At 45.8% G+C, this 141799-nt stretch overlaps 4 protein-coding genes, 2 long non-coding RNA genes, 1 other non-coding gene and 1 pseudogene across 20 annotated transcripts in view; 5 read left to right on the plus strand and 3 right to left on the minus strand.

Annotated features, from left to right (window-relative positions):
• Positions 1-3225: 3225 nt before the first annotated feature.
• Positions 3226-12856, minus strand: LOC113623619 (10 kDa heat shock protein, mitochondrial-like; annotated as a pseudogene).
• A 1615-nt stretch (positions 12857-14471) lies between these two features.
• DENND10 (DENN domain containing 10) lies at positions 14472-32645 on the plus strand. Of its 4 annotated transcripts, XM_027112730.1 has the most exons (10): positions 14472-14612; positions 16663-16859; positions 18188-18267; positions 21442-21590; positions 22898-23009; positions 24833-24933; positions 27551-27658; positions 29541-29635; positions 31096-31274; positions 31704-32645. In XM_027112730.1, exons 1-9 carry the CDS (start codon positions 14558-14560, stop codon positions 31270-31272), a joined length of 1074 nt encoding a protein of 357 aa, XP_026968531.1. In that variant the 5' UTR covers positions 14472-14557; the 3' UTR covers positions 31273-31274; positions 31704-32645. The 4 variants fall into 4 exon arrangements, with proteins under 4 accessions (XP_026968531.1, XP_026968530.1, XP_026968533.1 ...); XM_027112729.1 differs by having other exon boundaries at positions 31096-32645; XM_027112731.1 differs by lacking the exon at positions 14472-14612 and adding an exon at positions 16334-16373 and having other exon boundaries at positions 31096-32645.
• SFXN4 (sideroflexin 4) lies at positions 32350-53698 on the minus strand. Of its 4 annotated transcripts, XM_027112736.1 has the most exons (14): positions 53551-53698; positions 52130-52195; positions 50185-50259; positions 49046-49072; positions 48909-48963; positions 48320-48345; positions 47348-47401; positions 47208-47264; positions 47015-47080; positions 46277-46355; positions 45180-45295; positions 37907-37992; positions 36031-36148; positions 32352-34964 (listed from the first exon to the last, which is right to left on the minus strand). In XM_027112736.1, the coding sequence occupies exons 1-14, from the start codon at positions 53587-53589 to the stop codon at positions 34887-34889; spliced, it is 942 nt and encodes a 313-aa protein (XP_026968537.1). In that variant the 5' UTR covers positions 53590-53698; the 3' UTR covers positions 32352-34886. The 4 variants fall into 4 exon arrangements, with proteins under 4 accessions (XP_026968538.1, XP_026968534.1, XP_026968536.1 ...); XM_027112737.1 differs by lacking the exon at positions 50185-50259 and having other exon boundaries at positions 32350-34964; positions 53551-53690; XM_027112733.1 differs by lacking the exon at positions 53551-53698 and having other exon boundaries at positions 32350-34964; positions 52130-53544.
• Positions 53699-53751: 53 nt separating this feature from the next.
• On the plus strand, positions 53752-54919 carry LOC113623463 (uncharacterized). 2 transcript variants are annotated; one of them, XR_003433940.1, is made up of 3 exons: positions 53752-53959; positions 54343-54397; positions 54861-54919. It is a non-coding gene; the product is annotated as an uncharacterized LOC113623463 (long non-coding RNA). The 2 variants fall into 2 exon arrangements; XR_003433939.1 differs by having other exon boundaries at positions 53752-54397.
• Positions 54920-56475: 1556 nt separating this feature from the next.
• On the minus strand, positions 56476-64846 carry PRDX3 (peroxiredoxin 3). Of its 2 annotated transcripts, XM_027112738.1 has the most exons (7): positions 64759-64846; positions 63234-63369; positions 61609-61750; positions 60537-60672; positions 59592-59695; positions 57286-57451; positions 56476-56959 (listed from the first exon to the last, which is right to left on the minus strand). In XM_027112738.1, the coding sequence occupies exons 1-7, from the start codon at positions 64792-64794 to the stop codon at positions 56906-56908; spliced, it is 774 nt and encodes a 257-aa protein (XP_026968539.1). In that variant the 5' UTR covers positions 64795-64846; the 3' UTR covers positions 56476-56905. The 2 variants fall into 2 exon arrangements, with proteins under 2 accessions (XP_026968539.1, XP_026968540.1); XM_027112739.1 differs by lacking the exon at positions 57286-57451.
• LOC113623464 (uncharacterized) lies at positions 64179-64493 on the plus strand. The gene is made up of 2 exons (XR_003433941.1): positions 64179-64291; positions 64378-64493. It is a non-coding gene; the product is annotated as an uncharacterized LOC113623464 (long non-coding RNA).
• A 16936-nt stretch (positions 64847-81782) lies between the features above and the next one.
• The window catches only part of GRK5 (G protein-coupled receptor kinase 5), a 225543-nt gene continuing 165526 nt past the window's right edge, over positions 81783-141799 (plus strand). For 2 of the 6 annotated variants that reach the window (XM_027112741.1, XM_027112747.1), the window contains exon 1: positions 81790-82051. In XM_027112741.1, coding sequence (XP_026968542.1) covers positions 82000-82051 — 52 coding nt within the window. In that variant the 5' untranslated portion in view covers positions 81790-81999. Of the gene's footprint in view, positions 82052-141799 lie in introns of all 6 variants that reach the window. The other 4 variants (XM_027112746.1, XM_027112744.1, XM_027112743.1 and 1 more) reach the window with 3 other exon arrangements.
• TRNAR-UCG (transfer RNA arginine (anticodon UCG)) lies at positions 112366-112438 on the plus strand. The gene has a single exon. It is a non-coding gene; the product is annotated as a tRNA-Arg (tRNA).

The raw sequence follows: 141799 nt of genomic DNA on the forward strand, positions 1-141799 counted from the left end.
TTAATGTCTGGGACTGTAAATGTGATGGTGTATTTAATGTCTGGGACTGTAAATGTGATGGTTTACAGTGTATGGTGTATTTCTTCTGTGAGTAGGTTCGTTATATGTCACAGTTGACTTTAAGAAGGGGAGATTGGGGCTTCCCTGGTGGTCCAGTGGTTAAGACTCCACCTGGTTGAGGAACTAAGATCCCACATCCCCCCCAAAAAAGGGAAGGGGACATCATCTGGGTGGGCCTAACCAATCACATGAGCCCTTTAAATCTGGGTGTAGAGGTCAGAGGCAGAGGAAGTAAGAGATTCAAAGCATGAGAAAGTATATGGAGGGAGCCACAGAGCGAAAAACTGCGGGCAGCCTCTAGGAGCTGAGAGCAGTCCCCCAGCCAAAAGCCAACCAGTGAATGGAGGCCTCAGTCCTATAACTGCAAGGAACTGAATTCTATCAACAACTTGGATGAGCTTGGAAACAGATTCTTCCCCAGAGCCTCCAGAAAGGAATGCAGCCTGGCAAGACCCTGAACACAGACCCAGCCACACAAATCTACAGAACTGGGAACTAATAAATGGGTGTTGTTTTAAGCCACTTCTGGTGGTAACCTGTTACATAGCAAGAGAAAACTAATACAGAGAACTTAACAGTTTTCTCCATATTAACTCACAGAGAAAAAAGAATGAAACACTATGGAGTCTTCGCTTTGCAGGAAGTGAAAACCAAGGTACAACTCAATGGAGGAAAAGGGCAAGACTGTGTAAGGTGTAACTATAAAAATTCAGACAGGTCTAGCGAAAGCCTCATGAGAGCTTTGAGACTCTCTGAGACTATGAACAAGTTACCATACTCCACATTGGTATTTTTAGAACTAGGGGCATGTTACATTTCCTAAGGAGCTAGGATTATGAATACATCTCAGTTATTGCTATGAGCACGCCAGTTTTGGAGTTAGTTGTGGCTTCAAACCACAGCTTTGCCATTTTACTTGACATTCGGCAAGTAATCTCTCTGAGCCTCAGTTTTATCAACTGTGGAATAAGCACGATGAGGTGGTTGTGAGGTTGAGTGAGATACTATGTGTATCGTTCTTAGCACCATCCCTGACACAAGCTCTCTAGAAATCATTTCCACGTATATGCAAGACGGATAAAATAATCGATGCTTGAAATATTCACAGCCTCTTTCTGCCCCCTCAACTGCTAAACTATTCTGATGATGACTAATGAGCGTTTCCCCGTTTCCTTCCCCCTGTTTTCCACATCCTGTATTCGGGACAGGAAGTAATCAGTCAGGAGGACAGCTGGAGAAGTTGGGTAGGATATTCAAGTAGGAAGGGGCTTAGATGAGAGACAGAGGGATAAATAGAGGGGTGGGAAAAAAGGCTAATGGGGGAAAAAAGGAAAGAGGAGAGAAGATGAAGGTAACAGAAAGAGTTATTTCTAAGGAGAATGGAGAGAGATATGAGAACCTGTGCCAGATGAATGAGAGAGAGAGTTTACAAAAATACAAGGGAGTCTGTGCCAACATAAATACATGACTGAATAAATAAATTGAGCAAATAGAGAAATTTCCCGTGGAGAAGAATTCCACATAATTTATATAGATACTTTGCCCTCAAGAGAGTGGAGCACATAAGCCTCCACTCCTTAAGTGTCAGCTGTGCATAGTGACTTCTATCCAAGAAGAACAGTATAGAAAAAGGAGAGAGGGAGTGACTTTACAGGAGAGAAACCCAACAAACACAACCTCAGCCAGGTGATCAAGGTGTCATACGATGAGATGAGAACTGCACTTGACCACTGTGGTCTTCCTCCTGCTAAATGCAAAACCCAGTCTTTTTTTCTTTTTTTGCGGTACACGGGCCTCTCACTGTTGTAGCCTCTCCCGCTGCGGAGGCTCCGGACGCGCAGGCTCAGCAGCCATGGCTCACGGGCCCAGCTGCTCCGCGGCATGTGGGATCTTCCCGGACCGGGGCACGAACCCATGTCCCCTGCATCGGCAGGTGGACTCTCAACCACTGCGCCACCAGAGAAGCCCAAAACGCAGTCTTACCGTGAGAAAAACATCAGACAACTCCTAACTGAAAGACAGTTTATAAAATAACCTGGCCACTACTCCTCAAAACTGTCAAGGTGATCAAAAACAAGGAAAGTCTGAGAAACTGTCACAGCCAAGAGGATCCTAAGGAAACATCCTAAATAGAAACCTGAAACAGAAAAACTCATTAGGTAAAAATTAAGGAAATCTGGATAATATATAAACTTCAGTTACTAATGTATCAACATTGGCTCCATAGTTGTGACAAATGTACTCTACCTTTTTTTTTTAATATTATTTATTCATTTGGCTTGCACCGGGTCTTAGTTGCGGCATGTGGGATCTTTTTAGTTGCAGCATGTAGGATCTAGTTCACTGACCAGAGATCAAACCTGGGCCCCCTGCATTGGGAGCATGGAGTCTTAGCCACTGGACCACTAGAAAAGTCCCACAAATGTACTATACTGATGTAAAATGTTAATAATAGAAGAAATCGGGTAGGGAGTATATGGTAACTCTCAGTATTATTGCACCTTTTCTGTAAATCGAAAACTGTTCTAAAACAAAACATTTATCCCAGATTTCAGTACCACATTTTTTAATTAAAAATAATACAATAAAATGTTTAAAAATATGAGAGGAAAGGAATTTTAAGACATATTACTGTAGGTAATGAATTCTGTCATCTTTAATGCTCTTTGAAAAATGCAAATAAGGATCAGAATTAATTTTAATTGCATTTTCCTTACTGAAATGTTTCTTTTAATGCAACAATGTTTCTTTTAAGGCTCCAAAGCTGGGCTTCCTGGGGCCTAGGATCTATTCAGGTTCCAATATTAGCATCCTAAAATGTTGGAGAACACAAGAAGGATGACTTCCTCTTGGGAATGTTCTGGAAGTCTCGAATAGCCTGGAAGCCAGTTAACCATCAAGACAGAGTGTCAGGGCAGTTGACTGAATCCCCTTCCAGAAGTGACTTTCCAGTCCCCTGGCAGGCCTGGAATCCCTTAAAAGAGCTGCCACCCCGGGCTTCCCTGGTGGCGCAGTGGTTGAGAGTCTGCCTGCCGATGCAGGGGACGCAGGTTCGTGCCCCGGTCCGGGAAGATCCCACATGCCGTGGAGCGGCGGGGCCCGTGAGCCATGGCTGCTGAGCCTGCGCGTCCGGAGCCTGTGCTCTGCAACAGGAGAGGCCACAGAGGTAAGAGGCCCATGTAGCGCAAAAAAAAAAAAAAAAAAGAGCTGCCACCCCAAAGAAGCTCTTGACTGACTACATGCCTAATCTCTGATTAAATCCAGTTATGGAAACAGATGAAAAGAAGAGCCACACTTGGCTCACAGGAGCCTGGGCATTGGAACATCTGTGGAAAATATTGGGTCCCTTATCCACATACGCAGACAGTTTGGGCGTTTTCCAAATCCACATCAGTGCCAACAACTTCTTTATCTTTTCCTGGGGAGCAAGGAGCCGGCTGCACAAACCAGTCATAGCGGGCCAGAGACTGTCACCCTTAGAAAAGCCTGCCAGGAAGGTAGGCCCTTGGCGGGTGTCGGGAACTTGGATTTCGGGATCACTCCCACCATTCCCAGAATTGATAAGAGTGACCAACTATGCCTAAACGATTCGTACACACAGTGGGGTTCATGCTGAACACCTGTTTCCTTGTGAGAGGCTGGAATTTTGGTATGTGCTGGGCAGAAGTTGCCTATGTGACCGGCACCTTCAATAAAAACCTTGAGTCTCTAATGAGCTTCCCTGGTCAACAATATTTCACGTGTGCTGTCACAACTTGTCGCTGGAGGAATCAAGTGCATCCTTTGTGACTCCACTAGGAGAGGACTCCTGGAAGCTTGGGCCTACTTTGCTCTGAACACCAGCCCCTGTGCCTTTCCCCTTTGCTATTTGGCTTTGTATCCTCCAGCTGCAATAAATTACAGCCATGAATACAGCTATATGCTGAATCCTGTGAATCCCCTGAACAAATCATTGAATCTGGGGGTAGTCTTGGGGACGCCCTACACAGGCTATTCTTCTTTTGGGGGGATATCATTAGTTTATTATAAAAGAGAAACATGGAAATTATTTACATGATGAAATACCTCAGTGGGATGGGCAGCTTCACGTGATGCCATTTCAGTAGTGACTTATTTCAGTCTACATACTTTCCAAGAATGTCACCATCTCTAAGTAAGAAATAATCCTTGTCTAGAACTGCTTTGGTGCCTTAGAGCCCAGTCCGGTAACTACTACTGTTGTTTGCAATACTTTCCTTGAGATTTTTCTGGAAGCATAATGCCTCTCTTGGTTACAGTTTCCGCTGTACTCTTTTCAACTAATACTTGGTCAAAGAGGGGGAAAAACTTTCTAAATGCCTGTCCTGCCCTGACTCTGGCCACCGTAGTTTAGTTCATACTCTCCACAAGGCTACTCTTATCTATAACATTAGCATAAAGATTTTTCTTGGTCCAACCCTTATTAGGATGGGCACAGAGGAAGATATGGTTAGCTGCATTTGATCACTGAGAAAACAAGCCCAGAGAAGACTGGTTTAACAGCTAGGAGGGGCAGAGCTGGAATTAGAGCTCAAGTTTTCTGTTTCCACACCCAGCAGTCAATCTTCTTGCCAAAGGTTGGGGTGCCTCCCCTCTCTCCACCCTCTATTTCTCCCCCTTAACTCTGGAGAACCTGTCTGGCAGGTCTGACAGGGCTTGGGGGTGAAAGGGGAGGGAGGAAGGCGTCAGTTCCAGTCATCCTCCCACCTTCCCAGAGATAACGTCTCCAGCCCTACCCTCTGTCCCACTCCATCCGAGCCTGGCCACAGCCTTCTTTATCCTTCCCTCCCAGTACCCACCACCATCTCCCTCAAATCCTTTGTTTTAGTATCTATTGGTCATCATCTTCATCCTCATTTATTTTCTGGATGCCTCCAGAATGTGCCAGAGACTAAGATGACACCGATGGGCCTTGGCCACAGGGGGCTGTCCCTAACTTACTCTTAGAGGAAGTACTTAGAGTGCCCACCTTAGGTCCCCACACCCAGCAGAGCCACCCAAGCAGGGCAAGGAGAGGCAATGACTCGGAGGCTCTCATCCTGTTCCACCTCTGAGACTTCTCGCCTTTTTCTCTTTCCGCAAGTGTGGATCTCTAGGTCTGAAATCCCAGAAACAATAGATCTGGTCATGCGTTCCCTCTCCTCTTTTCTGTTTTCCCACCTGTTGTAAGGTGGTCACAGGAAAGAACTCTGCTGTGCTTATGTCTGTACCCTCTCCCCAGCCTTTATCCCATGTCACAGTCTGTTTTGCAGATGCTAGCACACTGAGCAAAGGAAATCAAGTCTGACTGATTCTACATTCTTGCTAATTTAATGGAAGATGATTACCCAAGCCCAAATACCACATAAAATTATAAAGTATTTTGGGCTAAATGTGTCTCTTTTAAGATTCAGCAAATGACCTTAGTGAAGTTGAAAAGACAGGATATCTGGGGTCTATGAATTTAACATATTTTCTTATTTTTTCTGTCTACCATGTTTCTTCAAATCTAGAAATGCCATCAGTGATTAAACACATCATTTTATGAGAAAAAAAAGCACTCCTAATTATAATTTTAGGATGCATCCCAATTTCAGAGATTTAAAAATTTGGACTATTGGATGCAAAGAAATACAGCATTTTTTTTTTTTTTTTTTTTGCGGTGCACGGGCTTCTCACTGTTGTGGCCTCTCCTGTTGCAGAGCACAGGCTCCGGACGTGCAGGCTCAGCGGCCATGGCTCATGGGCCCAGCCACTCCGCGGCATGTGGGATCTTCCCGGACCGGGGCACCAAACTGTGTCCCCTGCATCGGCAGGCGGACTCTCAACCACTGCGCCACCAGGGAAGCCCCTTCTGCCCATTTTTTGATTGGGTTGTTTATTTTTTTAATATTGAGCTGAATGAGCTGTTTATATATTTTGGTGATTAATCCTTGGTCCGTTGATTCGTTTGCAAATATTTTCTCTCCTTCTGAGGGTTGTCTTTTTGTCTTGTTTGTAGTTTCCTTTGCTTTGCAAAAGCTTTTAAGTTTCATTTTGTCCCATTTGTTTATTTTTGTTTTTATTTCCATTACTCTAGGAGGTGGATCAGAAAAGATAATGCTGTGATTTATGTCAAAGAGTGTTCTTCCTATGTTTTCCTCTAAGCGTTTTTGATGTCTGGTCTTACATTTAGGTCTCTAATCCATTTTGAGTTTATTTTTGTGTATGGTGTTAGGGAGTGTTCTAATTTCATTCTTTTACATGTAGCTGTCCAGTTTTCCCAGCACCACTTTTTTTTTTTTTTTTTTTTTTGCGATATGCGGGCCTCTCACTGTTTTGGCCTCTCCCGTTGTGGAGCACAGGCTCCGGATGCACAGGCTCAGCGGCCATGGCTCACGGGCCCAGCCACTCCGTGGCATGTGGGATCCTCCTGGACTGGGGCACGAATCCATGTCCCCTGCATTGGCAGGCAGACTCTCAACCACTGAGCCACCAGGGAAGCCCCCAGCACCACTTATTGAAGTGACTGTCTTTTCTCCACTGTATATCCTTGCCTCCTTTGTCATAGACTAGTTGACCATAGGTGCGTGGGTTTATCTCTGGGCTTTCTATCCTGTTCCATTGATCTATATTTCTGTTTTTGTGCCAGTACCATGTTGTCTTGATTACTGTAGCTCTGTAGTATAGTCTGAAGTCAGGGAGTCAGATTCCTCCTGCTCCGTTTTTTTCCCTCAAGACTGCTTTGGCTATTCAGGGCCTTTTGTGTCTCCATACAAATTTTAAGATTTTTTGTTCTAGTTCTGTAAAAAATGCCACTGGTAATTTGATAGGGATTGCATTGATTCTGTAGATTGCTTTGGGTAGTATAGTCATTTTCACAATATTGATTCTTCCAATCCAAGAACATGGTATATCTCTCCATCTGTTGGTATCATCTTTAAGTTCTTTCAACAGTGTCTTACAGTTTTCTTCATACAGGTCTTTTGTCTCCCTAGGTAGGTTTATTCCTGGGTATTTTATTCTTTTTGTTGCAGTGGTAAATGGGAGGCATTCCTTAATTTCTCTTTCAGATTTTCATCATTAGTGTATAGGAATGTAAGAGATTTCTGTGCATTAATTTTGTATTCTGCAACTTTACCAAATTCATTGATTAGCTCTAGTAGTTTTCTGGTAGCATCTTTGGGATTCTCTATGTACAGTATCACGTCATCTGCAAACAGTGACAGTTTTACTTCTTCTTTTCCAATTTGTATTCCTTTTATTTCTTGTTTTTCTCTGATTGCCGTGGCTAGGACTTCCAAAACTATGCTGAATAATAGTGGCGAGAGTGGACGTCCTTGTTTTGTTCCTGATCTTAGAGGAAATGCTTTCAGTTTTTCACCATTGAGAATGATGTTTGCTGTGGGTTTGTCATATATGGCCTTTATTATGTTGAGGTAGGTTCCCTCTATGCCCACTTTCTGGAGAGTTTTTATCATAAATGGGTGTTGAATTTTGTCAAAAGCTTTTTCTGCATCTATTGAGATGATCATATGGTTTTTATTCTTCAGTTTGTTAATATGGTGTATCACATTGATTGATTTGCGTATATTGAAGAATCCTTGCATCCCTGGGATAAATACCACTTGATCATGGTGTATGATCCTTTTAATGTGTTGTTGGATTCTGTTTCCTAGTATTTTGTTGAGGATATTTACATCTATATTCATCAGTGATATTGGTCTGTAATTTTCCTTTTTTGTAGTATCTTTGTCCGGTTTTGGTATCAGGGTAATTATGGCCTCATAGAATGAGTTTGGGAGTGTTCCTTCCTCTGCAATTTTTTGGAAGAGTTTAAGAAGGATGGGTGTTAGCTCTTCTTTAAATGTTTGATAGAATTCACCTGTGAAACCATCTGGTCCTGGACTTTTGTTCCTTGGAAGATTTTTAATCACAGTTTCAATTTCATGACTTGTGATTGGTCTGTTCATATTTTCTATTTCTTCCTGGTTCAGTCTTGGGAGGTTGTACCTTTCTAGGAATTTCTCCATTTCTTCCAGGTTGTCCATTTCATTGGCATAGAGTTGCTTGTAGTATTCTCTTAGGATGCTTTGTATTTCTGCAGTGTCTGTTGTAACTTTTCCATTTTCATTTCTAATTTTATTGATTTGAGTCCTCTCCCTCTTTTTCTTGATGAATCTGGCTAATGGTTTATCAATTTTGTTTACCTTCTCAAAAAACAAGCTTTTAGTTTTATTGATCCTTGCTATTGTTTTCTTTGTTTCTATTTCATTTATTTCTGCTCTGATCTTTATGATTTCTTTCCTTCTGCTAACTTTGGGTGTTGTGTGTTCTTCTTTCTCTAGTTCCTTTAGGTGTAAGGTTAGATTGTTTTTTGAGATTTTTCTTGTTTCTTGAGGTAGGCTTGTAAACTTCCCTCTTAGAACTGCTTTTGCTGCATCCCATAGATTTTGGATCATCGTGTTTTCATTGTCATTTGTCTCTAGGTATTTTTTGATTTCCTCTTTGATTTCTTCAGTGATCTCTTGGTTATTTAGTAACGTATTGTTTAGCCTCCATATGTTTGTGTCTTTTACGGTTTTTTCCCTGTAATTGATTTCTAATCTCATAACGTTGTGGCCAGAAAAGATGCTTGATATGATTTCAATTTTCTTAAATTTACTGAGGCTTGATTTGTGACCCAAGATGTGATGTATCCTGGAGAATGTTCCATGTGCACTTGAGAAGAAAGTGTAATCTGCTGTTTTTGGATGGAATGTCCTATAAATATCAATTAAATCTATCTGGTCTATTGTGTCATTTAAAGGTTGTGTTTCCTTATTAATTTACTGTTTGAATGATCTCTCCATTGGTGTAAGTGAGGTGTTTAAGTCCCCCACTATTATTGTTGATTTCCTCTTTTATAGCTGTTAGCAGTTACCTTATGTATTGAGGTGCTCCCATGTTGGGTGCATATATATTTATAATTGTTATATTTTCTTCTTGGATTGATCCCTTGATCATTATGTAGTGTCCTTCCTTGTCTCTTGTAACATTCTTTATTTTAAAGTCTTGATATGATTATTGCTACTCCAGCTTTCTTTTGATTTCCATTTCCATGGAATATCTTTTTCCACCCCCTCACTTTCAGTCTGTATGTGTCCCTATGTCTGAAGTGGGTCTCTTGTAGACAGCATATAGATGGGTCTTGTTTTTGTATCCATTCAGCAAGCCTGTGTCTTTTGGTTGAAGCATTTAATCCATTCACGTTTAAGGTAATTATCCATATGTATCTTCCTATGACCATTTTCTTAATTGTTTTGTGTTTGTTTTTGTAGGTCCTTTTCTTCTCTTGTGTTTCCTGCCTAGAGAAGTTCCTTTAGCATTTGTTGTAGAGCTGGTTTGGTGGTGTTGAATTCTATTAGCTTTTGCTTGTCTGTAAAGCTTTTGATTTCTCCATCGAATCTGAATGAGATGGGTAGAGTAATCTTGGCTGTAGGTTCTTCCCTTTCATCACTTTAAGTATATCATGCCACTCCCTTCTGGCTTGTAGAGTTTCTGCTGAGAAACCAGCTGTTAACCTTATGGGAATTCCCTTGTATGTTATTTGTTATTTTTCCCTTGTTGCTTTCAATAATTTTTCTTTGTCTTTAATTTTTGCCAATTTGATTTCTATGTGTCTCAGCATGTTTCTCCTTGGGTTTAACCTGTATGGAACTCTCTGTGCTTCATGGACTTGGGTGGCTATTTGCTTTCACATGTTAGGGGAGTTTTCGACTATAATCTCTTCAAATATTTTCTCGGGTCCTTTCTCTCTGTCTTCTCCTTCTGGGACCCCTATAATGCGAATATTGTTGCATTTAATGTTGTCCCAGAGGTCTCTTAGGCTGCCTTCATTTCTTTTCATTCTTTTTTCTTTATTCTGTTCCGCAGTAGTGAATTCCACCATTCTGTCTTCCAGGTCACTTATCCATTCTTCTGCCTCAGTTATTATGCTATTGATTCCTTCTAGTGTATTTTTCATTTCAGTTATTGTGTTGTTCATCTCTGTTTGTTTGTTGTTTAATTCTTCTAGGTCTTTGTTAAACATTTCTTGCATGTTCTCCATCTTTGCCTGCATTCTTTTTCCGAGATCATGGGTCATCTTCACTTTCATTATTCTGAATTATTTTTTTGGAATGTTACCTATCTCCACTTCATTTAGTTGTTTTTCTGGGGTTTTATCTTGTTCCTTCATCTGGTACATAGCCCTGTGCCTTTTCATCTTGTCTATCTTTCTGTGAATGTGGTTTTTGTTCCACGGGCTGCAGGATTGTAATTCTTCTTCTCACATTTTCACTATTACTCGTAGTGCTGTATGAAGATCCTTGCACATGCATATTTGTGTCCATGTGTAAGTATGTCCTAAAAGTAAATTGCTGGGTATGCACTTTTCCATTTTGATAGATACTGCCAAACTGCCTTTTAAAAAGGCTTCATTAGGGCTTCCCTGGTGGCGCAGTGGTTGAGAATCTGCCTGCCAGTGCAGGGGGCACAGGTTCGAGCCCCGGTCTGGGAAGATCCCACATGCCACGGAGCAACTAGGCCCATAAGCCACAACTACTGAGCCTGTGCGTCTGAAGCCTGTGCTCCCAACAAGAGAGGCCACGATAGTGAGAGGCCCTTGCACCGCGATAAAGAGTGGCCCCTGCTTGCCGCAACTAGAGAAAGCCCTTGCACAGAAACGAAGACCCAACACCGCCAAAAATAAATAAATAAATAAATTTTTTTTAAAAAAGGCTTCATTAACATTTTTTCTTTAAATACATTAAACCCATATTAAACAAAATGGTATTTCCTAGTTAAATCAGAATGAACTACCACAAACTCTATAAACAATTATGTTCATGTTGCTTTTATCTTTCGTATGAAATTCTAGAGTATGCAGCTGCCTTATTAAGGGTTTCTTTCCAATTGTCCCAGATGCCCAGCAAACAAATCCAGGGAGTTTGTGAACTAGTTCTGGGCGTTCCACATGTGACTGTGGTTTTCACAGCCCCACAAATCACTGTTGAAAGACTAAGCCTGCAGCGTCCACTACAGTACTGGACCCTGTGATGTTCCTCAGGGCATGGATCCTTGTGCTGATTTTTGTGGGGGACCCTGAATCTCTGAGGAACTCTTGCTCTGGCTCCTCAGGGGAACCAGTTGCCTCAGGAGCAGCAGGTTAGTAGGGCTGGTTTCAGGGTCCATCACCCCATGCACACAGACCCCGTGTCACTTTCTCTCCTTGGAGGTGTTGGGATCCGTTCAGGTGTCTGGCACATTTCCTCTTAAACTCTCAAACACAAAAGGAGGTGACTATATGTCTTAATCACAGATGTGGGAACTATTGCCCATCCAAGGAAGACTATCTAGGTGAACTCAATGGCCCCACCCCTTTACTGCAGAGATAATGACTCAAAGGTAATTTTCTCAAACTTCTCTGTTGTAAGAGAACAGGGGGAAAGCTCTACAGAAATATAATATCCAGCAGAGCACTCCATATGTATCTAAAACTAATTGCCTAAGAGTAGCTATATTAGTTTGCTAGGGCTGCCATAACAAAGTACCACAGACTGGGTGGCTTAAACAACAGAAATTTAATTTTTCACCATTCTGGAGGCTAGAAGTCCAGGAAAAAGGTGTCAGCAGGTTTGGTTTCTCCTGAGGCCTCTCTCCTTGGCTTGCACAGTCGCCTCTCTGGTCCTCGCGTGGCTTTTTCTCTATGTGAGCTCATCCCTGGTATCTTCTTGTGGGTCCAAATTTCCTCTTAAAAGGACACAGGTCAGATTGCATTAGAACCCACACTAACAGCCTCATTTTAACTTAATCACTTCTTTAAAGGCCCTATCTCCAAATAAGTCACATTGCAAGGTAATGGGGGTTAGGACCATGCTATATAACAATGGGTTATTTCAGCTCATATCAGTAGCTGCTATATGTGATTTTATATAGTTATCCTAGTTGACTGGGTGGCAGTGGCCTTCACTAAAAGCAGGTACTTAAGGCACAGATGATTGATGCAGGCTGATGTATTATTGAGCCTGTTAAAGGGAATCCACAAGAGGATCTGTTTTCCTTGTAAACACTTTTTCTGTAGAACCCCACTAGACATTTCAAAGGCCAATGAAACAGGAGTGCAAATGTCTGCTTGGCTTACAAACTGATTCTGACTCTGCATCCCACTCCTCAGCCCCCAATACTTGCGTATTTTCTGTGGGAACTAGAAATATTAACAACTATTTACTACAATAGTGAGCACAGGGAATCCAAAAGTGCATGCCCTCCAGGAGTTCAGTCTAACGGGAAAAACAGAAGAGCCATATACACACCTAAATATACACCAATCCTAGCTCTACGGCCAAATACTATTAGGCTTTGGAAGAGAGACAATGTAGTTTTGCCTGGGTTTAGGGAAGAAATCATACTTGAGACTTGATGATGAAGAATTTTTCAAGGTAAAGAGCAGGTAGAATGAGGAGACTTTTAAAATATAGCAGCACTGTAATGATACAGTAAAAAACAGGAAACAAACTTAATGTCCATCAACAGACAATGGAAATAATCATATTTTCACATGCAAAATATCACTCAACAGTTAAAATTACTGAACCAGAGCTATAAATATTAACTTGGATAAATCATCACGCTGAGCCAAAAAAATAGAAGGAAAAAAGAAAAGCACTTTACAGACGAATACAAACAGCACGCCGTACCATGGGAGGCTGTGGAGCACGGTGACCCGGTGTGTGGCTAGAATCCCACGGCCTGGGGTGACATCCTGGCACTGCCACTTGTTATCCTGAGCAATTTGCATCTCCTTTCAGCTTTCTCACCTGTAAATTGGGGATCATAATAGGACTTACAGGCAGGGGTACTGTGAGGATTTATGGAAGTAATACAAGTAAAGCACGGAGAACAATGCCTGCCACCCAATAAATGTTAACTATTGTTGCAATGGTATAAAGTTTTAGAAGGAGTATAATATTTTGTTGAGTGATACATATACCGAAGTTTAAAAACATACAGGGAAACAACAATTAACAAATTTAGAATAGTGGTTACCTCTGTAGGATAGGGAAGTTTAAGAGATTAAGGAAGAGAAGGAGAGTGCTTCAACTACATTTGTAATACTATGTTTCTTTTTACTTTATTATTTTTATTTTTTGACCCCTCCTCGAGGCATGTGGGATCTTAGTTCCCTGAGATCCAACTTGCTGCCCCTGAAGTGGAAGCACGGGGTCTTAACTACTGGACTGCCAGGGACGTCCTTGTAATACTTTATTTCTTAAGCTGGGTGGTAACCATATGTTTTTCTTAGATTGGTATGTGTGTATGAAATATGTCATATTAAAAATAAAAAATTTTTTTAAAGATCAAATGAGATGAGGGTGGGATTGTATTCCTATAGACTCCAAAGATTTTTCCCTGATTAGTTTTGTGTGATTTGGGTTTAGAGGCACAGAGAATCCGGAAGAAAAGATCCTGCAGCCACCCAAACTGTCTGGCTCCTTCCCATCATTCAGATCTTGGTTCAAATATCCCTTCCTGAGGGAATCCTTCTTAACACCCATTTCAGATCAGCGCACCCCTATCCACCTTCTAACAAACGGCACTATTTTATTGAATAGGCTTATCCCTCTGGGCTGTTTTAGTAAGTTCCCCATTGGAATGCTCTGTCTTAGTCAATACTATATTTCTAAAGCCATTTTATTTTTATTTTTTAAATTAATTTATTTATGGCTGCGTTGGGTCTTCGTCGCTGCGCACGGGCTTTCTGTAGTTGCGGCGAGCGGGGGCTACTCTTCGTTGCAGTGCGCGGGCTTCTCATTACGGTGCCTTCTCTTGCTGCGGAGCATGGGCTCTAGGCGTGCGGGCTTCAGTAGCTGTGGCATACGGACTCAGTAGTTGTGGCTCGTGGCCTCCAGAGCGCAGGCTCAGTAGTTGTGGCGCACGGGCTTAGTTGCTCCGCGGCATGTGGGATCTTCCTGGACTGGAACCCATGTCCGCTGCATTGGGAGGCGGACTTTTAACCACTGCACCACCAGAGAAGTCCTAAAGCCATTTTAAATCCTCAATTATTTTTTTTGTTTTGGATGGCTGGATGAATAAGGGACTTAATGAATGGAGTCCATTCCTTCATCCTCAGGACGCCTCTTTTGAGCCAGACTGGAGGGCAGAGGTAGAATGAGGAAAGCCTGAAGAGAAGAGCGAAGATTGGAGTGGGCTGAGGAGGGAGCGGAATGAAGATCTGGAGCGGAGAAATGAGGGAGCTCTCTGAGGGTGAGGAGCCTGCGGTGAAGGTGAACGGAGGGGCACACCCCTGGCAGAGCGCGGCGGAGGCGGGGGCCTCCAGTGCGGGGGCGGGTCCCGAAGAGAGGCGGAGCTTATGAGCAGAGAGCTGGGAGCTGCCGGTGGGCGGGTCCCGAAGAGAGGCGGAGCTTATGAGCAGAGAGCTGGGAGCGGTGCTCTGCGGCGGCGGCGGCGGCGGCGGCGGCGGCGGCGGCGGCGGCGGAAGATGGCTGCAACTGAGGCTGCGGACCCTTTGCTGATGCTCGGAGTCGGGCTGATCGGTGAGGAGGAAGGCACCCTGCCCCGCAGGCCCGCACCCAGTTCTGACTTCGCCTGGGCCCGGGACTGCCCCTGCTCCCGCGGTCCCCGGCACCGCCCGCGGTGGGGAGGGCGCGGCCCCCTCCATGTTGGGCCTGGGCTAGGGGCTGCAGGGCCCGGCCTCCTCGGCGCAGGGCCCCGGCCTGCCGCCCTGGGCCCGGGCGCCCGCGGCCTTGTGTGGGGCCTGCCGGGCCGGGAGGCGGGGCCGGGTACCCTGGAGGCCTCCTAGGCTCTGGGAGGGAGCTCCTCCTGGACGCCCCGGGCTACAGAGGAGCCCGGACGTGGAGGTGACCGAGCCGCGTAGGCGAGTCGCCGGTCATGCAGAGAGGAGCTTGCAGGCCGCGCGTTTGTGAGGCTGCAGGGCCGGGGTCCCTCCGAACGAGGGAGAGCCACGCGTGACTGCCAGCCCGGCGCCCGTCTGGCCCCGGTCATGTGATCGAGCGATTCCAGACGCGGTGGCCAACTGCCAGCCCGGGGTGCTGCACGTTATGCATGGATTGTTTCCCGTTTGACTCTCACCTCGGCTCCAGGGGATCTGGGTAATGTTTGATGCCCACTTTACGCAGCAGGTGGCGGCCCAGGGTGTCATTTGTGCAAGAACGCACATTAGGAAGTGGCAGACCCAGGATGGGGGACCCTTGCAGTCTAGCCCCAGAACCCCAACTCATACCAGTGGAGAACTGCATCCTAAGACAGAGGTCGTGCATATGACACAGGTGTCTACATAATCACAGTGGGTGGAATCCCAGTTCGTTCTGAGGAATTAATGGATATGGAAGTGCGTTGGGATCTTTGGGCAGTCTGGAGTGTGTGCCTGAACCTGGTGCAGAGTTTTTGAAGCAACCATTCATCCAACAGCGACAGTGAGCACGGGATTGCTTGAATGAACTTCTGTCGGTTCCCTGAGTGCCATTGTTCTTTGAAAAAGTATTCTGAGATTTTTATATACCCCTAAACCCTAGCACATTGCTTGGATCTAGCAAAACTGGAGGAAATGCGGCGAAATGTTGCTGATTATTTTCACTGTATCAAAGGAGTGCGTTTATCTGGGAACGGCTTCCTGTGCTCATCTCTAATGTAATTTTTTAAAACTGTTTCAAAGCAAAACCTAAGTACCTCAGGCATCTTAGTCCTTCTTGAAGGTACCTCGGAATTAAGGCTGAATTAAACTCTGACTTTATCTGGTAACAGCAAAGAAAAAGATGGCTTATCGTATTTTCAATTCAGTTTTTTTTTATTTTTCATGTCGACATGAATTTAAAAGGGATTTGCTTAAAAATAAGTGGCGGGGAGCTCCTTACCCTTATGAACCGAGGAGTGCCAGGTGTTGATAACTGCTGAAGCTGTGGGATGGAGGCTCATTTTATCATTCTACTTTTTTTTAATACTTGCTATTTTCCATAATAAAAGGGTTTGTTTTTAAGTCTATAGATCAAAAACTGGATTTTTACTACTATATGTTCAGTTACTGTTTCTCTAACGTTTAGGCTATTTTTGCCTGGAGTAATTATTAGCAAATTGTTCCTATTTTGTTACTGAGGTGTTGACTTTGGTGAAACTACATATATGACTGTTTAACCATTATTATTAAAATTTTAAGTATAGAATGCATACTGTCAGTACATAGCATATGACAGAGATTTCACCATTTTCTTAATTTCCAGTTTTCAACAAACCCATCCATTCTATGTATTCATTAATGATCCTTCCAACTAGATTAAAAGGTAAAGTGTGGGAGGAGATAGGGAAGACCCCTAGCAAACCTCGAAGGCTACATTTTCATTCATGATTTGTTAGAAAAGCTTTTTACTCAGGTGGCCTAAAATTCAAGATCAGGAGAGCTAGCTAATGTAACCAGGAGAGGTAGGTGAGAATTGGGGGTTCTCACGTGCTCTGGGTTGCTTTGTAAAATGGGGTGTTAAAACTGATTCCACGAAGTGCTTCTGAGTAACCAATCAATTCACTTCCTTGCTGCTGTTTGACATTCTCACAGTGACCATCTTTCCACCGTAGAAAAGGACACAAATGGAGAAGTTCTGTGGGTGTGGTGTTATCCTTCCACGACAGCTACTTTAAGGAACCTACTGCTGAGAAAATGCTGCCTTACAGAGGAAAACAAACTTCTCCATCCCTTCGTCTTTGGTCAGTACAGAAGAACATGGTTTTATATCACAACAGTTGAAGTTCCAGATTCTTCCGTTTTGAAAAAGGTATGACTGTATGAGGGTCAAAAAACGAAAAATATTTTAAGTGATGTAAGATTCCAATAACCCTTAGCTTTAGACTTCATCATTCACAATACGCTTTGGAAAAATATTAAATATATGACTTTAATTGGGAATGTTCTCTTTCACATTTCACTCTCATTCATTGTATTTATTGGTGTATATTATTTGACTGACCTGGGGTTGGTATAGCGAAGCCTTTCCCAGGTTATACTTGGATGGAGTAGAAATGTAGAAGTATTTTCAAAGCCTGGACTCTGATTAAAAGTGGGAAGAAGTATTTTTCCATAACTAAAAACTATTTTAAAGGTTATAATTATCCTAGTTAAGAAAACCTTTTCATTTGTTTATGGATGATAAGGATATGTTAAGAATAGAAAGGATAATTGAGGAAATTCATGTGTTCTGTAGACTTTGTGTGTGTGTGTCATTTCATATGAATGCCATCAGGTGACAGACTAAAAACCAGTAAGTATGTGGTCGTTGTGCACTTTCCTGGTCCCACAGAGCCAGTGGCTTTTTCAGAGGAAAGAATATTGGAAAGAAGTGGCTGAGCTCCTGGTCGGTTTCTGGGTGGGGACTTCTTTTACAATTTCAGGACTGATTTTATAGTCAATCACCAGACAGTATGCAGCATGTCCAGTTTAAACGTAAGGAATTACGTTTAAAATAACAGGAAGGCAACAATTTAGAAACTGTAAGAGGTTTAAGATAAAACAGAGATTAGTAATTAGAAAATGTAAATTGCAGAAAGATACTCATTAATGGGAATAATAGGTATATGATTATCAGAAATTTATACGTATAATAATAGAGGCATATAAATAAATGAAGGTTATTATAACAATGCCCTTTAGCCTATGTAGCATTTTACAGAGAATTGACTATTTTGGGAACTGTATGATTTTTACTGTATGAATTTTACTGAAACGTATTTTTGTTGTTTTCCATCCTTCTATTTCATTAGTGGAAAACAGTCACTATGTGGTAGGTCTGATACGGCACTCTTAGTTCTGCTTTGTTGAGGGTAGGGGGGCTTAAATAAAAAGTCACATTTCTGATATTTTTGAAATATTTTTATGTTTTTGAGGAAATAACTCTAAAAAATTAAATATATATGTATATATAATTTTTTTTATGTGTGTATATATACGTAAAAGTATAAAGAGGCAAGTGAGGACTTGGTACATTTTGGTCTTTTCTTTTTAATGCTGGTATGTCTTATATAAGAGGCTTGTTAGGATATAGTAATAAAGATTAATTCTATTAAAGCGTCTTTAAAGAGTGTACTTTTGTTTGTTTGTTTTGGACAGGTGACTCATTTTTCTATTGTTCTGACCGCCAAAGATTTTAATCCAGAGAAATATGCCGCCTTCACTAGGATATTGTGTAGGTCTGTATGAAAACTGTATTAAATGCTAATATACAAAAATGAAGATCTTACTCAATAGTAATACAGCAGATTTCTACACTGAGGAAGCATATTTCAGCCTTCTGTTTCCCCAACTTAACCTTTACTGGCCCTACAAACACTGTTTTATCAAGAGGAACTTTGTCTTCTGCTTCCATGGTACTGTTCCTCTTATTAGGGAAAATGGTGGAGGGGAGGAGAAGAGGCAGTTTGCACAACTATTGTAATTTCTGGGTACTTTGAGTCACTTGCCACTTTTGGTCTGTTACTTCTGCTCGTTTCCAATCTGGAACTTTCCTTAGGATGGAAGTGGTAAGCAAGCTGGTTCATTTGTGGCAAGGTCTGTGTGTGGGAGTCATTTGGGGAAAGTTTAATGGGCATTTTGAATTATGCTAAAGCACAGGAAAATATTTCTTAGCTGGAATGCTGAGGAGCTGAGAAACTGATTTTTTGGTTAATCGTTAAACTGAAGGATAGACGCCTTCAGTTTCATCCCAGCCGTTGAAAAAATTTAACTAAAATATACAGTCTGCTTTTTTGCCTTGATAAGTGTATCTGGTGGAATTAATGAAATCCGTCTTATATGTTAGGGATATTGGCTTTTTCTTTAATCAAGACTTTTTCAGGGTTTGGGGTTTTGTTTTTTTTCTAATATTGTTACTAGATAGAATTATAATTCTCAGTGTTATGTATTACTCTCAGCCCTCAGGTTTATGCCCAATAAGTAGGTTTTTTTTGGGGGGGTGGATAAGGGGAGTTGTTTCTGTTTTTCTCACCATAAGTCTGATATATGGTTGTCTTATTTGCAATTTCTGTGTATGACCACGTGCACATGCACGCATGGGTACGCACACAGCGCAAGAATACAATCTTATCACCTAAGTGTTTCGGTTAGGTTGTATTTTGACAAAATGCAGTTTAATTGTTTTTGCAGTCAGCTGTGATAAGAAAGGCTTCTTGCTTTCAGTGAGATAAATTCCAGGTGTATGGCTCGCTGTGGAATATAAACAGTTTTCTGCAAATGCGGCACTGACACAAAGGGAGATGATTATTGTTAGAAGGGGCTCCATCCAGAAGCCGTGAACTAAAAACACTGCAAAGTTGTTTTTGAACAAACGTTGGACTCCCATTTCATTTGATTGAGTCAGGGTTAGGTTACTCAACTGAATTCACTGGGAAATGTTCTGGGGCCCAGAAGGCGAGGTTGCTTTAGACCCCACTTCCTGCCCAGGAGGAAGCCCAGAGGGTGTCTCCGCTTGTGCAGAGCTGTGGCTTTGTCACATTCCGGATTCTCTTCTCTGTCACAGTTACAAGAGAAATGAGGGCTCAAGCTATGGCCAGCCGCCCGCTCTGACCCCACCCCTTACCGCACTTGAGTGCTTGCCCTAGCGCCTGTCCACGCTCACGTGCTCATGTGCACACACACTCACTCTCCCCGTGTGCACGTGTGCCTGTTCACACACACAGAGACAAGCACTGTTTTTTTTTCACTTTCCCTTTATTTTCTATTTTACTTTTATTGAGGTATAGTTGATTTACAAAGTTGTATTAGTTAGACTCACACTTTTTTTTGTTTTTTGTTTTTTTTGCGGTACGCGGGCCTCTCACTGTTGTGGCCTCTCCTGTTGCGGAGCACAGGCTCCGGACGCGCAGGCTCAGCGGCCATGGCTCACGGGCCCAGCCGCTCTGCGGCACATGGGATCTTCCCGGACTGGGGCACGAACCCGCGTCCCCTGCATCGGCAGGCGGACTCTCAACCACTGCGCCACCAGGGAAGCCCTAGACTCACACTTTTTGATGGTGGTGAGGTGCTCTCTCCCGTTAATGGTGAGAGGTGCCCTCCACAGTACGCTGCTCACGTGGCCATGGAAACCCGCATGGAGGGGTTCATTCCCCCTGTGGGATCTGGGTCCAGATCCATGACCCCTTTCTATAATTTTAAATTTTAAAAAATAAATTTTATTTTATTTAAAAAAATTAATAATTTGAATGGTGTTTTTTGGTTTCCTGCTTTGTTTTGGTGGTGGTAATGTAAGCACATCGTAAAAAGAAATGCAAATAATGCCAAAGAGTATACAGTGAACCCTAAGTCCCTTCCTTCCCCTCTTCCCCATCTCTAATTCTACCTACCGACTCCCCATCCCAAGGCAGCTCCTGGGCTTCCCTTCTCTATATCTTACTGGAGATATTTTCTTCATATATAAGCATGTATATGGGGTTGACTGTTCTATATATATGATAGTTTACAATATTCATTGTTCTTTGCCTTTTTTCCCAAATTTATGCATTGAAATAATTTTAAAACACTGATGACTGACAAAATTTAGTAAGCAGTTAAATCACATGCTTTTTTCACTTAGTCTACAGTAAATATAGTTTTCAAGTGATCTTTCTTAAACAATTATTTTATTTTCGTCCCAATTTTCTATCCCTTCAGCTACTAAAATGCCCAAGTAGACCCAGTCCTGCTTCTCCAGAAGAATTTACATTTACTTACTTATAGGAAGATATTTCAGGGGAAAGGGCTGATTTCACATGTAAGCTATAAATGTAGCCAGTTTCCTGTCAGCATTTTCTGGAAGTTTTAACTTGATGAATGTGTCTAGTGTGCATTTATCACCAGAAACTTAAAGGAGTTTGATTTCTTAATTATCTAAATACAGCTACCTCTGAGAACTCTGATAATAAATATAGGTTCTACACCTAATTACTGCTTTCTTTGTGAACCATGCATAAAACTCCTTTCTTGTCAGAGGATATCCAGCAATAAAACAGTTGTTATGACTAACAAAAACAGTTGTGAATGTAAGACATAAAAAGAGATAAGGATACAATGTTCTTGAGAACAGCAGGGCCTCAGAAAGTCCATAGTTCATTCTCCTGCCTAAGTGGACCACAGCAGGCCTCCCCAGATGTAACAAGAGGGCTGACTTCACAGAATTGTTGAAGGTTGTTCAAGTGGTTGTTTTGTTTTTCTAATAGATTTTCTAATTAAATTTATAGAAGTAACCACATCATGAAAAGATTCAGGCATTCACAGGTGTATTAGCAAGTTGGCTTAGATTCTTTAGAACGTACCCATACCTGGCCTCGGTGCGTTTCTCCAGGTGGTTCATGCTAACTAGTAGCACACTTGCTTTCTGTCCTTTCTCACAGAATGTACCTAAAACATGGGAGCCCAGTTAAGATGATGGAGAGTTACATCGCGGTTCTCACAAAGGGGATATGCCAGAGTGAAGAAAATGGCTCTTTCCTTAGCAAGGATTTTGATGCCCGAAAGGCATACCTTGCAGGCTCCATCAAAGGTAATAAATAAATAAAAAGAAGCAAAAAAGAAACAAAAACCCATCCCAGATGAGTCCATCCCAGCAACAACAAAATCCCCAAGCCAAGGACAATCTGTCATTAGACTCTGTTATTTCATCTTTCCATATATTTTCATCTACATGATATTTGTTTCCTATGCAGGAGGGTAGTTCAACTTCTACATTTCCTTATGTGGTTAGAACTCTGTCAGGAAAGCAGACTTCTGCGGTGTTTCTTTCCATATGATTGCAGCTGTTAAGACAGAAATGTACTTTCACCAGTGAGCTAAAGTTCATGGGTCGAGGTCTCCACTGACTTCCATCATTTTCCTTTCCTTAGATCTTAGCAGTGACCTGTTCCACCTGGGGAGCTCAAGCCCCTGACCCAGAGTTCCCATTCTAACTCCCCATCCCTCTCTCCTCGCTGGAAAGTCCAGCCTAGGGCTAAACCGAGACATCAGGTCCTTAAAAGGGAGGAGAGGAGAACTCCTAGGGCGATGCTGGCCTTCTTTCTCATCCTCCCACAGCACCTGTCTTCACTCTTTTTTTCTGACCGTGTTGGATCTTCATTGCTGCTCGCGGGCTTTTCTCTAGTTGCGGCGAGCGGGGGCTACTCTTTGTTGCGGTGCGCAGGCTTCTCATTGCAGTGGCTTCTCTTGTTGCGGAGCATGGGCTCTAGGCACGCGGGCTTCAGTAGTTGTGGCTCGCGGGCTCTAGAGCACAGGCTCAGTAGTTGTGGCTCACGGGCTTAGTTGCTCTGCGGCATGTGGGATCTTCCCAGACCAGGGATCGAATCTGTGTCCCCTGCATTGGCAGGCAGATTCTTACCCACTGCGCCACCAGGGAAGCCCTGTCTCCACTTTTGATCCTACTGTTTTATATGGTTTCTAAGCATCCCTGTTGAGGTGTTAGGTGTTTGTCCAACTGTCTCACAAGGACTTATGCAATGATGTGTATGTGGGTTTGGGGGGGTCAGTGAACATTTTTTAAAATTTAAGTTTGCACGACACCGAGGATGGTGGTTCCCTTCATATAATTCCACTTTCTTGTGAGTCTGGCTTCATCTGTGCATCCAGCATACTGTCCCTTGAGGGAGCAGGTGTAGCTACTGTAACGCCCATCCTGGGGAGCAGATGTATGAATTGATATGCCCATCCACCAAATAAGGTGCTTCTGTACTTATAACATTTACCTAAATTTATTCTGTGTTGAAAATAATTTTGCATTCATACAAGAATAATTTCCAGTAAAAACTTGATTTCCTTGTATAATGTTTAATGCAGTAACATAATTATTTTTGTTTTAAGACATTGTATCTCAGTTTGGAATGGAAACTGTTATCTTACACACAGCACTGATGCTAAAGAAAAGAATTGTCGTCTATCACCCCAAAATAGAAGCTGTTCAGGAGTTTACCAGGTATGGTCTCTTATCATTAAAAAGTGTAACCTTTTTTTTTTTTTTTTTTGCGGTACGCGGGCCTCTCACTGTTGTGGCCTCTCCTGTTGCAGAGCACAGGCTCCAGACACGCAGGCTCAGCAGCCATGGCTCACGGGCCCAGCTGCTCTGCGGCATGTGGGATCTTCCCGGACTGGGGCACGAACCCGTGTCCCCTGCATCGGCAGGTGGACTTTCAACCGCTGCACCACCAGAGAAGCCCAAAAAGTGTAAACTTTGTTGGCAGCCACTTTGGGGCCCTCTGTGTCACTGTGTACCCTGTTCTTTGCACACTGGTATAAACAGGCTGAGTTAGGTTGGGGGTGAAATACCATTTTGGTGTAATGTTTTAGTTTAGATTGAGTAGTTCAAGGTTACTGAATTTGAACATTCTTCTTTAAATTTTGAAATATGAATATTTTGGAGCGGGGAGTTTGCAAACTTTCCCTTGCCAGAAAGTAAATATCTTAGGCTTGTAGCCATACGCTCTCTGTCCCGACTACTTAACTGCCACAGGTTGCATAAAAGCAGCCATGGACAGTCCATACGTAAATGAATGAGCTCGGCTATGTTCCAGTAAAATCTTATGTGCAAAGACGGGCATGGGCCATAGTTGCCTGACCCCTGGGCCATAGTTGCCTGATCCCTGTTTTAGGTAAGTTGTTTCTTCCATTCAATTTTATTACAGACTGTATTATTTATATAATAAATACAGTTTGTTTTGTTTTCCTTGCCAAATCGAACTTAGATCCTTCTTTAAAAGCAGGGGAACTACTATTTATGCTGTTTACCGTATGCCAGGCATTGTATAAATCACCTTAAATTATTAACTTTACTTATGACAAGAACCCTGGGAGGAAGTGTTACTGCCCTGTTTATAGATGAGAAGATGGAGGCGAAGGGTGAGATATTGAGAAGAAGAAAGACTTGCTAGTCAGAAGGACCTGGGTTAAAGTCCTGGGAGGCAACTTTTTAGCCTTGTGACCACATAAAGTGTACGTAATGTTTCTACGCCTCAGTTTATCTGTAAAATGAAGATGATAATACCTGCCTCGTTAGCTTGGTTTCAGGATTGGAAATAATTTGTGTATCGTGCTCAGCATGTACCTTGTCCATAGTGGGCACTCTAGAGACGATCATTGTTATTATGATTGTGATTGCCTTAGATCTTAGGTAACAGGACCAGAGTTTTTGCCCGGCTCTGACTCCCAAACCTTGTATTTTTCCACCCAATTACCCTTTTCCTCTCCATTTATGCTTCTGAAATGGGAGTGTCCACAGCTGCTGAGATATGTAGCAGGCCACCAGGGGGTTCACAAAACCACAGATAAATTCGGCACCTACTTCTTCCTGTTTTATTGGAAGTTTCTTTAAGAAAACTTATTTTTGTATAAAAACAAACACAAAGTAGTTTGCAAGTTGGGCTGGAATTTTAAATATGAAATGCGAGACTTCAAAAAAATTTCTTGCTTGCAGGGCCCACTTTGGATTTTACCCTCAGGCTCCCTCCATGGCAGTCTGCAGAGTGGGCGTTGGGAGGAACACTTCAGAAGCATCCTTCCTTGCCACCATGGAGATCTTTTGAAACTTTACCTTGAGCCTTTTGTAGCCAATCTGACCCAACAGTCGGTGTTTAAAACATTGCATTACTTTACTTTGAAGCCTGGAGGAGGTGTTGGCATGTTTAGGGCTTGTTCTCCCTCTGCATCTGGTAACCAGTTTCCTCCCCCAGAAGAAGAGGGAAGAGGATGGGCTGAGTCTCAGGTGTGGGCTGGCAACCATCTGTGTTCTCACCTTGACCCCAGGACTCTGCCTGCCCTGGTGTGGCATCGACAGGACTGGACCATACTTCACTCCTACGTGCACCTGGATGCCGACGAGCTGGAAGCCCTGCAGATGTGCCCAGGTAGACAGCAGGCTCCCAGGGGATGAGAAGCTCAGCTTTACCAGGGGTGTTTGTTTCGGGGGATTTTTTTTTTTTTTTTAAGTGCATTCCTAAGGGGCATACTGATCTTTTTTTTTTTTTTTTGGTAAATGCAACCGTTTTTTTTCCCTTAAAAAGTTTTTTTAATTAAAAAAAAAATTGTGCACCTGAAACCAACACAACATTCTAAATCAACTATACTCCAATAAAAATTATAAAGTACAAAAAACATTGTGGTAAAATACACATCACATAAAAGTTACCCTCTTTTTTTTTTTTTGGCCGTGCCTCATGGCTTATGGGATCTTAGTTCCCTGGTCAGGGATCGAACCCACGTCCCCTGCACTGGAAGGCGGATTCTTAACCACTAAACCACTAGACCACCAGGGAAGTCCCTAGAAATCTTAATTTTAATGTGTTGGGACTTTTTAGGCTTTTATGATTTTATTTTTTATATTTTGTTTAAGAAAAGTTCTATCCCAACAGTAGAAAGGTATTCTCCTATATATTCTAGTAAAAATTTTTAAAGCTTTTTCATCCCCATTTAAGTCTTTAATCTGCCTGGCATTACTATTTTTTGTAGGGTGTGGGTTTGGGATCTGGTTCCATTTTTTTCCATTTGGATGGCAACTTGGCTCAGGAACACTTACAGAATAGTGTCCCCTCTCCAGGAATCTGCAGTATCATTTCATTTCATTGATTGATTGATTGATTGATTTATGGCTGTGTTGGGTCTTTGTTGCTGCGCGCGGGCTTTCTCTAGTTGCCACGAGCGGGGTCTGCTCTTCGTTGTGGTGCGCGGGCTTCTCATTGCGGTGGCTTCTCTTGTTGTGGAGCACAGACTCTAAAGCGCAGGCTTGTGTTGTAGGAGCTCTGGCCAGGAGCCTCGATAACCAAATATACATTTCTTATTATATCACAATATTACAGCCCCTTTATTTCCCAAATGATGGAAGAATTATGGTGTGTATTAGTCAAGGAAGCGAGTCATCATGCAATAAACATTTTTTAAGCACCTAGTAGATGCTGAGGTCTTGGCAAGTTGCCGTATTATATAAGACAAGACACTTTTCCTCAGTGACTTTATGATCCAATTGGCAAGAAGAAATTGAAACTGAGCGGGGCCCTATGGGCCTCCCAGGCACGGAGGCCTTTTTGTCCCCCATTTTTTGTAGACAAGACTCCAGCCTCCATGACTTACCCTGAGTTCCAAAGGGCAGATTCGAACAGTTGCAAATCAAGGGAGGAGCAGCCAGGTCACCACCTCTAACTGCAGGAGACTACAGATATCTTCTGTGAAGGTCCAAATTGGCTTCGGCCATTTTCAGCTTCTTCTCCACCTCTGGAGTCCGTCTCCAGCAAGGGTCCTTCTGCCCAGTGCCATTCAAGCCAATAGAATGAGTTTTCGTTTCGGAAGCAAAGGAAAGCTTCATCCTTCGATCAAAGAATGGAGAGGTCGCAGCTGGTGCATCCACGCTCTCCCCCGCAAACCGGGGTCGGGGCTGTTTTATAGGGATCTCGTTTTGTGGGTGGGACAGCAGAGCTCTCGCAAGTTGCCTGCAGGGCTCACGCTCCAGGTGGCAGTGCCGGGCCGCAGTCTCTCTGCACACGGCCCACTGCTGCCATCTTGAGCTCCAGGTTTTTGATTTTGTTGCTGCTGTTTTTTTTTAAATATATAAATTTATTTATTTATTATTTTTGGCTCTGTTGGGTCTTTGTTGCTGCACGTGGGCTTTCTCTCTAGTTGCGGCGAGCAGGGGCTACTCTTCGTTGCGGTGCGCAGGCTTCTCATTGCGGTGGCTTCTCATTGCAGAGCACGGGCTCTAGGCACGCTGGCTTCAGTAGTTGTGGCATGCGGGCTCAGTAGTTGTGGCTCACGGGCTTAGTTGCTCCGCGGCATGTGGGATTTTCCTAGACTAGGGCTTGAACCCGTGTTCCCTGCATTGGCAGGTAGATTCTTTACCACTGCGCCACCAGGAAAGTCCGCTGACGTTGTTTCTTAAATGCTGTCACTTGGTGAAGTAAAAAATTGGTCCTCAAAAAACAAAAAAATTTTTTTTTTTTTTTTAATCATACTGCTGTGTGAAATCCAAAGTCTGGGAACCATTGTCTTAACACCAATTCCAGAAGTCTGCTAATTCTTGAGTTGCCCTGATTCCTTTAGCATTTATTGTATCAGATCTGAAATTGGGGAAGATGATGCTGTTTCCACTATGCTATCCCTGAGGAACCCGAGTGTTTGGCTATGACTTTCCTGTTGACAGAGACCTAGGGGGGACAGTGGTCAAGAGAATCCTTGCTGCCTGCTGCCTCCTCTGTCATTCTTGACCCAAATAACGATGACTGAAAAGCAGATGCTTTGCTTCAGCCTTCCTCCTTGACACCGAAACCTAGTTTTGGAACATTTTGAGTTGCTTGAGTTTCTTCAGGCAATTGGCAAAAATGTCATCTTAATAAATGCCGCGGGATATGGCTAAAATGCCCTGGATAAATAAAGCAGAGAAGAAAAGCAGCTGATGAGCTTTTAGACTCACTCCTTGGTATGTTCACAATGTGATTTCTTCCTACTCTAGTAACGCTGGTCCCCTCTGTAATGCAGGTTACGTCGCTGGATTTGTAGACTCGGAGGTGAGCAATAGATCTGACCTGTATGATGTGTTTGTGAATCTGGCAGATGGTGAGATTACCATTGCCCCGCTTGCAAAAGGTTAGTTCTCTGTTCTGTTCTGTGGACACAAGATGTAAGCCAAGCAGTTGTATTTTTTAGGCTGATTCTCCCTTTTGAAGGCCTGCTTCACCTGTTGTGCTGGAGGGATTTTTCTGTTTCTAGAACACAGCATTCACGTTAATAGACCTGACCCTTTTAGGGATACATCTGAGTGCTTATGCTGTACGGTTATATGTTAATAAGATAAATGGTCTGTTTGTCTTGTTTCTTCAGTTTCATATTCAAACAAGGTGTATTTGTTATCTATTGCTGCATAAGAGATGACTTCTAAACTTAGTGATTTAAAATAGCAAATACTTATCTCACAGTTTTGGTGGGCAGGAATTTGAGTGACTTAGCTAGGAGGTTCTGATTCAGGGTCTCTCATGAGGTTTTAATCAAGATATTGCCAGGGCTGCAGTCAAATGAAGGCTCAGCTGGGGCTAGAGAATCCATTTCCAAGCTGACTCACATGGCTGTTGACAGGAGGCCTCACCACATGGGCCTTTCCATAGGGCAGCTCGAGTGTCCTCACCACGCGTCTGCTGGTCTCCCCAACAGTGAGCAATTCAAGAGAGGGGGGACCACAGTGCCTTCTGTGACCTAGTCTAGGAAGTCATACACGATCACTTCCTCCACCTTCTATTTGTTAAAGCAAGTCATTAAGGGAGAAGAATTAGACTCCACCTTACAAAGGAAGGAGCATCAGAGTGTGTGCAGACATCTGTCACCACACGAGGGTTGAACATGACTCCCGTGTGGAAAATCTTTTTGAAGGATGTCTCAGTAAGCAGCAGGGAATGAGAGTATTCTTGGGGCTAATGAGCAAGAAAGGGTGTTCTAGTGTCATAGGGTCATCTCTGGCCACTGTAAATTATCCTAAATTACAGCTGCACAGAGTAGAAAAGACTGGGTTAAATACGTTTTGAGCCTAGGACACTATGAGGTATTGGTTTTAGACAGGAATTACAGATATCGGCTTTTGTAGTGTCATTTATCTTTCTCCTAAAAGTGGGAGCAGCTGAATGCCAGCCAATTAGGGATTTTTGTTAGCTAGGAACGTTCTGATAATGTGAGGTTTTATCTAGCAACCTCAAATTAGTAGAACCAGAACTTGTTTTCGCTTTGAAATTACAAATATAATAAATATTCATGGTGGAAAATTCAAAATATAGTATCAGGTCTTTAGGGGATATTGCCTTTTGTAAAGCCGGAGTGATAGAAAACTAGCTGTAGCCGGGGCCACTGAAACTGCTGAAGCGTTAGGACTGGAAAGCCTGGCAACTCCCTGCTGCCCTCTGCTGCTCTGAGTCTATAAAACGGGCTCATCCCAGTGGAGTTTGTCCCTCACGAGTAACAAACAGAAATTTTTGTTAACCTTCTGGCTGCAGAAAATAGCAGTGTATATAATTAATGTAACTTGGGTTGTTGCCTTAGCTCGTTTCTAAGGGCCTTTACACAGTGAATGTTGAGCTGCTTCTGCAGAACTGACAGGAAGTGCTGCTTTCACAATATCGCTGCCGGAAAGATAAACGTGAATTCTCAACTGTGAAGACCTGGACAGGAAAGTCAGGCTGTTTGCTGGCTTACAATCACAACCCATAGGCAGTCAGATTTCATTAGGTTTTGTCTAGAAAGAAAAATAATTCTTATCAGAATTTTGGTTTGGTGGTGGTGTATTTTTATTTTGGACATGAAGTATATAAATCATGATCATGCCTTACCTCCTATTGTGTCACCATATTTGTGTGTAGTAATAAGATGGAAATGGGGGGTTGTCAGTTGCTTTTTGAAAATTCCCTCTGTGTGATCGTTCAAGTTTCCAGATAGATGATTACTTTTCATTATGTAAACATCTAAATATTTTTCTTGATCTCACCAGAGGCCATGACAATGGGCAAACTACATAAAGAAATCGGTCAGTTAATTGTCCAGTCGGCAGAAGATCCAGAGAAATCAGACAGTCAAGTTATACAGGTAATGCCTTAATCTTCCCACTGACTGAGTCTCGAAACGGCATCGCTGGGCAGCGGCTGGTTATCTGCTGTTCACGGGCACAGAGTGAAGTTACTGGGGAGGCCAGTGGGCAGCTGCTGAGATGAGGTCTGCAGGATTGGCCCTGGCGAAGATGAGCCAATGAGTTATCAGGCTCCAGGGAAAGACGGACAGAGGGCGTTGGTGCCAAAGCCAAGCGTTTATAGTGAAAGATGTGATTGCCAGGTGGTGAGAGGGGCCATAGGGTTTGGCGGGGACCCGCCAGCAGCACTGTCCTTTCTCTTCGGTGCTGTGGCTGGGAGGAGTGGGCAGGTTTTTTCCCGAGAACCCAAACACTGAGACTGTCTTACCGGACAGATGGTCATTGCCCACCCATTGCCCTGTCAACATTAGAGGGAAAACAATGTTAGTGAAATGTGTAAATTTGAGTTTTGTATTACTGTGTTTTTCATGGACTAAAAGGGATACACAGATGACTCAGTATAATGTATGATGAGAGTGCCTACCATGTTGTACAGGTTCACAGTATTTGAATAAGTTAATGATGTCAGCAAACCAGGAGAAAGACATGACTTTAAGGCGAGCTCTGCTGAGTCCTCAGCCACCCGAGGGGAATGTCAGTCAGTGAAGGGGAATAAAGCCCATGCGACAGGTGCTGGGTCACTCATCCCAGGCAGGAGGGGACTTTGGGGAGAGATTTGTTCTAAAAACAATAGCAGTTCCTCAAAAAGTTACACATAGCATTAACATAGATTTGGTAATTCTACTTCCGGGTATATATCAAAAACTGCAAGCAGGAACTCAAATAGATATTTGTGCACCCGTGTCCCACAGCAGCATTATTCACAATGGCCAAAAGGTGAAGACAACCCAGATGTCCATCAGCGGATGAATGGAAAAAATGTAGTACATACACGTGGTGGAATATTACTCAGCCTTAGAATGAAGTTCTGACACGTGCTACCACGTGTATGAACCTTGAAAACATGTTAAGTGAAATAAGCCAGTCAAAAAGGACAAATATCGTGATTCCATTCATATGAAGTACCTAGAATAGACCAATTCACAGAGTCAGAAAGCACAATGGTCATCGCCAGGGGCTGGGGAGATGCCGGTGGGGAGTTGCTGTTTAATGGGTACGGAGTTTTGGTTTGGGATGATGGAGAAGTTCTGGGATGGACAGTGGCGATGGTTGCACAATACTGTGAACGCACTTGAAACGCCACTGAGTTGCACACACTTTAAAAATGGTTAACCCCGCCCCCACCGATCCCACCGTCACCGCTGCTCAAAATTAACCATGACATGTATTTTTTGTTGTTTCATTTTTTATAATTTATAAAGTTAGTCTGATAAACTTAAAAAAGAATAGCAGGAAGAATTCTGGAGAACTCAGATTTTTTTGATACTAACATATTGTGTATCTTCCTGTTCTATTAAAGGATATTTCCCTAAAAACAAAAGAAATCTTCACCAACCTGGCTCCATTTTCAGAAGTTTCGGATGATGGAGAAAAGCGAGTGCTCAATTACGAGGCACTAAAGCAAAGACGATTTCCACCAGCAACAGAAAACTTCCTCTACCACCTAGCAGCCGCGGAACAAATGCTGAAAATCTGATGGTGGGACAGAATGTATCACTACTGATAACTGATCTAAAGCCCTAGCACCATGATTATCCATTAACTGTGTAAAATACTGGAAATAACAAAGAAAATGTTATATTTTTAATGATTTATTTGAAAGCATTGCAATTTGACCTGAAAAAGCACTGAAACACATACGAAAACACTTCCGATTTCCTCCTATCTGATTAATTTCATGCCTACTCTCAATGTTTACAAAGTGCTGTAACCACCTATATATATAACATTATAAAACAGCCTGATGTCCTGGAGTAAGAGCAGAACAGCTCTGTCAAGTTCTCCTGCAAATCACAGCAAATCCGAAAGCCTTCATTATTATAAGTTCCAGTTTGTCTCAGTGTGTAACCACAAACTAATGGTTTATTTTCAGAAAGCTGCCTGAAATTGTGCTTTGTATTCTTCTAGGAAGAACTTTAATGCCTCATGAGGAACTCTACTTTGAGCCAAACTACTAAGTTTTCTGCAGAACCGTCTAGAAGATCATTCAAAAGACCCTGCAGTTGCACTTTCTTGTAAAAGAATTTTTTTTTCCTTAGCCTTTGAACATTTTGCCTATAGTATGAGGGTTCTGCATAGATTTTATACTGGAGTAGACAACTTAATAATCCATATTTATACTGTTGCAGAGGTAAGCATTTGGCAAACTTAAGCCATGAGTACTCTTTAATTAACCCAGTTGCTAGCAATATTCTTTTGAAAAAGATGCCAGTCCTTATGTAGTAGAGTAAAAGAAGAAAGCCCATTTGGAATATAAATGTCTCTATGGCTGAAACAGCAGCCTTATGTAATTGGTGAGAGAGTGTGAGAATTAACTTCTTGTAAAGGCCAAAACCAGAGAATGTCTTCAAACAACATCAGTAAAAATAATTTGGCCACGTATGAAGATAACCGTTCTTTGTTTAGTTAGGTAACTTTTTCATAATTGGAGACCTAAAAATTGCAAAATAAGCATGGGGGTCTAAATTATGTTCTTATTATATGTGTTCATATTCATTATGAAAGGTTATTTTTCACTCAGTACTGTTGTCCTTAGAAATCTTACCCAGAAAAATGTTTGCAAAAAAGCTTGTCTTTATTGGATCGTTCATTTATTCCCGGTGTTAGACATTTGTTAGGGAAAAATTTTTAAAAATAGCCCCTCCTTGGGTGGGGGCAGGGGAGGATTTGAAATGAGATGATGTTTACTGAGGCCAACAATTGAAAATTAAATCTGCACTTTATGAGAATGAATACTAACATCATTTTTGCCCGTGTTTTTTTTGTATTACTCTATTAGCTAATGATCAAAGTTGTTAAAATGACAAATTTATGATACAGAAATAAAATGAAATATTTTGATACTCGGCAGTTTTAGGCATATGAAAAATTGTGCCCTCTTTCTCTAATTCTCCCCACCGCAAACAAACAAAAGAAAAAACTCTTTTTTAAAAGTCAACTGCAAACCCACCGGGGAATTATCCAAAGACCGATTTGAAAGTTAGGCAGTCTGGTTCCTTCCACCACTGGCTCAGCCCTTCTCTCTCTGCCCGGCCCTCCTCCACCCCGCACTTCCTGGAGCTGACTGTAAGGTCCAAGTGCCTTCTCTGAAAAGATGCTCTCACATTACTACTCAGTTATCTGTCAGTGGCTGAACCTCCACTTGGAGCCATTGCACATTTTGTTAAGTTTGTTTAGTATAAGCCTGTGGCTACATGGAGCTGAATGATACATCACTTTTACTGATTTTGTCCTTTTAGGCTGTTGTGAAACATCTTTTACCCAATTTGGAGATAACCGTCATTGTGGCCTAGGGAAAACTGAAAGCCACAGGTGCATTCTTAGAGGACTTGGGGCAGGGTGTGTTGGAAACAGCCCTCCATCCAGTACGCATACGTTTGGGTACCTACTCTACACCGTGGACTGCGTATCCTGGGGCTTCCTTGATGCCCAAGACAACAGTTCCTGCTGTCAAGGTGCACAGTCTATGGGCACATAGCTTCAGCAAACGGGATTGCACGTGGTGTGGCACGTGCTAGGCATGATACGAGCACTATGGGAGCACATTGGAAGGGCACCTAGTTCAGTTCTGTGAATCCTGGAAGGCTTCCTGGAGAAGAGTGATTGACGTCCAAGTCAGACCTGAAGCACAGGGAGGAGTTAGCCCAGAACAGAGGGAACAGCTGGTGGGAAGGCCAGAGAAGAGAGACCACAGCACATCTGAGGAACTGGATGTCAGTCCAGAGTGAGGAGAGGGAGTGGCAAGAGATGAATAAGGTAAAGGCTCCCGCCTGCCATGGCAAGGAATTTGGACTTGATCCTGATGTACTGGGAAGCCATTTAAGGCTTTTAAGCAGGTGTGGTTTCGAAGAGCGGGCTGGAGATGGACTGATGAGCGACACCAGCAGGGGATATGCTGTTGGGCTGGGCAGTGGACGCGGAGGGGTGAGTTCTAGAGACTTAACAGACTCAGCCCAATAGTGCTGAATGGGGTGGGGCGATGGGGGAGTAAGGCCAAGGCCAGTGATCCTGTCTGACGAAACTGGTACGCGGTGGTGCCGTTCCCTGAGGTTGGGAGGGGAAGATGGTCTCAAGTGGACATCCAGATGGCGAAGCGCAGGGGGCCGCTGGACGTGGGCCTGTTGGGCAGGGGAGAGCAAGCCCCACGACAGGCCCGCACAGGGGGCAGTGGCAGTATGGCCAGCATCTGTGGGGGCACGGATGACGGCAGTCTCAGCAGTGGAGGGCGGGGTGGAAACAGTGAGGGTAGAAAACTCTGAAAAAGTCCGGCTACAAAGGGGGGGTTTTGCTTTTTGCATGAGGCAGGTGACTCAAGCAGTTGAAATGCTACGGAGAAGGAGCAGAGCGGGGAGGCTGGAGCCAGAGGGGCAGAGGAGGCCGCAGAGCAAAGGCCCTGAGCAAACAGGAAGGGTCGGGCTCAAGCCCAGGGCACAGCTGACTTTGCACGGAGGAGGGGAGGCCGGCGTGTGTGGAGGGAGGTCAGCAGGTTTGGAGCCAGGAGGCCAATCGCCTTGGCTTTCACAGTGGAGGAGGAGACAGGGTCACCTGCCAATGAGGAGAAAGAAGCAGCTGGGCAGCAGCTGGCAAAGATTTTAAGCAGCTGTCTAACAGGAGTAAGCTGAGAAGGGACACAGGATTGCTTTGGGGGTTGGAGGCCTTCATTGGCTCCCCACGTGTACACCTCGGGATGGGCCATCAGTTTAATGCCTGTGCCTTGGGCACGTGGGCATTGGTGGACCTTTCTCCTTCGTTTTCCAATACTCAACTTTAGAAAAGTTTACTAGTAAGTTCACAGTATCCTTTCACAGGCTGACGAATAGAAAACTGAATCTTACATCACACATTCATCCCCTCAGCAACCCCGTGTGGTGGGTTAGACAGGACAGCCCCCGTTTCTCTCCTTCCACCCAAGCTTGTTTAACCCTAGGCACGATCAGCCTCAAAACAGTCTTGGCGTGCGTAATCGGAAGCCATCCTGTTGGTGCAGACACCTCTGGGGGTTCCAGGACACTCCTGGCAGGGTTGTCCAAACTGAAACCTTGGAGGAAGGTTTTCACGCAGGTACCAAACAAATTCACCTAAAACTCACCCCTATACCCCTCTGTTGTAGAAGAGTTCTGTTTCTTCTGTTGCAGACTGAATTTCCTTTTCAAGCTCACTGCACTGTATCTAAAACACAAAGTTAAATTCTTACTATTCACATTAAGACGTCTTCTTGCCTTAGAAGCCAAGTTTAAAAAAAAAAACAACACAATTTCAGAAAGCATCTATTTCATATAACCTTTTCAGTGATGTCTAATCGATAACAAAGAAACATTAACCTAACTTCTTAAAAACTTCCTTATGGAAAATTTCAAATACAAACAAATGCTGTGGCCCATGTAATGTCCAAGGAGGTGCCCTGGGCAGGGGCCTGGCAGAATCCCTCTTAGCCTTGGGCTCTCTCTGCAAACCACCCTAGGCAGGACAGGACCACCATTCAGCTACGTCATGCCCACCTCGGACCAACAAGGTATTTTTAAAAGTCCAGCAAATGCCAAGACTTGCTTGGCGGGGTTTGGGGACGGGGGGGTGACAGCCAAGAAATGCTAGAAATTGATATCTGCTACATCAATAACGTCCTTGATACCAGCAACAAGGCTCTGCAGAGGCACTATGATCATCATCTGTCTTTAATAGAAACTAAGCCTCAGAGAGTTTAAGCAGATTGACCAGGGTCATGGAAGAGCTGGGAATCTGAGTCCAGGCAGTCTGACGCACCATAGATCATCATGGTCTATAGAACAGCAGCCACTAGCTGCATGTGAGCACGTAAGATTAAATTAAACTAGATTAAAATTTCAGTTCTTTAGTCACACTAGCCACGTTTCAAGCGCTCAACAGCCGCATGTAATAAGCGGCTACACACACTGGACAACACAGATATAAAACATTTCCATCACTGCGGAAAGTTCCATTGGGTGGGGTGTCGCTATAGTATATTATGAAGTATTTAAAATACCTCAAAGGTCTTTTTTTAACGTCCCAGAAACATGCTTCAGATATACAGTTAAGAAACACAGAATCCAAAACTGTACAAGTGACCTGGGAGATGGGATTATGCATAAATAATGTTACTTTGTTTTATACTTTTGAAAATTTCGCAGATTTTTTAGGAGAATAATTTATTTCACTCTGATAATGAGGGGAAGAAAGAGATATATATTCTTAGAGGAAGTCGAAGGGGGACACTTACCCGTCCAATCTGTGGGAATACACTGAAAGAAACTGGCACCATGAGTCCCATGACAAGGATAGTACAAGAAAGCTTTAGCGTCCACAGTGACCACGGACACTGCAGGAAAAACTGGGTCCTGTAAGAGACAAGGTACCAGGGCTTTTTTTAGAGGTCAGCCCTCTGCTCGAATGGTGTCCAATTGTCTTGCCAGCAGCTGCAGGCCCAGACTTGGTTCCCACTTGCCCCACAAACAGGCGATACCAGCAGCTGCACCCACAGAGCACTCACTACACGTCAGGCCCGGGTCAAGCACTTCACACGCATTTGCTCATTAGATCCTCCCGTGACCCTGTGAGGTTTGTGTTATCATCATACCCTTCACACGAACAAGAGGCTGCAGCCACAGACCGTGTAAGTCCCTTGTCAAAAATCTCCAAATTCTTAAAAGTGAGAGGTCAGATTCTAGAGCCTGTGCTCTCCCCTGGGCTACACTGACACGGATGTGACATTCTGACCATGACCTTTGAGAGTGTGGGAAGAAGGTGCAAGAAGCCCAGCCTGGGAGTCAGAGACCTGGGGTCCTGGGGTCCGGCTGGGGCTCGGCCACTGACAGACTGTGTGCTCTTGGGCAAGTCACTTTCCCCTTCTGAGCCTTGAGTTTTTTCATATGCAAAATGAAAGGGTTGAGTCGGAAGAGCCAAGGTGGTCACTCCAGCTTGGACACCATCATAGCTGTGGGATGACATGAGGTCCTTCCAGGCACCCAAGGCCCACTGGGAAATGAGGACCATCTCTCCTCACCAAACAGCGGGTGCCACTGTGCAGGCCTCAGGGGACGAACCGCAGGACCCCAGCTTTTCCAGAAGCCCCCACTCTGAGGCCAGCCAGAGAGGTTCAGGAAGACCCCAACCCAACAGAAGTCCCCACACCCACCCAGCTGGATCAACCACGGGAAGTAACAGTTGCCTCTGCCCAGGACACTGCTACATCCTGAAATGTGCTCCTTGTGTGGTCCTAGCAGGGACTTCCGAGCTCACCACCTGGACAGAGCGCACTGGTTCAGCACTAGACAGGTGACCCCTCTTGGGCCAACAGAATCCTTCCTTGGGAGTTTGTGAACTGAGTGGAAGACATTCCCTGCCCCTAAACCCCCAGGGTTTGCTGTGTTTTTCTCTCTCATCAGGACACTGTGAGGATATGAGCTGGGAGGTGGCTACAGTCATGTCCCTCAACACGAAGAAGCCAGTGTGTGGTGGGAGAGAAGGAAGACAACACCCACGAAGAAGAGAGGACCGTCCTGCACCAGAGCTACTGATCAGCTGCCACAGGCAACGTACCCTGACCGTACCCAATATCTAAACCAACGCATCTCCCTTCTGCCCTAAGCTACTCACTGCAAGTGGGGCCTCTCATACTGGCCGATCCCAGGCTCTCCTCCTAACAGGCCATGTCTCGCTTCTCAAAAGGGATGGCAGTCTACTGATTCTGGGCCACTTAAGCTAATTTAACACATGCTTGGAATGAAGGGGGAAAAAGAGGCTTGAGCAATATTCATAGCATATCAGAGCTGGGAGAACCCGCAAATCATCCACACTCATCATTCTAGAAGCGAGGAATTGAGCCTCAGCAGGTGCCGGGACATGCCCAGGAGCAGATGTAACTGAGGACAGGGCCTGGGCGAGATTCCAGGTTTGCTGGAATGTGCACATCAGGATTTGCACATCTGCCCTAAATCAATCCTACTATCTTAACTGTGATGAAGCGTGTTTAGAAGGAAGATTCCTGAAGCAACTTATTCCCACCTCTCCAACCAGGTTCAGTACTTGACGAGTTTTATACAATTTTGATTGTTAAAATGTTTATTCCTACCCGGGGAGATGAGCGTACCTCTTACCTTTTAAAAAAGTATGAGAAGACTTCAGGGATAAAAGCTGAGGTCCCAAACAGCACAACTCTGGATGTTGCTGTGTCTTTAACGGCCTAGTGGAAATGAAAAGAAAGCAGCTTAGCACGTGGAGTGAGACAGTTTCCAGGCATCTTGCAACTCACGACAGAGGCCGGCAAACAGCAGCTCTCCCTTCTCTCTTAGTCAAACAATGCACGTGCAAAAGGTGAAGGCGGCGCCTGACGTGCACACGTACAGAGGATGCCTGGGGTTGGTGCCAGAGGAACCAGAGACGGGATTTACCTCCCTGACTCCACAGTGGTCTCCATCACTCCCCCAAACCACCCCAAATAAAATACCAAGCACAAGCAAAGGCAGCTTACGGACAAATCCTTACTTAGAACCAGATGGCAGTCCGTTTGATGGAAATGCTGGACTGGACTTGCCACTGAGGACCGCTCCATGTTTTCCTTCCAGTCCAGGACTCTGCCACTGGCCTTCCTCTCCTGAACAGGCCCCCCAAGTTATTCCCACCCCTTCCAGTGGAGGAAGGCCGGCTCTGAGTGCACTGGTGTGGCATCACACCCACATGTAACATGAATATGTCTTCCCGTATGCACCCATCTTTTGCTTGTGTAATTAACAATGTGCTATAAAATTTTATTTTGCGTAAACACGTATGTATATTTCCTACCATGTTGTCATCTTTTCTAGAATATACGTTACTCTCTATATTGAACATTTAAACATATGATTGACTGTATGGGTTACATGCACAAAATCATGTGTACTCAAGAGCAATGGCAGAGACTTTCAAGGGAAATTTCCGACTATAGATGACACTTGCATGTGAACTTCAGAACCCAAGCCCTGGATAAGACACAGCTCCACACACAGCACCGCTCAGCGTAAGATGGACAGGCACTCTCCCCACCATTCCCTCCCCTGAACTCTGTTCTGTGCACTTCTGTCCTCCCATAACCCCATGACCCTGTGACCCTGGGGCTACAGCCCGCTGTCTGGGCTCCTCTGCTGTACCCAGCAGGCCTGTTCTCTGCTTAGGACACTAACGCTCAGCTCACCCGATCCTCCGCGGGAATGTCCTTCCCCCACGAGGACAGAGGGCGCCAAGAAGGGTGGCTTTTAAAATAAACTTTCAGGAATACAAGATAAAGTTGTTTGACTCCAGGAGGAGAAAAGTGGCTGCGGAGCGTGCTGTGTTTCAACGTCAGTGAGGCGAGGCCAGCCTCGCTCCATTTGTCTCGTGTGGAAGAGAAGACATTCCAAACCAGACACCGGTCATGAGGAGACACTGCAAGACGCGTGACAGCTTGCAACTGAGTAGCCGACAAGGCCAGGCCAAGGAAAACAGCACGGACTAGGCTTCTGAAATCTGATCAAAGGTGCCCTATTACAATCAGATATTGCTGGTTACGCAGTTTCTGAAATTTTAGCCAAAGAAAATAAACCTTTCGGTGACAGGGAAGTGATAAAAGAATGCTTACGCACAGTCGCAGACACTTTATTCTTAAGATAAACACTTAAAAAAGAGCAGACCATCAAACCTTTCTTTTACCCTAAATTGGCCTTCATGCAAAAAAGGAAGTTTCTCTCAATGAGCTGGGCTAGATAAGTGGGTAGCTAGCAGGGCCCGAGGCTGCCTCCCTGCCCCCAGCCCCTGGAGAAGAGGGATGCTGACTGGTAAGGGTGTGGGTCTCCAGAGCCCAGCACAGCGCCCAGCAGGGAGGAGGTGCTGAGGAACAACTTGTAGATTAAACATTTGCTGTCACTCTTCTCTCCAGCTCTGTGAACAGTTCATAACGATACCCATGCCCTGCACTTAAATTTGAGTTGAAGAGAAATGCAAACATATATCCACACGAAGAGTCGTACATAAATGGTCAGAGCAGCATCACATGTAATAGCCAAAAACTGGACACAATCCCAGTATCTATTGCCTGGGGAGTGGACAAGCAAAACGTGGTACAGCCATACAATGGAACACTGCTCAGCAATAAAAAGCCACACACTACTGATGCCTTAAAAGTTGGACAGACCTCAAAAGTCAAAGAACCCCTACACAAAAATACCGTATGATTCACTTGTATGAAACTTCTAGAAAAGGTAAAACTATGACGATATAAAGCAGATCAGGGGACTTCCCTGGTGGCACAGTGGTTAAGAATCCGCCTGCCAATGCAGGGGACACAGGTTCGAGCCCTGGTCTGGAAAGATCCCACATGCCATGGAGCAACTAAGCCCGTGCGCCACAACTACTGAGCCTGCACTCGAGAGCCCGTGAGCCACAACTACTGAGCCCGTGAGCCACAACTACTGAAGCCCACGTGCCTAGAGCCCGTGCTCTGCAACAACAGAAGCCGCCGCAATGAGAAGCCCACGCACCGCAACGGAGAGCAGCCCCCACTCGCCGCAACTAGAGAAAGCCCGCGTGCAGCAACGAAGACCCAACGCAGCCAGAAACAAATAAATAAATAAATTTTAAAGCAGATCAGTGTTTTCCTGGGGTTGGGGCTGGGAGGGGGAGTGATGGTACATGGGCACATGAAAAATGTTTAGGGTGATGAAAATCTTCTAAAATTGGACTGTGGTGATGGTTGCACAACTGTTTGAATTTACTAAAATTCATGAAACTGTACTCTTACAATGAATTTTATACTATGTAAATTTCTCCTCAAACTATTTAAAGATGTCTCTTTAGGGTGATTCTTTTTTTGTTTTCAATTTTATTTTATTTATTTTTTATACAGCAGGTTCTTATTAGTTATCTATTTTATACATATTAGTGTATACATGTCAATCCCAATCTCCCAATTCATCCCACCACTACCCCACCACCACCACTTTCCCCCCTTGGTGTCCATACGTTTGTGCTCTACATCTGTGTCTCTATTTCTGCCCTGCAAACTGGTCCACCTGTACCATTTTTCTAGATCCCACATATATGCGTTAACATACAATATTTGTTTTTCTCTTTCTGACTTACTCTGTGTGACAGTCTCCAAGTCCATCCACGTCTCTACAAATGACCCAATTTCGTTCCTTTTTATGGCTGAGTAATATTCCATTGTATACATATGCCACATCTTCTTCATCCATTCATCTCTTGATGGGCATTTAGGTTGCTTCCATGTCCTGGCTATTGTAAATAGTGCTGCAATGAACACTGGGGTGCATGTGTCTTTTTCAATTATGGTATTCTCTGGGTATATGCCCAGCAGTGGGATTGCTGGATCATATGGTAATTCAATTTTTAGTTTTTTAAGGACCCTCCATACTGTTCTCCATAGTGTATCAATTTACATTCCCACCAACAGTGCAAGAGGGTTCCCTTTTCTCCACACCCTCTCCAGCATTTGTTGTTTGTAGCCTGTAACTGATTTCTAATCTCATAGCATTGTGGCCGGAAAAGATGCTTGATATGATTTTAATTTTCTTAAATTTACCTAGGCTTGATTTGTGATCCAGGATGTGACCTATCCTGGAGAATGTTCCGTGTGCACTTGAGAAGCAAGTGTAATCTGCTGTTTTTGGATGGAATGTCCTATAAATATCAATTAAATCTATCTGGTCTATTGTATCATTTAAAGCTTGTGTTTCCTCATTAATTTTCTGTCTGAATGATCTGTCCACTGGTGTAAGTGAGGTGTTAAAGTCCCCCACTATTATTGTGTTACTCTTGATTTCCTCTTTTATAGCTGTTAGCAGTTGCCTTACGTATTGAGGTGCTCCTATGTTGGGTGCATATATAATTGTTATATCTTCTTCTTGGATTGATCCCTTGATCATTATGTACTGTCCTTCCTTGTCTCTTGTAACAGTCTTTATTTTAAAGTCTATTTTATCTGATATGAGTATTGCTACTCCAGCTTTCTACTGATTTCCATTTGCATGGAATATCTTTTTCCATCCCCTCACTTTCAGTCTGTATGTGTCCCTATGTCTGAAGTGGGTCTCTTGTAGACAGCATATAGATGGGTCTCTTTTTTTTGTATTCATTCAGCGAGCCTGTGTCTTTTGGTTGGAGCACTTAATCCATTCACATTGAAGGTAATTATTTATTTATTTATTTATTTATTTATTTATTTGCAGTACGCGGGCCTCTCACTGTTGTGGCCTCTCCCATTGCGGAGCACAGGCTCCAGACACACGGGCTCAGTGGCCATGGCTCACGGGCCCAGCCACTCCACGGCATGTGGGATCTTCCCAGACCGGGGCATGAACCCATGTCCCCTGCATCGGCAGGCGGACTCTCAACCACTGCGCCACCAGGGAAGCCCTGAAGGTAATTATTGATATGTATGTTCCTATTACCATTTTCTTAATTGTTATGGGTTTATTTTTGTAGGTCCTTTTCTTCTCTTGTGTTTCCTACTTAGAGAATTTCCTTTAGCATTTGTTGTAGAGCTGGTTTGGTGGTGCTGAATTGTCTTAGCTTTTGCTTGTCTGTAAAGCTTTTGATTTCTCCGTCGAGTCTGAATGAGGTCCTTGCCGGGCAGCGTAATCTTGGTTGTAGGTTCTTCCCTTTCATCACTTTCAATATGTTGCGCCACTCCCTTCTGGCTTGTAGAGTTTCTGCTGAGAAATCAGCTGTTAACCTTATGGGAGTTCCTCTGTATGTTATTTGTCGTTTTTCCCTTGTTGCTTTCAATAATTTTTCTTTAATTTTTGTCAATTTGATTACTATGTGTCTCGGTGTGTTTCTCCTTGGGTTTCTCCTGCCTGGGACTCTCTGCGGTTCCTGGACGTGAGTGGCTATTTCCTTTCCCATATTAGGGAAGTTTTCAACTATAATCTCTTCAAATCTCTTTCTCGGGTCCTTTCTCTCTCTCTTCTCCTTCTGGGACCTCTATAATGTGAATGTTGTTGCGTTTAATGTTGTCCCGAGGTCTCTTAGGCTGTCTTCATTTCTTTTCATTCTTTTTTCTTTATTCTGTTCTGCAGCAGTGAATTCCACCATTCTGTCTTCCAGGTCACTTATCCATTCTTCTGCCTCAGTTATTCTGCTATTGATTCCTTCTAGTGTAGTTTTCATTTCAGTTATTGTATTGTTCATCTCTGCTTGTTTGTTCTCTAATTCTTCTAGGTGTTTGTTCTTTAATTCTTCTAGGTCTTTGTTAAACATTTCTTGCATCTTCTCCATCTTTGCCTCCATTCTTTTTCCGAGGTCCTGGATCATCTTTACTATCATTATTCTGAATTCGTTTTCTGGAAGATTGCCTATCTCCACTACATTTAGTTGTTTTTCTGGGGTTTTATCTTGCTCCTTCATCTTGTACCAAGTCCTCTGCCTTTTCATTTTGTCTATATTTCTGTGAATGTGGTTTTCCGTCCACAGGCTGCAGAACTGTAGCTCTTCTTGCTTCTGCTGTCTGCCCTCTGGTGGACCCTTTAGGGTGGATTCTTAAACATAGAACCTTCATTTCCAAAACAAGGTATTTTATTTCTGGCAGCAATTTCTCTCCTGTTACTTGCAATTATGATGTCCCTGTTGTAACTCATGTAGAAAGGCGGCCACTATTTCCAGACCTACTATTAGACGGGCTGGTGGGAATACTGTAGCACGTATCCAGTGGTTTACAATTCAGCTCTGTAAATCGGTGACAGGATTTAGAGTAACATGTTTCATGAGCCAAATAATGATGTAGTTACTGATCAACTGAGAGGCCATCTTATCTGACCACCTCTCCCACCAGCATTCTGGGCGGAAGGAGGTCCAGCTGGCTCAGGGAGCCCCCTTGAACGCAGACACTGTGAGAAGCCCAGCTACTCTCTTTGCTTTGTGAGCAACTGCCTCACGTTACAGTTCTTCAGCTAAAGTCACTTCACTGAGATCAAAAAAGATCTCACTTCCTGAAAGGTATTTTTTTTTTTTTTAAAGTCTATACCCCAAATGAAACCATAGACTACTGCAGGTTCTTTGAGCTGAATGCAGACAGAAGCTACTGTGTTGGATTGAGCAAACGAGTAAACTATTTAACAATAAGAAGTCTTAGAAATGGAGGCCTTTTAGAGGAGTTTTAGGTCAGAGCATTGGATTTCCTCAGGCCATTCTTGAGAGCAGACTGGTCCTTAAAGATGAAGGCTCTAAGAAAATCCACTGGGAGGTGGACACGGAGGGCTTCTCTTAAACCCAGAGACATGTCCACTGACTTCCCCGAGTACAGAGCAGGCTGGGAGGGCAGATGCTGAGCTTGGAGGACAAGATCTCACCTTCAGACAGGGGCCAAACGTTTGGTGGATGTCCATCTGTGACCCATCTTAGGGGTCAGTTTGGCTGGGATGTAGTTCCCAGGTATTTAATCAAACACAACCGAGGTGTTGCTGTGGGGGTGTTTTGTAGATGTGATTAACATCTACAATCAGTTGACTTTAAGTAAAGGAGATTGATTACCCTCCATAGGGTGGATGGACCTCATGCAATCAGTTGGAAAGCCTTCAGAGCAAAATCTGAGGTTTCCCAAAGAAGAAATTCTGCCTCAAGACCACAGCATCAGCTCCTGACTTTCCAGCTTTCAGGCCTGCCCTACACATTCCCAGTGCAAAAACTGCACAAGCCAATTATTTAAAATAAATGTCTTACTATATATATAGATAGGTGATAGATAGATAGGCAGATATCCTATTGGTTCTGTTTCTCTGGAGAACCCAGACTAATGCATCACCTTTTAAACGTCAGGGTGGGGCTTCCCTAGTTGCACAGTGGTTAAGAATCCACTTGCCAATGCAGGGGACACGGGTTCGAGCCCTGGTCCAGGAAGATCCCACATGCCGTGGAGCAACTAAGCCTGTACGCCACAACTACTGAGCCTGCGCTCTAGAGCCCGCAAGCCACAACTACTGAGCCCTCGTGCCACAGCTACTGAAGCCCACGCACCTAGAGCCCGTGCTCCACAACAAGAGAAGCTACCGCAATGAGAAGCCTGTGCATCACAGAGAAGAGTAGCCCCCGCTCATCACAACTAGAGAAAGTCCACGCGCAGCAACGAAGACCCAACACAGCCAAAAATAAAAAATAAATAAAATAAATAAATTTATAAAAAGAAAAAGATCTTACTGCAGAGAACAGATTAAAAATTTTTTTAAATTTAAAAAATAAACATCAGGGTACAAAATGTAAATTCTCTCTCTCAGCATCGTAAGAAAAGACAGATAACAAAAGGTTGAAGGGAGACATGAATTTTTTACCAGCTCTCAAACAGGCAATTCAATTCGTTGCCCAAAAGGCAAGCGGCTTACAGCTCCATCTCGTGTGTCCCCCTACCTTTGTCCCAGCTTTTCTGGAGTAGCCTATGACACTGCCGTCCTTGTCCATGACCTCAATTCCTCGCAGGGGCTCCAAACTTCTCGATGCAACCACATTCATTCCACTGAGTTGGGCTGTGGATGTAAAGAAGAAAACACACAACAGAGAGATAAGTGTCGGTCCAATAAAGCACCATCTTTTCAAGTGTCATGCCTGTTTCTTTGATGGTTGCGCTTCCTGATCCTCGGGTGCTACTGGGCCAGCCAAGCTCTCCTCTGGGCTGTGGGGTAGGGTCAGAATTGCTGGGCTCTCAGTCTTGGATCCTGACCACAAACTAGCACCAGGTTCTGACACCCCGACAGGATTCCCGGAGAAACCCTGGGGTCCTTGAAATACGCCTACCTGCTTTGCTGAAGCTGTTTTTTTGTTTTTTTATGTTTCTTTAGCCACGCCACGTGGAAAGTGGGATCTTAGTTACCTGATCAGGGATCGAACCTGTGCCCCCTGCAGTGGAAGCGCAGTCTTAACCACCGGACCACTGCGGAAATCCCTACTGAAGCTGGTTTGACCAAGTTTCTGTAACATAATTTCCCAAAGTTTACCACTGACATAATTCTGCTAACTCTTCAAGCTGCTATGATTCCCAAACCCAAATGTGGAGCGTGAACTAGTGAACTTGCAGGCTGGCAAACTTAAAACAATTGGTTAATATCTCTGTCACTCCCTTGGAGTCAGACCACTGGGTTGGAATCCCCTAGACCACCACTTTCTCCCTGTGAAACCCCATAAAACTTCCCTAACCTCCCCTTGACTCAGTCTCCTCATCTGTAAATGGGAATAATAACATTACCTACCCCTAAGTTGTTGTCAAGATTAAATGAAATAATACATGGACAGGGCTTGTACAGGGTCTTTCAAATGTAATTTGTGCTTCCAGGTTTGTGTTCACCCTTGGACAACTAAAGGAGTATCTACAGAGAAAGTGTCACCTCTCAAACCAAAGACCTAATTTGGGCCTGGGGGCACTGGCAAGATGCAAACAGCGGCCCTCATCAGCTACAGTGTGGCCCAGGGACTTGGGTATCCCCGAAGATGGAGGGAGGCTCCCTGCTTACCGAGAATGACGACAGGAATGACGTTTCTGCTCAAAATGCTATTCAGTGAAAATCTTACTTGGAGCAAACGAGGGAATAACTAGAAAATAGGAGAGAAAAATCATTACTGCACGGGACCAGCAGAGAGCTAGTGTCAACTTACTTACTGTTACAGGTCAGACCCCTGCCAAGTGCTCTCCGTGTATTTCTTGTTTTAATTCCTGCAACACTGACATGTTCTCCCTGATCATCAGAGGAACTCTTGGAGACTCAAGAGAGGTAACAGAACTTGTCCAGAGTCACTAAGCCATTAAAAATTTGAGCCAAAATGTGAACCCAGGCTTACTGGACTCTGAAATCGACATTTTCTCCTATTAGTATCCTGACATCTAAAGCAATACACAATTTGTGTAACATGTTTATAAACATGAATAAATTTTTTTTTTTTTTGGCCGTGCCGCGCTGCGTGTGGGATCTTAGTTTCCTGACCAGGAATCGAACCCACAGCTCCTGCAGTGGAAGCGCAGAGTCTTAACCACTGGCCCGCCAGGGAAGTCCCCTGAATTTGTTTTTAAAGATAACAGTACTGAGCCCATGCCTAGAAACCTGGAACATAATCACACAATTTTGGGGCGACAGGATTACAGACGACTTTTATTTTCTTCTTTGTGTCTTAATCACACTTTCTAAATTAAGTTAGAACGTAAAATTTTGATTCTGAGGAATAAAAGAGATTCGACAGATTTCTAAAATACACACTCCAAAAAAGGTGGACGAAGCAATCACTCCTGCTCCTACTAAGATACTCTCATGGGGGCGACGATCCTAGGGAAAAACAAAAGTTCATATTTAGCAAATACCAGAGTTTTACCCAGGAAAGATAATTAAACACACAAAATCGCCAAAAGAAACAATATGAAATTGCATACCCTCTGGGCCTCATAATACTCACATAACTTGCATTTCCATTGACAATGTTGAAGACTGTACTGTACGTGTAGAAGGAAACCTGCAGGAAGACAGAGGCTAACATGTCACATTCTGGTTTCAAGCACAAACATTCAATAATTATGAAATAGAAAGAGTTGCTACCTGAGGTAAAATCATGGACTTTAGACTTTTTACTGGCAGCATTGACAAAAATACCTGCAAAGAAAATAAAGCAGATACAGACTACTATATATATTATAAAATAAACAGATAAACAAGGACCTACTGTGTAGCACAGGAAACTAGATTCTATGTCCTGTAATAACCTACAATGGAAAAGAATCTGAAAAAGAATAGGTATATATATATAACTGAATCACTTTGCTGTAACCCTGAAACACTGTAAATCAACTATACTCCAATTAAATAAATAAATAAAAAAGAAAATAAAGCAGAGTTGTGAGTGTCTGGGGGGAGGGAGGGCTTGTGGAGCAAAGAACTTGCCCAGGGAGACGCAGACCTGAGACCCCAGGAGCAGGGAAAGTAGAGGAAGGTGCGATGCAGGGGGCTAGTGGGCAGTGGACGGGTGATGTTGGATGGGCACCCACGGGCACTGGGAGCCCCTGGGTGCCTCACAGTGGTCCCCATCTCCAGGCAACTGAGCAGGGCAGCTAAGAAGCAGCACCTGCAGGGGCAGAGGGGTGCTGTCACTTGGTGAGAGCACCTCATGAGAGCCAAGGTGGACGGCCTCGCTGGGGGCGATTCCGGTTTCCAGGGGAGGGCCTGAATGAAGGGGAGGGCTTGCGGGGAGAAGGTGACAGCCAGTGACATGGGCTTGTGCCAGGGAGCACATCTTAACTCATCAGTCTGCTCCACAGCACTTTGCACGCTAGGTGTTCAGAGAAAGGATTACCTATGACACTGTGGACCCTCAAGAGGCCCTGGTGCCCGGGGGGGAGATGTGGGAGTGCGGTGGGGAGTGGACAAGGGTCGGAGGTGCAGTGTCCTAACCATCTATCAGGCAGTCACGGGACAGAGGTCCAGAGCTGGAGGACACCAGCCACTGAGCTTAGGAGATGGGGGGACATCTTCCTAAGCCCCCAGCTTCAGAGCGGTGAGCGGCAGCTTACTCACCATGGGCGCCGTGAAAGGCAGGAGAGCTGGCAAAAAAGACAAGAGGGTCAGTGACAGCAGAGTGGGTGGAAAACCACCCACCCAAAAACCTCTTCTCAGGCCGAATGAAGGCATGGACGTCAAAGGGTATTTTTTACACATGCTGTTTTGTTCCTAATAAAAATAATAGCTGTGCACGTGGCAGAACTTTAAATCAGTGCAGCAGAGCTAGATCTGACCAGGCTCCTGCCCAATGAAGGTAAGTGGTCCCTTATTCCAAGTCCTTGTTCGCCCTTCCACATGAATTCAATACATCTGTGACACTGGGACTTAGAATAAGACACATATACTTGCTCTTCATCCCTGCTCCTGGCACACAGCCTAAAATCCTTGAAATTTCCTAAGTGAGAAGGGCGATAAAGGTGAAAGGAGTGTCTCTTATTCTTCATAACAAGCCCCTTTCAACCACACCTGAGATAATGTCAATGCAGTGACCCTGGGAAAGCACCTAAGGAAGGGGGCTGGTTGCCAGGGGAACCAAACACTTGACTAGAGGGAGGCAAGGTTTTCTAAAGGTTACAAACCACTCTGAAAAGGAGAATCAACTCACCTGCAGGTCGAAAAGGACCAGGGATCAGCTTGCTACTGTCAGGATGCACTGTTGACTTCAGAAGGGTGAACACAAAGGTGAGTCTGATGTTTGGTTTGTTATCTTAGGCTAAAAATTAGGACGGGGCAGAAACTTACGAGACTTCTCTTCCAAGCTTCTTGTACCTAAAAAGAGAAAAACCAAGCAATCGCTTTTAAAGGTGGCTTAGCAGCCAATCTCCTCTACAGTCTCATTTCTGGTGCCATGTTTGCTCCACCTTTCACAGGCTGGAGGGCAAACTGCTCTCTACCACACGGACTGAACAAATCGAAACAAGTGAATCAAATGAATCAAACGAATGAACTGACAGGAAGCAAAGAGAAGATCCACATGAAAATGACCAAAGCATTAAAAAGCCCCAAGTCTCTAACCGAGGAGAGGCCAACACCTAACTCGTCCCTCGGGCGAGTCCCTGAGCGCGGCGAGCCTCCCCTGGCTCAGAGCAGAGTGAACTGTGTGCAGACCACGCCATTAGCCAAGTCACTTTTAACAGAGCCAGGCTGCGAGCTCAGAGGCCCCAACAAGTTCTCAGAAAAACCAAGTTAAATGTGTGAGCTTGGGCTTCCCTGGTGGCGCAGTGGTTGAGATGTCTGCCTGCCGATGCATGGGACACGGGTTCGTGCTCCGGTCTGGGAGGATCCCACATGCCGCGGAGCGGCTGGGCCCGTGAGCCATGGCCGCTGAGCCTGCGCGTCCGGAGCCTGTGCTCTGCAACGGGAGAGGCCACAACGGTGAGAGGCCCCCGTACCGCAAAAAAAAAAAAAAAGTGTGCGCTTTCCGCAGGCTGCCTTGAGGGACTGATGTCTGTGGCCTCCGGAAAGCCCCGTACACTGCAAGGTAGATAACAAACACTTGGTTTGAGTCTTTGGGCAGGACTATAACCTCGCTGCCTCTAGTAGGAAGTAGGTTCTGACTCTGGAGGCCTGCCTGAATTCTGGAATTTGCCATGGGGCTCCAGGAATCAGCTACAGAGAATCCTCACAACAGATATTGCAACTGCAAATATCTGTCGCACAGGAGGAACCCTATGCCTTTTCTTAATACCAGTTCCTAACACTAGTAACTAATATTAATCTGGTTTACGAGAAGGAATCCTACCTACATTTAAAAAGCTAACCCAACTGGGCAGTGTTTACAATGGCAAAATCCCACCTGATTTCAGACCATGCAAGTAAAATCCCCTAAAGGCAACCCCACTCAGCCTTGAGCCAGGCACACCTGGGAATAAGAGCCATACCCTTTTGTCCTCCAGGTCACTTCCGGATGCATCTTCGTGTGTTAACAATAGCTGCCTTGATTTTTCTATTTTTTCCTATAATCGGAGATAAGGAAATCAAGCAATGATCTCAACACCGTTCCGATTTATCCACAGATTTAAGAAGCACATGTTCACTCACACCTGATTTTAATTTTAAAGCAACGTGGAGCTAAGGCTCTGTACTCCCTGAGTTTCCATTAGATAGTCCTGTGTGTCATTCAGATTCAGACCACCCAGCTTTTTTTTTTTAATTTTTATTTATTTATTTTTTGGCCACACCTCGCGGCACGTGGGATCTTAGTTCCCCAACCAGGGACTGAACCCGTACCCCCTGCACTGGAAGCTCCTTAACCACTGGACCACCAGGGAAGTCCCCCACCCTGCTTCTCAGACAGCTCCAGCGGCTTACCCCACTGCTGCTGCCACCTGCCCCACCTCCTCCACCAGTTCCTCTCTGACTGTCACCATCCTCCTGGCTACACAGGTCAGAAACCTGGAAGTCCCTTCTCTCTCTCTCATACCCACATCTAATCAGTTCAGTCTTATTTTCTCTCTTCTTTTTTACTTAATCTGAGAAAAAAAATTAAACAAGGAAATTTAAAAAATGATTACATACAATCCCTTCACCCAGAATTAACAACTGTGAACATTTGGTTATATTTGTTTCTAATTTTTTCCCCCAAAAGATCCATCGCCCCCAGTCTCAATTTCCCCTCCATTCTATCAGAGGCGACCACTATTATGAATTCAAGGTATAAACTTCCAGTCCATTGTTTATATTTGTACGTACATGAATACATGTATCCATAAAACAAATATGTAGTTTTGGTTTTTTATGTTGTAATTTGCATAAATGCTGTACTATATGCATCTTGCTTTCTTTACAAAACATCATGGATACCATGCTTTTCCATTTAACATCACACATATCATATGTTTCCACTTCATATCACAGGTCGATCACCAGATCATCATTTTTAACAGCTAATCAGTATTCCACTGCATGAATATATTACATTATATTTCTCTATTTCCCTACCGATGGGCATTCAACTTGTTTCTTGTTTTTCTCTATTGTAAACAAGACTATATGGAACATTTGAGCACAAGGACAGGAGCATCCCTGTGGATCTGGCCCCGAGGGTCATTGCTGGTGACAGGGTCTCTCCTCCTCCTCATCCCTCAGCCACAGCTGGTTCAAACTCTCATCTTTTACTTGGACAGCTGAGCCATCCATCCCCGGAACTGCTCTCAGTCTGGTCCCTTCTGGTTACTCACCACCTGGCTGGGTACAAACCCCCCTCGTCTGAATGACACACAAGGACCTTCAAGAAGTGCCTGGTTCACCTGAATTAAAATAAAAGCCCCAGTAGGACTTCCGTGACAGTCCAGTGGCTAAGACTCCACGCTTCCACTGCAGGGGACACGGGTTCGATCCCTGGTCAGGGAACTAAGACCCCACATGCTGTGCAGCGCAGCAGAAAAAAAGGAAAACAAAACCCTAGTAACTGGGTGACCTGGCCCACCTGGCCCCCCCTCCCCCATTTTGCTTACAGTCCGCTCTTCCTGACATTTCCTCCCTGGCCCGCCCTCCCTCCCTCCCTGCCTTCTCTAAACAACCTCCCCCAATTCCTCGCTATACCTTTTGCCCTTAGAACCCTAGGTCAAGGTCTGCAACTAGCTTTGCCGGTCTGTCCTCCATTACCAGGGAGGTTTGTCTGGATCCCCTTTGTTACTACCTGTTGAATAGACGTCCGCTTTTATGTACCACCCTTCCAATCCAACAAGCTCATTCGCAAGGAATAAAAACATGATAATATATATGGATTCTGTTATCTCAGCTGCTTTCAAAAGGGACACACAGTCTTCACGTTTCAGAATAAAATGTGAAATTCACTATCTCTGAAAACAAGAAAATACTTACAATTGAAACGACCAAATTTGTAGGATCCAATAATTCTGTCCACTGAAGAAATCGTTGAATAAAAGACTTAAGAGGGGCAAGAGCACCAGAGAGGTTAATGGCAGCAGAAAAACCAAGATACATGGTAATAAGAGCAGTCGACATTATTTTTGAGAACCTAATAGGGCCTTCCTCTTGCAGCATCTCCTGGAATCCTCACAACAACCCCATCTTACAGGTGAGGCAACTGAGGCTTCCAAGGACTCACGAATGGATTCAAGGAAACCCAACCAGGAAATGACCCAATGGCCTGTGCTCTTAACCACTCCAATATCAAAGTGCTCTTGAGGGTTAAAAGCCCAGACTTTGGGGTCAAATGGGCCTATGCTGACACCCCACATATGACCTTGAAGCACTACCTAGAAAGGTCTCAGAATCTGTTTCTTCACCCTCCTGCAGTGGTTATAAGGCTTAACTCTAGTCATAAAGAACCAGACACCCCAGTGAAGGCTCAAGAAAGGCAGTTCACATATGGAGAAAGCAGGCATGGTTTGCTCCTAAAAGTCCCCAAATTTTGCAGTGGTTTCAGCTTTGAGGCCTGGCTCTGCCAGGACACCTTGAGTACCCTGTCCTTCCTCAACATCCCCACCTAAGAGAACCAGGCTAGGCTCTACTTTAGGTAAAGGCTGAAAGAGAACACTCTAGAACTGTACTGTCCAATTAGCCACACGTGGCCAGGCCAAATTGAGATGTGCTGTATGTGTAAAAACATACACAGGATTTCGAAGACTTCCTACAGAAAAGGAGGTAAAATACCTCATTCATAATTTTCTATATCGACGACATGTTGAAATGTTAATATCTGTTGGGCTAAATGCAATATATTATTAAAATTTAAATTTTAAAAGCCACTTTTTTAATGTGGCTACTAGAAAATTTGGAATTACCTATGCATCTCCCATCCTATTTCTACTGGACAGCGCCGCCCAGCCCCACTCTGAGATGGGGCCCAGGTTACTTTCCGGCCATGGCGGCTTCCCGCTGCCCCGAGTCTCACTGTCCGGTGGCTGAGCCTACAGACTCGGGGAAGCTGGGGCCTCCTGGGAGGACCTGTTCCTCTCCAACCTGATGCCCAGCAACAGCTTAGGCAGCGGAAGGCAGACCCCTGAGTGGTGGGGAGTGACTCCTCAGTTCGTGCGATCTGCAGGGGGATACTGTGCGACCCTCGCTTGCGAGGCCTGGGGCAGAGGCCACGCACGGTAACAGCCATGGCCGTCGGCATCCGGCACGCTTGGGTTTCCTTCGTCCCCTCCCGGGGTCTGAAATGGGAAGGCGGGTGCTGCGACCACGTGGCCTGCCCAAGGTCACCGCGGCCAGCGGCGACTCCACGCCGCGCGGCCCACGCCCTCCCCGTCCCCAGACGCGCCAGGCCCGGGCCGTACTTGGCGTTCGGTGATCCAGAAGCGCACGTTGGGCTCCATGCAGGCTGCGGCGCTGCTGCACCCTAGGAGCCGCCCAGCCCCCGCGCTTCTTCCTCCAGCTGCTCCTCTTTCTGAGACCTACGAGCTGCCGGGAAAGGCCGCGGCCGCTTGGCCCAGCGCGGAGGAGGAGCCGGGCGGCGAGCCCCGCCCCGGGCGCGCGCGCGTCCCCTTTCCCCGCTCCCGGGGCCGCGCGCCCGCCGCTCCTCGGCATCACGCGCCTGCTGTTCCGGCGTCCCGGGCCCCGCGCGTCTGCTGTTGCCGTGAGCTCACCCATCCCACAGGTCAAGGCCTCCCACCCTTGCTCCGCCCTTTCGGGTAGCCTGGTCGCCTCCAGGCCTAGAGGGATCACCTATGGAACCCCCGGATCACGGTACCTACCGCGAAGACCCGATCAGGTGGCGTGTGGCGCCTTCCACAGCCTCGCCCTGCGCTCCTGCAGCGTCCAACTACCGCCCCCCGCCCCCCAACCCCAGCACAGGCTTTTGGATATCACCCTCGAAAATCCCTTCAATTGCACCTAAAGTCCAGCGTACACGGGATCAGGGGTAGTCAGGACTCGCTAAATAATTTGCGTGGCCCAGTGAAAAGTGAAAACGTGGCGCCCCTTATTAAAAAAAGACTGCGAATTTTCAAAAGTCGATATCAGAGCGTTAAACCGAAACCCCGGGGCCCCTCTAAGTTAAGTGTCGGGCCCTGCCGCCAGCCCGTGAAGCTGGCCCTGATTTCAGTGCACTATCTCTCTCTCTGCCCGAGGGTTTTTCCCCAGCGCCGGGGCAAATCCAGCTCCTTCTGTTGGATACCAGATCAGGTAGGGACCATCTGCAGAGAAAAACGTGCCTTCTTTCCGCCTTCCACCCCATCCCCCAGCACTGGGGGGGTGGGGGGGGGGGGGGGGGGTTGTGTGTGTTTGTGGAAGACGTGTGGATGTTTAGGGTGTCCAGGGGGCTCCTCAGGAGTCCCGGGCTGGGGACCCAGCACCGTCCACTACTTGGTTGTGCGACCCTGGTCAAATCAATATCTCCAAATCTACCTTCTCATCTGTAAAATGATGACAGTAATTGTACCTATTTTGTTTTTGTTGTGGATCCAATGAGATAAAACATGTAAAAGCCCTAACAGTGCTGGCTCAGTCTGGGCCACTTACAGGCAGCTGGCCTTTGCCCTCCCTTGCTTTGCCTTCCCCTCTGGGAACATGAAACCAGTTTATCAGAGGCCCACGTAGCCTCTCAGCTCCCACTTCTGCTCAGCTCACTTGGCTCACTTTTCCATAGGCTTCAAGACTTCATCTTGTCCTCCAGGAAGACTTCCTTGATGCCCATAGCTGGGTAAGGTGCCCCCTCCTCACTGTTCCCCAGTGTTCTATGCCCCAGGAATGTAACTATTGTACCACAGTTTAGCACACCTGTATTATCCTACTGGCTCTCCCTGCAAGTATGTCACAGATCCAGCCCACCTGACCTGCTTCCCTCTCTGGACTGTCTAGCCTTAACAAAGGAGCCAGAGTGATCCTCTTAGAACAAGTTGATGTAACTCAAGAACATTCCTGACATTTCCCATCTCAGAATAGAATCCAAAGTCCTTAGCTTGCCCATAAAGCACTCTGGGCTCCCCATTACCATGCTTCTCCTTCACAGCTCTGGTCACATGGCCCTTCAATTCTTCACCCACCCCAAGTCCACCCTTGCCTCAGGTCCTTTGCACCTGCCATGCCCTTTGCCTAGAACCTTCTTATCCTCCTTACTCCCTCACCTACATGTTTTATCTCATTTGATCATCAAAACCCTAAGATAGGTACAATTACAGTCCTCATTTTACAGATGAGAAAACAGACCTGGAGAGACTGACTCCCTGAAACCCTTTTAGAACACACCTGCAACACTCTGCTCTAGTCCCTTGCTTCACTTTATTGCCCTTCCAAACATCCTATGTATTTTTTTGTTGGCCATGCCACAAGACATGTGGGATGTTAGTTTCCCCCGCCAGGGACTGAACCCGTGCCCTCTGCAGTGGAAGCGTGGAGTCTTAACCACTGGACCGCCAGGGAAGTCCCCCTATGTATTTTTATTATGTTTATTCCCTCTAGAATTTAAGTGCATAAAGGAAGGGGTGTGTCTTTTCTGTTCACTCTCTTGCCTCCAAAATACTACACAGCATATGGTAGGAACTCCAGGATTTATTAAAATGAACAAATGCTTCCATGTTTCTTTCGCCCCCTAAACTGAGTTCCTTGGATGTGGAGCCAGCATCTTATTCATCTTTGTAGCCACTGAGTTCAATGTTCAATAAATGTTTGTTGATATAATCAGAGAAGGAAAACTAGAGTCCCACAGCATAAGCTGAACCAATAAATTAATGGTGTTAAAAATGCAAGTATTAAAAAAAAATGCAAGTATTTTAAAATGTTTATTTTTATATTTTTTTACATTGAACACTTCAGGAAATAAAATAATTACAATGATTCAAATGCATGAATGATTCAAATTCAAAATGCAATCCCTGGATTCAATAATTATCCTTTATAATTATGCCCAATAAATATTAGAAATGTATGTAGGCACTAAGTCAGCTAACAAAATAAGTAAAATAATTATATAAAGTATAAATCTCAGGACTGGGGAACATGCATGGTCAGTTAAGTCACTTGGCCACTGTAGGTGGTTTTTTAAAAAACATGATTCACATCTGCTTCAATCACATACACATTCATTGCAAGTGTTTGTTTTGTTTTTTTTTCCTGGCCACACTGCATGGTATGTGGGATCTTAGTTCCCTGACCAGGGATCGAACCCACGTCCCCTGCATTGCGAGCACAGAGTACTAACCACTGGACCACCAGGGAAGTCCTGCAAGTGTTAAATTAGACAATTGATGCTAACAACTTAAAACTATGATCTTAAAAGAAAATTCAGTTTAATACAAAGAAACTCAAGAAGAAAATTTCAGGACCCTTGATCAGAAGCTTTTGATGCCTGTCACACTACGCTAGTGTACACAAAGGTTCAAGTAAGGCTGATAAAGAAGAGTTGTTTCCTTTTCCCTTTGAAGACATGATCCAAGAAATAGGGGAACTGCACATTCTATAGCAACTAGCCATCCATCCATACACTGCTAATAAAGGACTCCTTACATTAGTAACTAACCACATTTTAAAAGCCTTGGCCAATGTTACAAAAACAAAACATTTAGAGTAATATTTACGAATACAAGCATAATTGTTTTTTTGCCTTCTATAAATAATAATCTTTGAAATGCTAAAAGTGAGTTCCAGCTGTGGTTCTTTTCTGGTGTGGGAAGCTGCAGGTGCACGTGGGATGGTCTACTGATTTACCTTCTCAAAATATTCTTTGGAAGCAGTTGGATGGGGCTTGATCTGAAAATACAAAAACATTTCACCGGGTAAGTGACTTTATGATCTCAAAAGTGAGGTGAAAGCCATCAATTTTTAATCTAAATTTCTTTAACTTTTTAAAGATTGGTCTGTTTCCTTTAAAAATACCTGGATGAAACTTACATTAACAGCCCGCCTGGTGCCTGGTCCCACCCCCACCTGCACCAGCTTCACCCATTTGCACACCATCTACACCCTTGCTCCAAGGGTTGGCTTCTTTCGTGGATATTCCAGGCCAGCAGCCCTTGAGGCAGTGAGGACCTGGGACCCTCTGCTGGGGTCCCATTGCTTTTGGAAAATAAACCTACTGTAGGAGAATCTGGTGTCCAGTTGGCTGGGCAGACTTCTCCATGGGTTTCTACAAACTGGAATGCCTTCACCAAGCGGAGGGTCTCTTCCACGCTTCGGCCCACTGGGAGATCATTGACGCTCAAATGCTTGATGATTCCGTTGGGGTCAATTATGAAGAGACCTCTGCATCAGAATTTATCATCATCAGTATTTCAACATTACCAGAGCTAGAAAGACTCTAACTTCTACCCCTTTTTGTCTTTAATTATCCTTGATAGAGCACTTATTAATAAACTCTATCATATGCTTAAAAATGGGGTTTTCCTTGCTATACAAACAGCTTATCATCTCTTATTGATGACAGATGCTTTAACAAAGACAGGACTGGGCAAGGCCACCATGGAAAACAGGCAGTACGGTCACATTTACAAATGTGACCTGTATGTCGAAGAATCTGTAAGTCACTGAACTACAGAGACCGAAGACTTCTTATTAGTGATCTAGTAAGCATTCTTCGGGCTGCTGCATCAAGTCTTGGCAAGAAACCACAGGCAACTGGGAAGGGACAGAGATGTACTTTATCTGTATTCAGTAAGTACTTATGAAATGAGTGAATTCTTGCGTAAAGGGGGTAAAAATCCCATGGGAAAATTTACTGGCCTTGAGGCTATGCAGAGCAGAAATCTAAAGGAAAAACCAAGCCCATCACTTTTATTTATTTTGGTTACCCTGAGGTACAGTTGGTACAGGAAAGACAGAATGAGTGCTTAGTACTATTCCATTATTAATAGTTTTCAAAATAATGAATTGGTTCCCTGGAACTCTTCAAATCATCGATTTAAATATATTTGATGTGTTTCAATCACTTCTAGTTATTACTTTTATTGTCAGATTGTCCAAGCCCATCACTCTTTGTCACTTGGCAGCAATGTAATGAGGTGACCCACCCTGGGGTCTGTGCTCATCTTCCATATGAGTGCTGGTGTTACTATGACATATGCAGATGTCATAAAACTCCTAGGTTTTTAACAGTCCATCTTTAAAAGGGTGTGGCATTCCAAGTGTTAATCACTCAGGAAAAAGACAAGTTAGAGAAAACTCAGAAGATAAAAAGGTGGTTCCCCCTCCCTGGGCCTGGCCTTTGGGGGTCTAGGCTTTGAGGCTAAGGGGTCCTGGTGCATGCCCCTGCAGGGTGCAGGCAAGGTGGAGTCCACCGTTTAGATGCAGACACAGGGCTAGGATGGATCAGGGCCCACAGACTCCAGAAAGAAAGCCTTATCTTACAAGTCAGACTCCACTCCTCTCCCTTTGTCAATCCTGATAGTGAAACCAGTAGGGAGGTAACTGCAAAATTAGCACGACTCTACAGGGGAGGAGATCCTGGGAGGAAAATGCCAGCACTCTTCTCCTTCCCTTGCCACCTCGGTCAAAGCTAGGCTTTAGTTTATTAAAGGAAGACCGTAATCCCCTTGGAGTCAAAAAGGCCCAAGCTCCAAGGTGGCTCCTGGAGCTAAAATTGCAGGTGTGACCCAAGCAGGCCAGACGTCAGCTACAAGAGCAAGCAGGTGAGCGGGTTCAAGCCCGCCCCCAGCAAAACCGGGAGGCGCATCCAAGAGGGCTTCTCGCTTCCTTCCTGGAGGTACGGTTTTGCCCAATCCCTCCTTCATTCAGCAGCCATCAGGACGCCAGTTCTAAGGCCTAAGTTCTCATCCCTCCCGGCAAGGCTGACAGGCTGGGACAGGCACTAGAGCCTGTGCCAAAAACTCTGTAGCTGCCTCACCTTATTTAATCCTCACAACCAACCTGGGAGGTACATTCTCATTTTAGTTACAGGAAAAATGGGACTCAAAGAGGTTAAATATCTTGCTCAAAGTCATACAGCTATTAAGTAGCTGAGTTTAAATAAATTCAAACTCCAGTCTGGTTCCAGTGCTTGCACAAGATCCTAACCATTCCAGAAAACGGACTCCTACCCTTGCTGGCCACCTCCCCCCCCCCCCCCCGCCCCCCCTCATCTCCAAACAGTCTGATGGCTTCACCACCAGGAGTGGCTCCCAGACAGGGAGAGTGGAGCAGTGTGACCATCAAGACATGATATCCTTCTTCAGAAACAGGCCCAGGGTGACGCAGGGGGCACACATGTCTCAGCCATTTCTGAAAGACTGCCAACCCTTGCAGGAAGCATCCATCAGTGCTTATTAAAAGACAAATTAAGGATTTGGGGTTCTAAAAATTCCCTACCAAGGTGTCTATAAATCCCCTGTGAAGTAGGATGATGCTAAACATGAAAACCAATTTTAAGTTCATAAGAAACAGATCTTACCGTAGTGCAAGGCCGGGACCTTCTAACAGCACACCGTAGTCTCGGGAAATCTGTTTAGTCAAATCTGACAAGAGTGCGATGTGCATGTGGCCCAAACCGCCATTCTAATAAAAATGCAAACAGGGCTGGTTGTTATACTGTGGCTCCCGCAGCAGCCTCGGCCCGGCAACACGACGTCTGACTGACGGTGGCAACGGACAGCGGTGACCGAGCACCAACAATGGGCCGAGCGCTGCTCTAAGCTTTTTCTGTTGTCTCACTTCCTCCTCTAAGCATCCTGGAGTAGCTACTATCATCACCACCACTGTACAGATGAGGAAACTGAGACACACAAAGGTTAAGTAACTTGCTCCAGGTCACAGCTAGAAAGGGGCAGAGGCAGGATTTAAACCCAGCTGATACTACAGACCTTTCTTTTTCTAATTCTTACAGTATCCTTTTGGTTGAAGATTAATTTCTGAAGCATAAAAATGGAACAGTTTAAAAAAAAAAAAAGAATACTTTGAATAATTTGATTGATAGTCCGGCAGCATAGCTAGAAATTTTGATTCTCCCAAGCAAGTTTCTAGGCAAGAATACTGACCGTGGACAGCAGTGAAATCAGAAAACTTAATCACTGTCCCACATGGCTCGCAGGGTCCCGGGGACCTACAGGGTACACGTGAGAGGGGAGGCAATGAACCCCAACTGTTCCCCTGCCCTGCAGAGTCTGTTCTCTGTTACTGTTTGTACTCTGGAAAATACAAGTGTAGTGGGGAGTAAGTACATGCAATGTTAAAGGAGATATGGGTGGGTAGAGTTTAACAGAATTTGCCAGTAGGTTAGGCCTGACAAATAGCCCATTTCAGGCTAGTCGTGCTTTAACAGCTTCTACGTTGGTCTTTAATGGGATCATTTGAGTTTTTAAGATCACAAGTGCAGACACAGCGTGAATGATGTTTATACCTTCCTTGGTGTGTTTATCCAGGCCAGGTGGGTGAAGTGGGAATCCACTGACACTGCAACGACTTCACAGTTCACATCGTGAAATTCATTGGCTTTGTCACTGAAAGCAATAATTTCTGTAGGACACACAAAGGTGCTAGGAAAAAAGGGTAGAAATTTTCATCAGAGAATTGAAAAACAAGGCTTTAAAATCTGAACAATAGGTGTCTAAAAACTAGTTCAGGGACTTCCCTGGTGGCACAGTGGTTAAGAATCCGCCTGCCAATACAGGGGACACGGGTTCGAGCCCTGGGCCAGGAAGATCCCACATGCCACAGAGCAACTAAGCCCATGTGCCACAACTACTGAGCCTGTGCTCTAGAGCCCATGAGCCACAACTACTGAGTCTGCGTGCTGCAACTGCTGAAGCCCGCGAGCCTAAAGCCCGTGCTCCACAACAAGAGAAGCCACCGCAGTGAGGAGCCCACTCGCCGCAACCAGAGAAAGCCCGCGCGCAGCAATGAAGATCCAACGCAGCCAAAAATAAAATAAATAAATGATTAATTTAAAAAAAACTAGTTCAGTTTGCTTAAAGGTGAGAAAGGCAAAATGGTTAACCATCCTCACTGGACTCCTGGTCACAATGATACTCCAATTTAAAAAAAAAGATTTATCACCTTTCTATTTAAGAATCATATTAAAAAAAATGGGGGTAGGGGAGGCATATTCCAAGAAGACAAAATTTTATCTAAATAAAGTAGCTTCATGAGAAAATTCATTTTATCCTTACTTTTCTCATTTTCCCCCCGAACCAGTGAAAACTTCCTCACAGACTGGCTTACAGGAACCACTACTCCAGAGTCCGTACATTAAACCCCTGCCCCATTAAGAGGAATGCCACTTCACCCCCTATATTTATCACTTGTAAATTAGCTACAGATGGAAACTGTATCAACAAGACCATCAGTGACAAAGGGTCAGCAGCAACCTTCCCCTTGACAAGAGTAACTAGAGACAGGCAATGTCAGCAGCGGGGCGGGGATCTCTGCTTGCTCTCAGGATGACATTAAAGCATCACAGAAAATACACTTACAAATCCAAAGGATAGAAGAAGAGCACTAAATATTTCCCCTTAAAGTCATCAAGGCTTATTTCTTTGAACTCTCCATTGACAACAGCTGTACCCTTAAAATCGGGCGCATGCTGGGTGACGGCAGGGGCATGGCATGAGGAACCTGAAAACAAAACATAGCACACACGTATATAGTTCATGGTTAAGCCAAGCACTTATTTGGTTTTATTTAATCCTCTCACAGTAATTAATTAATAGTGTAATTAAAAGTTCAGTTCAATTGTACATCTTAGGTAATTTTTTCTCTTTTCATAGTTCTAGACTGTACACAAATTCAAAGTGCTGTGGAAACTAAAATGACAGGAGATAGTAGGGATGGAATGAACATAGAATTAAGGACAACATGACCCTCGAGGTGGATTCTAAGTATGGTTCGGATTTTGCCAAGACCAGGGCTGATGGCACAAAAGAACAGGGCAGGTGTGGGGAACAGCCCGTGGCAGAGCTTGATATAGAGAGCAGGTGTGCATGGAGGGAAGACGTGTGGGAGACAAAGCAAGGCTGGTGAAGGCCATGCTGCAAGGGCCCTTATATATCAGGCCGATGAATCTGTTCTTAAAAGATGATGCGTTGGCTGTTCTCAGGAAGATCAGTCTGCAGGGGACAGTAAGAGGAACAGGGAGGGGGGAGCCTGATGTTAGGAGGTGACTGCAGGCATCTAAGTGAGAGGTGTGGAGGGAAAGGGTACGGCAGAAGGAACAGAAAGAAAGGAAAGGATTTAAGAGCTGTGTCAGAATTGGAGAGGACACGCTTCTACCTGGGAAGGCGGGACAAAGGAGGCCAAGGGTCAAGATGCCTGCTTCAGAAACAGGAGGAGCTGTTGGGAGGGGGGTTTGGGACAGGTGACAAGGAAAGGTTTAAACCTGTGGCATCAAATCGCTACCAGAAATTTCTTAAAGCTCTGGGGAAGTAAAATTGTAAAATTTTTCAGAACATTTCACCCACAGAGGGTTTGCTAAAGTATATCCCCCGAAACCATTACATGTTAAATACACTCTTTTTAAAAGGTGCGACAGATCTAAAGGAGGCATTTCCAGATATCTGAGGCTGTACTTAGCAAACCTCAGATTCTAGATAATGGAGTGTAAATCTCAAGAAATAGCTGTGTGTCACTCAGATCACGGAGCAGTCCATTCGACTGGCCTAACATGGCCAAGTGGAGCCCGCCCACAAGTTTGAATCCAAATGCCTTTAGAGGAGCTGCACTGTCAGTCCCCAGTCAGCTCACACCCCTTCACACACAGCAGGCCCAGAGGCCTCTGAGTGTTCTCACCCCACTTCAAGTTCCCCAACACGGGATTAAAACCTCTGGAACCAACAAGGAAATGCGACACAAGGGCAGATTGCCTCAGTGATTCTCAGCCCTTGGCTGCACACCAAAATCACTTGGTGAGCTTTTGAAAAATACTGATGTTCTGGTCTCACCCCAGAGACTGACTCATTTTGTTTGGGGTGGGACTGGGGCAGTGGTATGTTTGCAAAAGCTCCCCAGGGGAGTCTAATACACTGCCAGGGTTCAGAGCCCCTGTACAGAGATGACACATGTTGCCATTTTCTGGTTCAAACCAAAGCATAACAACACTTACTGGTGCTAAAGGCGAATTTTGCTTGAGCAGAGCCAGACCACAGTGCATTTGTCAAGCACGTTCTTCGAGAAGCAGCAGGCCTAAGGGCTGCAGAGGCAGAAATGCCCCAAGGAATGGCACTCACTTGTCGGACAAGCTAAAAAGAGAAACACTTTAAATTAGGAAGTATTCCCAGAATGGTGGCTGAATCCCAGCTGAGAGGGCATCAGGCCAGTAGTGGCCTCGGCTGTCCTTATTCCTGCGAACAAAAATACCAAACTCCAAACTCTAAGAGCATGGATTGAGTCTCCATGTTCTTAAAATTCCCTTCTGCTTCCTTATCCTTCAAGATTGTAAAGGGGGTTGGGGAGGAGGAAAGGGAGATGTTGGTCAAAGGGTACAAAGTTGCAGTTATGTAGGATAAGTCTTGAGATCTAAAGTACAAGCATACTGACTATACTTAATAATACTGTATTGAAGCTGGCAATATGTTAAGAGTAGATTTCAGGTATACTCATCACACACAGAGAAGTAACTATGTGAAGGGATATGTCAATTGGTTTGGCTGCAGTAATCATTTCATTACGTATATCAAATCATGATGCACACCTCAAGTATATAATTTTTATTTAAAAATATATATAAATTAATGAATGGAAAAAAAAGACTGCAAGGCAGAGAATTATAAGAACATAAAGACTCCATGCTTTTGAGAGCAACCCAGAGGATTCAGAAGCCGGGAAACTTGGCCAGGCCCTGTGTATTAAGCCCTTTACCAGCAGATCTGCTGAGCATGTTCTACTATGGTCAAGGTTTTCCCTAGAAAAGACAAGGGCCTTCCAGCTCCACAGAGAAGCAAACAAGCAGAGCAAAGTTCAGCCTCCGGGAAAGTTTGGACAGGGCTCAAGGGAAACGTTTGCTCAATTTCAGGGTCCAGCATGACTCAGGAAGAAGAAAGAGGCTGCGCTGAACCCCACCACGAGAAAGGGAGGGCGGGTAGCAAGAGGGTACTAGGCTTTGCCTGGAGAAAACGGCCCTAGGACCGCCCTGGGTGGGGAGGAGAAAAGCGCCTTTTGCACGTAAGCATTTTGGTTACTTTGGCATTTTGGTTTTCATCCAGCATTTAAGTGGCTGCTCACGGAAACATCATTCTTTCTTTGTTAAGGTGAGGAAAGTTAACTGAGGTTCGGAAAGGAGAAGTCACTTGTCCAAGGTCACAGAGTCGGTTACAGAACCGGGACCAGGGGCCAGGTCGCCTGCATCGAGAGCCAGCTGCTTAGGTAGAGAGGGGACCGGGGACCCACGACCTGGAGCGAAAGGGATTTGGGCAGGGGACCACAAGAAGGGTGGGTGGGGGGAAGGGCGGCTCTGCGCAGGCGCAGGGAGCCTTCCGTAGAGGAGGAGGCCTCTGGTCCGTTACCCTCCGATATACTCCAAGAAGGGTGAAAGACCCCAAGGCCGCAGGGGAGCGGGATCCCATCTGGGAAGCACGTTCTCGGAGCCACCACAGTGTCTCCGCGCCTGTGCCCCGCCGCCAGCCACTCACCGAAGTCCGGAGCAACCTTCCCGCCACGGCCGCCATCTTCAGGGTGCACGGCACCCACGGGGCAGACGGAGAAGCAGAGGAGGCGGGGTCTACAGGGAGGGCGGGGACAGGGGCGGGGTCTAGGTAGGCGGGGGCGGGGCCCGGCCGGAGACGCGGCGGGGAAAAGCTGCATTCTCCTCGCCTTCTGGGGATCCTCCGCGTGTAAACGTCCCTGTGGTCGGGTCCCTTGACCCAATTCATACGGGGCTAATTCCTGTTAAAGCTTCTAAGTAGCTGCATGCTTGGGAAAGCGACACTTTATTTCTATTTGTCGCCCCAACCTAAAAAGGTCTAATCCAGGTGGGAAGATAGATATTTCCATATTTGCTACTTTTTGTGAACCTGTGGATTACTGTTTCTGTAAAAGAATCCCTTTCCTATTTCAGCCAGAGGTGTAGCCTTGTGGCTTCTAGATGAAATGGAATTAATTATTAATGCAGGGACTTCCCTGGCGGTCCAGTGGTTAAGACTCTGATCTCCCAATGCAAGGGGCGCAGGTTGTGATCCCTGGTCGGAGAACTAACATGTAGCATGCTGCATGGCGTGGCCAAAAAAAAAAAAAAAAATTATTAATGCAATTTTAGTCCGTTAATAAGATGAGTGGGTCAGGCACATCAAGGTTTGTGTTGTCCTCAAAACCTTTAGGATGATGCATGGGCTTCCATTTTGGCTTCTTTTGCCAGAATTGGGAGAATTAGGACATATCTAAAATTTGTTTTCTGTTGATTAGTAAAGCCAAGTTCTCAGTGGTGAGCAGGGTACTTTGAAGCAAATTCATCAAACATGATAAAAATCATACAGTGGCCCTACAGTAAGTGTGACAAAATGTAGATTCTAAGTGAGTATTCTTCAAACACCAGGCCTGTTACCTGAAAAACCAGGTTCGCCTCTTGTTGGGTGTGGAGCCAAAAGACACAACCCAGGCAAAATCCGGAGGAGGAAGGATTTATTACTTGCAGCAAGTAAGGAGAACACCAGGGATCTTTCCCAAAGCAGTATCTCCTCAAACAGGAAAACTGGGGAAGTTTTAAGCTAAGGGTACATGCATATTCATGAAGGGGCTTGGGTGGTAGAAAGAGTCCAAGTTTTTTTTTAAATTTATTTAATTTATTTATTTTTTATATTTATTTTTGGCTGTGTTGGGTCTTCGTTGCTGCATGCGGGCTTTTCTTTAGTTGAGGCAAGCAGGGGCTACTCTTCATCGCGGTGCACAGGCTTCTCATTGCAGTGGCTTCTCTTATTGCGGAGCGTGGGCTCTAAGCATGTGGGCTTCAGTAGTTGTGGCACACGGGCTCAGTAGTTGTGGCTCGTGGGCTCTAGAGTGCAGGCTCAGTAGTTGAGGCACATGGGCTTAGTTGCTCCACGGCATGTGGGATCTTCCCAGACCAAGGATCAAACCTGTGTCTCCTGCATTGGCAGGTGGATTCTTAACCACTGTGCCACCAGGGAAGTCCCCAAGTCCAAGCTTTAAGTTCCAGTCGATCTGGTGGTTGAACGCTTCAGGCCAATCTTAAACATTGAAACAGACCTGGAAGTCTTTACAACTGATGTATTATCTTTGCTATAGTTTCTTCTCTTGCCTGATAAAGTAATTTGTTTCTGCATTCTTCTGTTCCCTTTAGATCATTAATTACTGAGACCTGTTCAAGGGCAAGTCCTGTGGCCAGGCTTAGATCACAAAATAGCTTAGGCCAAAAATGGCTTCTGTTAGGTCAAGAAAGCCATGCCTGGTTCTCTTTCTCCAAGGACCCCCCACCTTATCTACTTACAGGCCCAAGACAGCAGCCCAATTCCCAGATCTTTTGGCCACTGGAGAGGACGTTTCACTGCTTATCGCTTCTTTTCTAAACAGAAAGCTGAAGCAATTGCATGTGGTTCTACAGCTTGCCTCAAGTCACACAGGGATCCGTTGGCAAGGGGACAATTAGAACTGAGAACTCTTCATTGGACACGTTGGTCTGCTGATATCTGTCTAAAGCTTATCTCCCTTGTCCTAAAAGGAATGAAATAACCTAGAATCTCAGGCCCAGAGGCCCAGAAGGAATTTCATACCAGAGCCTTTCAAGCCTGTTCAGAATTGCAAAGTGAGTGGTCTTCAGCTAAATCTCAGGCTACAGCCAAGGACTTCCCCTGGGAGGATAAGCAGAGTCCTCCACTTGTTCATTCCAAGAACAGATCATCTTAATTAGTATTGGTATTTGAGCACTGTTCTGCTAAGCCTTCCCGGACTACCTCCCCCATGGGTCTGGGTTAGAGAAACCTTGCAGGTACCTAGAAAGCTTTTCTCATTCTCATTTCTCACGTTTTTCTCATTCTCATTGCTCTTGCCACATCACATTGGAATTTTCTATAGTCTTCTCTAGATCTTAACCATACAGTGAACTTCATGAGGGTAGAGCTCATGTCTTGCTCAGCTCTGTGGTCCCCATGGCTAGGCTAGTGCCTGGGTCATAGCAACTGCTCAGAAAAATTTGTCAAATCAATGAATAAGCAGTGGCTGCCATGGTGGTCAAAACGTTCTTTCCACATTCATTCTGGAAAAGACATCTCTTTATTCAGTTTTCTCTAGCTGTCACAACAAGGACACAGATTGTTCCCCTGAAGAAAAAAGACAAACTGAACTTGTCCTCATTACCAACAGGGTAGAAAATAACTGAAATTCTTGCTTTTGAGTTTGGGAGAAGAATTTTTGGACCTAGTCGAGGGAAAGGCAAATGAAAAGATATATGCTACTTTTTATGATGATTAGGAAAATACCTCCCTGGAACCACAAGTTAATATTCTGGTAAGTAGGGCTACAATTAGAGATGACAAACATTACTCTGGGTTTTGCTGAGTTCTTCCTCTTTCCACGGCAAAAAGCATTCATTTTTTTCCTCTTCTTTTCCCATTGACGAGGGCCCCTGGGTTCAGGGAAGATGCAGTCTCAACACTGAGCCATGTCTGCTAGCAAAGGCCTCTCCTGAGAACATTATCCCCCGGATTCCCACTGCATGGCCTCGTGCTGCTCCACGGTGAGCTCCTCAAGGGCAGGCAGCGGAGTAGCGGGTGGAGTCGACTTGTCCTCAGTTCAAAACCCCATGGGGAGGGCTTCCCTGGTGGCGCAGTGGTTGAGAGTCCGCCTGCCGATGCAGGGGACACGGGTTCGTGCCCCGGTCTGGGAAGATCCCACATGCCGCGGAGTGGCTGGGCCCGTGAGCCATGGCCGCTGAGCCTGTGTGTCCGGAGCCTGTGCTCCACAACGGGAGAGGCCACAACAGTGAGAGGCCCGTGTACTAAAAAAGAAAAAAACCCCATGGGGAAATTCCCTGGCGATCCAGTGGTTAGGACTCTGTGGGTTCGATCCCTGGTCGGGGAACTAAGATCCTGCAAGCCACATGATGTAGCCAAAAAAAAAAAAAAAAAACCCCACGGACCCACAGATTGTTTCACCTTCCCAAGTCTGAGAGTCTCCATGCAGGAACACTCACCTCACAGGCTTCTTGTGAAGCTTCTTGTGAGGCTGGGTTGGGAGGGCCTGCCCACTGTAGGCCCCTGGTCACCTCATGTTCACTCACAGGGCAGTTCCCTTCCTGCCACCCCGACACACCTCGGCTTCCTTCTGAGCCTTTCCCCTCCTGTCTTTATTGCCTATTCCCTCTCCCCCGGCTCTTTATTCAGTAGATCATATTTTTTAGAGCAGTTGCAGGTTCACAGCAAAATTTAGTGAAAGTACAGGAGACTTCCCGTTTCCTCCCTGTCCCCGCTCCTGCACGGCCTCTCCCATATCTACATCCCACACCACGGTGATGCATTTGTTATAGTCCATGAACCTACACTGATAATGTCATTGTCACCCTTAGTTTACATTAGGGTTCACTCTGGTGTTGTACATCCTACAAGTCTGGACAAATATGGTGACGTGTATCCACTACTATAGCATCATACAGAATAGTTCACTGCCCTAAAAATCCTCTGTGCCCCCCAGTCATCCCTCCCTCCCCATACCCTCGGCTACCTATCCCCTTCTTAGATCTGTGTCTCCCATCCAGCCTGCCAATATCCCCACTCAGATAGCTCTTACTCAGCCCAGACTTACCAAACACAAGACCAAACTCTTGCTTTCTCTCCTCAAACCTATGCCTCACGGCGCCCTCCCCACCATCCCAGCCGACCAGCACCCAAAGGATACACGGTCTTCTCTCCACCTCCACTGCCACCACCTCAGCCCAGGCCACCGTCATTTCTCCCCTGGAATTTTCACAGCTTCTTAGGGCCTCTTGGTGATCAAAAAGGCTTAGGTCACTTCCATGATGTGAGGTCTATTTTAAAAGGGAAAGAAAACCCAACACAAAGTCCACACAATTCTGTCCCATGTCTCTGTGTCCCTCAGGCCCTGCTACTTCTTTGGATTCCGGAGATTCCCAACTGCCCTTACCTGCATCTCTGTGTTGAGGCCTTTCAGAACTGGGGAAGGCCGGACCACCCATCCCTATGGAAAGACAGAAATTTAGGAGAATTAACCCCTGCCCAGCAGCCCTCACAGTGGCCAGGGGGAGAGAGTTGGTGTAAAAATAGCCCAGCTCCCCTGCTCCTGGGTAGACAAGCTGAGGTGCGTTCCCAGAGTTTCCACAGGGATTAAGCTGTCACCCACGGAGGTTCCTTAACACACCTTTACTGGCTGCTTTCCTGTGTGACTTCCCCCACCTCTCCTGCACTTCCGGCACCTCCCAGACAAGCTCCTTGCATTGAATCCTAGTCTCAAGGTCTAGGAGAACCCAAACTCAGACACAGCGCTACAAAAACTGTAATACAGAATGCTATCCACAGGCTGATTACAGGATTTAGGTAGAAATATTTATTCGTAATTCACTCCACGCGTGGCCCGTAGAACTCTATTTGAAGACGTTGCGAAAGTACAGGCTCGAGGCCCACCCCTTTACGCCTGGTCTGCCTGCTTCCCCTCCCCCTCCCGTGATGGGCCCTGCAGCTTCCTACCTAGTCTCTCTGCTTTCACCGCCTCCTTCCAATTCATCCTCAGCAGCAGCCGTGGTTCTTCTTCAAACCCCAACCAGGTCATTTCATCTCCTACATAAAACTCTTCAGTAGCTTCCCGTTTCATTAGAGTAAAACCCCAATTCATAGAGGGCCCTAGACAGTCTGTGCCCCTGCCTCCTCCCAGACCACTCATCTGGGGCCCATCCCACCCCATTCCTGCTCCAGCCACGCTGGTTTACTGCTCCTTCCCCAACACCCAGTGCGCACCTTGGCACCTGCCGTGCTCTTTGACTGGACTGCTCTCTGCTCAGGTCTGGCTACCTCCTCCTCCCTACTTAGGTCATGGCTTAGCTGTGGTCCTCACCAAGAGGACTCCCCTAATGACCTTGTCTCTTATTACCGGCTTGGCCCTTGTCTGTTTCCTTTGATTGGAAATTACAATTACTTTGTCTGTTTACTGGGTATTTTTTGGGTTCCCTCCCAAGATAAAAGCCCCAATAGGGCAAGGACCATGCCCATCTTGCTCACTGTTACATGCCCAGACCCCAGCACCGTGCCTGGCACATGACAGCCTCCTGGCCAATTTAGATGAATCTGGTTGAAGATCTAGCTAAAAACTCACCATATGCAGCCACTTCTGATTACACATCCTCCCATCCCAGCTGACATCTCCTTTCCCTGAATGCCTTTGACAGTTATCATCAACATAATTCTCTTGGCGATCAATCCTCTGTGTTTTATCACAAGCCTTCTACTGTTACCTTGAACTGTTACTTGACTAATGTTTCCTTTCTTAATCATTTCTGGTGGCTCTCCTGGTTTGCAGCTTGAATAACTGCTTGAAGCTTGAATAACTTTTAAAAGCCCCTCAAGGGCTTCCCTGGTGGCGCAGTGGTTAAGAATCCTCCTGCCAATGCAGGGGACAGGGGTTCGAGCACTGGTCCGGGAAGATCTCACATGCCGCGGAGCAACTAAGCCCATGTGCCACAACTACTGAGCCCGTGTGCTGCAACTATTGAAGCTCGTGCTCCTAGAGCCCATGCTCCACAACAAAAGAAGCCACCGCAATCAGAAGCCTACGCACCACAACAAAGAGTAGCCCCTGCTCGCCGCAACTAGAGAAAGCCCGCACGCAGCAACGAAGACCCAACACGACCAAAATAAATAAATAAATAAAATTAATAAAGAGAAAAACTTTTTGAAAAAATAAGATAAATGAATAAATAAAAGCCCCTCAATACTTGAGGGTATATTTTCTAATAATAAGGACATTCTCTTATACAATAACCATATTACAACGATCAAAATCAGGGGTGTTGGGCTTCCCTGGTGGAGCAGTGGTTGAGAATCTGCCTGCCGGTATGGGGGACACGGGCTCGAGCCCTGGTCCAGGGAGATCCCGCATGCTGCAGAGCATCTAGGCCCATGCGCGACGACTACTGAGCCTGCGCTCTAGAGCCCGCGAGCCACAACTACTGGGCCCACATGCCACAACTACTGAAGCCCACATGCCTAGAGCCCGTGCTCTGCAATGGAAGAGGCCACTGCAATGAGAAGCCCGCGCACTGCAATGAGGAGTAACCCCACTCGCTGCAACTAGAGAAGGCCAGCAACGAAGAACCAGAGCAGCCAAAAGTAAAAACAAAAGAAAAAAAAGAAAAAATCATCACATCACATTTAGTTGTCTTGTTTTTTTAGCCTCCTTTAGGCTGGAATAGTTCCTCAGTCTTTCTTGATCTTCCTTGACCCTCACCGTTTTAAGAGACACTGGCTAGCTGTTTTGTAGAATGTCCCTCAGTTCACTTGTTTGATATTTCCTCATCATTCAAGTCAGGTTAAACATTTTTGACAGGAAGACCACTGAAGTGTTGATCCATAATTTACTTAACCAAACTGATATTGTTGGAGATTTGTGTTGTTTCAAAATTTTCTTCATATTATGACTAATATTATGATCTTTATATATCATTGTAGCCAAATCTTTGCACACATTCTTACTTATTTCTTTAGAGTATATTTCTGGAAGTGGAGCTGCTTTAAGGGTCGTGTGTGTGTTTATAATTTTTGTTACGTGTTGCCAAATTGCCTTCTAGATGGGCTGTGCCAGTTTACACTCCCTCCACCATGAGTGAAAGCGGCAGTTTCTAGGACGTTTTGCCAACACGGAATCCAAACAGTTTAAAGCATCCTTCCTGCAGCAGTCTGTACTTCTCACGTTGATCTATCTTCTACTCCAGTTTCTTGCATACGACTGGTTGGTGCAAAGCACCTAGAAGCTGTTTAAAGGTAGGGCTTGTGTGTCTTACTCATCTTTGTGGTCTTGTTCATCCCATGGTGCCTAACTATGCTTCCTACTTAACAGTGGATCAATAAATGTCAAAGGAAGGAAGTAACAAATGATAATTTTGACACCTTATATGATGGTTAGATTCTGTTCTGACATGTTGGGTTACTAAAAATGTCATTAACATTAGCATCTCAGAGTCCAACAACCAGAGTCCCTACTAGCCTAGATTAGAAAGCAGTCCAGCTTTTTACCAGTCCCTATTCCCAGGATCTCTTGGGAGTCCCAAAGAATCTTTACATCTTGTCCATTTTGACCCCAGGCGTGCTCTTCACCTCATGTACCAGCACTGCAACAACTGCTCTGGGTTTCTCAGCTCCCCTCTTGCCCTTGCTCCAGAAGCTTCTCTGGGCTGCTGCCGGTCTTCCTGTACATACTTCTGGGTCCCAGGGTGGTCACATGCCTTTTTCTCAATTTCTGGATGCCAGCAGAGATGAGCGATCATTTTAAATTGAAGGCTTGGGGATGACAGACGGGAATTAACAATGCAGACAAGGCAAACATAAAGCAGGGTGTGAGCTATCCTGTTCATACACTCTGTCACCTTCCCAGCTCCTTAGGCACCGCTGAGGGACGATTTTCTCCTTTGCAATACCCCTTCTTCACCCATGTTTCAGGGATCTGCTCACTTGGGAGCGTATCATATGGAGCACCCTTGATCTTGCCTCTTTTTTCCATGCCAGCCCTCCCCCACCCTCACCTTGGCTTCTCCCAGAAAGAATCCCCAGTGATCAGCCTCCCCTGGTGAAGACATCTTTTTAGAATATGCAGCACAGTTCAACTCCTCTGTATTCCCATTCCAGAGTGGGAAGTGGCTTGATTTTCAAAATAACTAAAAGCCGCTGAAAGTGTTTTCCCAAAATAAAAGAGTCTTCTTCCCTTTCAGATGAATTTTCCCTCCACCTCTACCACAACCACAACAAAACGCTGTTCGCCTAAATAGTCTGTGACTGCCTTTAGTCATCATCATTTCAGAAATACTGGTGCCACGTCATGAAGCGTGGAACATTTACACACAACCTCACCGGTTTCAAAGCATTATTATTCCCTGCTCTGTTACGGCACCTTAGGGGAGGGGCTCCAAGTCTTGTGCAAGGAGAAGCTGCTTTTAATTTCCCCAAGGGTTTGGAATGCTGGGGGCCAGAGAGGGAGAGGTTGAGTAGAGGTGGGACAAGAGGTTGTGCTGAAAATAAAGATGCTTCTGTTTTTGTCTCGTCTCTGGTCTTCCCCCAATGGGAAACTGACGTCTCAGAGAGGAGGGAGGATGAGAGGGGTAGTGGAGGGGAGCAGCGGAGCAGCCCTTCCAGGCCAGCAGGGTAGTGAGGCTCCTAATCTGCAATTTCCTAACCAGGAGTGCTTATCACGGCTCGAAGCCTCTTTCCTTCAGAGGAGTCACGCTCCACCCCGACATGAGACAGCCTGCCTGTTGCCCACCACCCCTTGTAATTTTGTTCAGCACGCCAACGTTCTGGTCCTCTCTTTGTTAATTTCTTCCTCCTCTCCTCTGCTGCTCCCTCTGTCCATTCAACTATTCTCTGGACTCTTGGTCTCCTGCCAATATCCTCTCTTTCCTGCAAGATCAGTGCACATGGTAAAAATGCTGCAACTTTCCTATCATTCTAGAAGATCATGCAGTAGAATGGAAACAATGCTGCACGTAGAACCAGGGACTGGGCTTGGAGTCCCAATCCTACAACTTTCTGGTTATGCATCCTCTATTTCAACAGCCTTTTATATCTCTTTAATTTCCTTGTTTATAAAGTTGGAATTATAATACCTACCTACTCGTTAGGTAGGTGAAAGCACTTGGTAAACTGTAATTTGTTGTTTAGCATATTAATATTATTAATCACTAGGTCTAATCCAAGTATTCCTCAGCTATTACTTGAATTTAAAAATTATATTTTTATTGAGATAAAATTAACCATTTTAAAGGGAAGGGGTCAGTGACATTTAGGACATTCACAATGTTGGGGAACTACCGCCTTTAGTTCCAAAACATTTTCATCACCCCAAAATAAACCCCCAGACCCATTAAGCAGTTCCTCCCCCATTCACCCTATCCCAGCCCTTGATAACCAATCTATGTTCCTGTGTCTATGAATTATGGATATTTCATATAAATGGAATCACAAAACATTTGTCCTTTTATGTCTGGCTCCTTTCACTTAGCAAAATGTTTTCAAGGTTCATCTACTTTGTAACATGTATCACTATTTCATTCCTTTTTGTGGCTGAATAATATTCCATTGTATGGATACACCGCAATTTGCTTATCCATTAATCTGTTAATGGACATCTGAATTGTTTCCACCTTTTTTTTTGACCTTGAGGCATGCGAGATCTTAGTTCCCCGACAGGGGTCGAACCCGTGCCCCCTGCAGTGGAAGCACAGAGTCTTAACCACTGGACTGCCAGGGAAGTCCCCTGTTTCCACCTTTTGACTGTTGTGATAGTGCTGTTACGAACGTTTGTGTACAAGTTTTCAGTTCTTGGGGTATATACCTATGAGTGGAATTGCTGGATCATGTGTTAATTCTGTTTAACTTTTTCAGGAACTCAGTTTTTTTTTTTTTTTTTTAGGAAAGAAAAAAAGAACATTAAAAAAATCAGGAGTGGGGCTTCCCTGGTGGTGCAGTGGTTGAAAATCCACCTGCCAATGCAGGGGTCACGGGTTTGATCCCTGGTCCGGGAAGATCCCACATGCTGTGGAGCAACTGAGCCCATGCGCCACAACTGCTGAGCCTCTGCTCTAGAGTCCGTGAGCTGCAACTACTGAGCCCGCGTGCTGCAACTACTGAAGCCTGCGCGCCTAGAGCCCGTGCTCCACAACAAGAGAAGCCACCGCAATGAGAGGCCTGCACACTGCAATGAAGAGTAGCCTCCGCTCGCCACAACTAGAGAAAGCCCGCAGGCAGCAACGAAGACCCAACACAGCCAAAAATAAATAAATAAAATAAATAATAAAAAAATAAAGTTAATCTATGTAATTATGTATGTACCAGTACTTTACTCCTTTAAAAAAAAATCAGGAGTGATGGAACTGTTCTATATTTTGGCTGTGTTGATGTTACACAAGTATATGCATTTGTCTAAATTCATAGAACTAAACACCAAAAAGAGTGAATTTTATTACTGTATGTAAATTTAAAAGGTAGATGACAAAAGGAAAAAAGATACTCATCAACTTAAAAAAAAAACATCTCCTTGTTATGGCAAAAGATTGGTAATAATAAAAAATGTTCATCAGTGAACTAGTTAAAGGAGTTACAGTCCAGCCATTTAATGGAATGAATATCCAGTGTCCTTAATAAAAACAAGCGAACGGGCTTCCCTGGTGGCGCAGTGGTTGAGTCCGCCTGCCGATGCAGGGGACACGGGTTCGTGCCCCGGTCCGGGAAGATCCCACATGCCGCGGAGCGGCTGGGCCTGTGAGTCATGGCCGCTGGGCCTGCGTGTCCGGAGCCTGTGCTCCGCAACGGAAGAGGCCTCAATGGTGAGAGGCCCGCGTACCGCAAAGAAAAAACAAAAAACCAAAAAAAAACAAGTGAACCGTCCCCCCTGCCCCGCCCCCCCAAAACACAGAGAGGCCAGATTCAGCCTGGACAGGAGGGAATTCTTTGGAATCCCAGTTGGATCCTGGAGCACATGAGGGTTGTGGAGCTTGAGATACAAGTAATAGAAACGTTCTATGACCCAATAACCACTTCATGAGCAGAATTCCCTTTGCAGCACGTGGGGACTGTTTGCGTTGCATTGAGTGACCTAGCACACTCATGGCCTCATTTTAGCCCATAAATGTGGAACCTGAGGCTTACTTTTTCCGTGTGGGGGCTGGCTGCAGCTCTCCAGAGTTCATGCTAGATGGCATCCTCTCTCTATGGAGGAGACAATGACAGCTAAGCGGAATGAGTGCTCCAACCTGTCAGGTTCCCGCACAAACTCATTTCTATGGCAGGGAACACACGCCTTTGCTCCTACAGGAGGGGATTAAGCTGCTCCAAATTAGACACTATATTCTATTTTATGTAATTGTCAAAAAAGTGATCTGGGGACCTCCCTGGTAGTCCAGTGGTTAAGACTCCATGCTGCCAATGCAGGGGGCCTGGGTTCGATCCCTAGTTAGGGAACTAAGATCCCACCTACCGCAACTAAGCCCTCGCACTGCAACTAGAGAAGCCCACCTGCTGCAATAAAGAGCCCGCCACGAAGACTCAATGCAGCCAAAATAAATTTTTTAAAAAAGTATATATTAAAAAAAAGATCTGTGCAAAGCATTACATTTTTTAAACTCCGAGTGTTTGTTAGATTCCATTTATCATACAACTGACTAGCTAAGACTTCAAGGAAGGAGCAAGTATGCCCTCCTTTTATTGGGTCAATTAAATATTCACCTGCCCACAGTGGGCTATCTTAGGACAGTAAAAGCTTCATATTAAGGTCTCAAAGATAATTAGGCTCAGGGTCTCTGGAGCAAGAGAAAGTTTGTTATTGCAGCATTAATGTTGAAATTGCTGGAGCCCTCTCACCTGCAAGTCATCTGCTTTTAAAGGCTCCTCACATTGCATTTAACTTAGCTCACCTCCTTTTTCTCTTAAGAAGCAATTCTACCTTTGTTGTCAAGATTTTATCCACATTTTCACTGTAGGCTACCACGCTCAAACAAATGAACCTGGCTTCGGTCATGTCATTGCCTGACAGATGCTCGTCATATAAAGACCATCAGTGATGGCTTGGATTCTTTCCTTATCCATATTAACAGAAAATCATTGGCTTTTAAGTAGATTACTAGAAAAGAGTCTGTTTTTCCTCCTCCCACTCTGAATTAATTTTTATGCTTTTGTTGTGTAATGTCCTTACCAATTTGAACATTTTTCTGCCATCTAAATCTATCTGATTGCTCGGCACTGAACCAAACAAAAATACCCAGCTCTCCACCTGTCATTTTGGGGGTAAATAGCTTGTGTTCTATTCAAGTCTGAAAAGTGAGTTGAAATTTGTCTGCTTAGTTTTCCTTAAAATTGTGTGATTGGTTTAACCACTGGGCTGATTGCAGGAGACAGCTGGATTTGAGGATGGAGGTACAGTCAGACGGATGGAATCATTCCAGGGACTGAGTGTCATGGCTTTCTAAGATGTTGACCTCTGATACCAGGAGGCCAGTCTCCCCTACTTTTCCCTTTTAATCTCTGATCTGGCAGTGATGTAGGAATTTTGATAGTTAACTAGTACAGAATAACTAGCACCCCAGAGGCCCAGGTGGGGCTGTGTCATGGCATATGTGCTCTGAGTCAGCAAACATTGCCAAAACCTGTGCATAAGGTACTTACTAGGTTCTACAGAGAATGAAATCAAAAGATGAAAAAGACACATTTCAGGCCTTTGAGTAGGGAAGGCAGACACTTACCTAAAAAACTAGCCTTGCCATCCACTTATCAACTGACCTAATTCTCCCAGGCTCAGTTTCCTTTCCATGCAGTGGAGGCAACAACTTTGTAACAACTCAGGGCCCAAGTAAGTCTACTGTGGGGACCCTCCTAACAGAACATAGCACCAGGAAAGAGGCCTTTCCTTCTCACTAAAGAAGATCATGTTAAACTGCTATGGTGTCAGGAGCACAGAGGTCACGTGTGGCTGGAATCTTTTTTCTGAGCTTGCAGTTGAGAGCCCCACTGATGACCCTGTAAAGTCTTGTTACCGAGCTGGGCGTTTAGATGTCTATAGATCATAATTATCTGGGTGAAGCCTCCCAGCAGACTTATTACGATCAGCCAGTTTATCTTGAAGCCAAAGGCTGCTACGGTCCCATGAGTTGCTTGGAGTTTAGTTTTTTCCAAAGTGTGATATTTCTACTACTACTCACATTTCAAAAATGTGTTGGGTTAGGATAATAAAAAAAAATTTTTTTAAAGCAACTTGACTTTAAAGAAAAATATTAAGTAAAGAGAAGAAGAGTAGGTGGTCTACAGCATTGCAAAGTTTTTAATGTCAAATTTGGTCACCACTGGGTCCATGGATGAAGGGACTTCTCAGAGGGGAGGGAACATAACAGGAAACCCCGTGCCTCCAATCCCACGGTCAGCTCTCATTTCTCCTCTCCTAGAATCTTCCTAGGTGCCTGAAATCACTTCCTCTCTGTTTCCAAAGTCCTTTGTGCCTGTGTCCACAGTGGCTCTTATTCCAGTTTATCTCAGTGCTTTTCCTCCCAGTTTGCTTGCTCTCCTAGTGTGAGCTCTCCTGGGAAATCAGCTTTGTATTCCCCGCAGTGCTTGGTACATAAAGGTGAACTTGGAAGATGGAGAGAAGAAGTGGGAGAATGAAAGCACTGTCTCTCCAGCTGTTTCCTGATGATTAGAAAGCTGTGAGGCAAGGAAAGGAATGGAAACTCCAGCTGCAGCACTATTGAAAAAGCCAGTTTGATTATTCAAGCAAAGCAATCCATATTTGGGGACAAAGATAGGTTTGTGACTCTCAGAATAGTTGCTTTCTATTTACAAGAACTCTGACAGAGCAGCTTTATCCACGCAATACAGGTGCTGACAGAAGAACAAGAAGATACCCTGTTTCTTTGGCATTTCCAGCTCAGCTGACCTTGAGTGGATTGGGAAGTCAGCATTAGTCTATGGCATATTCCCATCCCTCTCGAACTCACCCACCCTCCATTTGGATTTCTCTTCTTCCTCTCAGCCAGCAAGATTCCCAGTTTACCTATTGATATTTAAACTCTTCCTGAATCAAACCCGTTTTTCAAGAGGACTGTGAGTCATTAGTGCAGTTCATGGAAAGGAATGAAGCAATAATGGTGGTGTTATGGACTGGAATGGACCCCGCCCCCCACCACTTACGTCTTAATCATTTAGCCAGCTGCCTGCTTTGCCTCTTACAGTACAATTTAAATTCACTCTGGCAGCCAAACAGAACAATTGCAACCCAGCTCTGCCAGCCAGCCCGCTAGCCAGAAATTAAGTGCATAGACTCTGAGTCCGACTGCTAGGTTCAAATCTTAGGTCTTCTGCTTATCAGTTGTGTGACCTTAGGCAAGTTATAAAACCTCTCCTAAGCTGGTGACTTTATTTATAAAATGGAGCTGTGTTCTCTACCTCATCTGGATGTTGTGTTTACTGAAATTAATCATAAAGCACTTAGCACAGCACCTGACCCACAGCTGGTATCCAGTAAAGCTAGCCATTATCGTTTCATTCTTGCATTGGAATGTCCTAATTTCTTCATAGAGGCACAGGTACTTGAAGTACAGCTATTTATTTTGTAGGCAGGACATATTGCCTTGTAGCAGAGAGAGCAGTAGATAGACTTTCACTTGCTGAATGACCATGCTGAACCCACTTATTCTCTATGGGTCTGTTTTGCAACTGTAAAGTGAGGAGGGGGGAAGGAAAGGCAGGAATTTTCCAGGATTGCAAACTCAATAGTCTGTAGAGGCCAGAAAGGTAAAATCAGTGGTGACTTGGGCTGAGTATAAGACAATAAAGAATGGTGGGGATTACGGTTAATTGTACAGTTTAGTTACTCAAACTGTGGTCCACGGACCAGCAGGATTGACAGAACCTTGGAGTTGGTTAGAAATAGCTGACTCGCAGGATCCTCCTCAGCCCAAGCAAAACAGAACCTGTATTTTAACAAGATCCCTTAGGTGATCTGTGTGCACATGAAAGCTTTAGAAGGCTGTTGTGGAGCACAAGCCATCTAAAGGCGTTCAATTTTAGTTTAGTTTTTTTTTTTTGTGAGTCAAATAAGTAAACTTTGGGCTGCACCAGGCCTTAGGCTGCCAGCAAGTGCCAAGGGCCCACCATAGCTGCTGAGCTCTGAGATGCTGCCAGCTCTAGGATTCTCCATCTCTCCAGACTCTTTCATTGTAAGTTAGGGCTCTGGGCAGTTGGATATGCAGCCCAAACCAAGCCCGGGATGCTTAGAATAGTAATTCCTGGAGTGGAAGATGCCTAAGAAATCATCTGCTTAGCTCTCTGCCTTCTGACAGGTAAATTGTTACTGTTCCTCTCCACTTTGCAGACAAGATAAGTGAGGCACAGGGAGACCCACTGATCCAAATCCAGACACTAGAAATGGTGGTGATGGATACATTCCATCAGAAAACGACAATCCTGTGCTGTTAGAATAGGCGACCATCCTGGTTTCCAAGGCCTGGAAAGTCTATTCATTTCTTTATATTCTCCAATGCATAATAATTGTTCTCCGTTTCTCTCGGCACCTCCCTGCCACTTCCTGTCAGCCCTAGGGATGGAAGGTTTCCTCCTTTCGGACAGAGAAGGCCCAGAGCTGGCTTCTGAACGGATATCCGGCAAGCAAGATGCGCATGAGGCAAAGGCCTCATTGTTCCTTGGGGTCAGCCCGCCCCTCCCCCAGATCGGAGGACACTTGTCGCAGACCCTGGGTGGCCCAGGGCCCATTTCCCAGGAGTGGAGCCTTCAGAGGAAGCAAGGGAGCAACGCTGAGTGCAGATCTGGGGTCTGATGTTCTGAGGGTACAGTGGAAAGGCACTAAGAGCTCCAAGATAAATAATCCCGGAATTTGAAAACGAATTTCCAACACTGACTGGGTGCTGTTACTTATTAACGTTCCTGACTCCGGCGATTCCGTCTGCATTTTTATTAATCTGAATGAGTCTGGTGGTAATGAAAATCGTTGATTTGCGGGCCCCGCGTGCTGGAAGGCAGGTTATGTGCAAAGCCAGCCGCTTCCCACGCCCGGATCCCCAAAGTCTCAGCCGGGCGTCCCGGGCGCAGAGGGGGTCGGGGGGTGGGCCGTCATCCGCGTGGACCCGCCGCCGCGCCTCCACCCCGCGGCCGCCGGGGGGCGCTCGGACTGCGCGGCCACCGACGCGGCCGCCAGCGCCGGGTCACCACCGACTCGCAGACCCCTTCGCGCCCTCGGAGGAAACAAAGTACACCTTTGTCAGCCACCGAGCGCATGTGCGTGTGCTACGGCGCACAGTGGCCGGCCGCCGCGTGCGGGGCCCGCGGGCGCGCCTCGCCGCCTCTGGGCGGCAGCCCCTGCTTGGGCCCGGCGTGCCCCAGAGGAAGCGGGCTGCGGCGCGCTGTCGGGCCCGCCTGACCTCCTACCCCGAGCAGGCCACGAGGGGAGGCCAGAACCCGCCCCGACTCCTGCCCGGCCGCGGCGCTTCGCCCGCCGCCGCCGTGGCCTGTGCACTTCTATTTCTGGGTTTTCGGCAGGGCGGGAAGCGGGCGAGCGGGAGCCCCAGGCGTGGACGTGCGAGTCCGGGCCCCAGGGCTGGGGGCTTCGGCTCGGCCGAGCCGCCTTAGATTCGCCCACCGCCCCTAGCAGCCCTGGGGCACCCCCGCCTTCACTCCGAGGGCACGTCCCGTGGCGGCTCTTGGACTCTGGTAGCTAAGCGCCAGCCCGGCCCCAGGGCAGGGCGCTGGGAGTACTACAAGTCCCAGCAGGCCCCGCGCCGCGAGCGCCGAAGCGGGAGGCGCGGCCCGGCCTGACGCCTGCGCAGTGCGGCCGCCCGAGCCTGCTAGTACCACACCCCCGGGAGGGACCGAGGGGAGGCAGAAGCATCCGAGGCATTAAAGCATCCGAGGGAGCCCGAGGGGAGGAGAATGGAGTGACAGAGAAACACGGAGGGTGGGGGGTGGGGGGGAGACTGTTGAGGGAGGGGGGAGGGGGGACACAGAGGGAGGAAGAAGCGGCGGCGGCGGCTCCTCTTTGCAGAGGTGGAAACTCCGAGGGATAAGAGCAGGAATAATGCGGTAGGCTAGGCGGGCTGCTCGCTCCCGGCTCCGGCAGCAGCGGCAGCAGCCCGAGCAGCGGCAGCAGCAGCGGCAGCACCTCAGGCGCTGACAGCCCCGCCGGCCGGCTCCCTCGCTGACCGCCGACTGTCAATGGAGCTGGAAAACATCGTGGCCAACACGGTCTTGCTGAAAGCCAGGGAAGGTAAGAGGCAAGGCTGGTGCGAGCCTGGCGCATTCGCCGCGGGCCGGGGTGCCGGTGTCGGGCGGCGTGTGGGCTGGGGCTGTGCGTGTGCAGGATGCCCGCAGTGAGTTGGTCGGGAGCAGGACACCTCGGAGAGCTGCTCTGCAAACGTTTCAGGGTTCCTGCCCTTGTGCTCAGGGAATCTGGACTTGGGCAGAGAAGGAGAAACGTCGAGGTTGCAGGGATTAGGATGCTAAAATATCCCCTAGTTTCCAGCCAGCTCTAACCTTATAGATCGTGCCATTTCGGCAGCTGTTGAAAGGTCAGTTGGAAAGGCTTTCAGGAAGAGATGGGAAAACATGCAAATAAAATAGCTTTTCCGAGTCGGCCCGGGATGGTTCTGTGAGTGAATTCGGGAGGGGGGGTAGGGGGGGAATTATTAGAAGCCAGTCTTTGCTTGCGCAGGCTGAGTTGATATAGGCTATTGCTGGAAACCATCCGCTGGGAATGTTTCTTAGGGAAATCCCGTCGTGTGGAAGGAAGCCTTTTAAAGGCAAAGTAAGATGTTGAGGAATTAGCCTGTTCATAGAGTAACGAGAGGATGGCTGTACAACTTACCTAGAAAATAATTCAGGATTTCAGGGGTGGGTCCCCCCCCGCCTTTTGGGGAGGAGGAGAGGTAAGTGAATTTTTTGGTTTTGGGCTCAATTAAGGAAAGAAAGGTAAGTGTGCCAAGTGTTTAGATGCGTTTTGGATGGAAATCATTAGATTTTTCTGCATTAGGCTATCAGGAAATATCGTCTAAATGGAGTGGGTAAGAACCTAAGTCGAGACTATAAACACACTTTCTGACTCTTCCTTGAGATGGAAAAAAAAAAAAAAAAAGAAAGAAAAGAAAAAGAGAGAAAGTGGCCCAGAAACTTACATGCTTCCTAAAATGATTGCGTGCGTGTAAACATACATATTTGGGAACACCTGGAATTTATGTAATATCTCTTTTGCCAGGATTTGAGCTCTGGGTGCAGCCTTTTTATGAAAGGGGAAGTGGTTTTCCCTTTCGTGGGAGGAGGCTTTATTTGACACCCAAGGTAGTAGGCAGTCTAGGTAAGGTCTTGACTTCAGAAGGATACTCGGGGAGCAGCCCACGAAAACGCCTTATTTACTTCTTAATATTTTCATTCACCCACTTTAATGAATGAAGGAAGACTTTCTGGCCAACAATAAAACGATTCATGTTTATCCAGACGGTTCCATCACCTTGTGGCACTGTACACGCTGTGTGAGTAGGTGATGCACAGCTCAGCAACTCACGTCGTAATTTCGGTGTCACTTGTCTCTAAAGCAGCAGCCTGGAAGATTTGCTTTGAAAACTCCAGCAGAGTTGAAAATGTGCAGGTCTGTCCCTCCCATTGCTCAGCTTTGGTGTGAACAGACTTTTAAGAGAGGCTGTTACTTGGTGACTTCAGGTTCTAAAGCATGAATGTTTTCTGTTTTCCTAACGGGACATTTTAGCAAATTGGATCAAGGTGGGGGCTGGTGGGCTGTCTCCTGAACGGGGCAGTGAGTCCTGTAGGGGGAAAAGCGGACAAAACAGCCCCCCTCCCCCGCTCCCAGCCTTAGCAGCCGCCACCTAGTGGTGGAATATGGTTGTACATCTCAGGGCTCGGGGGCTGGGAAAGTTTTCACCCTCTCTCCATTCTGAAATTTTTTCCTGGGAAATCATTGGATATGATGGTACTGGAGGCTTCGCAAGTTTCACTGGTGTCTCCTGTTGCCTGGGGAATTGGGCTGCCTAGATTTGCTGCTCTACACATTCGTTTGCCTGGAGCTTGCTTTTTTCTTCTCTCAGCATTTGGTTGCTTCTTTTAAAATGTTTTGCTTGGAGTGGGCAAAGTATTATCAATTTTCTCCCCCAGTTTGGTCTCCTCATTTTTTTTTTTCCACCGAAATGAATTCACCACTTGATAATTTTGTCTGTCAGGTTAAAAAATTTTTTTTTTTTTAACAAATTGTTTTTTTCAGAGGCTTAGGAAAGAGGGCTACAGTCTGGAGGCTTATATGGAATGACCGAATTACAGTGATTAAAAGTTCCCAAGAATGTGCCTTTCACTTCCTTTTCCTTTTAAAGTCTTTTCAATTTCTCTTTGAGAGTTTGGTAGTCATCTCATGGTGAGAAAATAGGCTCCTGATTGACGCCTTTGAAATGGAGGGGGCCTTGCCTCTAAGGATACAGAGAAACTGACACGTGAATGAGAAAAATTAATCGCTTACATGGAAACTTCATTTTGAAATTTGCGTTTCTCCCCCCCTTTCTCTCATATGTCTAAAGAGAATCCATGATTTTAAGTGCTTCCACTTTCTTCTTGCTGGGTCTTTATTAAAGATTTGAGTACATATATTCTAATTAATGTAGAAGCTTTTAGAAATAAAAGCAATTAATTTTTCTCTTCTCGATTCTCATGTAGTTGAAGTCCTTTTCAATTAAGTAATTTTCCTAATAATCGTATTACCCAAATATTCAGAAATGAAAGTTCTAGTCAGTTTAGTGAAAGATCTAACATAAAATTTATAGTATCTTTAAAAATCTGAGTTGTTTAGAATGTTTAAAATCACTTCTTGAAGATTCTTGTGAATGGTTATAGATGAGAAATATGATTGGTAAATACGAAATTTAATTTAGTTCACTTAACAAAATACACTGTAAACAATTTAAAATGTGGCTTTCAAGTAAAAATCACATTTGTCCCAAACAATAGAGAAACAGGCCTTGAAGAAAGACAGACATACTTTGCAAATGCTATGAAGGAATTTGTAGTTGTCCATGTTGGTGGGTAATTTTGGGGCCTATCTTTTGTTATTGTTACGCATTCTTAAAGGCAGATGTCTTCTAAATTCATTGTAAGTTCAGATTCTTACCATAATAATACATGTATAAAGTGGAAAAATGAATATAGCAATAAGATAGAAAATCTATAAGTGAATTAGAGTAAAAATGATTTATCGTTAGTAATTAGAAAACATAGGAAGGCAGATTGCACCTTTGTGACAGTTGTTTTGAAATAAGATAGAGATCTGGGTTCAAAATTTTAAACCGCCCAAATGTATTTTGTTCTGGTCTCATGAGAAAACATCAACTTGATCACCCTTAGGAACTTAAGCTTACTCTCCTAAAAAGTGGGTGGTGAGGGAAAAAAAGAAAGAAGTTGAGACTGAATTCATGCCAATTTATGGAAATGAGCTAAGTGATTAAGCATTTAATGAAAAGAGACCCAGACTAACTTTATCTGTCTATCTATTTACATTTCAGAATCTCAGAAAATTGGCAAGCGTGCTAGTGCTGAAATAATAGTAGTGAGAAGGAGTGTTTGCAGAGGGCCTTTTGTGTGTTTCCTTTTGGTTTTATTGTTGCAGTAAAGGTTTTTGTGTTTTTGTCATATTTCTAGATCTGTTGCCTCACTCCTGAGTGAACGGTGTGGAGCAGAAATTTTGTAAAGGCCCACCTTTCCTTTCTTCACAGGCCAGCAGTAGCCATAGTTGATCAGTAAAGACGACAGAGAGGGAGTATTGATCACATTTTCCTGAGCGTGATACTAGCAGGCACTGAGTACAGGAACTGAGAAGTCAAAAACATAATGACTTTGCCCTTGGATGTCAAAAACCAGAATATGCAAGAGCCTTTGACTCAGATATCTCTGTAAATTTGTTGGCCCGGCTCTTCCTGATGATTAAGATTGGGGACCTGGGGAAAGGTGACAGCAGAGGCTGGGGAGGGCTGGAGAGGAGAGGGGACCCGCATGCAGCCAGCGAGGGGCAGTCTCTGCCCAGACAGACTCAGCATTACACAGCGGGGCTGAAAGCCCTTGTTGCCCCTCTTCCCTCTTCCCCTTGCACCCTAGTTCACGATGACAGAACCAAAACATCAGTGTATTCCGTTATTAGAACATCGGGATGTCTCTGAAGCCCGCAGCCCTCCTACTGCTACCGGCAGGCGTACTTAATCCACCCCGTGGCTTCTCGCTTCAATCTTCCCGCACAGAAGAGCGGCAGCTTTGCATCCTGGGTGCAGGCTGCTCAGCGTGTGTAAAAGCTGCTGGGCCTATTAAGTACCAAGCTGTCATTAAATGAAACTGCCTTTTACTTTTTCTGAGTTTCTTTTCAGTACTGACAACTTGGAGGTGGAGAAACCAAAAGCAATTGTTTTCAGAGGCCTTGCTTTCCTACAGAAAGATTTCCAGTGATGATTTTACTTAATCTAGCTGCTTGTTTTTAAAACCATCAGATAAATGCCCACAAGACTCTCGTCTTTCGGTAGCTTAGCCGCTTCTTGTCAGATTCTACACTCCAAAACACTTGATTCTTCCAGTCCCCAAACTAATCCTTGTTTAAATTATATCTTCAGCAGCCATAATTCTTTTTTTTTTTTTTTTTTTTTTGTGTTACGCGGGCCTCTCACTGCTGTGGCCTCTCCTGTTGCGGAGCACAGGCTCTGGACACACAGGCTCAGCGGCCATGGCTCATGGGCCCAGCTACTCCGCGGCATGTGGGATCCTCCTGGACCGGGGCACGAACCTGTGTCCCCTGCAGGTTCAGCAGGTGGACTCTCAACCACTGCGCCACCAGGGAATCCCAGCCATAATTCTTGTAGTGGCTTGCCAAATGATACCCTTTGGGTGTGGGCCGAAGACTTCGGTAATATCCAAGTGAATTTCAGGAAAGAGCTCAGTATAGGACCAAATTCACCTTTACCAAGGGCCATTCAACCCAGACCTGGGAATTTACAGTGTTCTAGTGAAATGGTTCCAGGACTGCAGGTAATACTTAACGTTAATATTTGTTGCCAGTATATTTGTAGCTCAAGGTAAAGTATTATAGTATCTAGTCATTTTTGAAATAAAAAAGGCTTATGGTTACAAAAAGATTTCACTGCAGTAGATCATGCAATTCCGAGATGAAATTTGAGAAAAAAATAGTGATTTAAAAACAGGTGACACATAGAAAAGGAAATCAGGAATTTCTTCAGTCTTACAACCCCTAGCCCCTACACCTCACTTCAAAATAGAATAGTGAAGATAAAGGGTTTTAAGATGTGATTTTAAATGATTAAAATAGATCATGTGGGCTTAAATAATAGGAGTGATTTCTACTTTGAAACACATCCTATTACATTTCAGTGAAAATTTTTATTTAAAAATATCCTAAACATTGAAAAGATTTTAATCCATAAGTAAAACTTAAAATTTTATCTTTTGGGGGTAAAGACAATATTGTTCCATCTGGTACCATTCAGACACTGGAGGAAGCACCCCATTTGGTATAAATTGTGCTGCCTTTTAAGGAGAAAGCATTTATGTCCTGACTAGACCTTGCCCCCTCCGCCAGTTTCTCATTTTGGGTTAACCATTCTTAACTTGTCTTCTGAAGTTCTTACAAGGGTAAAAATCATTCATTCATTCAGCATTTGATTGTTGAAGGACCCTGTTGGAGGTGACTTTTTGGATGTTCAGCCTTGACGAGATGCAGCTGGAGGTGGGTGAAGAGATGGAATTGGGCATCATTATTATCTTCCTAGGCTTTTAAACTGATGAATCAGATCTGAATAGAACCTGATTTTTCCCCCGAAGAGCTGAAGCTGTCTGTTGTGTGACCCGCTTAGCTGGGAACTCTCTGTTGACTCTACTGTGCCTAGAACTTGAACACTAGCCTGAGGGACCAAAACACAATTTAAGGATAATTCAGAAGTCATACCTGAGGGATAGGCCCGAATCTGGAAGACAACTGCTAATTTTCCAAGATACTGCTTTTATGACAGTCAGTTCCTACAAATGGAAACCACTCAAAACAATAGCAAGAGGACCCTTTGGTTGAGGAATGAGAAGATCCAAGAGGAAAGTGGTGTGCGGAGGTGCCTTCCAGGTGGGACCTTGGTGGTCTTCCTAGGGCAGCAGCCTGGGCAGGGCTGATGGGCTGCAGTTCAGGGGTAAAGATGGTGGAGGCCGCCTTCCTTTCTGGCTTTTTCTTGGAATTGGTTTGAGCATGTCCTCTGGTGGAGCCTGGAATGACCTGAAAGTGTTAAAGGCGTCTGTCTAGTCCTCTAAAGATGTGCTGTCCAACATGGTAGCTACTAGCTGCATGTGGCTGTTTACATTTAAATTAATTAAAGGGAAACACTCCATTCCTGAAGCCAACCACGTCTCAAGTGCTCACCAGTCACGTGTGGCTACTGCTACCCTGTTGGATGGTACAGATGTAGAGCATTCCCAGCACTGCAGAAAGTTCACTTGGACAGAGCTTCTCTAGAGTTCTACACCTTGAATTAAATGAGTGTGATAACCCCATAACTTCTGACATGAAAACTGGGAGAAGGTAAGGGAGGGGAAGGAGGGGGAGAAACAGGAGGGGCTGGGGGGCTGGGGGATCAGGGATTAGGACTGAGTCACATCAGAGAAAAATGCAGTTCAAGGACAATCATAGATGTTGGTGGTGATAGTAAGCCATCCATATTCCTCCCCCCCCCCTTGTTTTTTTTCATATCTTGTTGGGAAATTTGCCTAGATTGAGCAACTGACTGTCCTGATTTAAATTTTTTTTTTTTTTTTTTGCGGTACGCGGGCCCCTCACTGTTGTGGCCTCTCCCGTTGTGGAGCACAGGCTCCGGATGCGCAGCCCCAGCAGCCATGGCCGACGGGCCCAGCCGCTCCGCGGCATGTGGGACCCTCCCGTACCGGGGCACGAACCCGCGTCCCCTGCATCGGCAGGCAGACTCAACCACTGCGCCACCAGGGAAGCCCCATGATTTAAATTAAGTGCATGTTATAGATGCGCACAGGGCTCCATCCATGTTCCTTCTCGAAACTCCTGAGGTGAGGATATTTTAAAACCATCATTTTATTAATAAAAACAAAAAGTCGTGTGTACATTAAATCCTCAGAAAGAAGGAAAAAAAAACAAAGCCTCTTTCTATGGATTTCAAAAAGACAGTCTAAAATGAGCGGGAAAATAGGTAAAACAAGTTTAAGGGTTTCCATTTTCTTTTGAACACGCCAGATTGAAAGAAGATCATGGAGAAAGATGTCAAGAACACACTATTCCTGCACCCGGTTTAAAATGATTTCTCTTTAAAAACTGTTTCCTGTGCGATTTGAAACCTTTTAACGATAACCCAGTTAGAACACACTTAGAAAGCAACATGATTATTTGAAACAATGAAACAGTGCGCTGCTGTTCTTTGGGGTCGGAAGCACAGAACCCTGTCTGAAGTTGTGCCAGGGAGTCGACTGGTAACCTCCTCCTGGCAGAAGTCAGCAATAAATTAGGCTCATTTCCATAGGGCCTGTTTTGTCTCTAGGAATTTGTGGTCGGTGGAGTATCAGTATTCTTTTAAAAGGCAATGATGAAATAAACCTTAAAGGAGAACTTCTGGGGCCTGTGCAGAAAGTAAAAGAAACGGAGATAAACAGATAAGAACATTCATAGGTTGAGAAGTGGCAGAGGTCCACGGGACGGCCAGGGCTGGGGCTGCCCCAAGGCTTCTCGGTGGGTCTACTGATCTGTTCTCCACTTTCCAGAATAGAGGTCACCCCTGCTTTTCAGATGAGGAAAAGCGAGAGGAAAGAAAGGGAGTCACTTGTCCAAGGTTACTTGAATTGCAGACTTTTCTAGAGAAGCCCTTCAAAATCCTTTAACGTTCCAAAAGAAATCTTTCGCCTCCCCTGTAATAACATAAGCCCCAAACTCCCACAAAAACCGAAAACCAAAAAACCAAAGCCATTTCTCTGGGTGGTATGGTTTCTAAATGTAAATGCCCTGAGGTTGCACTTGTGGAAGAGAAAGAGGGTCTCTTACAGATTTCCTGGGGAAAAGGGGCAAAATGGGAATCTAATTGCCCTCCAGACCCTGACTTCAGCTAAATGCCAGTTTGAGAGCAGTTGGATAAAGTAATTCCTGCTAGGCTATGAATGACTACCATAAAGTGAGTCCTCACAGTGGGTGTTCCCATTTTAAAAGTAGAACTGTTTATCAGCTCGACTGCATCTGTGATTGACAAGGGGGAGACATATACAAACGTGCCTGCACCTGTGCATGTGTGCACACATGGCTGCGATCCGTTCTGAAGCCCCCATCACCTGTGTTCTACCTGCGTTCCCCGCTCCCTGACACATACCGGCACAACCAAAGAGCAAGGTCAGCCTCTTGGCATTCTTCTTCTTCCTGGCAGGGCTTGGGGAGAATCCTGAGTAGCCAAAGAATTGCCCCTGAGGGACAGGGGATTAAACAAGATGGGCGGTGGTAGGGACATGTCAGCGGTGGCAGCCCTGCTCCCTTTCCTTGGCAGGGCCAAGACATGGGCACTGGACAGGCCAGTTCCTGCTGATGTTGGCTTGCCACGTGCAGGTCACGCCTGCCCGAGCTCCCCTTCCTTGGGTGCTTGCTACCCCTTGGGAGATCCTTGTTCCCGTGCAGCTCTGCCTGATGCACCTTAGGTATATGCTCATGTCTCTGCAGCTTTCTTTTTTTTTTTTTTTGCGGTACGCGGGCCTCTCACTGTTGTGGCCTCTCCCGTTGCGGAGCACGGGCTCTGGACGCGCAGGCTCAGCGGCCATGGCTCACGGGCCCAGCCGCTCCGCAGCATGTGGGATCTTCCCGGACCGGGGCACGAACCCATGTCCCCTGCATCGGCAGGCGGACTCTCAACCACTGCGCCACCAGGGAAGCCCTCTGCTGCTTTCTTTACTAATAGAAAAGTAGGGGGCTGGGATGGGGGTTACCTACTGGAGTGGTTTCTCGGCCACATCGCAGGGCACACCCCCTCTTCCTCCCAAAGAGAAGGTGTGAAGCAGCCTTTTCCCCCAGAAAAGCTCTCTCAGAGTTAACCCTTTCCATGTCGCAAGGGTAACCTTGTGGGTATTTGCATTTAGAAACCAGACCATGCATGCGTGGGTGCATTTTGCATTAACTTAGGAACTTTACTTTTCAAGGATCTTTGGGAGCTGAGAGTCTCTTCCTTGGGGGTTGCTGTCAAACTTGAGACATCCTGCTGGAGAGGAGGCAGCACGAATGAGGGGACAGGGAGTCAAGCCTTTGATCTGCTCCTGCAGAGAAGGTGAAGCTCCAAACTTAACCGCTTCAGGAAGGGAAGTGGGGGGTGAAGGATAGAATGACCCACTACAGGGTGGAGAGAACCCAGCCAGTGTAATTGCTCTGCATATCTGATAAAAGGTCTTATGAAACCTCATTTGAAAATGGAATTCCATCTTGGCACAGGTCTTAGCACCACTTGTGAAATGGAAACAAGCTGGAGGAGGGTCAACAAATGGGCCATGAAAAACGGCTTTCTGATGGCTGTTGCAGGAATGCACTCTGCTCCGTCCTAACAGTGTCTGGGCGCTGAGGAACAGCTTGTTAGGATGCTTAGATAACATCCCCCGAGAAGGAACCCCAAGCTCTAGGACGAATAGGGGTGGGATGGGGACAAAGAATTGGGCCGCAGGCTTGAATGGCAAAGATGTCTCAAAATCCCACTTTTCTCAAGCCGAGTGCTGTAGTGGGTTGATGCCACTAAGCCTACAGTCACAGGTTAGGGAGGCTGTCAGTCAGACGAGTGTGTGCCTGGAACGTAGTAGGTGTTCAGCAAACCTTGATTTGGGAATGACTGATGTATATCTAAGTTTTGTGGAGGAGGGGGAAGAGCCAAGAAACTAAGGTCCTCAAGAAGTGGCCTTGATGTCGCAGTAGATGGTAAATTAGGAGATGATTCAACACGGTTAAGAAAGATTAACTAAGGGTATAGGGCAAATTGGAAAATGTTTTCCAAATGTTTGTCTTAACTGTGAAAAATGTCTGGCAGACTTCCCCACCCCGACCCCCAAATTGGAAGTGGTTTGTTTTTACTTGTTTTGGAAGAAATAAATATTTGCATTCGTCCAAACATTCGGGGCAAACAGTTCTCCCCAATTCTGAGGCTCTGTGTGGGTCGGAGATGTTTCATGCTGATAACACTCATACCTTTTTTGGTTAAACTGAAGGTAGCTTAGGACACAGTCTTCACATGCTTTTCACATCACTGCTAGAACGAGGCTGAGCAAATGGAAAGAAAATAGGAAGCCAAACACGGATCCTTCCAGATCCAGCAATGGCTGATGACCTGGCATTTGAAGGATAGAATCTTTATAGAAAAATTGCCTGTTTGCTCATGGGCAAAGAGGCTGGATCCAATTAAGACAAGGAAAACGTATGTTAACTCAGAGAAGAAATTTCTAAACAGTCAATCCTGTAATCCTCTCTGAAGAGGAAGGGGTCGACCTGACGGGGCTTTATGGATGATGCCAAACCCTGGTCTATATAATAATTAGTAACCACTGGTTATTCTGCCTCACACTCATTCCCCAAACCACTAACCATCACTTGCGGTGGAATGCACCAGGCCTAGATATTTGCCCCAGATGTCTTCCCATGGATAGTATCCAATTAGAGGACTTTTGAGAATTAAAGCTTAATTCTCCTATAACATAGCAGAATACAAATTAAAGAAGAGCAAACCTGGGTTCCTCGTCGGTTCAATGGGTGACTAAGGTGAGGGTTAGTCTTCAGGTTCCCTTCAAGGACGCGTCTCAGTTTACGTTTTGGTAACTGTTGGGTGGCTAATTGTTTTACGTCCTGGTGCCTCGTGCTTTTGCTAGTTTTTTTGGGCAGCTTACAAACATTTCAGGAGTGGCTGTGAGGGGGTCGAGGATTTGAGAGGCCTATTCAGAGAAGTGGACCCATGTCTGCTTATAATTTCATTCTTCCACGGTGGGCCTCTGCATTCTAAATGTCTTCCTAAAATATAGAGCTTTGGGGATCCCTGCAAGCAGAATTCCGAGGGCGGTAGCCCTAGATTGGCTTCTGCATCTTCCCTAGGGTCGTAAATCCAGTATTTAGTTAGGTCTTCTTATGTGCTAGGCACCATGCTAGGCTCTGAATGGAGGACAGGAAGCAATGGAGCCTCCCTTCTTCTTTGTTTTTTTTAATAAAGATATTTTTATTTTTATTTATTTGGCCATGCCTCTCGGCTTGTGGGACTAGCTCCCCGACTAGAGATCGAACCCATGCCCTCGTCATTGAAAGCTCAGTCTTAACCACTGGACCGCCGGGGGATTCCCGCCTTCTTCCTTTTAACAGAATTGTTTAGGAATTATAGAATCCTTGGTGCCCATGGTTTCATTTACTCTTTACAGCCCTGTGAGGTATGTTTTGTTCTTCCCCAGTTTATAGATGAAGAATCGAAGGCTCCGAGAGGTATTGGGTTGGCCAAAAGGTTCGTTCGGGCTTTTCTATAACTTCTTACAGAAAAACCAGAAAGCACCTTTTGGCCAACCCAATAAATGCCTTGTCCTGGAGCATCCTGCTAGTTCCACAGCCCGGACCCAGCGCCAAGCCCAGTCTCTACCCTGACATTCTGCTCCATCACGGCTGCTGCCCTCAATAATCTTACCAGCTAGTGGGAACATCGATACTAACGTGCATGAGACATTTGCAAAAGAATCAGGTGTGCCGCTGTGACTCACAATTCAATAGGAGTCATTCTATCTACATTTGAAGGTTTTCAAACATTTGCACAGACAATACTTGCTTGCTAAAGAAAATGCAAACAACAGCGCACAACATCAAGAAGAAAGTCAAAATCTTCCTCCTCCCATGTGCCCCTGCTACCCGTTCCATCCCTCAGAGATAGTTACTGTCAGCATTTAGATGGACATTTTCCCAGATCTCTATGTATGTGCACTCATGAACATACAGATACATTTGCCACAAATGGGATCCTAGTAACCACATACTTCTGCAGCTGTTTTCAGTCAACAATAGGTTGTAGTGCCTTCCCATATCTCTGTTTATAGTTTCCCATGAAACGAAGGTGTGTTAGGAAAAATTGCGAAAGACTTTGTAAATGGAGTGTTGTTGCAGTGGACTGCTGGGTGTTTTCTAGCAGACCCTGAAGGGCTATCGGGCTGTAAACGGGTCTGTGTCTTTGATTGTTTTGGAGTAGCTACATTATTGCATTATTAATGTATTTAACCATACATTATTAATGTATTTAACCAAGCCCCTATAGTGGGCCATTTAGGTTTTCCAATTTTTAAGTATATTGTAAACAGTGTGGGAATCGTCTACCCATTCTATAACATCTTTATACACTTATTTAAAGACTTAGTCCCCCCGACTCCCCATGGTGGTATCTGCCTAATAGATACTATCCCTCACTCCCCACCTTGGGAAGAAGAGTGATGATTTCTGAAATGGAGTTAAGTGATCCTAGGGATGTACAAAGTACATTTTCTTATGAGAAAGAAGCATGATACACGTGAGGACATGTGATACGATATTTTTGAAACCTTTGGTGTTTAACACCTGCACCTCTGAGCGTTCAGTCATCTTTTCTATGCTATTCAAAGCTTGGATTGGGGAAATCAAGTTCAGTCAAAGACTTTCCTTGGTGATGACTTTATAATTGCCCCTGAGTTTTGCATGTGTGAATCTGGCAGGGAACACAGGCTCAGATAATAGCCCATATTTCTCTCTCTCTCCCTGTTTTGTTTTGTTTTTTGGCTGAACTGTGTGGCTTGCGGGATCTTAGTTCCCGAACAGGGATCGAACATACATGCCCCCTGTAGTGGAAGTGCAGAGCCCTAAACACTGGACCACCAGGGAAGTCCCATATATTCCTCTCTCTTGATCATCACCACAAGCCAGACTTGGAAGCTATTATTATTGTTATTTCAATTTGAGAAAGAAAAATATCAAGCTCAGAGAGGTGATGTGATTTTCCAAGGTCACACAGCAAGGACGCACTTCTCCCCCTTCCTCCTCTGGTGCTAACTCACCGCATCTTTTCCCATCTCTAAGGACTTCCACATTTGTTTGTATGTTGCGTAACTCTAGGGAGTCATCTGAACCTGGAGTTCGGAGTTCATTGTTCAGAGGGAGTAGAGTTATAAATGTATCTTGGGGAAGGGGCACCCTTTCCTAATTCTTTCAAAGGTGCCACATGTGCTGCTGGTGGTTGCACACAGTGTCCTTTGCCTCCTGTCTCTTAGCTGGCATAGCTTTCTCCTCTGTGGAATTCTGGGGGTGTTTCCATGGGTAACTGCTTTGACTGCAGGTCTGCATGTGATTTACCTGGGTGAGGGTTCTGTGAGTCCCACCTTGAGAATCCAGAGCTCAGGTAAAAACAGTACAAAACAAAAAAACCCCTGGCCCTGCCTCCCCACTCTATAGAGATAAGCTTGGCTCCAGGGCATAGTCCAAGGTCCTGGGTCTTGAATATTTTTGTAACAGTTGGAGAAGAGAGTGGCATTTTCTTCCTGGAAGCGTTTGTGGGTTTTTGTCTCGCCCGGTGGAGACTCACTGTGCCTGGAAGTGCAGGGAACGGAGAAAGGCGGCCCCTTAATTGGATGATGAGTCTGCCCATGGCTGTGGGCTCACTGTCATCTCCGAGTGCAGGAAGGAGCTCCACCAACCAGAGCCTGCGCCTTCCTTCCCCAGAAGAGGGGTCTCAGGACCGAAGGAAGCCCACGTGTGCGTGGAGTGCAGGGCCAGAGCAGAAGCAGCCTCTAAGGTAGGGCCGGCCCCTCTCTGAGGCAGTTCTGCTCGAATACTGATTCCCAGGCTGCATTAGTTCCCTAGGGCCACTTAGGGCTACAAAGTACCACAAAATGGGCGGCTTAGAACCACAAAAATTTATCGTCTCACAGTTCTGGAGGCCAAAATCAAGTTGTGGGCAGGCCACGCTCCCTCTGAAGGTGCTGGGGAAGGATCTTTTCCAGACCTCTCTCCGAGCTTCTGGTAGCCTCAGGCGTGCCTTGGCTTATAGATGCTTGTCTTCTCTTTATTATGTCTCTTCATGTGCTTTTCCCTCTGTACCTGTCTGTCTCGGGGTCCAAACTTCCCCCTTTTATAGGGACACCAGTCATATTAGATTGAGGCCCACCCTAGCGACCTCATTTTAACTTAATTACCTCTATAAAGACCCTGTTTCCAAATAGGTCACATTCTGAGGGTTAATGGCTTCAACATCTTTTTTTTGGTGGGGCAGGGCACAGTGCAACCTGTAACACAAAGCCCTGCCCCTGATGTTCTAAATCAGAAGCTCCTGGGGAGCACCTGAGCATCTGTATTTTAAAAACTCCCCAGGATCAGCCAGGTTGGGGAACCACTGCTCTAAAAGGTTTCTCACTCTCTTCTGAGGTGATCTTGGAGATGCAACTCCAACCTGGCTCCCCAAGCAGTACCCTCTGCAGCTTCCCTAGCAGTAGGTTTCTGCCCCCTGCTCAAATCTTTCTGGTGTAGAGGAACTCACATATATATGAATGATAGGCTTTTTGCTTTACTAAACAGTAAACTCCCCTGAGGGCGGGGACTAGGTTTTTTCTTTCCTGTATCTCCCTGGGCCTCACCAAATGCTAATGGCAAACCCAAGTTTGCAGTCAAGCCCAGGTGTGCCTGGTGCCGTGCTAACCCACCAGGTCCTGGTTCTGCTCTTTAGAGGCATCCAGAATCAGTGCAGCACCCTTTGCTGAGGAGGCCCTTCTCATGTTAGAAGGCAGCTGTAATGCCCACTGTAGAACTGGTGCCAGAACCCCAGCCTCTAGATTCCCAGGTCTGTGCTTTCGTTGTACATCACGTTCGAATAACAGACACATTCAACCAAGGGTCAGAATCTGCTGGCAGATGGGGTGTTGCTTACACCTGGCACAGCTCAAGGAAAAGCTGTTTAATAAATTCCTAGAGGCGGGGTCGACACACCCACTTTTTTGCTTTTCAAGGTAATATGGTATCTTCTCTTGCTGTTAAGTGCACCAAGCCAAGATGTGCAGTTTCCATTGAAAGCGCTATTAATGCCTCTAGTGAGAAGGCTGAAGGGAAGGGAGATTGTGCCGCCGACACCCTGGCTGTGTGAGCTTAGACACATTGCTTGACCTCTCTGAGCCTTTCCTCGGCTGTGTAAATGTGTACCTCGGCCCAGGTGATTTCCAGAGCTCTTCTTACCCTTTGGATCTTGAGAATTTGCTGGTGTATATTTCACTGATAGGAATTCATCTGTGGGTACTTCATGATAAGATTCGATGTTAATTTCGAGAGCAGGCATTACATATTAAAATGAAAAGTACCCCAAGGAAAGAATTGGAGCTGGGAGGGGTTGTGTGTATAATAGAAACAAACAGAAAAAGCAAAAAACCCATCACTGCTAGTTTAACTGAAGCCTGCAATCTAAGAAAGGCAAATGCATGATTCTAGTATTTTCTTTAGTGGATTATAGAAAGGCAAATTAAATAAAAAATAAACTGTTTGATTGTTCTGCACTGTATTATCTTAATAAACAGTCTTCCTGGAAAGTTTAAAAAGACACAGTGCTCTGTCTGGCCAAAAAATACAATAAGTAAATAGTGTTGAGAAAATAAGAATTTTCCATCTAGACATGAGTGATGGAAACATTTTCATGTGGACTTGGTGACATCCCACAAGGAATCAGAGATTGATAGGCACTACCTACTTTCCAGGGCTGTGGTTGGGGACATTGTTGTCACCCGCAGAGAAAGAGGTCAGAGACTCAGACGGGAATGGGCCCTGCCAAGCACTCTTGTGGGTTCCTGGCAAATCCTGACTCACTTCTTCATTCCCCTGCAACGTGCAGTCTAGACGTCTGCCTTATCTCGACTGGTGGCACAGATTTCATAGACTAGGGTGATGCTGAGAGGGTTGGGGGTCCTCTTCTGTGTAAGGTTTCTACAGCTGGAATTGGTACAAGGTGGAGACTGGTAATTTGAGTTCTGTCCTTGCTTTGTTGTTAATTTGTCTGACTAGGTCACAAAGCTAGTAACTTAGCCTTTCTGTATCTTTATCATTACATAATGCCCTAATGATTACAGAGACCAAAGAAAGGATATAAATAAAATATAAAGTTCAGATACAGACTCAAGTTTATGCAAAAATTTAGTATATAATAAAGGAAGCATTCGAATCAATAGGTAAAGAACAGCTTACTCAGGAAACGATGTTGAGGTAACTAGCTCACTAGTCATCGGGGAAGGCATGTTAGATTCCAGCGAGACTGGTATTTCCCTCCAGTGAGACTGGTATTTCCCTCTCCAATTCTGATTCAAAAAATCCTAAGGAATGACTCCCGTTGGCCTGCCTTCATCGCTCTGGAACAATTAACATAGATCGCAGGCATCAATTCTTAGACTCTTAGGTTGTAGGCCATTGGGGTGAAGTTGTAAGACCATGGTGGCTCTGGTTGCAGCCAGAGAGGATGGGGGTTTTAAGTGGGGAGGTCATTTCTAGGGGGGAAATAAAAAGAGGGTCATGGTCAGACAGGCAGTATGTAGGGATTTGCTATACAAGAAAATATCCTCAATCTCACTAGTAAGCAGAATCTTAAACATATGCATAATCTTACATTGGCAAAAATTTTAAACATTGATAATGCCTCTTTAAGGAAGTGTGGGTAAATAAGTTCTTTCAAACATTATACTTCCACTGCTGATCGGAGTGTAAATTAATAAGTCTTTCTTAAGGACAGCTTGGCTATATATATATATATATATATATATATGTCTCAAAAGGCTTGAAATTGTGTAACCCTTGGTCTTGAAATTCTATTTCTAAAATATTTTTTTAGGAAAAAGGAAAAATCAATGCACAAGTGCTGTGCAGGAGGTTGTTGAGTAGAGGGTGTTTATAATAGAGAGAAATTGGAAACAATTTCAGTGACCTTCAGTAGAGGCTTGATAAAATGAATTTTGGCGTATTCAAAAAATGGACACATACGTAGCCATGAAGAATTATGGAGATCAATTCTTATTGACATGGAGAGATGATCATAACATAGTGGGTGGAAGTTAGGAAAACCTGGATTTTGTACAGTGAGTGTTCATTACACTTAGAAAAACAAAGACATTTCCATCTGGAGAGGGGGGAATGACAATTTGTGCCTTGTAGGGCACAGTTTCTATTCTTTGATGGGAACATAAAGAAATAAAATCCATAAAAAAACAAAACAAAACATGCCAGGCCCTCTGGGTCTCACCAGGGGTTGTCCTTCTTAGCATTTCACCATGGTAAGTCATAAGATTATTCCAGCCATCTTGCTCAAATGATTCTAGAAATTTTCCCTTGGCCCCATCAGTTGACTGACTAGCTTGATTGAATCTGTGAATAAATGCCTTAGTGCACCTAGAACACTTTTTTGGGTGGGGAAGCATCTTTGTCTTGCAAATATGAATTTGATTTTTAGGAAGAGCTTACATGCTTACTGTTGGGTTTGGTGCATGAGGGCAAGCGGCCCCTCTGGGTGGCAGTTTTGGAGCTGAGGAGGAGGCAAGAGCGGAGAACGGGACTCTTCCCAGTACCCTGGGCAGGGTTGGGGTTTATCTAAATCCCCCCCAGGGTACTTGCTTTGTTAGGCTGGGTTCTTCTGGGTGTGCAGGCCCTTTGCGTTTGCCTCAACAGGAAGGCAACTTGCTTCTTTTATCGTCACGTGACAGTTGGTGGGAGGTGAGCACCTGAATTCTTGTGTGACAAGTTGGGGAATTGATGAAGAGACACTGTGACGGTCTGGAATCCTGTAACCAGGGATGTGCCCGGGGCACTGGCATCCTGTCAGCTCTATCTAGTGAACCAGTGACCAGCTAATGAGCGGGCATACTTTGGTATGCACACAACTGGAGTCAGTTTCACTGCTATGATTCAAGCACCTCCCAGGTGTGAAAGGCCAGGTGAGGCGCTTTAGGAATGTCAAGATGAAAGAGACTGCTTTGGTCTTCAGGATGTTCCAGTGTAGTTGGGGAAGGACAGATACGTGGCCAACTACATTACAAGGTAGACCATAACTACAAAGGTGGTCTCGATGGGGGCGTTCAGTAAACACTTCACAGAGAGTTGGTGTTTGGCTGGACCATGGAGGCCGGTGGCTGATAGTGTGAAGCCACCATTCACAGAGGCCCTGCCGGGTGCCAGGCTTTGTGAAGGGGGCTTTACAGAGATGTAGTTTTCAATCCAGTGCGTTAGGTGTCATTGTCATTTGCACATGACAAATCTGACAGAAAGGCTACTGTCTGAAGTCTTGCAGCCGGTAAGCATTGTAGCTTGGATCTGACCCTAAAAGCAGTGTTGTGGGAAGAATTCCACCTCATGAGGTTACAGGGTGGAGACGGAGGTTCCTGGCCATGGGGAGGGTAGAGCTAAATGGTGGTGACCGGGGGGAATAGCACCGGGTGGTTGTTTGCCTGGTGCCTGGACTAGCTGCAAGGTAGCAGGGCAGGAAGCCTGGAAGAGTGGACAGTCACGTGGGGAACGAGGAGGTCTCTGAATGCCAGGCTGAGAGTTCCATTTGGAGTTACTGAGCTTTTGAACAGTTACGGAGTTTTTGAACATTAGCATAGGCTAATAGGCTAATGCTGGCTGAGCTGGAAGGCCCTGGATCCGGCAGCAGAGGCTGTGAGGCCAAATGCCCAGTAGTTCTGAGAAGTATGTAGGGGCTGACCAGGCTCCTCCCCAAAAGAGGGAATGGGGTGGACAGGCACGGCGTTGGAGGCTGAATCTACAGAACTCGGCACCTGATGGGATATGGAGGTGTGTGGAAGGACAAAACTATTAAGTTTGAACGCAGGCGACATTGCAGAGCAGCTGGGAAGATGTTGCTGGTTCTGGGAAAAGATGCAGGTATGGTTCGGGCCTCACTGAGTGGAGGAATGGCCGGGACGGAGCCTTGAAGTTTGTAGGAGCCTCCAGGCCAGAGGTGAGGTTTGGCGAGGTGCCGGCAAGCAGCAGCTTTGAAGAGACATGGGAGCAGGTGGCTCTGTTGTTTTTCTCTGTCCAGCACCCATTCCCTCTTCTGGTAACTGCGCCTCCATTTTTCTCGGGGACCGCTCCTCCCTCATATTCAATCCATGAGGTTGGGTGGTAGTGACTTCTCATTGGCTCTGTTGGTGAGCATGTGACCCAACCCTGGCCAATCAGAGCACTGCTTCTCTCTCTACCTCAGAGACCAGAGATAAGGCTGTGATTCATGGTCCAGGAAGGGCTGCCCTTCTGTCGCTGGGGTTGCCGAGCTGGTGGAAGGGAAGCCTGAAGCTGCTGGTGGCTGTTGCCACAGGCTGCTTGAGAATAAAGCCAACCTGAGAGGGAGAGAGAGAGAGAGAGATGGATTCCTCATCCCATTTATTTGATGTTGGTCTCCAGCCATCCTGGAAGCCAGATGTATACCCTAGGCTTCCTGTTTGGGCGACCCATGACTTGACACTAACAGTCAAAGGGTCCTGACTCACTCCGGGTTAGAAGGCATGTCTTTAGGGGATACCTAACCCTAGAAGGCGTGGCCAGAGGGATGGGGCATGTATCAGGAGGACCCTCTGCGTCAAGGAAGGCTGGGTGAACATTTGTCCCGGGCTTTGCCTGAGCATAGGGGCAGGTGCGTTTGATGTTTGCCACAAACAATACAGTCTCCCACCTGACTGCCCTAATGGGACTCCAGTTGTAGAAAAAAAAAAAAATCAGGAAATAAGTAAACAAACATGCTGGTCACCATGGAAATGTGAACCCAAGGTGTTAGGAACAATAGCTGTGTGTGAGTCCGGAAGTGGATTGGTCTACACAGACATTGGTTTGATCCCAAATCTGTTTCCTTGTGGGAGCCTGGACATGTCCATAAACTCATTATATAGCCAGCTCTTCCCTGGAGAGGGTAACATCTCTGATAAGCCTTTGTTTTATCATTATTAAAATAGCTATAAACTTAATACAGTGCTTATGCCTGCCAGGGCCCTCCCTGGCAACTGCCTTTTGAGGTAGATACTCTTTTTTTTTTTTTTTTTGCGGTACGCGGGCCTCTCACTGTTGTGGCCTCTCCCGTTGCGGAGCACTGGCTCCGGACGCGCAGGCTCAGCGGCCATGGCTCACGGGTCTAGCCGCTCTGCTGCATGTGGGATCTTCCCGGACCGGGGCATGAACCCGTGTCCCCTGCATCGGCAGGCAGACTCTCAACCACTGCGCCACCAGGGAAGCCCGAGGTAGATACTCTTTTTAATCCCAGTTCCACAGATGAGGCTCACAGAGATCCCTCAACTTGTCCAAGGTCACAGCTATTAATGGAAAAGTTGGGATTTGAACCCAGGTCCCAGGGTCTGTTCCCTTTCAATCACCATGTTCCACTATCCCACCTTGGTGTTGAAAAAAATATTAATAAAAGTAGTTAATACTTACTTTGCATGTCTTATTTCCTTGAGTCCCTATCACAAATCTATGAGGTAGGTACCGCTGGTTAATCCCATTTTATAAACGAGGAAACTGAGGCACAGACCATTTAGGAATCCTAGCCAAGTCCCACAGTCAGTAGGAGGCAGAAATATATTTTGAGGTTGATTTTTTCAGATGGACTTGAAATGCTAGTATGCCTTAAATTTAATTTGGAAGCCCAGGATGGGTGATAACTATTTCCTAAATCTGGCTTTCATCGATTGTGATGTTCTTCATTTATTTAAAGAAATAAATCAGGAGAATGAACATTGTGGACAGAGACTAATCGTGACCTGATTTGTCTCTTATCATTGGAAAACCATATCCTGGGATTCACTAATGTGTAACTAGTTGGAAAATGTTAAAGCAAAAGGGTAAGATTTAAAAACAAAATCACACCATTAAGTCTATGTAAATTAGTTCCTCGGTGAAGAAAAAACCCAATGTACTACTGTTTGTGGGTGCTAGACGTGTTACAAATGCTGTGGAGCGGGAGTATGTGACAATTTTTTTTTTCATTGAGGGCCCATTAGAAGACACGCTCAGGCTGCTTAAACTCCCCCAAACTCGTGAATTGGTTCAATAACAAAATGTATGAATCATTTTAATATGAAGGTACAAGGACATATACTTGAGTAATTTCTGACACTTTTTTTTTTCTTTTTGAAAATGTGTTATATTTAGGATTTAGATTTACTGTTAGAATTAAAAGTGGATTTGGGGAGGCCAGGGCCTGTGCCTATTTATTGCTCTTTGTTGTGTACCAGTATACAGAAGGTGCTCAATAAATACTTTGGGGATGAATTATGAACCCAGGAGCACCAGGAAGCTCCTGAGGCTGGCTGTTGGCCAAAGGCTGATGAACAGTTTCGGTCCTAACAGGGATCCTATTAGGATTGTGCTATTGTTACCTCCATTTCACAGATGAGGAAATTGAGGCTTAAAGAGGATAAATAACTTCCCAGCATCCTGTGTCTTCTCAGTTGTTTAAACCAAGCAAGCGAAGATGATTCTTACATGCACTTTTCTGCTCTGTTGGGTCTAGGGCCCACTCCCCTGCTTTGAGTTTGGGAAGGAAGGTATAGGCCTTTGTTTTATAGGACTATTTATTTGAGTTACTGGTTTCTGCTCCATCACAGGGGCCTGCAAACTAGTTAAGAGCTTTATTCTCAGTGTATCTTGTATATTTTTATTGAGAAAAGGCCGCCGGTATTGTGTTCCTTTGTGCAGATGGTCACAGTGCCCAATAGTGCTGGGGCCCAGGTTGTAGCAGGGGCTATTTATCATTTAGTCCAGGGGTTGCAAACTGTTCAGCCCACACACTATTTTAAAAATCAGAATATTTCACAAAACATTCCCGACTTAAGACTTCTCTTAGAAAACTGGAAGTTCTGGCAATATGAAATAAGAGTTTTTATGTAGCAACATCTGTTGAGGGCCGCTACTACTGGCAGAATTTAAAAGTTCTGTGTCGAGAAGCAAGAAGAACTACAATCCTGCAGCCTGTGGAACAAAAACCACATTCACAGAAAGATAGACAGGATGAAAAGGCACAGGGCTATGTACCAGGTGAAGGAACAAGATAAAACCCCAGAAAAACAGCTAAATGAAGTGGAGATAGGCAACCTTCCAGAAAACGAATTCAGAATAATGATAGTGAAGATGATCCACGACCTTGGAAAAAGAATGGAGGCAAAGATGGAGAACATGCAAGAAACGTTTAACAAAGACCTAGAAGAATTAGAGAACAAAAAAACAGAGATGAACAACACAATAACTGAAATGAAAACTACACTAGAAGGAATCAATAGCAGAATAACTGAGGCAGAAGAATGGATAAGTGACCTGGAAGACAGAATGGTGGAATTCACTGCTGCGGAACAGAATAAAGAAAAAAGAATGAAAAGAAATGAAGGCAGCCTAAGAGACCTCTGGGACAACATTAAACGCAACAATATTCGCATGATAGGGGTCCCAGAAGGAGAAGAGAGAGAGAAAGGACCTGAGAAAATATTTGAAGAGATTATAGTCGAAAACTTCCCCAACATGGGAAAGGAAAATAGCCACCCAAGTCCAGGAAGTGCAGAGAGTCCCAGGCAGGATAAACCCAAGGAAAAACACGCCAAGACACAAAGTAATCAAACTGGCAAAAATTAAAGACAAAGAAAAATTATTGAAAGCAGCAAGGGAAAAACGACAAATAATATACAAGGGAACTCGCATAAGGTTAACAGCTGATTTCTCAGCAGAAACTCTACAAGCCAGAAGGGAGTGGCATGATATACTTAAAGTGATGAAAGGGAAGAACCTACAACCAAGATTACTCTACCTGGCAAGGATCTCATTCAGATTCGATGGAGAAATCAAAAGCTTTACAGACAAGCAAAAGCTAAAAGAATTCAGCACCACCAAACCAGCTATACAACAAATGCTAAAGGAACTTCTCTAAGTGGGAAACACAAGAGAAGAAAAGGACCTTCAAAAAGAAACCCAAAACAATTAATAAAATGGTCATAGGAACATACATATCGATAATCACCTTAAACGTAAATGGATTAAATGCTCCAACCAAAAGACACAGGCTTGCTGAATGGATACAAAAACAAGACCCATCTATATGCTGTCTACAAGAGACCCACTTCCGACCTAAGGACACGTACAGACTGAAAGTGAGGGGATGGATAAAGATATTCCATTCCAGTGGAAATCAAAAGAAAACTGGAGTAGCAATACTCATGTCAGATAAAATAGACTTTAAAATAAAGAATGTTACAAGAGACAAGGAAGGACATTACATAACGATCAAGGGATCAATCAAAGAAGAAGATATAACAATTATAAATATATATGCACCCAACGTAGGAGCACCTCAATACATAAGGCAACTGCTAACAGCTATAAAAGAGGAAATCGACAGTAACACAATCATAGTGGGGGACTTTAACACCTCACTTACACCCATGGACAGATCATCCAAAATGAAAATAAATAAGGAAACAGAAGCTTTAAATGACACAATAGACCAGATAGATTTAATTGATACTTACAGGACATTCCATCCAGAAACAGCAGATTACACTTTCTTCTCAAGTGCGCACAGAACATTCTCCAGGATAGATCACATCTTGGGTCACAAATCAAGCCACAGTAAATTTAAGAAAAATGAAATCATATCAAGCATCTTTTCTGACCACAACGCTATGAGATTAGAAATGAATTACAGGGAAAGAAACGTAAAAAACACAAACACATGGAGGCTAAACAATACGTTACTAAATAACCAAGAGATCACTGAAGAAATCAAAGAGGAAATCAAAAAATACCTAGAGACAAATGACAATGAAAACATGACAATCCAAAACCTATGGGAGGCAGAAAAAGCAGTTCTAAGAGGGAAGTTTATAGCTATACAAGCCTACCTCGAGAAACAAGAAAAATCTCAAGTAAACAATCTAACCATACACCTGAAGGAACTAGAGAAAGAAGAATAAACAAAACCCAGAGTTAGCAGAAGGAAAGAAATCATCAAGATCAGAGCAGAAATAAATGAAATAGAAACAAAGAAAACGATAGCAAGGATCAATAAAACTAAAAGCTGGTTCTTTGAGAAGATAAAACAAAATTGATAAACCATTAGCCAGACTCATCAAGAAGAAGAGGGAGAGAACTCAAATCAATAAAATTAGAAATGAAAAAGGAGAAGTTACAACAGACAACGCAGAAATACAAAGCGTCCTAAGCGTCCTAAGGAGACTAAGATTTCTCCTAAGGAGAAATACAAAGCGTCCTAAGCAACTCTATGCCAATAAAATGGACAACCTGGAAGAAATGGACAAATTCTTAGAAAGGTATAACCTTCCAAGACTCTACCAGGAAGAAATAGAAAATATGAACAGACCAATCACAAGTAATGAAATTGAAACTGTGATTAAAAACCTTCCAACAAACAGAAGTCCAGGACCAGATGCCTTCACAGGTGAGTTCTATCAAACATTTAGAGAAGCGCTAACACCCATCCTTCTCACACTCTTCCAAAAAATTGCAGGGGAAGGAACACTCCAGAACTCATTCTATGAGGCCACCATCACACTGATACCAAAACCAGACAAAGATATTACAAAAAAAGAAAATTACAGACCAATATCACTGATGAATATAGATGTAAATATCCTCAACAAAATACTAGGAAACAGAATCCAACAACACATTAAAAGAATCATACACCATGATCAAGTGGGATTTATCCCAGGGATGCAAGGATTCTTCAATATACCATAAATCAATGTGCTAAACCATATTAACAAATTGAAGAATAACAACCATATGATCATCTCAATAGATGCAGAAAAAGCTTTTGACAAAATTCAACACCCATTTATGATAAAAACTCTCCAGAAAGTGGGCATAGAGGGAACCTACCTCAACATAATAAAGGCCATATACGACATGATTCTCAATGGTGAAAAACTGAAAGCATTTCCTCAAAGATCAGGAACAAGACAAGGATGTCCACTCTCACCACTATTATTCAGCATAGTTTTGGAAGTCCTAGCCACAGCAATCAGAGAAGAAAAAGAAATAAAAGGAATACAAATTGGAAAAGAAGAAGTAAAACTGTCACTGTTGCGATGACATGATACTATACGTAGAGAATCCTAAAGATGCCAGCAGAAAACTACTAGAGCTACTCAAGAATTTGGTAAAGTTGCAGGATACGAAATTAATGCACAGAAATCTCTTGCATTCCTATACACTAATGATGAAAAATCTGAGAGAGAAATTAAGGAAACACTCCCATTTACCATTGCAACAAAAAGAATAAAATACCTAGGAATAAACCTACCTAAGGAGACAAAAGACCTGTATGCAGAAAACTGTAAGACACTGATGAAAGAACCTAAAGATGATACCAACAGATGGAGAGATATACCATGTTCTTGGATTGGAAGAATCAATATTGTGAAAATGACTCTACTACCCAAAGCAACCTACAGATTCAATGCAATCCCTATCAAATTACCAATAGCATTTGTTGCAGAACTAGAACAAAAAATCTTAAAATTTGCATGGAGCCACAAAAGACCCCGAATAGCCAAAGCAGTCTTGAGGGAAAAGAACGGAGCTGGAGGAATCAGACTTCCTGAGTTCAGACTATACTACAAAGCTACAGTAATCAAGACAGTATGGTACTGGCACAAAAACAGAAACATAGATCAATGGAACAAGATAGAAAGCCCAGAGATAAACCCACGCACCTATGGTCAACTAATCTATGACAAAGGAAGTAAGGATATACAATGGAGAAAAGACAGTGTCTTCGATAAGTGGTGCTGGGAAAACTGGACAGCCACATTTAAAAGAATGAAATTAGAACAATCCCTAACATCATACACAAAAATAAACTCAAAATGGATTAGAGACCTAAGTGTAAGCCCACACACTATAAAACTCTTAGAGGAAAACATAGGAAGAACACTCTTTGACATAAATCACAGCAAGATCTTTTTTGATCCACCTCCTAGAGTAATGGAGATAAAAACAAAAATAAACAAATGGGACCTAATGAAACTTGAAAGCTTTTGCACAGCAAAGGAAACCATAAACAAGACGAAAAGACAACCCTTAAAATGGGAGAAAATATTTGCAAATGAATCAACGGTCAAAGGATTAATCTCCAAAATATATAAACAGCTCATGCAGCTCAATATTAAAAAAACAAACAACCCAATCCAAAAATGGGCAGAAGACCTAAATAGACATTTCTCCAAAGAAGACCTACAGATGGCGAAGAAGCACATGAAAAGCTGCCCAACATCACCAATTATTAGAGAAATGCAAATCAAAACTACAATGTGGTATCACCTCACACCAGTTAGAATGGGCATCATCAGAAAATCTACAAACAACAAATGCTGGAGAGGGTGTGGAGAAAAGGGAACCCTCTTGCACTGTTGGTGGGAATGTAAATTGATACAGCCACTATGGAGAACAGTATGGAGGTTCCTTAAAAAACTAAAAATTGAATTACCATATGATTCAGCAATCCCACTACTGGGCATATACCCAGTGAAAACCATAATTCAAAAAGACACATGCACCCCAATGTTCATTGCAGCATTGTTTAAAATAGCCAGGTCATGGAAACAACCTACATGCCCACCGACAGACGAATGGATAAAGAAGATGTGGTACATATATACAATGGAATATTACTCAGCCATAAAAAGGAACGAAATTGGGTCATTTGTAGAGACGTGCATGCATCTGGAGACTGTAATACAGAGTGAAGTAAATCAGAAAGAGAAAAACAAATATTGTATGTTAGTGCATATATGTGGAACCTAGAAAAATGGTACAGATGAACCGTTTGCAGGGCAGAAATTGAGACACAGAAGTAGAGAACAAACGTATCGACACCAAGGGTGGAAAGCTGTGGGTGGGTGGTGGTGGTGGTGTGATGAATTGGGCGATTGGGATTGACATGTATACACTGATGTGTATAAAATTGATGACTAAGGGGCTTCCCTGGTGGCGCAGTGGTTGAGAGTCCGCCTGCCGATGCAGGGGACGCGGGTTCGTGCCCCGGTCTGGGAACATCCCACATGACGCGGAGCGGCTGGGCCCGTGAGCCATGGCTGCTGAGCCTGCGCGTCCAGAGCCTGTGCCCCGCAACGGGAGAGGCCACAAAAGTGAGAGGCCCACGTACCGTTAAAAAAAAAAAAAAAAAGGATGACTAATAAGGACCTGCTGTATAAAAAAATAAATAAAATAAAATTCAAAAATAAAAAAACAAAACTGGAAGTTTTGACAATATGAAATAAGAGTTTTTACGTAGCAACATCTGTCTACAGTTGTATATTGGTTGTCTATTTTGGGGCAAGGTTTCAGGCTCTACATTTCACCATAGACCCCACTATTCCCTCTTGCCTCATACCAAGTCCCCTTTACTCAATTATGTCACCTGACCAACCCCCAGTTTGGGACCCCTGTCCTTTTCCATAATATATTTGCCTTGAAAACTTTAAGTTATATAATAAAAACAAGTTCTTTTTTTTTTTTTTTTTTAAAAAGCAGTTTTGGGCTTCCCTGGTGGCACAGTGGTTGAGAGTCCGCCTGCCGATGCAGGGGACACGGGTTCGTGCCCCGGTCTGGGAAGATCCCACATGCCGCGGAGCGGCTGGGCCTGTGAGCCATGGCCGCTGGGACCGCGCGTCCGGAGCCTGTGCTCCACGGCCGGAGAGGCCACAGCAGTGAGAGGCCCGCGTACCGCAAAAAAAAAAAAAAAAAAATGCAGTTTTGCAGGCACAGGGTTCACTTAAAACATAATTTCAGCAGGCACAGATATAGTTCATTTAATGCTGAGAACTGGCAAGAACCCTGTATGAATACTTAGCAGTCGGAACGTGTTGGAGTGAAGGCCATGGCAGGCATTATCTGGAGTCTCCAGTATACTGAATGGAAGGGCTTCCTTCAAGGAAACAAAAAGTAACACACAAAGCTAAGTGACAGCAGCAGTGTTCAAGGGGAAGACCCTTAAACTTCTGGGCTACTGAAGGAGGTGGGGAGCCGGGGAAGGCAGGTGGAAGGGGAGAGACCCTCCCATCAGCTTCTCCCACTCCCCATGGGAACATTCCACGACAAAGGAAATGGAAGCAAGTGAGCTGGGAAATACCCAAGCTGAAGCTCCAAGGATGCTGTTTACAAGTTCTTACAGGAAAGAGTATTATGGGCGAGCTCTTAATGGGTTGTCTGTCTGTCAAGGGAAGAGAGGCTGCGGTGGGGGAGGGCTGGAGTTAACATGGAAATGGCTCAAGCACTGAATCTTGCATTTCCTGTCTTTCCATTTGCAATCTGCCTGGGGATTAAAAGGCCAGGAGGGGAGCCTGCTGAGCTGGGGAGGAAGGGGGATGTGTGTGTGTGTGTGTGTGTGTGTGTGTGTGTGTGTGTGTGTGTGTGTGTGTGTGTGTGTGTGTGTGTGTGTGTGTGTGTGTGTGTGTGTGTGTGTTCCTTTTTCATGTCCTGAGTATTTTCTGGGTGCAGAGAGGGCTTTCTGGCCTGCAGAGGAGAGGATGCCCCTTATAGTGGATGGAAGCTGCCCAGATGACAGGCTGGAAGATCAGATGTTACTGCTTTCCTGGGTGGAGGGTAAACTGGAAGGAGAGGTGCCTAGCCCTGAAGATCACAGTGAAAATTTGGACTAGCTCACCCTGGGGAGGTGGCACGATTTCCTCTGAAGTTTTAAAATAAAGGGCAGAGATTCGATTCCATCTGGAATGATGGGTGTGGCCATGCCTGGCGGCTGGGATGGACACAGTGATCTTCCCAGCCCTCTTTGTTCTGGGACTAGACACCCCACTCCTCACCGCCTGAGAAAATTCGGGGACTACAAAGGTTTAGTCTCAGCACATTAGAATTACTGCTAGAAAATAAAGATCCTTAAAGCTGGATCCTTTGGCTTCTTGGGCAGCAAACAGAGAAACACCTCCCTTCTGTTAGACACTCAAGCTCCAGTGTCATAGAGCAGAGTGAAGAGAATCTTCTTCTTTATTTAAAAGTGGACTGCATGGCGGTTGACTATTCCAGGGCCCGACATTAAATAACCGAATGCAGTTTGCTGTCTGGAAGTGGTTCGCCACGTTCTCCTGGGCCCCGTCGAGAAGTGGTGACCCCTGCAAAGAAGGGTGATAATGTGGCCAGTGTTAGGATTCATAGTGTCCCCTTTCATTCTTAAAAGGGTCCCTGTTTGGACAATAAGTTACATCGTCACTTTACCGTGAAAGAGCAGAAGACACTCAGTAGAAAACTTTGTTTGGGGAGGCAATGTTGAAACCAAGCCATTTGAAAAACATGATTTTCCACTTAAAAATATATATAGGGCTTCCCTGGTGGCGCAGTGGTTAAGAATCTGCCTGCCAGTGCAGGGGACACGGGTTCGAGCCCTGGTCCGGGAAGATCCCACATGCCGTGGAGCAACTCAGCCCATGCGCCACAACTACTGAGCCTGCACTCTAGAGCCTGCGAGCCACAACTACTGAGCCCGTGTGCCTAGAGCCCATGCTCCGCAACAAGAGAAGCCACCCAATGAGAAGCCCACGAACCGCAACGAAGAGTAGCCCTGCTCGCCGCAACTAGAGAGCCCGTGCGCAGCAACGAAGACCCAACGCAGCCCCCCCTACAAAAAAATATATATATTTATTTCTTTTTTGTAAAATCTAAATGATGTCTGCAACCTTCAGAGCCTGACTTCTTGCTCGAAAGAGAGGAAGGAAGTTTTGTTATTGAGAAAGCTCATTGACTAAAACCAAACAGAAAAACAAACAAACAAACAAAAAACAAAAAACCCCAGGGAGAATGAAGTAAAGGAACCTGGAGCTTCCTCATCAGAGGCCTGAACCATGCAGGGGCTGCGGGGGCTGAAAGGGGGCTTGTAGCAGCCTTCTGTCCACGTGGGCAGACGCCTCAGAAGCAGGGCCTTCTGTCCATGTGGGCAAACCCCTCGGAAGCAGGGTTTTGAAAGGAAAGAGGATGCAGAGAGGTTCATGACTTGATGCTGGCCAGCTGGAACATCCAGGATGCAGATGCCCAGGCCACAGGGCCCTGAGGTCAGAGGGAGCAGGCTGGTGCCGGACTCTCAGCCCTTTGCTGGGGCCACTGGTCCATCTGTGACCACGGTTGATTGCAAGAGTGTGGGTTAGCGGTTGAAAAACATCTGGGCTCTAGACATTTCTGTTAAAAGATAAACTGAGGGATATTAAAAATTTTAAGGGTTCATTGGAGCAAAAATCAGTTCCCATCGGGCAGTGCCAAACCAGAAGCACTTAGGAGTATTCCACTGACTGGGGGCTGGGGGGACTTATATAGAGAAACTGCGAAAGCAAAGAAAGGAAATGATTCAGTTGACTGAAGTGTAAAGCCCAGTTGGCTCTTTGTGATTGGTTGTCCTTAGCCTTTTAATTTCGTAACCTCGAAGCACTTACAGGCTTAGAATTTTGTTGGCTTATGTAGGCTGCCTCAGCCTAACCACCTCCTTCTTAATTAATGCAACACCAAAAAGAGCAAAAAGGACTTCCCTGGCAGTCCAGTGGTTAGGACTCTGCACTTCGACTGCAGGGGGCACAGGTTCGATCCCTGGTCAGGGAAATAAGATCCTGCATGACGCGCAGCGTGGCCAAAAAAATAAAAAAAATTCATGCAGCACTTCCTAGGCGGGGTGACCTATACCGAATCATTCTCTTGGTTTCCTCACCTATAAACTAGGGATGGTAACACCACCTATTTCCAGGGCTTCTGTGAGAACAAATGGAGGAGGGCAAAGCTGGGCTGGGCCATGCCAACCTGAGGGGTTGGCCTGTGGTCCGTTTGTGGTCACAAGGAGGGCTCTTTCCTGTGGGCAAAAGGGAGTAGTAACCCTCGAGCAACTTCGCTTTAGGGCCATGTGACAGGTGGCCTACAGTGCACTCTCTTCCCAGCCCTGTCTGCGGCTGATGGGTCCAATGAGGCTTCGCCAAAAGGTAGCTTTTCCTAACACGGGTCTTTCTTCAAATTCTGTCCTACGCTGCTGACCACACACTTCTCTGGGAGCGTCTTTTGCCAGAATGAAGCTGGCGTAACTGTAGAAAGAGGCAGTGTTATATATACGTGATTGTGAAAAATGCTGTAGTGACTGGCACTTAGGAAATATTCATTCATTCATTTAATTTATCCACCAACAAACAGGCACTGAGCCCTGCTCTGGTCCCAGGCACTGGGGCGACTGGGGTAGCCTGGCAGACATGGTCTCTGCCTTGATCTGGAACTTGCCTCCTTGAGGGAAAAGCTTGCAAAGAACACAGGTAACTTACCCTCTGTTAAAGAAAAAAATAAAGACTAAGAGACCAAAGATTGAGCACTAAGTGGGAAAGTTTTACTGCTTAGTGGGGAATCCGACAGCGTGGAGTCTTGGATGTGGGGGACGAGGTCTAGGCAGGGGAAGGGTTGCTGTCGGGCTTTCATAGCTAAACGCCCACAGGCTGTAACTCATTGACACTAGGAAGATAGCCTCGTGAGCATTGGTGCCCAGGCAATACCTGGGCTTGTTGGTTAGGTGGGCACCTGGCTGATTGGAGGTGGTCTCCTGCGTGACAGGGGCTGCCCATGGCATCATGGTACTCTGCCGGTTGTGTCTTGTGCCGTGTGCAAGATTTGCCGAGTCTGGACTGTGGCACCCAGTGGGGTCTGTGTTGTAGCAGTAGGCTGGGTAGCCAGGTCAGGTTTGTCCCATCTAATGGGTTATATACCCATTAAAGGTGAAAATTCTTAAGATAATGCAGAAACATGGAAAATAGTCTGTGAACTCTTAACTGCAAGGAGTAGAACATGAAAAGATCACAACTGCAGTACTCAGAAATCCTTGGGTAGCAAGTGACAGAAATGCAAATCTAACTAGCTTAAACAAAAATGAGAATTTGTGGCCTCGTGTGTCTGGGAATCTAGGGTATTGTTGGATTTCTGGGTCCAGGATTCAAACAATGTCCCTGGGGTTCTTTCTGTCCCTCGCAGCTCTGCTGGTCTCTCCTCCACTTAATTCTTGGCTGCTCAGGGGGTCCCATAGCAGCCCTCTTAGCAACCCCAGTGCAAAGAGAGCATCTTTTCGGAAAAGCAGCCGGAAAGTCCCGGAAGATACACTTTTTGGTAGCACGGTATCTCTTACCTGCCTGATGCCTGGAGTGGAGGGAAGGAATGATGGCAGGGGGTCAGGTTGAATGGCTGTCGGAGGAGGGGAGGAAGGAGGGCCACAAAGTGAAAACCACGACTGTCCACCCCAACTGTGTAAGAATAGGTGCCTCCTGGTAGTGCCAGAGACTCCTCGGTAACTTGTAGTCCTGGGTGGTAGGAGCTTGGGTTTTAAAGTTGTTTCCAGTCACAAAAATCACAGTGTTTAAAGAGAACAGTCTGACTCAGAATCGTCCTTCCTGTTACATTATGATTGGGGCCAAAATAGACATTTGCGTTTAAGCCTTGATCCTGTATACCAGGGTTTAGCAAACCTTTTCTGAAAAGGGCAGATAGTAAATATTTTAGGCTTGTGGCCTGGGTGGCCTCTGTGGTACTACTGAACTTGACCATGGTAGCTTGAAAGCAGCCATAGCCTATGCCTAAACAAATGGACGTGGGCCAGATTTGGCCCACAGGCATTATCTTGCTGACCCCTCATATAGATGTCTGAAAATCTTGTATTCAAATAGGCCATAAAACATTGCTCTGAAGTAAACTGTATGTTTGCAAACCACATATCTGATAAGGGATCAATATCCCCCCCAAATAAGGGACTCCTAGAACTCAATAGCAAAAACCCAATTAAAAAAAAGGCAAACGACTTGAATAGACATTTCTCCAAAGAAGACATACAAATGGCTGACAAGTATATGAAAAGATACTCAACATCTCTAATCATCAGGGGAGTGCAAATCAGAGCCACAGTGAGATAATACTTCACACCCGTTAAGATGGCCGTTATCAAAAAACAAAAAACAAAAAGTGTTGGCGAGGATGTGGAGAAACTGGAACCCCTGTGCCCTGTTGATGGGAATGTAAAACGGTGCAGCTGCTGTGGGAAACAGTGTGGAGGATCCTCAAAATATTAAAAATAGAACTACCATATGATAGCAATTCCACTCCTGGGTATTTATCAAAAAGAATTGAAATCAGGATCTCAAAGAGATGTTTGCACACCCATGTTCATTGCAGCATTATTCACTATAGCAAAGAGATGGAAACAACCTAAATGTCCTTTGACAGATGAATGGATGAAGAAAATGTGGTGCGCGCGCACACACACACACACACACCACACACACACACACACCGGTATATTATTCAGCCTTAAAAAAGAAGGAAGTCCTGCCACATGCGACAGACAACGTGGATGAATCTTGAGAACGTTATGCTAAGTGAAATGAGCTCTTCACAGAAGGACAAACACTGTATGATTCCACTTATATGAGGAAACTGAAATAGTCAAACTGATAGAAGCAGAAAGTAGAGTGGTTACCATGAGCTGGAGGGGAGGAGGGCAATGCGGAGTTGCTGTTTAATAGGTATAGGGTTTCAGTTATGCAAGAATAATTCTAGAGATCTGCTGTACACATTGTGCCTATAGTTAGCGATAAACAATACTGTATCGTGCACTTAAAAGTGTAAGAGGGTAGGGACTTCCCTAGTGGTCCAGGGGCTAAGACTCTGTGCTCCCAATGCAGAGGGCCCGGGTTCGATCCCTGGTCAGGGAACTAGATCCCACATGCGGCAACTAAGAGTTCACATGCCGCAACTAAATATCCCGCACGTGGCAACGAAGATCCAGTGTGCCGCAGCTAAGACCTGGCGCAGCCAAAAAAAAAAAAAAAATAGTGCCACAATGAAGGTTGGGGTGAATGTGTCTTTAAAACAAGAGTAAGAGGGTAAACATCATTAAAAAAAAAAAAACTATATCGGGGCTTCCCTGGTGGCGCAGTGGTTGAGAGTCCGCCTGCCGATGCAGGGGACACGGGTTCGTTCCCCGGTCCGGGAAGATCCCACATGCCGCGGAGCGGCTGGGCCCGTGAGCCATGGCCGCTGAGCCTGCGCGTCCGGAGCCTGTGCTCCGCAACGGGAGAGGCCACAACAGTGAGAGGCTTGCGTACCGCAAAAACAACAACAACAACAACAAAAACTATATACCTAAAGTAGATTGTATAACAGTTTATTTTCTGTTCCTAATGTGCTGGGAGAACATTTGGAAAACATAAAATTGATCCCACCACAAAAGCAAGGAATTAGAATTGCCCTGTTCAAAGGGGCAAGTGATGATCCATCTCGGATCAGTCAGCTGAAGAAATCAGTCATGGCCACATCGGAAGAGACGATGTCTGAAGGCTGCAAGATGGCTGGCTGGGTTCAAATGCTGGCTAGGATAGCTCTTCTTGCCAGTTTTAGCAATTCATGCAGTTGTGTCACGGATTTGAGACTAGCATGGCATGCCTAGTTGAGGTTTAAAGCTCCCTCCTGGACCCTCCAAGCCAGGTGTTGCTCAGGATTAAAAACATTCATTGTTTGGTCAGCCGAAGGCCCTCACAGCTCTGATGAGAATGTCACCTGCGAAGGACTGGGCTCCTCCCAGTTTGCATTTTAGCACCATCAGAGTCTGCTTCGGCAGCTGCTGTTTTAATGGGCACAGAGGGAGTGGCTGAGGGCCTCGTGGGGGGTCTGTTCCTGATGAGAAAAGTCTGGGGTCCTGGGGTCAGAGTGGGATCTTGGACCTTCTTACGTTCTGCAGATGTGATTGCATGGCACGCAGAGGCAACCTGGAGTGCAGAGTCCATGTGACCGTCTTGGGGTATCCACTCCACGCCTCCTACCGGGGCCAGGGAAAGGCAGAAACTCTGAGAACATTCCACTTGAATAAGATGCGTTTAATAAGAACAACGGGAAATGGTAAACCTGGCTTGGGGAAAGGGAATGTGCTCTTTCATGTAAAACAAACCAAAAATGTGACTGTGGGAAGCATCCAAAAAATAAGATGACCTGGAGGCTGGATTTAAAAATTGGCACTGGGGGAAATCTCGTTTCCCCAGTCGATGACTCCCCCTTTAGCTGTGCTCATGCCAGTGGAGCAAACCAAAATAACTTCATAAATTAAAGTTTATGCAGGGAAGAAAGCTAGGCCTGGACTATCACACACCAGATGAAAACCTTGACAGCTTTGTTTACAACCGACATCCTTGGTTTGAAGGTTAATGGTGTCTAGAGAAGGTTAGGTTGTACACATGTGCAATTAAAAAAATCACTATTGATAGAGAGAGACATAGCTGTGTTTACTTACTATAGTTTATGCCACCTTTGTTGGCTTGTTTGTTTTCCCTTCTGGAAAGAATGTCTTTGTCCTTCAGTAATTAATTATAACCAGGCTTTGTTTAGATCCAAGTACATGGAAACTGCTCAGAGAGCTCAAAGTATGTCAGTAGTAGTGCCTTGTAACTAGGACCTCAATTTTTTTTTCCTTTCATTATGCAAGAAATAGAAGGATGCATTTGGGATGTAAAAGGTTCAAATTACAGAGCAGCATACATTCACAGGAGAGCTCAAAACTCCCCTCACTGCCACCAACCCGCCGCCCTCACTGCCCATGAGGTTTCCTGTTCTTTCTAGAACTGTTTCTTTATGTTCACTGTTTATATGTCCACCAATAAGTGTGTATTTATGTATACATAATATACACGATTACTTTTATTTTTAATACACGTATGGGGTCATGATGTATATATATTGACGGACAACTTGCTTTTTTCACTTCACGTGTCCAGATCTGCTGCTGGTCAGTCCATGTGTGCATGACTTTTAATGCTGCAACACATCTCATAATATGCATGCGTAACTTAGTGAACCATTTATATATCCTTCCTTTTGCCGTTAAATGAAGTAATGAAGGCATGATATCACGACTGCCTTCTGGAGCTAGACTGCCTGGCTTTGAAATGGGACTTCACTTGAGGGGTCGGGGGTCAGGGGTGTACGACCCAGGGCGGGGTTGGCAAACTGCAGCCCTCTGGCCAAATCTACCCTCCTCATGTTTTTGTATGGCCCATGAGGCAAGAATGATTTTCTTATTTTCAAATGGTTGAAAAAGAAAATCAAAAGATAAATGTTTCCTGATACATGAAAATTATATGAGATTCAAACTTCAGTGTCCATAAATAAAGTTCTGTTGGAATACAGCCGTGCGCATGTGTTTACTGTTGGAATACAGCCATGCTCACGTGTTTACTGTTGTCTGGGGCTGCTTTCATGATGCGGCAGCAGAGTTGAATAGTTGTGACAGCAGCCATCTGGTCCACCTAAAATATTTACCATCTGGCCTCTTACTGAAAACATTTGTTGACCCCTGACCTAGGGCAAATTACTAAGCTCTCCGTGTCTCCACTTTCTATACCGTAAAATAAAGATAATAAAACCTACTTTGTTCAAATATAGTTAAAAAAAAACACAAAAAAACAAGACCTACTTTGTAGGGTGAAGTTACTTATCTATATCAAATAAATATCACATGTAGATTATACCAGATTATAATGTGTCAAATGTATGTGTATAAATTACATGTGAAACATTTAGAACTCTTTAAATGCTTCATAAAGGTTGGCTACTATTATACCATCGTTATTATCATTATCATAACTCTGTGCACGTGTGCAGGGACATTGCAGACACCAGAAGTGGACTTGATGGTGGAGGGATGTTGGTGAGTGCTACCGAATTGCTTTCCAGAACAGCTTTACCAATTTTTGCTCCCAGGAGTCCCTGCCGTCCCACATTTCTGACCAGCTGGATAGGGACTCACGGAGTAGATTAAAAAAAACCGAGTCTGCGAAGAGTTGGGTCCTTTTGGGCTCCAAACACACTCTTGAGAGGCAGAATTTCCCCTCTGAGTGCTGTGCCCAGATCTCTGGGTCGACCGTGCCTGGAAAGGTGTCCCCTCCAATCAGCATGAACTCACAGTTGTTGAGTGAGGGCCTCCTCTGTGCTGAGCCCTGGGCCTGTACATTCTCATTTTAAGTTTTCACAGCCACCTCTATTTTCCAGATGAAAACCGAGGGGCTCAGAGAAATTAACTGGCACAAGGTTCACAAAACTTTTGATGCCGCTCCCTTACTTCCAGGAAGGGATAAGGAGGTGTCAGACTCTCCATCCGCTCCCCTCACTTGCCCAAATCCGCATCTTGATAACTGGGTATGAGCTACGTGGAAAATTGGCAGTGAGCTTCAAAGGGAGTGGCTTAGTCACGGCCGCGTTTATCTCCTCCCGTTCTAAGTAAAGAGAATTTGTCATAGCGTACGTTACTATATTTTTCATGCCCCAGTGTCACACTTTGTGCTGCTCAGTCATGCTGGGAATGGTGCAGTTCTAATAGATAACCCCCCGTTGGGTAAAATGGCTATTTTTAGGCATCTCCCGGCACTCCTGTGAGGGGCCTTTGCAATAGCATTTCTCATGTTCCATCAGCGGTCTGCAAAAACATGAAGCAAATTTACCCAGATATTGTTGACCTTGTACATGAGGGGAAGAATGTTTCTGGTTTTGTGTGTGTTTTCCCTGACGAACATTTGCATTCTTTCCTTCTTCACTTCTTATTTTTTCTCATACTGACATTAAGAAACAACAGAAGGCCACTTACCCCACAATTTAAAACTTGGGATCTTAACCTGTACAGACAGTTGTTCTCTATGAGGAATGTGAAACATTTGACAGAATTTCCTGAAGGAATGAAGAGCCACAATCCCTTGATTAAAACCACGTTACGACAGAAATCAGGCCATATCCGAAAGCCCCTGGCAGAGGGCTGCTTATTTAATCAGATGAAAAAGGTAGCGCAAGTTGGATGTTTATGGCATCACCAGGGCCTTTCTGTGATGCTTAAACTTTTTAAAGAACGTACTGAGAACTTCCTCTTAAGGCTGTCTCTGCTCTGAGTTATTTTCGCAAAGGCTGGCCTTCCTTCCTGCATCCCAGTGACTGATAGTCATGGTAATAGATGAAAAGCCCAAACTTCCATTCTGACAGGCTGTGAACTTTTATCTGAAGTTGTAATTGTCAGGCTCCCCGTGTTATTTTCTTGCTGTCTTATACAGCGATGATGAAAGGGGCCTGGGGAAAAGTAACAGAAAAAGCCTTCCAGAAGGTATGTGCCTAAAACAGGGTTTGTCAACCTTATCAGTATCGACATTTGGGGCTAGATAATCCTTTATTGTGGGGTTGCCCTGTGCACTGGAGGGTGTTTTGTTTGTTTTTTTAAAAAAATTATTTATTTATTTATTTATTTATGGCTGTGTTGGGTTTTCATTTCTGTGCGAGGGCTTTCTCTAGTTGTGGCAGGCGGGGGCCACTCTTCATCGCGGTGCGCGGGCCTCTCACTGTCGCGGAGCACAAGCTCCAGACGTGCAGGCTCAGTAGTTGTGGCTCACGGGCCCAATTGCTCCGCGGCATGTGGGATCCTCCCAGACCAGGGCTCGAACCCGTGTCCCCTGCATCAACAGGCAGATTCTCAGCCACTGCGCCACCAGGGATGTCCTGGAGGGTGTTTAACAGCATCCCTAGATGCTAGTAACACTCCTGTAGTTACGACAGCCAAAACTGACTCCACACACTGCCAGGTGTCCCAGTGTTGAGAGCCACTGGCCTTGATCTTGGTGGTCTTGAACTTGCATCCTGCTCCTTTGCCCTGTGCATCTCCCACTTGCAGCTCTCCCATGAACAGGAACCTGTTTTCTTCATCCTACCCTTACTGCCTTGAGATAGTGCTACATCTGGACAGGTGTGCCAAGCTCGCCCAGGCCCGGGAACCTGGAATAAGGCATTTCGCTTGAAGTGTTGCAGCCAGCACTCTCCCTGGCAGGTCCCTGTCGCTGCTTGTGCTGCAAGGTATGCTGATGGGCAGGTGTGTCAGTAGTAAGACCGTCTTGGAGACAGGTGTGTCGAAGGGAAACTATCTGGTCGGTGTGGGGTGGAGCCTGGCAGCCCCAGCTTCTGGTCCTGATGGCGGGGGCAACTGATGGATCACCACGCTCTGATCCCTGGCAGCCCAGGCCTGTGATAGACAGAGAGCTGCCCTGCTGTTTCCCCTTTTGGAATCTGAGGGCAGAGATGGTGAAACTCCTGAGAGAGGCTCAGCTGGATCCCAGTGAGCGGGAACACAGCCTTTCCCAGGGCCGAGGGGCGGGCGGTTCTATGAGTGCCTCTCTCTGGGACATATGGTTCCACCAGCCCCCAGAGCACCCAGACACCTGGGTGCAGTGGCTACACTGGGGCACTGGGGGAAGAGCACTGGTCCAGGAGTCACGTGGCCTGAGTTTGGTTTCCATTCTACTCCGAGTAGCAGTGTGACCTTAGGCAAATAGAGTCTTCCCTCTGTCCTCATGTTTCCCATAAAGCCACCTTCCTGTGTTCCTGTAGAACATTCTTCACTTCTGTTTTCTCCTGACTTACAGGCAAAGGTGGGATTGTTGACAGGTGGAATTGTGGCCTTATTGAATTTGATTTTAGTTGTGAGTTCCTGACTAGTGGGGTTCAGTGAGGGGCTTGGGGGGGCTCATTCATTGTTTTTTGCCTCATGTTTATGGGGTCTTGGAGGAGAGCCCAATAAGTAGCATTTCTCTTTCCTGAAGAAATTGAGAGATGAGACCCTGGTTGCGGGTTTGAACTTTGGAACTTGTCCAGATATATTTATCAAGTAAGTCATCTTCTTCCCCTGGAGCCAGTAAATCAAGTGTCCCAAAGGCCAGGAGTTTTTAGGGAAAGTGCTGGACACTGGAGGGCAAGGGTCATGGTCAGTGTGGACTGTGAAGGCCCTGTCCTATGCCCGGTAGGGGATGCTGGCCTGGCTTTCCTTGACCATCTCATTGCTCCAGGCTGGTTTCAGATCCTGGCTGTCCTGACCTGCTGGTGAGGGAGTACTGCTGTCATATCCTTCTGAGCCTGGAGACAGCTCAGTGGTGACAGCCCAGGGACGACGCAGTGGTGTCCACACCACCCAGTGCCCCTCTGAGCTCAGTGGTAGAGCTCAGTAGTGGAGTAGATTACATTGGCCCTTGGTGGAATTCCCAAATTCCAAGGAAGAGCGTGGGGGATTGGGCCAACCATGAACTATCTCAGGTTCTGGGGTGCATCAGAAAACCTGCCACACCAGGTCACTGATGTCTGCTCCTCTCGGCGTCATGGTCTCCACAGCCCCCTGGACCCTGCCTTTGGAGGCCTGTGGAGGAGCGGGACAAGCCTGCACTCTGTGTTCCCCCTTTAACTGGAGGCTTGGAGTCCTCGAGGCAGCTGCTCTGTTTTATGTGTCCCATTGACTGAGTCCAAGCTCTGCGTGAGCCTGGTCCCCGAAGTGTGATGTGTGGCCTCTCCAAGGCTGGACCAGCATCCCAGCTCTGTCCCTGGCGCACACCCAGCTTGCTTGGAGGTCATATAGCTCACCATAAAAATGGTGTGAGTGGCCAGCTCTTTCTTCACTGTGGCTCTGGGCAGCCCAACCCAGCTTTAGGGTGGATGCGAGGCCTGAGAGTGAACTTCTTTGTGGATAATGACACAATTCCAGAAAAATGCAGCATCTCCCGGATCCAGCTTCTGGAGCTTGGCCTGGGGAGGGGGGCCTGGAGGATTCTTCGTGTTTGGGCTCTTGGCGGTTCTTTGCCCCAGGGGGGATGTGTGTGTGTGCATGTGTGCATGCTTTTTCACAGGACACATTATTTTCAGATGCTTGTGTGGACAGTTTTTGGGAGTCCCCTGGGGAAAAGGAAAAAGTACAGAATGCTGTGACACCTGATGGAAAATATTATGCCTTAGTCAATGGAGCTGATGTGTCTCCTCTGACTCTTGCCTTTAGACTAAACCAAACCTCAGCCAGAAAGGATGAGGCACACATGGAGCCTTCTGGGCTGGTGACTGTCCCTCTGCAGTGGCACTAAAGCGCCTTGGAAAAATGCTTTCAGAACCATACAGTGCTTGAGTTTGGGGGAGGTGCCGAACGGTCATCTTGGCCAAATAACTCTTTTTAAGGGAAGAGGAAACTGAAGGCCAGGGAAGACCTACGACCCACCCAGGGTTGCACAACTAGAGCTTGAATCCTGTCTCTTGAAACCCAAAAGAAGGTTTTGTCTATCCTGTGCTACTTGAGTCTTCAGACATATATTGTGACAAGTTTTAGACAGGATTTTAATTTCCACTCTGGTCTCATTTGTTCAGTCACTCTGAGCATCACACGTGCTCCAGGGACTGTGGACATAGAGGTGAGCAAGGCGGACCTGGTCCTTGTGCTCGGGGGGTTCCCAGTCTAACGGGGAAAACGGCTGTGAACAAGACACCACGTGTGAGATGCGAGCAGAAGCAGAGTCCCAGCTCCAGGAATCACCCGTCACCCCCCAGACCCCACCTTCCATCCTCCAGGCCCTCTCTGCTCTTTGCAGAAAGGCTCTCAGTATCAGAGAATTTAGGGAACTTACTTACGGTCGGCATGGCCGGGTCGAGGCCTGTGGGTCTGGGGAGGTGACACCGGGCCGCAGCACACCCCTCTCCTCCCCACTCCCACCCCGACCCGTCCCCTAGCCTTCTGAGCCACTTTCCTTGGACTCTGGCCTAGTGGCTGCGTCTCTGGTTATGAGTGTTTGGCCTTTGAGCATATTCCTTTTCTTTCCTTTTTTAAAAAGATTGAGATATAATTCACATATCACAAAATTCACCATTTAAAGTGTACATTTCAGTGAATCTCAGTGTATTCACAATGTTGTGCAACCGTCAACACTATCTCATTCCAAAACAGTTTCATCCCAAAAGAAGCCCTACACCTGTGAGTAGTCACTCGCCATTTGCCCCTGTTACAGCTCCTGGCAATCTGTGTCCTCTCTTGCTGGACATTTCACATAAATCGATCATACAATATGTGGCCTTTTGTGTTGGGCTTCTTTCACTTAGTCTGACATTTTCAGGGTTCATCCATGTGGTAGCAGGTGTCAGGACTGCATTCCTTTTGGTGGCCGAGTAATATTCCGTTGGGTGGATGTATCACATTTTGTTTATGTATCTGTTGATGCCCCTTTCATTTTAACTCTAATCACAGCCTCCGATGTCTACTTGTGTTCTCTGGTGAGTGTTTGGAAGTTGTTTCTAATTTGTCTAATGGAAACTTTGGTCAACAGTCTCCCCTTGGTAGGCTGGCTGTACTGGCCTAAGGAGAAGCTAAAGCAGTGATTCTGAATTGGGAAGGGGAATGTCCTCTCCCCCAGCTCCCCAAATCTGACATGACTCCCCCGGGGGCACTGTGACAGGTGGGAGTACGTCATATCTCGAGAGTGTTGGGGCAGAGTGGCTGAGTCCGTGGATGAGGGGATGCTGTAGATGGGCTGGGCTGCCTGACCGACTGGCCTGCATGTCTTTATTTACATCTCACCTGAGCTGCCGTGACGGGTTATGGTGCAGCCAGTCCAAGAGCATGTTTGGGGCCCTTGCTTAGAGTATTGTCTTTATTATCTTTTATTTTCCCCATTTATTTCATTAAGATGTAAACTTCACCTTTTAAAATCGCACGGTCTGTACATTTTAAGAAATACATGTAGTCATATAAGTACCACCGCAATGAAGAACATTTTCGTCACCCTCTGAAATTCCCCCAGATTCCTTTGTAGTCATCTCCTCCCCCAGCCCCAGCTTCTGGTAACCTCAGATTTATTTTCTGTCCCTGTGTCTTGTTGTTACAAGAATATCACAAATGAAATCACACAGAATGTAGCCTTTTGAGTCTGGCTTCTTTCACTTCGCATAATGTATTTGGATTCACTGTGTTGCCATGTGTATAAGTTCCCTTTTATTTCTGAGTAGTATTCCATTGTTTGTTTATCTGTTCCCCAGTTGAAGGACATTTGGGTTGTTGCCAATTTTTGGTGACTATGAATAAAGCCACTATAAACATTCATGAACAGCTTTCTGTGTGAACATAAGTTTTCATTTCCCTTGGGTAAATATCTAGGAGTGGGATTGCTGGGTCATATGGTAAGTGTATGTTTAACTTTATAAGAAACTTCCAAGCTGTTTCCCAAAGAGCTGTAGCATTTTGCATTCTCACCAGGGATGTATGAACGTTCATTGTCTTTTATTACATTCTAGTCTCCAAATTGATCAGAGCCAATATATGCTTGGCATTTTTCGTTGCAAGGTACAAAGACCTACTCTGTTTACCTTACCTGTTTTAGTTCAGATTCTCCCAGAAGTAGCCTCTGAGGCAGTGATTTGAGTATAAGTGGTTTATTTGGGGGATGGTCCCAGGAAACACCAGCAGGGCAGTGGAGAGGTGAGAGGAAAACAAAGGAAGCCAAAAAAGGGTGTTCCATGGAGCAGTTTGCCATTTGGGGCAGCTCGTGCTCTATCCCACTAGGAACTCTGAGAACCAGTACAGAACACACGCCTGAGGTTTCTCCCACACGAGGAGCGAGACAGCTGGGTTCTGCAGACCATCTCCCATGTCACGGGCTGAAGGCTGCTGCTGGGGTCTTGTTCGTGGCGCTTGTAGCTGCCCCGGGTGCAGGGACAGCTGACTTTGGCAGACAGAGTCACAGGTGAAGGGTATTTGGAAGTCAGGCCAACCTGTGACAGTCAAGGTGTGCGCTCCTCAGGTAGTAGACATTTCCTTCCAGCCGCTCCCCATCTCCCTCTCTCAGCACGGCTGTTGCCACTGGTGGCTCTCGCCACTGGTGGCTTCCCTCTCTGCTTTGTAATTCTGCTGTTGTGTCTCTTCTTATGTTCCCACTACAACTCACTGACTGTTGAGTTCAGACTCCCCAAAGAGAGAAACTGGCTGACGAGTTAGTTACTGCCTTTTTACTGGGCAAAGTCCTCAATTTAGATCATCCTATAGACCTTCTGGCCATCCTTCGACTGCCCTTGGGTTAGGTGGCCTGGTCTGGGCCACTCAGCTGTGACCAGGGAGGTGAGTCAGAGAGTTTGGAGAAGCGCTGTCCAATAGAACCTTCTGTGATGATGGAAATGTTCTGTATCTGTGCTACCCAATATGGTAGCCCCTAGCCACAGAGCGCTATTGAGCACTGGAAATGTGGCTGGTGCTACGGAGGAACTGAATTTTTAATTTAGCTTAATTTTAATTAATTAATATTCAACTTCAGATAGTGGCTAGTGTACTGGACAGCGCCATTCTAGACCATGGGCCACGAAGTGGCCTTGACCTTTTTCTCTAGCATATAATGTGATATGTGATATAACCTTTTCTAGAGGTCAGTTTTTTAAAAAGCTAATTAATATCTGATCCAGAATCTGTGGGATTCTGATTCTGAATCTTTTAAACTCTTGTTTCCCCCATCTGCTTCAAGAATGGGAAGTACCATCATTTTAGGCAATGAAGTTAAAATTGACCCAGTGATTTTGGGGGGGGGTATGATCCTGTTATCAACCTCCTTTGATATATTTACATTTTATCCTCAGAAGTTCTCTTTAATTCTGTGACTCACTCTGACCTCTGTACTACCCCTATTTTGTGTCGTCAGATGTCTGCGTGTGAGTTACTGATTTCCCCCCTCACACATGGAGACACTTGGCAGGTGGTTGACCCACCAGGGAGTAGGGCTGAAGTTGTCTCTTGGAACTTGGAAGTACAAGTTGTGTTCCTGATGGCAGCTTAAGTGTGCATTTCTAAGTCAGAACCAAATTAGGACAAGTGTTCCGTGAAACACCATTACAGGAAATGTTAATAGGTATATCCAAGAAAAAAGGTTCTATGGTCAAATATTTTGGGAAATATTGCTTACTATAGCTTTTTCTTAGGTATTCTTTTTTTAAAAATTCTTTTCCATTATGGTTTATCATAGGATAATGAATATAGTTCTCTGTGCTATACGGCGGGGCCTTGTTGTTTATCCATTACATATATTATAGCTTACGTCTGCTAACCTCATCCGCCCACTCCATCCCTCCGCCAACCCCCTCCCCCTTGGCAACCACAAGTCTGTTCTCTATGTCCATGAGTCTGTTTCTGTTTTGTAGATAGGTTCATTTGTGTCATATTTTAGATTCCACATATAAGTGATATCATATGGTATTTGTCTTTCTCTTTCTGGCTTATTTTACTCAGTATGACAATCTCTAGTTGCATCCATGTTGCTGTAAATGGCATTATTTCATTCTTTTTTATGGCTGAGTAGTATTCCGTTGTATATATGTATCACATCTTCTTTATCCATTCATCTGTTGATGGACACTTAGGTTGTTTCCATGTCTTGGCTATTGTGAATAGTGCTGCTATGAACATAGGGGTGCATGTATCTTTTTGGATTAGAGTTTTGTCTAGCTATATGCCCAGGAGTGGGACTGCTGGATCATATGGTAATTCTATTTTTAGTTTCCTGAGGAGCCTCCATACTGTTTTCCATAGTGGCTGTACCAATTTACATTCCCACCCACAGCGTAGGAGGGTTCCTTGGATATTTTTTTTTTTTTTTTGTGGTACGCGGGCCTCTCACTGTTGTGGCCTCTCCCGTTGCGGAGCACAGGCTCCGGACGCGCAGGCTCAGCGGCCATGGCTCATGGGCCCAGCCGCTCCGCGGCACGTGGGATCCTCCTGGACCGGGGCACGAACCCGTGTCCCCTGCATCGGCAGGCGGACTCTCAACCACTGCGCCACCAGGGAGGCCCTCTTGGATATTCTTAATGCACATTCTTATATCAAAGGCTCTGAGAAGTCCTGCAGAGGAATAAAATATTCTTTTTCACTGTATAAATCAGGTTTTCCAAAATTATTTGGACATGGAATCCACCTTTTTTTTTCTTTTTAATGGGCCATCTCTTTTTTGGCATTTCCTAGGATACTGGTCTGTAGACCCTTTAGTTTAGGAAACAGGTATAGGCAGTTCTTAAACTTTTCTAGCTTAAAAGTCTGAGCGCTTGGCTAAGAAGGAAATTCTCTTTTCCATTATGCTCTTAGCTTTTCTTCTACAATCTTTACTTCTTGTCTCCTTTTCTTCCCCTCTGTCCCCCAAGTATTGAAAACCTGGTTGATTACTAATTGTGGGACTTTTTCTGTAATACACATTCTGAGAGAGATGGCTGGACACATCAGAGCATCACAGTGTTGCTTTTCTCAAATGCCATGTGCCCCAAGAGGCTCTATGTTTGTTATCAAAATGTGCTGCTCACATGCTGCCTTGGGTGCTGTCATTGGCATTTTCAACTTGTTCCTGTGTCATTTTGCAGCCTGGTTCTTCTGAATTTCAGCAAAATGACTGTGATTAGGTATGTCTCTTTACATTTCAAGTGACAGAAGCTCAACTCCAACTAGCTTAAGTGAAACAAACAAGAAACAAATCAATCCTAGGGAACTTAGTTTAGTTTGGTTTAATTCTGGGTGGGGCTCAAATGATGTCATCTGGTGATGGTCCCTCTCTGTTTCCTGTCTCCCCGCCTTCCAAAGCTCTTGGCTCTGCTTCTCTTGGTGTGTTGGCCTCTTTCTTTCCTGACACAGCTCATCTCTTTCGCCATCATGGGAAAGATGGCCAGCTGCTCTTTTTTTTTTTTTTTTTTTTTTTGCTGTACGTGGGCCTCTCACTGTTGTGGCCTCTGCCGTTGCGGAGGACAGGCTCCGGACGCGCAGGCTCACGGGCCATGGCTCACGGGCCCAGCCGCTCCGCGGCATGTGGAATCTTCCTGGACCGGGGCACGAACCCGCATCCCCTGCATCGGCAGGCGGACTCTCAACCACTGCGCCACCAGGGAAGCCCCGGCCAGCTGCTCTTTGTCGTTAAGATTTGCCGTCCCCGCAAAGAAAGACTTCCTGTGCCAGCACCAATATATCAGATGTCATTAAAACATTCTGATCAGCCTTGCTTGGGTTTTGTGTCCACACTTGTGAACAGGGGTTAGGGTCCTATGAGTCATGCAGGTGGCAGGGCACTGATTGGCAGCATAGCATAGTAAGTGGGGGCAGGACAATTTTTCAGCAGAGAGAGGGGCCCTGGGTGGACTGAAACGATAGTTATCCACTCACAGCGCCTACTCCCTTTTCCTGGTGGCCAGGGCTACCCTGAGTCGTCATGGTGTGATATGTCTCTTTGATCTTCAGTTTTCACAGTTGGGTTTTGGAATTCAAAACCTGATCAGACAGAAAGAGCGATTTTAGGTTTGAGGCTACAACTTAAATGGAGGCCTCTTGAGCAAGAGGCCAGACAGAGCTCGACCACCTGCGTAGCTGTGAGGCCAGACGTGTGCTCGTAAACATTTAACAACCAGCTCTTTGGAAAGAAGAATGTCGTGATTTGTAGCATTTGTGTTTCCATGGTGTGAATATTCCCTCCATAGCTGATTTCAGGCTGTCAACCTGACATCACTCAACAGGGAGATGGGAAAAGATGTTTGTAATTGGCATGTGCCCATGTAAGCCAGCTCCACAACATGGTGTGAGGTCTACCAGGAAGACCGGAAGCCTGGGAGAGGTTATCAGATTCGTAGCTTGGGCTGTTGAGGGGAAAGATAGAACAGGACCAAAATGGGATGAAAGCAGAGCAATATGCCTTTGGCAGGTGGTTGAGTGGAGGCTGGGGTCCTTTTTGGAGTCAAATGACCTGGGTTTGAATTTCCACCCGCCACTTAAGAGCTGTCTGACCTTGAATAGTTCCCTTCACCACTATGTACCCAGTTTCCCCATCTGCAAAATGGGAAGAATATTGAGGCTCCATTGAGATGATTGATGCATGGGATGTGTTGCACACAGGGCCTAGACCCTACCAAGCACTTAAATATTAATTGTTGGGACTTACCTGGTAGCGCAGTGGTTAAGAATCCGCTTAGCCAGTGCAGGGGACACGGGTTCGAGCCCTGGTGTGGGAAGATCCCACATGCTGCGGAGCATCTAAGCCCGTGCTCCACAACTACTGAGCCTGCGCTCTAGAACCCACAAGCCACAACTACCGAGTCCACGTGCCACAACTACTGAGGCCCGTGCGCCTAGAGCCCATGTGCCACAACAAGAGAAGCCACCGCAATGAGAAGCCCACGTACCGCCACAAAGAGTAGCCCCCACTCGCTGCAACTAAAGAAAGCCTGTGCACAGCAACGAAAACCCAACACATTCAAAAATAAATAAAAAGATAAATTTATTTTTTAAAAAATTAATTGTTGCTATTACTGACCACAAACAATAATTTGTATAGGATCTTAGGGTCCAAAGAGGAAGGTGCAGACCTGTCCTAGGGCGCTCAGTGTCTAGCTGGGAGGCAGACTCCAAGATGCCTTCCATCCTTTTGTGCTACTCTGTGCTGGGCTAGTGGGGACTCACTGCAACCTCTTGGGACAAGTGGCAGCCTTTACCCATTTTACCCCCCTCTGCTGGGAACCAGGAAGCCTTTCCTCTGTGAATCAAGCACATGTGTCTGGTCCCCTCCTGCCCATAATTTTTGGGGCCCTGCTCATATGTCGGGCTCTGTCCTCCCTGCTTTCTATTCCTCAGTTTCCTTAATCTTCTTAACTCCTCTATGAGCCAGGCATCACCAGCCTTGTTTTACAGATGAGGAAACTGGGGCTCAGGGTAGAGCAGGCCTTTGCTGAGGCTCCTGGGCAGGTGAGTGGAAGAGCAAGGATTTTAATTCAAAGTGGGCGTTGTGGACTGAATGTTTGTGTCCTCCAGAATTCATATGTTGAAGCCCTAACTTCCAGTGCAGTGATATTTAGGAGGTGAGCCTTTGGGAGGGGATTAGATTTAAATGAGGTCCTGAAGGACTTCCCCGGCGGTCCAGTGGTTAAGACTCCGCACTTCTGCTGCAGGGGGTGCGGGTTCGATCCCTGGTCGGGGAGCTAAGATTCCGCATGCCTTGTGAGGGGCCAGAAGAATAAAATAAAAAATCCTGTTATTTGAAAAAAAGAAACAAACAACAAATAACTAAATAAGGTCCTGGAAGTGGGACCCCATGATGAAATTGTGTCCTTAGCTGAGCCGGGGACCACCTGGAGACAGAGGGCCTCCCTGGCTTCTCCTAGGAGGATGTCCTGAGGTGGAAGAGCTGTGCACACCGTCTTAGGGAGGTTTATTTGAGGCTGCTGTGTGCCTGAGCAATCTGGATTCTTAACCTACTTTTAGAAACAATGCTGGTTGTTTTTACCCAGGAGAGCCCTTCCCAAGAGCTCAGCCACCATCCAATGAGCTTCTCTTTCCCTTTTATAACTTGTGTGTTTTTAAAGGTGAGGAAGTTTAAATGGTAAAGCCGTAGGGTCAGCCAAGGGACCACGCTCTCTAATCCTTGCGGCTGGGGTAGGAAACAGGGAAAGTGGATTCTACCTGGAGCCAAAGAGGCCTAGCTGCTTTTTCCTATTGGGTGGCTGGTTGAGGAACCAGAGGGCCTGTGCTGCTGCTTTCCCATGGGACCTGGATTTGGCCAGTTTGGCGGGGTTGGAGTAGGGAAGGGAGATGTGTTTTATTATCTGGTGCTGGTTTGGATGGCCTCTTCTGCCAGCTTACCAGTCTGGGGCCGGGGGTGGGTGGGTGGGAGGTTATGATTGTCCTGTAAGCTGGGCCTTGGGCTGCAAGGGGTTCCTAGGCTGGCAGGTGCCCGAGGCTGAGCTGACTGTGTCCTGAGTTAGGGATTGAGGATGGTGGGAAGTTGAGAGGCAAAGTCTTAGACCAGGCCACCTGTGGGTGGCCTTTGTGCCCTCTCTTTGTAGCTGTGGTATGAAAGAGCTAGGCTGTTCAGGGATCTTGCAGCTGCTGGTGGAGGTGGGCATGGTGCCAGGTGGCAAAGAAGGAAGTGAGTTGGCTGAAGACTCAGCCCAGGGCCTGGGTGCCTTAGTGAGGAGGTGGGAGTGTTTAGCACTAGGGAACCATAGAAGGAGCTGATGCAGGAGCAACTTGTGGTTTAGAAAGCTGACTGGTAGCCCCAGGTAATTTCATGGACCGCAAGGGGTTGGACCCACACGCTGCAAACCGTGAGGCAGCCTTTTTCTTCCTTTTTGTGGCATACTGCTCTGATTTCAGCATGTCTCAAACTTTTCACCCCCTCTCTAGTACAGGTCTAGGTACAGTGATAGTGCTCCAGGCCCTCTTGTTGGCGATTACTTCAGAAGGGGCTGTACTTGGGATGTGACTCTGACCTACAGGGACTGCATGTGCTCTTTTCAACTTGCCTCTCTGTTTTGCTCACTGCGTGGAACTCTCCCATAGGTTTTTATGCACTGATGTGGAATAAGTGAGTTCTATTTAGGCTGGTTTGGTCTTAGGGAGAGAAGCCCCACAAAAGCCATTTCCAATAAAGAGGGGTTTATTGTACATATACAACAGGCATCTGGAGACAGGCCCCATGAGGACTCGAAATGGACCATAAAATAAGGAATGAGGCTGTTCTTTCCATATTTCAGGAGCTGCTTGCTGACTTAGCACCGGACCCAACAGGGCAGCCTCATCCCCCAGGCTGTGTGATCTCATTGCTCTCATGTCCCCACAGCTGAATGCCCCAAGTTCTTGGGGTCCCTGGGATAGAGAGCCCATCTGTCCTCTCCAGGCTACAGGAACCAGCCAGCCAAGGGATGGGAGTCTCTTGGGTCAGGCGTCCATTCCTGTCCAAGTAGGCACATCATTGGCACTTGTAACTGACAAATCAAGATGGGCAGGAGTGGAGGCAAGGGTAAGGCGGGATGGCTTAGGCGCCCCCCTTCCCATCCAGGAGAAGCTGCTCGTGGCCATTCAGCTGTTTGGTAGAACCACTTTGAACTCATCCTGCTGCTCTTAGAAGGTGCTTGTGGCAGTACAGGAAAAAAAAGCCCTTGACCACTCTTGGATTCTACAGCAAGTAGCTCCAGTGCCTGCTGCGAACCTGAGTTTTGCCTTCCATGAAATGAAGGGGTCCGATTAGAGGCTTCTGGGAGTGTTTTCAAAGCTATGGGTTTAATGGAGCTTTGCGTCGGCTCAGGCACACAAATGGTGATGTGGGACCGGGAGGCTGCTCGGGCATCAGAAAATGCATCTTCGGGCTTCCCTGGTGGTGCAGTGGTTGAGAGTCCGCCTGCCGATGCAGGGGACACGGGTTCGTGCCCCGGTCCGGGAAGATCCCACGTGCCGCGGAGCGGCTGGGCCCGTGCACCATGACTGCTGAGCCTGCGCGTCCAGAGCCTGTGCTCCGCAACGGGAGAGGCCACAACAGTGAGAGGCCCGCGTACCACAAAAAAAAAAAAAAAAAGAAAATGCATCCTCCCCACTCCTCTGCCCAGCCAGGTCCAAACCCCTAGATGCTGCCTCACAGGAAACAGGGTCCCCTGAGGATGGGAATAAAAGCCGGTGGAATTTCCGCAGATGTGAGGAAGGGGCAGGGTGCCCTTGTTTGTGCTGATCCCCAAATGAATGTACTGTCTAAAGCCCACCAGGTTTGGTACCTGCAGGGTGTGTCACCAGGTGGCAAAGGACAAGGTAGAGACACTGGCACCAATCCCACTCCTGTTCTGTGTGCTGGCCTCATCCACACCCGCCTGTGTGCTCCCAGATGGAGAAATTCTTTGTATTTGTCATTTATCTCTTACCTGCTTCTGAAGCAGCAGATGGGAAAACGGAATTAGCAAAGGCAGCTTTCAAACAACCTTTGTGTTAATTAAGTAGAAATAATTAGATTATTTAAAAACAAAATCCAACACAGCATATTTCTGATTTTTGGATGTACTGTTTTTCCGTGCAAAGAAGCGATTTTATAATACTATAGAGGACGTGCCAACGTAGCTTCCTTCCGTCTCCGGGCAGATCCCATGTGTGGGCGTCAGCAGTTGGTCCTGATGTCTGAGGACCTGCCTCAATTAGTGCAGCCTCATCAATGAGCTCGACCCCCTTGGTGACTTTCGTTGCATAGAGGGGGCATGATTTCGAGGTTGGAATAAGTCAAGTGGCCTAGGCTTGAATCCTAGCTCTTCTGCCAACTAGGATGTGACCTAATTTATTTAATTTCCCTGAACCTCTGTATTTTCATCTGTAAAACAGGGATAATAATAGGGTCGTTGACATTTAAATCCTTGACAAATGGCGCATGGTAAATGCTAAGTGTTGTCCTTGTCATCTTGGTCATCCTCCTCCTCATCATCTCAGGACATGGAGTAGAGTAGGGGATGGATGGGGTGCACTGTCTCTTTAGTCCCTGGAGAATGCGGTCCCGGCCCTGTCTCCAGGCCTGGATGAAGGTGGGGTTCATCAGTCGTCTCCAGAGGCCTGGGCCCCAGCTGGCCTCACTCCTGGGTGATCTGGGGGAGTGGATGAGAGAGGGGGAGTCCTCACCTGGCAGCTGAGTCCCTGTGGGCCTGGAGGCCCCCTCCAGAGGGGGAGGATGTTCTGGCCCCTCCTCAGGGTAGAGCTGGGGCCTTGGTCACAGGCGGATCATAACTGTACCTCATTCCACACTCTTCCGGGCAAGTTTCTGCGTGTTCTTTAATGGAAATGGTAGAAATGAGCCGGCATCATTTCTAAACAAAGAGGGACTTTTCACAGGAAGCTTGCAGACCTGACACCTTCTTGCTTGCTGTGGCGCGTGGCCTCTTCACTGACAATTGGTGTGTGACTTGCTTGAGAACAATAGACAATAGTCGTGGCCTGCTTCCTGTGAGAAGCGAAGAATGGGCACAGGTGGGGGTCCGGAGGAAGGGATTTCCTGAGAGCATCCTGTCGCCCCTTAACATGTTGGCCCTGTAATGAGAGCCGTCAGGGCTGACATTATTGAGGGTGCCCGTAGGCGGGCCCTGTTCTGAGACCTCACACACTTGAATGAATGATCCAGAGGAGGTGGTCAGGACTGATGGAGGTGCCGAATGCTGTTGTCCAGGCCTCTTCCCTGGAGCCATCTTGGAAGGGGCTCGCCAGCTCCACGCCAGGGATGTTGAGCTTCGGGAGAGAGGGGTCTTGGCTTGCCCTGCCCCTCCCGCCCTGCCAGTGGCCCCTCGCACCGATTTCCTTGTCTGGTCTACTTCTGCCGTTTGGCCTCCTGTTAGTTCCTTCAGTGGACCTTCCTGTGCGCCAGTTCCGCTGCCTGGAGCCTCTTCCCTCCTCTCCCGGCCCTTCACCCATTCGATTCTTCACTGACCTTCAGGGTTTGGCATAAACCTCACCTTCTCAGGGAGGCCTTCGTTTGCCGTCCTGAGTAGCCAGGCTCCTTTGCGGACCACGCCATCCACGTTGTTCTCAACCACAGCCCCCGTTCGTTTCTTCCTTTCCCATTGCTCACCAAAACGTGTAACTGTACATTGGCTGGTTTTCTTGTGTGTTGTCCCGTCCCCAACTGGACCGTGGGCTGCTTGGTGCAGGTCTGGCTCATGCTGCCCACAGTGGAATCAAGTGAGTCCGCAGCACGAGCAGACCTTCTCAGAGACCTTCAGACGCTGGGTGAAGGCACGGCTTAGTGTGTGTGTGCTGGGGGATCTCGAGGAGATTTTCAGATGTTTCTTCTGAGAGGCGTGAAGGAGAGAGTTAAGTACAGGTTTTGTAAGTAAGACAATAGGCATTTTCTCTCCAGCAGCACCAACTGCAGAGTACCTGGCATGCTCGTTCAAAGGAAAAAAAAATCACTTAGTTCCTAAGAAGGCTCTGGAAATTTCATCTGCGTTTGGGCGAATTGGCACGCAAGGCCTCTGGAGCAATACAAATGTGGAATTTGAACTCTACCCTGCCTCAGAGAGCAAGGCTGGAGCAATAGGACAAAATGCATTTAAATGTCACGCGCCTTATTATTAGTTGTAATCTTATCTTTGTTAATAATAATAACAGGACCCGCCTAGAAGTTGCTGAATAATAGCAGACAGGCGCTTTCCTAAGCTCACCGTCAGACAGAACTGTGGACTCTGGGGGGGCGGTGGCTCCGCTGACACAACGGGAGGGATGGCGATTTCAGCCGGAAGCTCCACCCTGGTCACACGTGTTCTGCCACATCCTCCACGCCCTCTGGGGCTCTGGTCATTCGGAGAGGCGCCGTGGAGGCCCGTGGCCTCTCAGACACTGGCCTTGCCTCTTCAGAGGCTTTTCTACTCCCCCCTCCCACCACCCCGAGCTGCTGGCACAAGTTAGGGGGTCTGCAGGTTTGGGACGTGCGAGGCAGTTTCTCTCTGCAGCGATTCTGCTGTGGCCTTTCCCTTCTATTGTTTGCTGCCCCAGTGACTTGCTGAAACCATGTGTTTCCTACAGATTTTGTTTGCTTGCGTTGACTTCTTTGTTTTGCTCTAGTAAACAGCCATTTAGCATATACAGATCTCTGCACTTGACAAAGAGAAATCTGGAGCCCTGGACCGGGTGGCTGCACTGAGTCACTGACTCTTCTGAGTCTGAAGACCTTGGCTGGTCCAGAACTTGTAAATGACTCATACTGTCAGCGCTGGCCCGTGTGCGGAGGTTCATTTGCTGGCTGCGGTCGTGGAGGGCAGTATCGGGCCTCTGACTAGTCAGGCGGAAACCTATGTTTGAGAACTAGGTTAGTCAGGGTTGAGTCCCAGCTCCAGCACTTTCAGCAGCTGTGTGACTTTGGGGAAGTTGCTTACCTGATCTGTGTGTTTCCTCATCTGTGAAAATAGTACCTACCTTGGTGGGAGGATTAAAGGAGTTAATATTTGGAAACCATCTGGTGCAGGGCCTGGGGCTAATATATACTAGCTGCACTTGTTATTTGTCTGTTGGGCCCCGTTACTGGACTTTCCCCAGAAATCCTGTTGGGAAAGGCTTTCCAGAGGACCCACTTCACTTAGAAGTGGAATCGAGGGTTTATCACTGTAGGTTGATGTGATCTCCTGGATGTGGTGGTGATGGTCTATTCGTCAGAAATGGTTCAGAATGTTCTGAACTTCTACCTTGTACAGGACGCACAGATGCTGAATGGGAACAGCCCTGGGTTTGCACCCCTGTGACTGCCCTTACTGCCGTGTGACCTTGGATGTGCTCCGTATCTTCTCTGGCATTTCTCACCTGTGAAATTGAGCCTGTGAGATCCCTCTTTCACAGGGTGGCCGTGAGCTTGAACTGCGCTTATGTTTGTAAGGTGCTTAGGTGACACAGAGCCAGCACATGGTGGGTTGGGGGTTTGCCCTGACTGATGAGCTGCATCTGAAAAGGCCAGAGTTCGGTATCCTTAGAAAGGGCATTGGAAATACAAGAGAATCTTGAAGAAAGTGGAGTGGTGGGGAGTGGGGAGCAGAGGAGGTGATCACAGCCTTTAAACTTCTCAAGGCTTTACCCCATCAGATTGTCTAGGTCATCTGTGGCCCAGCTCATAGAACTGGAGTGACAGGAGGCGAGACCATTGCGGAGGGACCTGAGCCGCCCCAGAGAGAGTGGATTCCTGTTCTCAGAGGGCTTCAGGCAGAAGCTGGATGGTGCCTGGGAGGGACAGGGATGTGGTGGTCCATCTTGATAGCCTTCAAAGTCCTTCCCACCCTGGATATTCTAGGATTCTCGCACAGAACCAGAGATAATGTTCCGCTTCAATACCACACACATGTCATTCCCCCGCCTCAGAATATGAGGGCAACTAATGGATTAATGGGGCACCTTTAACCAGTTTTAAAGGCCCAGTCAGAGAGGAGATTACACCAGGTCATGGGTAGACTGTGGATTTCCAGAAGGGGGCCTTGGCAGCTCCACTCCAAGCTCAGAGGAAGTGATTTTGAGATGCATCCACTGGCACCTGTTCTGAGGCCAGTAGTGTTGGAGGCCGTGCTGGACACCATTGGCATGAAGGGGACTTTGATGTGGTCTCTTCCAGATGGAGCTCCATTGTGGGATTCCGCTGTCTGCCTTGGTACAGCAGGTTATAAAGATCAGGAGTGGGTGACTTCAAGAGTGTACAGACTCCACGTGACCATTTAAAAAAAGATTTTAAGTTTATTTATCCATGAGCAATCCATGGTGGTCATTACCGGATGTCGGGGGCAGGGTGCCAGCCTCAGCACCCTGGCCCCAGGCTTTCTCAGGCCCGTCCAGGGTGCCCTAGGCATTGGTACCTCAGACCACAGGTGCAGGTGGACCACTGCTCTGACCCACAGGGCAGGACTTATTTCCCCAGGCTTTGTTCACATTGGCCACCGACGTTTTGACTGTGGTTTTGGGGCTTGTTTGATGGTGGGAAAGTGTCTGAGCCATACACTTAATCTTTTTTAAAGATTTTATTGTTTTGAGAACAGTTTTACCTTTACAACAAAATTAAAAGGAAACTACAGAGAACTCCCATATACCCACTGCCCCCAAATATGCACAGCCTCCTCCTTTATCAGCATCCCCCACCAAAGTGGTACCTTTGTTACAGTTGATGAACCTACGGGACACCTCCTAATTATACAAAGTCCATAGTTTACATTGGGGTTCACTCTTTGCATTCTGTGGCTTTAGACAAATGTATCCACTGTGATAATATCATATAGAATAGTTTCATTGCCCTAAAAATCCTCCATGGTCTGCCTATTCATCTCTCCCTACCCCAAAACCCTTGGCAACCACTGACCTTTTTACTGTCTCAGTAGTTTTGCTTTTTCTAGAATGTCATATGGTTGGAATCATATAGTATGTAGGCTTCTCAGGTTGGCCTTTTTCACTTAGTCATATACATTTAAGTTTCCTCCAAGTCTTTGCATGGCTTGATAGCTCATTTCTTTTTAGCTCTAATATTCCATTGTGTGAATGTACACCACAGTTTATATATCCGTTCACCTTCTGAAGGACGTCTTGGTTGCATCCAAGTTTTGGCAGTTATGAATAGAGCTGCTATAAATATCTGTGTGCAGATTTCTGTGTGGACAAAAGTTTTCACCTCCTTTGGGTCAATACCAAGGAGTGCAACTTGCTGGATCATACTGTAAGAGTACGTTTAGTTTTGTAAGAAACTGCCAAACTGTCTTGCAAAGTGGCTGTGCCATTTTGCATCCCAGTCAGAAATGAATGAGAGCTTCTGTTGCTCCACATCCTTGTCAGCACTTGGTGTTATCAGAGTTTTGGATTTTGGCCATCCTAACAGGTGTGTCCTGGTATCTCATTGTTGTTTTAATTTGCATTTCCCTGATGACAAAGAATGTGGAGCATCTTTTCATATGCTTATTTGCCATCTGTATACCTTCTTTGACAAGGTAACTGTTAGGGTTTTTGGCCTATTTTTTTTTTTTTTTTTTGCGGTACTCGGGCCTCTCACTGTTGTGGCCTCTCCCGTCGCGGAGCACAGGCTCCAGACGCGCAGGCTCAGCGGCCATGGTTCACGGGCCCAGCTGCTCCGCAGCATGTGGGATCTTCCCGGACCGGAGCACGAACCCATGTCCCCTGCATCGGCAGGCGGACTCTCAACCACTGTGCCACCAGGGAAGCCCCCTTTTGGCCTATTTTCTAATCAGGTAGTTTGTTTTCTTACTGTTGAGTTTTAAGAGTTCTTTGCGTAATTTTATTTTATTTTTAATTTTTATTTTGGCCTCGCAACATGTGGGATCCCAGTTCCCCGACTAGGTATTGAACCCGCGCCCCCAGCAGTGAAAGCGCAGAGTCTTAACCACTGGACCTCCAGGGAATTCCCAAGAGTTCTTTGTACATTTTAGATAACAGTCCTTCATCAGATGTGTCTTTTGCATATATTTTCTCCCAGTCCATGGCTTGTCTTCTCATTCTCTTGACGTTATCTTTCGTAGAGCAGAAGTTTTTAATTTTCATGAAGTCCAGCTTATCTATTCTTTCTTTCTTGGATCAAGTCTTTGCTATTGTATCTAAAGTGTCATTGACAAACCTGAAGTCATCTAGATTTTCTCCTATGTTATCTTCTAATGCCTAGGACTTTTCAGTGGTGTTATCAGAGTCACTGTCATCTCTTGTTGAGATTTTTGGGTAGCCTTCCCTTGATCCTATGTGTTCTCTTTTTCTTTAGCTAGTTAGAGCTGGGTTTATGTCATGAATGAAAGAGCCCTGAGGTGCTTGGTTTATAGCAAAGCTTGGCTGGCCTTTGGCATGTGATGGGGGACGGGTTCCAACTCAGCCATCCCGTTGAGGAGCTGAGAAGCGGGACTGACTGGCCGACACGAGATTATAACACTGACCCAGGGAGGCCAGAGGTTTCCCCTGGGGCACAGGAGCACACACTACACTTATCTCTGAGATGTCTGACCCTGACAAGGCTGGAAGAGATGAGGCAGCGAGTGGTGAAAGTTCTGGTTGGGGCCGCACACGATGTGGAAGGGAGAGCAGGAGAGCAGGAGATGTTCGGAGAGATCCCAGGGGTAACATTCATTGTGCGGCTTCCTCATGCACTTACCCACCATGCTGACTTCAGAAGGTGATCATTGATTCCGAGTGTCACGCTGGTGTTGTAAGTGGTGTCTGGGTGGTCCTGGGAGACTCAGCACAGGTCTCTTTATGTGGCTGTTTTTGGTGGTTCTCTTTCCTTTGGTGTCTCCTAAAACAGGGCTGGATATGTTCCTCTCCAGCCCGCTGTCTGCGTCTGGAGACGGGGGGTTGCATCTTTGCCTGTTGGAGGAAAGTTATAGTTCAGGTTTCTCCATCCCCTTCGCTGATTGTCCCTCGCATCCTTTAACGGAGCTGGTGCCCTCTGGGTGGGCTCTGCGGCCCGGGCTGCAGCCCCAAGAACGCTGTCAGCGGGGAATCAACACGCCAGGGTTCCTGCCTCGGGTGCAGCTCCTCACTAGGTGGTCATAGGCAAATCTCCTGGCCTCTGGGGGCTGCAGGTTCCTGCTGTTACATGGGAGTTGCTGTGGAAATGCAAAGACCCTTTTAATGTAAAATTTCTCAGAGAGCAATATTGGAAAGTGGTTCAGAACCTGGGATTGGAATTATGGTTTGGCCACATGCTAGCTTCCTAAGGTTGTCAGTTTCCTCACCTGTAAAATGGGCTAATGACGGTCCCTGTCTCGCTGCTTTTGGGGAAGATGAAGTGAGATAAACACCGGAGTACAGTCACTGGTACATTGGTAAGACTCAGTAGGTGGCAGCCAGTACTTCATATCACCGTCATCACGGGTGTGACCCTCACACAGGATGGGGAGCAAGTTTCCTGACTCTTGCTGGGGTTACAGCCCAGATAAGCACCCAGAGTGAAGTGAGGAGGGCATACGGTTGATCAGCATCTTTGGTTTCTTTTCTCCAAGCAGTGACTTGGACCGGTTGCGTGACTGTGACCTGCACTTGACCTGTTAGAAACAGATGAGGGCAACCTGAGAGAGCTTCCTTTACACTGGGCAGGATTGGATCTGTGACCATGGATCGTGTTACCACTTCCTGGAGACAGGCAGTCCTTTCAGTTTTATGTAAACTTTCCTGTGATGGAGACTTGATACAGAGGAAGAAAAACATAGGGTGAACCCTTTATTTCCTGTGATAAATGATGACCTTTGGAACTGAGGTCAAGTCTGAATTCTCCAAGGCAGAATTATTTCTTGCTGCTCCGGTTTTATAGTCACGACATGCTGTGCTTTTGACTGTTGCTCCTTCTGCCTGATGATCTGATCGAGATGCCAATAAATTAGATGGGTGCCTTTGGAAGGCATTCAGATATTACTCATTGGAGTAAAAAGGCAACATTTGTTCAGGGAGAGGGCCGAGCATTATAAAAATGGGTATTAGGTACTTAGTGTCAACGTCAGACAAGAAAAGAAGGGCTGCAGGAGCTGGGAACCGTCTTGCTGGGCAATACTGAAGATGCAGACAGAGATGCAATTGTCCACGGCTGTCCCAGCACCGCAGTGGGTTTTGAGGATTCCCTGCTTGAGGTTTGAAGGAAGTCTGTGTCTTTCCTCCTCTATTTGCCAGATTAACATTTCCACACATTTAGCCACAGAGGTGGGATATACTGGGCTTTTGCTGGAGAGACGTGCAGCTGAGATTCCGCTGTAAAGGATGAGGTTTTGAGTGAAATCACAGGGCGTTTTTGGTTTTCTTGAAGTCACCTTTGACATTTTCGCAACACAGCTAGCAGATCAGGGGTAGAAGACTCCAATAGGATTTGAGATCCAACAGGATGTGGGAGGAGT

This window comes from Aethalodelphis obliquidens, unplaced genomic scaffold (assembly GCF_003676395.1).
Source record: "Aethalodelphis obliquidens isolate GAN/ISIS:26980383/991018 unplaced genomic scaffold, ASM367639v1 scaffold11, whole genome shotgun sequence".
NCBI lineage: Eukaryota > Metazoa > Chordata > Mammalia > Artiodactyla > Delphinidae > Aethalodelphis > Aethalodelphis obliquidens.

Coding starts and splice junctions, on each gene's coding strand:
- DENND10 (XM_027112729.1), top strand. CDS start 14,558: ATGGCTGCAACTGAGGCTGCGGACCCTTTGCTGATGCTCGGAGTCGGG. Junction 27,659..29,540: donor CATTGCCCCGCTTGCAAAAG/GTTAGTTCTCTG, acceptor TGATCTCACCAG/AGGCCATGACAATGGGCAAA. Junction 29,636..31,095: donor CAGACAGTCAAGTTATACAG/GTAATGCCTTAA, acceptor GTTCTATTAAAG/GATATTTCCCTAAAAACAAA.
- PRDX3 (XM_027112738.1), bottom strand. CDS start 64,794: ATGGCGGCCGTGGCGGGAAGGTTGCTCCGGACTTCG. Junction 61,751..63,233: donor AAAATTCGCCTTTAGCACCA/GTAAGTGTTGTT, acceptor TTTTGTTTTCAG/GTTCCTCATGCCATGCCCCT. Junction 56,960..57,285: donor GGACACCAGATTCTCCTACA/GTAGGTTTATTT, acceptor TTGTATTTTCAG/ATCAAGCCCCATCCAACTGC.
- SFXN4 (XM_027112733.1), bottom strand. CDS start 52,312: ATGCTGCAAGAGGAAGGCCCTATTAGGTTCTCAAAAATAATGTCGACT. Junction 48,346..48,908: donor TGGTCCTTTTCGACCTGCAG/GTGAGTTGATTC, acceptor CTTTTTTGCCAG/CTCTCCTGCCTTTCACGGCG. Junction 47,081..47,207: donor TCAATGGAAATGCAAGTTAT/GTGAGTATTATG, acceptor GTTTTTCCCTAG/GATCGTCGCCCCCATGAGAG.